At 39.8% G+C, this 119720-nt stretch overlaps 1 protein-coding gene across 1 annotated transcript; it reads right to left on the bottom strand.

Moving 5' to 3' along the window:
* Positions 1–29819: 29819 nt before the first annotated feature.
* Positions 29820–115184, bottom strand: LOC109029701 (uncharacterized). Its single transcript, XM_019040284.2, has 3 exons — positions 114135–115184; positions 66120–66200; positions 29820–32293 (listed from the first exon to the last, which is right to left on the bottom strand). The coding sequence occupies exons 2-3, from the start codon at positions 66195–66197 to the stop codon at positions 31163–31165; spliced, it is 1209 nt and encodes a 402-aa protein (XP_018895829.1). The 5' UTR covers positions 66198–66200; positions 114135–115184; the 3' UTR covers positions 29820–31162.
* Positions 115185–119720: the final 4536 nt, after the last annotated feature.

The following is a 119720-nucleotide window of genomic DNA, read 5'->3' on the forward strand; positions in this document are numbered from 1 at the left end:
AAAAAACACATTGGATCTAGAGTCCAGACTCTTAAAAACATCGACAAGAAAAAGTACTCTTGATTCAATCAGAATCAACTTAAATCAAGAACCAAGCCTCTTAATTTAAGCGGATTTCGTCTTGATTCAAGCAAAATTCCGATTAAATCAAGAGTATTTTTTCTTGTCAATGTTCTCAAGAGTCTGGACTCTAGATCCAACGAGTTTGTTTTTCCCCAGTGTGTATTCGCAGTATTATTCATACTTTTCTTCTGATGTGGGATTTTGTAGAAAAAGACATTTTTAAGTGAGAAAATGTACCAGCTTGTGACGTCATCAGGCGGCAATTCCCAATTAAACACATTTATTTCAGCAGATTGGGTCATTTAGTCATATCTTCTTCAGTCATAATTCATTTTACGAACCTAGTATATTTCCATGCTCAGTTCCCTCCGTACTCTCTTCTTTAACATGAACTTCACAAATATTCCAGAAACTTGCAAATTCCTAATTATTCATTCGATTATACATATAGTTTCACTGACTTCAAGACAAATAAGACTCACTTACACTGAAAAAAAATCTCGGTGTAATTCGTAAGAAAAGGTAAAATTACCAAGATTTCAGGGTTCTATTTGATCCCAGTTTTTTCTTGGTAAAATTACTGTTTATGGAATTTTTAATTTTACCGAGAAATCTCGGTAAAATTATTGAACTTTCTCGGTAATTTTACTGGACCTTGGTAAAAACGCCAATATTTTTTATCGACTGTGGTAGAATTACCAAGATAAAATGGCAAAGTTACCGGGAATTGATTACCAATAAAAGTGGTATTCTTACCTGAAAAAACAGTAAAAATACCGGTTTTTAGGTAAGCTTACCAGTCTGTCTTGATAAAATTACCAATAATTGGTAAAAAAAAGTGAGATGGTGAAGGTACCAACGGACCTTGGTAAAAACGCCGAGAATTTTTTTTCAGGGTATAATCCTAGTTTCGAATGTCTTTATGAACCTTTTTTTATTTTATTTTTTAACTTGTTTTTAAACCATACAAGTCTATACGAATTGGATCTCCCTACCAGTAGTACTAAAAACGGAGGTTTTCAGTTAGATCCCGGACGGTAACTCACAGTCATGACAACTTTCATAACAATCATGCTCAAAGCCCAATCGGTCAGTGCAGTTGTTAAAACTTATGCAAATTATACGGTTGGAAGCATTACGGTCGTAGCTTCAAAGTGGCGCACAGATGACTTCATGATACCTCCATTGCCCGGCCGCGAATTTAAAAAGATACTCCATCGTTGCCATATCTCATCGCGAAACGTGAAAATTCACCAGCGCCGAGGACGAATCCTCCCCGCGGACGGCGGCATGGCCGCGTTGTTTCCGGCGAACAATAGGTACGTGAAACTCGGAGAGGAGAGGAGATAAAATTAAAAGAAATATGCGAGCAGTAAAATACTCTTTGCTTAAAGGCTAGTCGCTTGTCGGGCGAGAAAGCTGTGAAATTAAGGGCAGGCCTTGCAGCATCGGCAGTGCTTAAATGCGTGGCTCAAACAAACAAATCAAGTTAGTATTTGTAATTAGCTCTGTGAAATGAGGCAGAGACCCGCAAAAGAGCCGAATCATCGCCAAGAACCTCCGCCAGCGTTGCCGTTTCGTCCGAAAAAAATGTCTCGAGCCTAGGTTGTACGGATGATTTTCAATCCATGTGTCAATGCAGATCATGCTTGGAATGTATCCATATTAAATACTCGCAAGATCCACCACAAGGTTATAAGGTCCATGGTTGACATGTATGGTAAGATATTCTTTTCAATATCCACTCGTGAAGAATGGAAGCAAATTTCGGAGGTGAGCGTCCGAAATTCCGAGGCCCTGTAACCCAGGGGTGACGGAGGATATGATTGATTGGTTTTCACGATTATTTACTGGAAAGCTTCGAGTCATGTCGCTTTCTCTTGAAATTTGACAACGCTGTCACGCAAGTTGCTTCTGCATTTAATTGCCCAGGATGTCTTCAAATGGTTGCACCCGAGCTGAACTTATCGCTCCGTCCGTCGAGTTGAGGTGGATCTGCACCAGTTATTAGGGAGAGATTTTTCCCTGCGTTGAACGCCAGGGGTGTGATGCGCTGGTCAACGACATCAGTTCCGCACAATCTGTGCTCGGTTTTACGAACAAATGAAAAGTAAATGGAATAAATTTAGTCCACATCTGTATCAAGTCAAATGGAGATGATGCATGTGTGAGGGATTTGCGATTTGACAATTGATTCTTAGGTAAAAGTTTGCGAGAAACACGATGGTGCCACTGGTTTTCTCTGAAATCAACTCCCAAGCTTAAAAAAAACTCACAAGTTGAGGCCAAAATGGAGGGGATATCCCACGCTATCCTGAGAGTCCAACTCTACATCAAAACAAACTCTCCATGCAAAGATAGGGAGCAAATACATTGACAGGGATGCCGTAATTTCAGTTTTAGAGTCCCGAATTTGCTCCCTATCTCTTGCATGGAGAGTTTGTCTTGATGTAGAGGTGGACTCTCAGGATAGTGGGATATCCCTCCATTTTGGCCTCAACTTGAGAGCTTTTTTTAAGCTTGGGAGTTGATTTCAGAGAAAACCAGTGGCACCATCGAGTTTCTCGCGAACTTTTACATAAGAATCAATTGTTAAATCGCAAATCCCTCACACATGCAACATCTCCATTCTCCATGCAAAGGTAGGGAGCAAACACGTTAGCAACACGGAAAATAGAGAGATAGGGTGTGGTAGTACCCTAATAAATTAGGTTACTATCCCAAGCGTTGCAGTGCCATCCCAACCAGAGTTGCGGTCTACAAACATTTACTTGGACGTGCCTTATCATCCAACAAATTGAGGATACTGCCACAACTTTGGGGGATAACCTCTAACACTTTTTTTTCCGTGGAGATTGCTGTGTTCTCAGTTTTGGAGTTTCTAAACAATGTGGCAGCCCGTTAATATATTCGGCCGTGTCATTTAAGATATTTGCTCCATATCTTTGCATGGAGGGTTTGACTTTATATAGATGTGGACTCTCAGGATAGTGAGAGGTATTTTCTCCATTACGGCCTTAAATTTGAGAACTTTTTTTGAGTTTTAGAGTTTGTTTCTAAGATACCAAAGGCACCACCGTGTTCCTCGCGAAATTTTACATCGATATCAGTGATTATAGTGCGAATTACTGACACATGCAAGAGCTCTATTAAGGAGATGAGCTTTCGAATCGGTTCGACCTGAAAAGTAGGAAAGCAACCTGAATGAAGGAATCAAAGGTTCCACCGGTGAACCGTAAGCTGCGAGCCTGTAAGAAGAAGAAAAAAAACCTGTAAAACAATAAATAAATAAAGCGGAGCGCCACAAGGCACGGCGGGCTGCGGCTGCCGGCGCGGCAAAGGGAAGGTGACGTGATAGAAATGGATGACGTGAAGCTAGTTACTGGGGTTTAAAGTGCGTCACAATTTGTATTCAAGTCTCAGAGTAAAACAATCGAGAATTATAAACGTCGGATGAGCTTCAACGCTTGATTCCCAATATCGGAGAAATTGAATTAGTCCTGATTCCGTCCTCTGCGCTCATCGCGGCTCTCTTCCTGCCTCGCTAGGTTAAAAGAACTTATGTCTCGTGCATTTCGCAATCGAGTTATGTCGTTTTTGATTGGCGGTAAGAACTTCGTATTGAAACTCTAAGTACTTACATTGATTTAATGTTGGCAAAAGCCCGCTCTATCAGCGGTCTATTACTCCGCCGACGACAGAGGGGACAACCACCCATGTTGCCATGAACCATTGAAAATAGGACAACTGCTCTGCCGTGTTAAGGAAAAGCATCGTATGGACCTTTTGGCGTTGACAAATTTCCTATGAAGAAACACGGTTTTCCTGGAAAAATTATGCATTTTTTACTTCCGATTTTTTCAGATGATTTTCTTCGCAATTTCACCTAAAGCTCCTGAAAATTGCAAAGAAAAATTTTCATTATTTTCTTAAAAAATATACATTTTATAGAGGGAAATTTGGCAACGCTCTAATGTTCATACGCCGTTTTTCCTTAGCACGGCAGTGTCATAGTCATTTATAATCAGAGACGCCAATAGATCTATCACACGGAAGAGATACAGCCATGTGAACAGATTCTTAACGGTAAAATGTCACGAATATCACGATAAAAAGTCCAAAATTCACTCCATATTTCGCGATTTGTGTAGTTTGAAACACGCTCAATCAAAATTTTTGTGTCTGAGGGCAGTTTTCACTCCACTGATTTGTGAACTGCCATGTTTTTAAGGATGAAAAATTGTCTATTCACATTAAAGGCAACATAATCATCACTCTAATATTGTTCTTTTATTTTTGAATTTTATGATTTTCTACATATATTTCATTTATTTTCACCACTGGCTTGTAAATTGCCGGCGATTGCCAATCAGGGCCAGATTTACTTACTTGCCGCCCATGGGCCGCCTGTATTTTGCCGCCCCCTTCTCATTCGTTTTGAAACATCAATAAAAAGGAACAGGGGAAGGGGTGCATAAGACCCGTTTACTCGTGTTGGACACATTTTTTGCGAAAGCCCTGTCAACACTTCTACCAAAAGTTCACGGGACTTTGCGCGAAAGTTAAGTTCCGTAAACCTATCTCTGCGTGGACAGGGTCTTCCATTTATAAGAAATAAAAGAAAACAAGCAGTGAACTCCAACACAATGTGTTGATAAGGCGCGTCATTAACTCGCACATATCAACCCCTTTAGTTTTCATTTACAGAGATTTCAAAAAAGGCAAGCAGCACAACAAGAGAATTCACGATCCAACACTGCAAGGTCAACGACGCACCTTGACGAGACCGTGTATTGTGAATCTAGAAAGCTATTCGAACAAATTTAAGTTTTTTGATCCGCCTCAAGCAAAATCTTATCAGATTCTTGAAGAAAAGTGCTACGGAAAAATTTAAGCGAAGAAAGGAAAAATTCTGTCGAATTCCTAGAAGATAAGTCGATTTAAAGGTATTTTGGGGCTAAAATACCCAAATCACCGGTATTATAAATCCCGTTATATTATTGAAAAGAAATTGACTCGATATAAATGCAATTGTATTAAATATGTCTTGATTTTGTTATTTTAAACGTCTTTTCATGCAAAGAAGCTCAACCATGTCCATGCTTTATTCATTCATGAATTGAAAGTAAGCAATCCACATATCCCGAAAATCTACCGATTTGCCGTGAAAAATTGCAGAAACTTGATATACCAGGTCGATGTACCCACTCTTTGAATTTACCAATCGATTTAGTGAGTGCACGTATGTGAAAGTCAAAATGCTATAGTCACTTTGGGTGCATTCATTTTTCATGAAACAATTGTAAGTAATTTCAATCCCGAAAAACCATACATTTTCCGTATAAAATCGAAAAAATCAAAATATGTCGACTCCCTGACGTGAAAATTAAATTCTACGTGTGAAAATACTTATGTATCGATATGCTGAACAGAATGCCCGCCTCTCCTCGTAATTTACAAACCGTTCCTATACTCATCTCAAAATTTGTCTCAGAGCTTTGTGTTATTATCAGCTTCCATTTAAACCCCGGTTTGATGGCCGAATCGGCTGCCCAAAAAGCAAGCCATTTTTGAAGGGCTCTATTAGAAATTCGTGATATTATCAGCTCTCAGGAAATCACCCCATGGGTAAAATTGCTGGTATAAATTTTCGAGAGCTTAAAATAATCGTATTCAAGAAACTAAGGCATTAAACTATGGAGTCAATTTCGTTTTAATAATATAACGGGATTTACTTGTCTTCAGGTCAAAACTCATACAAGGAAGCCCCTTGCAAGAGGCTAATTTTTTGTAATTTCACTCAATTTTTTCTCCTTTTTATAATTGAATTGCTTGTCACATTCTGAGGTCAATCATATTAAATTGTAATTTATACATTCCCCCCCCCCTTCATTTTATTTTTTGTTTGGAGAAGTTTTGTTGATTTCTTCGGATTTCGAATACTGTAACTTCTCTTCTATTTGGCCGATTTTTATGAATGAGACCTCTTTTAATTCGTGTTTTAACGGAGAGTAAGGAAAAAATTGCTAAAAACTCGCGAAACAATTTTTTTTGAAAATTGGACGAATCCTAGCGTGACGGTGAAATGGTTAATGAAGCGTAAGTAATTGGGCGAGGGGCTGAGGATCCCGGCCTAGCTTGGCGACCGTCATTAGCTATTGTTCGTCGAGACGCCGACGCAGTGATCAGGAGCGTGGGGAAGAGAGGGGTAAGTGGATTCCTGTATGAGCCACGTTTAGCTAATGGTCTAATGAGTCTCGAGGCTCATCACAGATTGCACTTACACAGATTGCACTGTATTTCTTAGTTTTAATAAGAAATTATCTCTTCTCTCTCTTCTCTATATTATACAGCTACAAGCAAAATCTTGGAAGCACTATTTCTGACGAACTGCCGGACCGATAAGGATGATCTTTACATGTATGTCATCTGTAGTAGATGTAGATGTGCAAAAAATTACGAAACCCCAAACTTTTAATGTTGTAGAGCTTTTAAAGCTCATGTCACTTAAGTCCAATGTTAATAGCGTGAGAGATATGTCGTTTCCGCTAGAAACGTCAAGGTGTGGGATTCTACCTGAGTGTCTCGAATAAACAATAAAACAATGGAAAAGCTCGTGAAGGGCTCCTTATTCGAAGAGTTGAGGAACGGTGCATCGCTCAGGGTTCAAGGTTCAAGGTCCAAGGTATAGGGTTTAACTCAATTGCTGGAACACTGGAATTACTCAAAAATTTTGAAATCGATGCAGCTCGAACAAAAAATGGTGTATTAAAATGGAAGGACATTTTTGCCTATACATATGCGTTTAGGGCCCGCGAAGCGGGTCTGAGGGCGCGAGGCGCCCTCTCGGGGGTTGGGCCGCGTAGCGGTCAGGGGGCAGGGCCCCCTAGTAAAATATAATTCTGTAAAATTAGTAAATAAATACCAAGACAATTATTCAGGATGTCAAAGACTGACTGAAAACTTTTTATTAACCTCATATGATAAAAATATTATTATCAGCTGACACTGACATTGTTGTCAGATGAACAGCACTATCAGAGCACGGGTACCAACTTTTGAAAAGTATAACCGAGGTTACAGATCTGTCAAAGCAACGTTTTGAACAAAACGGAGGAGTTAAATTCTCATTTCGAGAGTGCCGACCTGCTCAGCCATCCTCGAATCAATTCGCTTGATTCTGCTTATATATGCATATTTTAAATCAGCGCGTCGCATTCTTAGGCTTTTTTTGAAAAAACCAAGTAACGTAGACTCTTGGTATTCACTGCACATAAACTAATGAGCCCCAGAATGAGAAACAACTTTAAATCATAATTATTGATGGATAAATAAACTTTTTACACGCTTTGGAAAATCTCAGAAGTTCGCGGTAGTCACTTTTCGGTAAGGAACTAAGGGACTCGGTTATTGTATCGAGCAGGGTTCGAAACGATCGCAAAGGCGGTATACTACGTATACGCGCCAAAATTATGAAAGGTCAAACATAAATGTGGTTTAATAATCTTAACTTCCGCCGCCGCGCCACGCTGACCGCACTGTGTTTGGCGCAATGCGTGAAGTATTCATACAGTCTTGTAGGCGCTATGCGTTTCTCGTCGACCGCTGCTAACCGCAGTGACCGCAGTGACCGCACTGTGTTTGGCGCAATGCATGAAGTATTCATGCAGTTATGTAGGCTCTAATATGTGTTACATGCCGACCGCCGCCGCGCCGAGGGTTTCTCCTTTTCATCTCAAGTCCTTTGTCATCATTGCTCTCTGCGCCGCGCCGTTCCAAGCCAAATTGCGTGTTTGATTTCTCTCGTAACTCGACTAATTAAAGGTGCTGTCTCTCGTATAACCAAAAGACGACAAAATTAGAAATGATAATAATATCTATAAAAATATAAAAATATAATATATAAAAATATATCTCTATAAATATATAAAAATATAATATCTCAGGAAATGAGAGATTTTGTCGCCTTCCCTAGTTTGTATTTTTTTCTGAATCCGATTTTTTTTTAAATACCGACATTTAAAAAAAAAATTGTAAAATTTGCCGCCCCCTAAATTTGCCGCCATGGACCGCGGCCTATGTGGCCATCCCCTAAATCCGGCTCTGTTCAAATCAGTTCATCCATTATTTCGAATTGTATTTTATCTGCAAGTTTTTATGTTTCAGTCGCAATTCAACGTATGGGGTGCAAATATGCACCTCTACGATGGTTATAATCAACAAAAGTGGAGCCTGCTTGCAACCTGCGAAAACCAGTTGCTTTTCGACAACAATGCACGTCGTTTTTTACTCGATATCCGGCGAGCATTTTATTCCTTTCATACATACGGATTAGGTACACAGACGTCCCTACCTATAAGATCGTCGCCCTCCTGACATAAATGCGTATATACAGTTCGCTGTGAACCTTATCGTTCATATGACTCAATGCTTTCCCGAGTCCATCTCAAATTCAGTTACGCCCTTTTTTCAGCCAAACGATAAGTTGTGACCAACCGTTTACAACTTAAACGATTCGAGACCATGCGACACAGATACTTTTGCCTGAAAAATTAAAAACTCAAACACAGTTGTCAAGTATTGAAACTGTTTTTAAGCCGATAATTATAAAATGTCTATCTGAATACGCCGAATCGCAACCAGACTATTGAAAGTGTTGCAATTCTACCGTCCTAAAGAAAAACGCAGTATGAGCCTTCAGATGTTGCCAAATTTCCCTTGACAAATCACCAATATTTGAGAAAATTTGTAAATAAAATATCCATAACTTTCTTCAATAATATATATTTTCTGAGAGGAAGTTTGGCAACATTCGAACACTCATACTGCGTTTTTACTTCGCATGGTACTATTACAATGTAGAATGCATGGCTTACCAGGAAGAGGAGATGTAACATTATGAATAAACCGCGTAAGTTCCAATGCCCCGATGACTTGACTTGAAAATGTCACAAAAGTGCTGTGACACTTATCGATACATACGACCATAGACGCGATAGACTGAGTTTCCTCTTTTACGCCAAGAGCTATCAGTCAGCCCATCCATTGATTGTCGATGTCGAAGAAGATGCTCCATTAGACGGCTCCGATGTTCAACCAGTTATAGGGGATCATGAAATACATTGATATTTTGGCGTGGCTCGTTGGTTTTCGAGCCTGTTTTCAGTTTGATGCCAGTTGAATGTCTCGTGGCTGACATGCAGATTTACCCATCTTCACTGCTCTTACTCATTCTGATATATAGCCTTTTATGCATCATCAAGGATTCAGATACCACCAATCACCATCCTCTACTTTTTTTCAACCCAAAATTATGCATATGTCCATTACGTCCGCGTCCTGCTGAGCTTTTGCGATCAACTTTAGATAAACTTATTAATTGAACTATACATCTTGGTCGTAATTTTTTTTTAGAGCATGACGTTATCATCTATCTGAGAACTGTACAAAAGATTGCTGTCGGATCGCATAAAATCAACAGAAATTGTAAGAAGGTCGAAAATAATGTGTGCAGAAATTTCTATCGTATTCTTCTCATTTTCTTTCTGAATAAAAATTTGCTCGAATCAAGGAGAATCAATCATTGCGTGCATTATCCTTTAGTCGGAATAAATATTTGTTCTTCCATCTCAAAATATGCTACTAAAATATTTCAACGCAGGCACTAATGGCAATCGACATCAGAATTTTCGAAATTCACGGACCCTCTCCCCTTTTTGCCCCTGCCTATACCTCCCAGTGCCGGATTTTTTTCGTGGAGATTCCACGTCAACTTAGTGACCATAATGTATGTGAAAGAGAAGTCGTGCCCTTATTCAGAGAAAATGTCATCAGGAGAAGCATTACGCGATTTTGAGGTATCAGTTTCTACATTATTCCACCATTTAACCATTTTTCGGCACTGTGCCAACGGCGTGAAGTTATTCCATGGTACCGTGAATATGTTCTTTTTTGGTCAGACATTCACATCCCTTCTCAAAACGCGTCGTGGAATATCTTGAAAAATACCGGACGACATCTAGCGATATGTTCTCAATTTTCTCGGTTCATGTCTTTCCAAAGATAGCATTCGTTTTTCAAAAACTTTGAAAGCTTAAAATATTTCTTTATTCACACAGTTTTTCTCTTATTCTGACCAGTTTGCCCTCAATATTCTGAAAGGCAATCCGAGCAGCTTAGGAACATTATTAGTTGCCTTCAACAATTTTGTCGTGTTGTCGTGGGTTTTGGGGTATAAGGCCATGTTTGGTTGCATTAACACCTGGAGAGAGTTGTGCTATGCAGGTTGCATTTTAAACATGAAAAATAGTTTGAGAGTAGAAAAATATTAAAATAGTTCTCAAAGAAAGTGCATAAAATAGCAGAGAAAAAAAGATTGAAATAATTAAATGAAAAGCTGCACAAATACGAGGTTCCATCCTTTATTGAATGAGAGACAGAAGTGTTACGGTTTCATTGAAGAGCTCACTGAACGTCAAAATCAAGGATCGCTCCGACTTGGACAATTGCGCAGCGACGCGCAGCGGACATCTCGTCCGTAATTTAATAAAGATATAAAAGAAAAGGGGAAAAAAAAGAAAAGGGGAAAAAATAAATAAAGCGCTCGTTTCAGCTGATTCCTTTTTCGAATGACTGTATCTTAACTTGATCTGCTGCCAAAGGTAAAACGGTGTCTTGCCGCTTTGCCACGAGGCTCTCCGCATGATCGCGAAGAAGATGAAGAAAAAATGTCTCAAAACACGAAAGCATCAGGGACGGAAATGGCGACCACCGCAACGTAGGCATGGGCAGAGATAAATGAATGGTATTGTTTCCAGCGTAAGTTGTGGCTCAACTTTCTCACTCCCTCCGGCGGACTCAAATTCTCACGTCCCCCTCAAGGTGATTTAAGAGCAAATAAACGTTACAGTAGCAGTATGAATGTCCGTCATTTCTTTATGGCTGTGATTTTTTTGATACGCTCTTTTTCTACCTGCGCAAGATAAACTTACGGAGAAAAATAAAATTAGCTTTGCTCTACCGTACAACTTAATGGGCCTGTTGCAAACTTTTGCTATATCAAAACTAAGATTTGTTTCTTATAGATAATGCCTCAAAAATCACGATGAGCGCATTGGCAAAGTCTGAAATGCACTCATAACTTTACAATCTGCGTAAGAAGTTTGCGGTTTTTTGAGCTTCCCGCTTCAAAAACGATACTACGGCACAGGTGAACATTTTGTTAGAGGAGGCGTTCCATCGTCGGCAATATTCATCATGGCCGACGCCAATTCGCCAAAACACGTATGATGAGACGAGATAACACCTGAACAGCATTAGACCAGATAACAATCGGCGTGTTTACGTTCATATTTTCCTCGCCCGCCTTAATTGACCATGAACTCACCTCGAATTACGCGCGGAACTGCGGAAGCGTCGGCCATGATGAACATTGCCGACGATGGAACGACTCCTCTAACAAAATGTTCACCTGTGCCGTAGTATCGTTTTTGAAGCGGGAAGCTCAAGAAACCGCAAAAGTCTTACGCAGATTGTGAAGTTATGAGTGCATTTCAGACTTTGCCGATGCGCCCATCGTGATTTTTGAGGCATCATCTGTAGGAAACAACTCTTATATTTGCTCTAGCAAAAGTTTGCAACAGGCCCATTGCGCCGAGAACGTACTGAGGACAGTCGCTTCAAATGCGACAAATGCATCAAAAGGCGATCATAAAATTCTGAAAATCGAATTTTTAAGCCATCCTCCCCTGATAACGTGCCTGTAACGCAGGCCTGTACTTCCTTGAAAATTACGTAAAATAATCATTTTTTCAACCCTCCTTCCCTTAAATTAGCGTTTCGTAATGAGAAATTTCCACCGCTTTCATCTCATAATTTTAAAAAAAAATTGTTTCGCAAGAAATAATTTCATCGATCGATAGTAGATTTAACAGTGATTTTGTAATGAGAGATTAATGAGGAGTTATCTCCTTTAATAACTTGGAAAATGACTCGTTTTTTCAGCTACCAAGCGAAAATGCAGAAAAATGAAGCAATGCTATTGGTTGAAATGAGTAGCTGTAATAGATTAAGGGGAAAATGATGAACTAACTCCAGGGTCTCCAGGGTCCCTCGTGGATTGCTGTTAGTTTAGCACTTATCTCCTTTGTCCATTACAACTGCCGGATTCCATAGATAAGATCGCTCAATTTTCTCTTTGACTTTATCTATCGTTTTGTCTATCAAATTCAATAATCAGCCTGCTGATTAAAATAAATTGGCAACGATCACACAAGCAGCATGCCCGGCGGCAGTTAAATTACCGCTTGATTAAATTTTTATCCATGGATGCTAAGGAATCACGGTGCTCGTAAGTCGTAACACAATAGACTGATTTAGTGACTACGTCATTCGATATTATAATATCGAACTTCTGGTTCAACCAAAACGAACTAACATAACCTCATCTGCGAATTCCCCATGAGTTAACTGTGTCAATTTATCAAAATTCAGTCATTGACCGGTCCTAAATTATTTCCAGACTCATTAAACACGAGAACTTTTGATTGTAAGAAACACTTGGACGCATTTTACCACCATGGCGCAAAAGGCGCGAATCAGAAACAAAGTTGTCGGCCAGGTTGGCCTAGCGGTCAGCGCGTCTGACTCCAGACCAATAGGCCCCGGGTTCGAATCCCGGTGGTGCATGGCGACAAATTTTCAAGGAACTGACGAGATAGATCTATAGAAACAGATTCTACTCGGTCTTAAGGTGATTCGATGGACCCCACATTTTTTGTGGAAATTATGGCGTTCATCGAATCACCTTAATCCCTGAAAATCTAAAAGCCAGAGCATGGATGTGCCAAAATCCCCTGAGGTCTACTGACAATAAAAGATAATCTCTACGTTAAAAAAAAACTCTTGTCTATAGATGGCTGTAGATTCCTAAACTAGAAAAGCAGCCAAATAAACTGCAAAAATAAAAAAATTAAAGAAACAAGGTTGTTTGTTTATACATTTGAATCAAGGGTTCGATATCATATCGAATAACGTAGCCACTAACTCAGTCTATAGCTCCATCCATGGAGGGTATTCTTAAATAGAGCTGAAAAAATAGATATTTGAAGGAAGACAATGCGAGGAGAGGGCGACAAGCAGGGGCATGCGCATTGCGCAGACAGGGACAGAGGCGAGCTAGCGGATCCGGCTCATTGGCTTCTAAATCATCTCGCACAGATAATAAATTTAATTGTTGACCTTATCGGCCGAGTGAATATTTCAATAGTGGAGTTGTGAGACTTGTGGGAAGGAAATCGTGCTAGATTTGATTTGTCCGAGGGAAGAGTCCAAGAGGACGATAAATTCACGACGACTCCTCCGGATGCGCCGGACGCCGCCGCGGCGCGGCGCGGCGCGACGCGCCGGCGGAGGCTCTGATGGGCCTTTGCCGTATCACTATTTAATAGCAAACAAGTGTCAATAAGGCCCCTCTGCCTCTACCTGTTCCTCTGCCTCTGTCCAGCGGTGTCGCTTGTCCTCTGTCCGCTGTCCATCATCGGACCTGACGACATCGTAAGCGGTGAGGTCTCATACTACGCCGGACTTCTTTCCTCGATCCCGGTCCGGTGCTGAGTCCTCCTGGCTCCTGACTTGGCTTCTGGCCTCCGTTCCGTTGCCGTCAATCCACCCCAGGATTCGAGCATCATGCCAATAGCGCATGTCCAGCCGTCTCCGCTCGGCACCTACTGTCTTCGGCGCAGATGTCCGTTCCGACGGCCCTCTCCTCCCTGCTTTGGGGGCTCCCAACCGTTTGACTCTTTCTCCGTTCGAGGCTCGATGGAGGTTGATCTTAAAGACTCTTAGATTAAGAGTGGCGCGTTGATTTTACACGGAGAAAAAAACTTCGCGCGTGGGACCCGAAGTTTAGGTCTTATGGATCTCCGAAGTTTTCGGATTGGGCATCTGAACACTTAAGGTCCAGCTGCTGAGGTTTGGATCACACATCTGAAGTACTTCGATTTTCACATCCGAAAAACTTCGGTTCTCACATCTGAAGCACCTCAGATGTGAGAACTGAAGTTTCAGATGTGTGATCCGAACCTCGACAGCTAGACCTAAAGTGTGCAGATGCTCAATCCGAAAACTTCAGAGATCCATATGACCTAAACTTCGGATCCCACGCACGAGGTTTTTTTATCCGTGTAGAGAGGAAATCCTATGAGATTAGCGCACAGTTTTCCTGATACGGTTGCTTACACCCACAAACTAAGGAAAGCCGACATTTTGTGTCAAGGAGGGAATTGGAACACAAAGTAACCTTAACCATAGACGGATCCAGATACTTCAAACGGGGGGCGGAAGGGGGTCCCATACGAATTTTTTTAAATTTTCAAAAATTTCGAGCATAGAATGAGCAGTTTGCGTGTATTTCGTCACGAATAATTATCAAATTCTTTTTTCATCTGTGTTTTACTTTTTTCTTTTTTCCCTTGAAACGCTCTCAGGAGGCTGGGTCACACATAGCGGACAGGGGGCATAGCCCGCTCGTTACAAAATAAAATTAGCGTAGCAGTGCACCCCATGCTTACATGAATACTACACTAGAGGTTTGATGAGAAAATCACATATTCCTCATTGGCGGGTCGTTTACTCATTTAAGGATTACAGGAAGAGGACGTTGCCAAACGACACGACGTCACACCACGTCACCGTCACGCCGGCCACGCTGCGCTGCGTCGCACCCTTCAGCCAAAGGCGGAGAGGACAGGTATGGATAGGTGAAAATATCGAATGGGTGCCCGGTATTTTTCCCGAGGAGTTCAGGAGACTTGACGTTGATTAGTCGTCGCGCAGTAATGAGCGTGGCGTGGCCCGGTGTCGCGCGTCGCGACGTCGCGTCGCGGTGGTGGCGTCCCTGTCCCGGGCGTCCCGCATGTCGGCTCCGAGCGCGAGAAATCAGGATTACGAAATCTCCGCCCGATTATAATTTATGGATCGAGCTTCTTTTTTCGTGTCCACACCCGCTTAAGCCGTGCCACCTCACTGACGGAGACATCATTGCCACGTCTCGCCGCGGTTCCGCCGTCGCCTCTTCACAAGAAGAAACTTACGTTCATATTCTCAGTCGTTCCTTATGGAGTACCTTTATAGACAGAGTATGGCCATTTCTGTTCCGGTTTTTCATTGGTCGCGAGCGAATAGGCTGACACGATGCTCTTATTAGGGCCGTAAATAAACAAACAAGATGGCTGTTATTAGAGTGCTGTTATCAGCAAGCAAGATTGAGATTATGCACATCTTACATCCTCCTGTGATAAAGGTGAAAGGCGATTAAACAATGTTTTCGTGTTTTTTTCGTGTGTTATTCGTAGATATTTAAATTGTGTTTTAAATTGTTACTGCCGTATAATTGAAATTTTTGTCAAATTTAGCTTCTTATCGATGTTACGGTGAGTCGCCGTCTTGTTTGTTTATATACGGCCCTAAGAGCATCATGAAACCTAAAAACTCGTTGACCAATCAAAAAGCGGAACAGTTTTCCTGTAGTAAAAAGATACGAATGGCCATACTCTGTCTATAAAGGTACTCTAGTTCCTTAAACAGCTCCATCCCTTCGGAGAGCCAATTTGGTTTAAATTGTGATTGGAGATCTAAAATAGCACCGTAATAAGGAAAATTTGCGCGAACTTTAGGTAAAATTCAGCAGTATAACTTTGGAAATGGATTCTTGAAGGGATTACTTTGCCACTGCATGCAAGAGGTACAAAATATATGGAGCATCGTTCACTCCGTGACGTAGGTCGGTACAATATGGCGTCAATATTCTAGTTAATAATTCAAAATTGGAAGTATAATAGACGGACCATAACGTCCGTTTTTTGCTTAGATAAACTCAAAATATAATTTCAAATACTTCACTGAAAAAAATTATGGTAACATCTATTAGAAGTCTACTTGATTTTTTAAACAGTGATACTATTTAGTGGAAATTACCAGAATTATAGCAGAATTCACCAGAACTCGGGTGATAGTTACCATGGTATGGTAAATGCTACCCGAGAGTCTGGTGTTTATTACCATACTCGGTCCACTGTGTCTGAGTATGGTAAAATCAACAATATTTTTTTCAGTATGAATTACTTTTCAACGTTAAAACTAAAAAATTCGCAAAAATTTCCTTTCGTACTCGGTATTTTTTACAGTGGCAAACCATTGTAATATCTTTCAAAAATCTATTTCCAAGATTGTCGGCGATACAATAATTTGTGCTTTGAATATGTAAAAAGACATCTCGAAGAACTTTATCTGGTAAAAAAGTATCATCACAGACACATGAGACATGGCAACAACATTCCATCGGAGCTTTGACACCACCCATGCCTTTCTATCATTTACTTGCGGCAACCATCGTCTAGCGGGCAAGTCGATACGATCTGAAAATCTTATCCTAACTCGATCGAATCTGATTAGCGCTAAAATTCAGCATCGACATAATGGAGTTTCACGATTTTCACACTAAGCAGTTGTTGCGATCTATTTCTGATCCGGAAGTTGACGGTAAACGAATGTCATGCGGGTTGCGTCAATCACAATTCAACGCTCATGGGGAAAAATGAGGTCTCGTTGAGAACGTTCTCCGGATTTTTGCATTATGAATGTGGTGAGATACAGGGCAGTGTTATGAGATGGAGGAAAAGTTGGGCCCAAAGGTGAGGATTGTCATTTTTGGATTGTGTCGGTTGTGACATCGGAAAGTCGTGGTCGTCTTAGAAAATTTATATTAATGGGCCTGTTGCAAACTTTTGCTAGAGCAGAATGAAGAGTTGTTTCCTATAGATAATGCCTCAAAAATCACGATGAGCGCATCGGCAAAGTCTGAAATGCACTCATAAATTCACAATCTGCGTTAGAAATTTGCGTTATTTTGAGCTTCCCGCTTCAAAAACGATACTACTGCACAGGTGAACATTTTGTTAGAGGAGTCGCTCCATCGTCGGCAATATTCATCATGGCCGACGCTTGCGCAGTTCCTCGCGTAATTCGAGGAGAGTTCAAGCTCAATTAAGGCGGGCGAGGAAAATATGAACGTAAACACGCCGATTGTTAAATGGTTTAATCCTGTTCAGGTGTTATCTCGTCCCATCACACGTGTTTTGGCGGACTGGCGTCGGCCATGATGAGTATTGTCGCCAATGGAACGACTCCTCTAACAAAATGTTCACTGTACCGTAGTATCGTTTTCGAAGCGGGAAGCTCAAAAAACCGCAAAAATCTTACGCAGATTGTGAAGTTATGAGTGCATTTCAGACTTTGCCGATGCGCTCATCGTGATTTTTGAGGCATTATCTGCAGGAAACAACTCTTAGTTTTGCTCTAGCAAAAGTTTGCAACAGGCCCATTAAGTGATTAGATATGAACTCTTCGTGAATTCGTGGAAGAAGTAACCCGATTTGAATTTTGAATACCCACGTCCGTCGCCTTATGCTCGATGATTTACGGACGCTGGACCGGGCTTTAACATTTGCTTCCTCAGCTCACTGCAAAACAGCAATGGTGCGAACTGAAGTATACTTGTTCAGCGCTCAGCAGAATGTTTCCTTGTCGAAATTTTCTCGTATAATACGATGGACACATTTAAACTTTTCAAATTAAACTCATAAGTCAGAAAATGATTATTTTGGTCTACGTTAATTCACACTTCTCACTCACATTAAAACCGGAGCTTACAGACTCACGTGTGGTGTACGCGAGTAAGGAGAACTGAAGCGAGTGCCGTACACTTGGCGATGGAAACTCACCATTTTTCGCAAGGTTTTGTGCCTGAGAGGTAAGTATTTGAGTAAAAATCCATGCACTATTCATTTGTCTTACTTAAACGTTGATTTTAATGCCTAATTTAGCCTACATTGATTAGTGTTTTTTTCGTGAGCAAGAAGTTTGAATTTATTATTTATAATGTAGAAACCATACATCAATATGACCTTCGAGACATAATTTGAGAAACTTAAATATATTCTACGTGTTTTGCGGGAAAACAAATCACTCGGACGTTTCAGTTTTACTTTTTCTTGTTGTTAATTTAAGAGCAGGAAACGTAACCTTCAGGAGAGCCGCTAATGTAATGTAAAAAGAGGAAACTTTGAGTATATGATAAAACGTCGATCAGGCACAAATAATAAAGCGTTTGAAAGGTAACAAACAAATGGGGAATGTAAAAGTAATTGGTAAAGCATTAAATGGACAGTGTAATTATTCGCAAAAGGGCTAAAGAGGATTTCGTTGTAGGGTCAACTTACTTCTTTTTTTGAGACGGACCATTCACGTTTACTTTTCTATCCTCGCGTTGAAGTCTCCGAGGAAATCACTCCCCTGAGTAAATATTGAGGTATAGTTTATGAATAAATTTTGGAGGCTTTCGATGTATTCAACAATCTGCACGAGTTTATGAAAACAAGCACTGTTCTGCTTAATTTCTAACCCAGATGTGGTTGCGTTTAGCGACAAAATAGGAAGCAGACGGAACCAATTGGAGAGAAGGAATAGGTCCATCGATCAGTTTGGACAAAGTTGGAAAAGTGAGGGAAGGGCCCGAGGTGTTGCGGCTGCGGCAGCTCTGCTCCGTTGAGTCTTATTGTGAGTGACAGTTAGGTCGGACCTGAACTGGCGCGATGTCCATCACACGAGCACTTGGCGGAGCCTCGAGCACGACCCAACAGTGGTGACAGGGTTGGCAACAGCACATAAATAATCTCCCACCGCGCCAATCACCGAACGGGACCAGGCACCCTCGACTAAATTCGCATCCTCTCCGAGACAGGGTGACGTGCACTCATAGTCCAACTGGACGGAGCCTGAAGTGAAGGCTCCAGTTTTCCTCCTCTTTTTCAGCAACTTGAAGCCTTTCTAGCTCTTCGGCAAACGTCACACAAGGGATCGAGTCAATTGGAGAGCCCGAACAAAATTTGGAAACTTTAGAAGCTTTTAACTCCGTTTATTCATAACTTTGAGTTTCCAAAAGTGGTTTCATTGGTTTTTTCGTGAAATTTTCTCACAAGAAGCAACTCGTAAAATATAAACTTTGACAAAATAAACATCAGTATTTGCAGTTTTAGTCAAAATTTTCATGTCCGACCTCTCTGACGGACTCGATCGACTCTGCGTCAGCGCAATTCATCGAGGGTTGATCGTGCAAGTTCTCTATAGAAAATGGTAAGATACGCTGATTGATTGAAACTAAAAAATGATTCCCTTTATACTGACCTGAATTATAATACGGTCACTTAATGTAACTTGTGCCCAAAAAAATGATCATTTTTTATCGTTGTCCTAAGATTGGCTAACAAAAGTTGGTATGAAACAGGATCTCCTCCCCCCAATGGATCATGAAGAGGTCTGTTCAATTATGATCTACCACTAAAACAGTAATTGTACCTGTGAGTCCAGGCAGTGAAATTAATGATAAAAATTAGTAATTTCAACTGACGGAATAGGAATTCTTACATGCTCAAAAGTTATACCAAACAGTCGTACATAAAAAATGGTGTAAATAAAATTTACTGAACTTAAAATTGAAGACACATCCTTATTAAGTAAAGAAAAAATTAATGAACTCACAGATGATCCTCAGTATGATAACCTTAAGAATAAAGGAGGATAGACAGCTCAACCTAGTCCTCATTCCTATCAACATTCTAATTCATATAAAAAGTAGTAAAGGAAGAAGAAGCCAAAAACTTAAATTATTTATACGAGAAAAATCTGTATACGGAGCACCAATTATTTAGCGAATATGTAAATTACCAAATGCATTGTTATGAAGGAGATCGAAATAAATGCATGAATATGTGGCAATTAATCTAGAACAAGCCAAATTTCGGTCAAATGTATAGGCAATTAATCTAAAACAAGCCAAATTTTGGTCAAATGTAAAGGCATATCGCTTCATCCGAGGCTCCGCACCTAACAAAAGTGCAAAACGGAGAACGTACTCAAGGCTTATCAGCCAACAAGATTGAAAAAAAAAAATAACCGTCGAAATTTTGACCATTACTTTTGCCTTCACATTAATGTCTATGATCCAACCGCCGAAATATGCTTCACTGACCACATTCACCATCATTATTCTTTCGATGCAACCACATGGCAGCAGTGTTCTCTCGGGAGGATTTTGCAGGCACCATTATGAATATGCGTTGATCATTTATTGGCCCTCGGATTTCTCGAGTCGGGACGCGCTTGCAATGCAATTCCCTCTCCCCCTTGGATTTTGCATCTCTCGATCCCTGCTCGTCCGTCAATTTCTGTCCGACTGCCTATCCACGTCCCATTCTCACTCCTCGCCCATGACACAGCGCGGCTCTCCATTGTCATTACTCAAAGTCCACAATAGAGCATCGTCGAAGAAATGACCACTAAAAGCTGAGGCTTATCAATAAGACTCGCGATTGTCTTTGCGTCGCAACTCTGGTCATCGTCTCCAGTGGGAGGCTTGTTCCATTCAACGATTGTTTTATGAGACTGTGCTGCGTGATTACTCTTTCCCAGCTTTTCACAACTATCTATGAGTCGGGTCAAATACATGATACACACTGGAAAAAAAAACAAGAAGAAACATCCAACATGAATATGTTGGAAAAGCGTGCCGAAGAACTGAAATCTAGTGTGTGCACTATTTCCATTTCAACGAGATGTGTATAAATTAGTACTCTCTGCAAATTGGGGAGGAATTATTGATTTGATACCGTTGAATGTAAATACATTTTATTGAATAAAGAAAGTAACATAATTATATTGGATGAACAAAGAAAATAACATCATAAATCATTTAACTGAATTGGTTCATTCAGAATTTCAAATTAAAGTTTGGAAATTGTTCAGTTTGTTGCGTCATGTTGGAGATTGCTCAGTTTGCAGCAGCAGAGTATGGAGTTTACTCTGTTTAATGAGTCAAACTTTGTCTTTTCTCTTTTCTTCGATTGATTTGTATTAAAATGAGACTTTAAGGTATCTTTTCTGGAAATAAAAAAAAAAAAACGTGACACCAAAAAAAAAAAAAAAAAAAAAAAAATGCAACTTACACTCAGAGAATCAACAAGGGAACCTAACCTCCAAAACTCTGCCTTCCAATTGGTCGAATTGGAGATTGCTCACTTCGCTGCAGTTGTAACTATGGAGATGCAGCCAACTTGGGTTTAAGGTGTATCTACAGCTGCGTGAAGTAAGAAATTTCTCCGCGCAGGGGGCGCCACCGCTGTGTTTTAGAGTCCGTACAGCACCACGTGAGTCCTTGAGCTTTTATAAAAGTTGAAGGAATTTCTGTTTAAATCGAAGATAAATAAGTTCTAGCTATAACATTCTTCTTCCTATTGACCCTAAAAGCAACGTGAAAAGTCATTTCTGAAGCTCTGCAATTTGATCCCAGAAAAAAGTAGGGTTAAGCATGATGACCTTGATGCAACCAATCGCGCTTGATCGCTCTCAGCAGTTGGCAGATATCTCTCTCCCACCGTGAGCTGTCTCTCTCACACTCATTGGATTCCCATAAGGAAAACGGGGATCAAATTCCAGCCTTTATTGTGCAACTTTGAAAGCTCATCTTTGACTTTACACATTCTTCAGACATGCTGCTAGAACTTATTAGCTTCAGAATTTAGAGTCTTTCTCTTCATATTTAAATAATCGCTGATTTCGGAGTCAGATTTTAGCAGCGCGACGTGGTGGATTTTTTCAGAACTAACGCTGAAGATTAACCTTAACCGCTTTTGAAAAGACGTTGATTCGCTAAATAGTTATGGCGGCATTTAAACTTCTAATTTAAATCCTCCGAGCGTAGAAAAGCTTATTTGACGTACCTATGAAAGAAAATAATACGGTTTCCACGGGAAAATGTTCTCAAGGGTTTCCAGTAACAGGATAATTCGGTTTCTCGATGAATGACCTTCAGGGCTTGACACTATAAAGGTTCAAAAACGGAAGAACGGATCCGACGGAAAAAAAATTCGGACCGCCCCTTGAAAAGCATTGGTCGATCGGTGTGCTGTACTACAGTACATCCGAGTGATTTCAAAAAGCGAGCCCTATAGGCACGCTTAAAAAACACATTGGATCTAGAGTCCAGACTCTTGAAAACATTGACACGAAAAAATACTCTTGATTCAATCGGATTTTTGCTTGAATCAAAACAAAATATGCTTAAGCTAAGAGGCTTGATTCTTGATTTAGGCTAGATTCTGATTGAATCAAGAGTACTTTTTCTTGTCGATGTAATGAGCTTGTTCAGCAATTCGTAATTCTTGCATTTTTGGAAACTAGAGAGTGCACAGAGTTCACAGGAATTTTCCCCAATTTTTTTGAGCAATATTAACCCACGAAATACGAGTCCAAAAGTCCGTATTTTGGGCTCCCATTTAAACGCGCGCCGCTTGGCCCATCTCAAAATGGCGCCCATTTTCTCCGTCCGGCGGTGGCCACACTTTCGACCCGGCGTGCCGGCGAGGTACCTCTGCATGCCTCTGCCGTGTGTGGGTCGTATAAACAAACGAAGATTGATAACACAATTGATCCAAACAACTCGAAATCTCTTAATTTTAATTAATTTAAATCCATTTTCGACTTCAACCAAGCATTTGGCAATAATATTCATCGTATTTTACAACCAGGAGCCACGGCCTATCGGCTCATTTTAAGGTGCATTCTGAAAATCAGTCTTACAAGTCCAGTGTCAAACCCAGACTTTCTTCTTTTACTTTTTTTGACCATTCTCTTTTCATTTTCGCCTCAAATCAAATGTTTTGCAGTTTCTTTGTCTTAAGTATGTGGTCCTGAATTCATTCAAGAGTTAGAAGTTCACCATTTATTTAGTATTATAGCCTTTTAACCTCTCAGCTTTACCGATATGATCTCATGTAGTTCGAGGTTTCTTTGGCCCAAACCAAGTGATTACACATCTGATGTGTGTCTTATGGCTCTTCAAATTCGCAGTTTAGAACTAAATCAGAGACTACAGTTACTTAATCCAGTTCTGCTCTCTTGTTCAATGTTTGTCATAAGTGTTTGTTCGTGTCTGTTCTTTATAAGTGACAGCTGTAGTGCATATACACAGTTATGCTATCGGTACAGGTATTATTTCTTGTTTTCTACAGTCAGGACTTTCTCTTAAGCGCAATAATTTACCAAAGAAATTCACCTAGTTGCGTAAATAATTTGGTGTATAGATATTCTGTTAATGTCTCCTTGCGGTGATGCAAAGTTTCTAAGATCTGTCACAAGTGGATTTTGCATTTAGACAGTCACTCTTGTCTGATAAAATTACTGCTCTAGTAGCTTCAAATTTATACTTTGATCTCTGATTCATCACTAAATGACACTCATGCGGTGTCATTTATCTTTAATCAGTTCAAAGCTATTTCGACAATGAATCATCAAAGGTCCGATCGAAGAAGGAATTTTCTGGTGAGTGCTGCGGCTGAACCGACATCACAACTCAACTTTCAAAAGCATCAACTTATAAAAATTTATCAGGAAGTGGTAATGGTAAGTGGAAATCATGGTAGTGCTCGTTTGTTCCACAAGCAAATTGTGCGCTCAAAATTTCGAAATTTACTCACCTGCATGTATGTTTGAAGAGGAATACAACATGATATGTAGCAGGCTACACTTCATCCATGAATAATACATAAATTTGTCTTGAGAGCATTCTTGGGAAACTTCCACAATTTTTAGTTTTGTTCCTGAAAGAAAATTTTGAGATGACTCTGCTGGTATTCCCAGAGTCATTGCAGAAATTTTGTACTTCATAGGTATCATCAAATACTTAAGTATCAACAGATATTGTACAAGACAGAAAATTTATTTGAGGATTCCTGCTAGTATGTTGTGTTTCCTGCAGAAACAAGGCTCATCATATTTCATGGAATGAAGTAATCAAAAAGTACTTACTTACCTACAGCTCTGTTTCATGTCTTTCTAGAGTGAAGAAAATTTTTTTTTTTCTCTCTATTTAAGAATTCAGGGTGAATCAAACTTGTCCAACAAAAATTTTAATAAAATCCCTTTGTTCAAAAACACCTAAGAATCATTTCAAAGGTAAATTTGCCGACGATTCTTGTTAAAAGTCCGAAAGTCGGCTGGTTTACTGAATTTCTCAGGTAACGGATGGAAGGATTTTGAAAAGACATAGAATTACATCCTCCCATAAGAATAAGTCAGGAACATGGTTAAGGTTATCTGGGGATGACATTTGTAACATTTCGTTCCATGATTTTATAATCGAAGAGAAACAGAAAGTCTGAAACTTTGTAAATCTACGTAAGTGGTTTTCTAGTTAGGCTATGACATTGATATGCTCGTTTTGTTATCAATTAATCTCCACAAAGGTAAGCATACTTAAAAAAACTGTACCACAAGAGATGCGAATGTAACTTGTGATACCTAAGTGACTTTACAAATCTTACCTGTTAAACTACCAGCTGCCCGATTATTGAAACTATGTCAGCCCGACATGAAAAGACATAGCCCTATCAAATGCATGCAATATATTCGAATTTGATGTCTTGTCAGGTTGCTCTAAGCCTTCAATAATTGGCCTGCTGATTAGTTGCAAAATATTTCCACTTCCAGACGAATGATCATGTCTTGGTTGATGCTTTCGATAGTAGAGTTGTGATGTCGGTTCAGCCGCAGCACTCACCAGAAAATTCCTTCTTCGATCGGACCTTTGATGATTCATTGTCGAAATAGCTTTGAACTGATTAAAGATAAATGACACCGCATGAGTGTCATTTAGTGATGAATCAGAGATCAAAGTATAAATTTGAAGCTACTAGAGCAGTAATTTTATCAGACAAGAGTGACCGTCTAAATGCAAAATCCACTTGTGACAGATCTTAGAAACTTTGCATCACCGCAAGGAGACATTAACAGAATATCTATACACCAAATTATTTACGCAACTAGGTGAATTTCTTTGGTAAATTATTGCGCTTAAGAGAAAGTCCTGACTGTAGAAAACAAGAAATAATACCTGTACCGATAGCATAACTGTGTATATGCACTACAGCTGTCACTTATAAAGAACAGACACGAACAAACACTTATGACAAACATTGAACAAGAGAGCAGAACTGGATTAAGTAACTGTAGTCTCTGATTTAGTTCTAAACTGCGAATTTGAAGAGCCATAAGACACACATCAGATGTGTAATCACTTGGTTTGGGCCAAAGAAACCTCGAACTACATGAGATCATATCGGTAAAGCTGAGAGGTTAAAAGGCTATAATACTAAATAAATGGTGAACTTCTAACTCTTGAATGAATTCAGGACCACATACTTAAGACAAAGAAACTGCAAAACATTTGATTTGAGGCGAAAATGAAAAGAGAATGGTCAAAAAAAGTAAAAGAAGAAAGTCTGGGTTTTGACACTGGACTTGTAAGACTGATTTTCAGAATGCACCTTAAAATGAGCCGATAGGCCGTGGCTCCTGGTTGTAAAATACGATGAATATTATTGCCAAATGCTTGGTTGAAGTCGAAAATGGATTTAAATTAATTAAAATTAAGAGATTTCGAGTTGTTTGGATCAATTGTGTTATCAATCTTCGTTTGTTTATACGACCCACACACGGCAGAGGCATGCAGAGGTACCTCGCCGGCACGCCGGGTCGAAAGTGTGGCCACCGCCGGACGGAGAAAATGGGCGCCATTTTGAGATGGGCCAAGCGGCGCGCGTTTAAATGGGAGCCCAAAATACGGACTTTTGGACTCGTATTTCGTGGGTTAATATTGCTCAAAAAAATTGGGGAAAATTCCTGTGAACTCTGTGCACTCTCTAGTTTCCAAAAATGCAAGAATTACGAATTGCTGAACAAGCTCATTAAAAGTCTGGACTCTAGATCCAATGTGTTTTTTTTCCAGTGCACTGGAAAAGGAGTCGCTTGGATCTAGTGTCCAGATTCTTAATAACATGGTAAAAAGATTGCAATTATCGAGCTACAAACCAAAAAAACTAAACAAATTACATTATTTGTGATTATTTTGGCTTGTAGCTTGATTATTTCAATCTTTTTACCATGTTCTGTGAAAGCCAGCCAAATTGGCATTGAAATGTATACTCTTAATAACATTGACAAGAAAAAATACTCTTGATTTGATCTGATTTTTCCTTGAATCGAAGAGCCGAGCCTCTTGATTTAGGCGGATTTCTTTTTGATTTAAGCGAAAATTCCGATTGAATCGAGAGGTTTTTTTCTCGATAGTGTTTTTAAGAGTCTGCACTGTAGATTCAAGCAACTTTTTTTCCAGTGTAAAGTCGAAGGCTATCTTTCGAAGATTTAGCATTTTCAGCATTCCAACCATAATTATTTTTGTCGTATGGATACAGAATTGCGTATTTCTTGAGGGAAATATAACATACCTAACCAAGTGTTCTCTTTTTTTAACGTTGCAATTCAGATACTCGATGCACGCATATATTCATCGATGAGTCACGGAAAAAAAGCTAGGGGTTTGAGTCCCAATTTGGACATTTCCAATCAATTGCGGCACTATCCCAACTTGAATCGCGGGACTACCAAAAGTACTTAAAAATATCCATCTTATACAACAAATTGGGATAGTATCACAATTTTAGAGTATATAATAACTCACACACCTTTACTTATCGAGGTCAAAATTCCCTTGTTTCTAATACTGCATATTGTCTTACACTAAGACTCATAACATTATCATTATTTTATGGCCCAATAATTGCAATTGGACGTATTTCTGTCAAACGGAACTACATATATGTGCATTATGACGTGAGCCCTGTCATGCATATGTTCTCATGTGTCTCAGGGCTCATGCCTTAATTCACATAGTTCCGTTTGACAGAAATACGTCCAATTTGTTATCATTAAATCTTTCCGCACACCATTCATTAACATTTCGGTTTTTTTTCAATTATTCTTTTATTAGGATCCATGCCCGTGCAATAACCTCGGAAAACAATTGGACTGCATTTTGCAATTTGGAGCTATAAACTCTGGCTCATCTGAAAAAACACTCATGTGCATAGGGAAACTAATGGCAAATACGTTGTTTTTAAACCGGGCTAGAATTTATAGTTCCAAATTGCAAAATACAGTCCAATTATCCTTGTGATTAAAAGTTAAGCATAGATCCTCCGGAAATTATTATAGGATTTCTCAAGCTTATTAAGTATTATAACAAAAGCTCGATGAAGTAGCTCCATTTATTCGAAAATTGAACGAAAGAAGCTGGTGATCAGTGAGTATTTAAAGATACTCAAAGTGAGTATTTTATCATATCAGAGGAGGCCTCATAGTGTAGAGCAATGAAAAAGGAAAATTATTATCTCCTTTATTTGCAGAGAATGAATCGCAAGTGGGCTCACTGTTGAGGTCGAGGTGTCCATAACCACTATTGCTCGGCTACCATTTGACCTTCGATATGATTGTAAACAAGAAAAAACACGATCTCCTAGGAGTTGAAAATCCAATTTTCTGCGTGTTCTCGTAGACCGTGGAATTGAAGCAGATCACGAAAGGCCTCTACCAAGGCGCTGGATATCCTCCCTTCCAGTATTATCATTATTTAGGTCTTAATATAGCACAGTTGTTATTTGCCTCTGTCTTTCGCCTCACACTAAGCCAAGAGCTCTTGACTTGAGACCATGATTTCCTCAAAAGTCTTAAATTACATGTTTTAGACCATTTTGCATAACCCTGAGACTTGAAGTTCAGTCGTGATTTATTCTTAGTTATCATTATATGGACGTATTCCTGCCAAACGGAACTATGTGCATTATGACGTGAGCCCTGTTATGCATATATTCTTACGGGTCTCAGGGCTCATGTCTTAATGCACCTAGTTCTATTTGGCAGAAATACATCCATATTATATACAACTGAAGGAGGCTTTTCTTGACTGCTTGCGGCCCAATTCACAAGAGACGCTTCGTATCACTTTGTCATGGGTCTTTCAGACATCATTTCAACAACTGGATGCCTCTATGCCTTAATAATGGAATAGATGCATCTAGTTTTTAAGTGGCAAGCAAAAAACGTGATTTAATGCGTAAAAAACATCTGGAGAGTTCAGTCATTGTCAAAAAGGCTCTAACGCCAAAGCGCTATATAATATTCACTTACCATTGTTTTGATCCGATTTAAATTCCTCACATAGTTACCTCAAGTTTTTAGAATGAGGGGGTAAATATTTGTTTTTTTCAGGCCAAATATGCCTCTGTTTCTGAGACTGATTTTGCTCTAGTTAGCTTTCATTTAATATTTAATAACAATTTGATTTATTATCGTGCCAGAAGATCACAATAAAATAATATATAGAAAAAAAGAGAGAATGATCATGACATTGACGGTGATACTACTATTCGGCCACATGGACGCTCGTGTTGCCTACACTATGCGTTGAAGGCGAACTGACGTTGCGTTAGAGTCATCTCTTCCCGTCTGGGATTAAAGCTACTATTTGTGTGTATTCCACGCAACGTTTTATACATGTGGAATTTTTCATGACATTTCTGTTCAATTATTCTCTCTTCAAATACACTAATTTCTTAGGTTCATAGTTTTTTTAAGTTTGTTCCGCTCTAACTTTAGCTACGCATCAAACCATTTCCTCTGGTGTGGTCGTCTGCTAGCAAATATTCCGAGTAAGAGACATCATTGTGAAAACTCTGTAACTTTTTCATAAATAATCATACATCTTCGCCATATCATATACTGCCGTGCTAAGGAAGAACACCGTGTGAACATTCGAGAGTTGCCAAATTTCCTTCGATAAAACGTTCATTTTCGGAGAAAGTTATGAATATATTCGTAATTCCTGGAAATTTCAAGAACTTTAGGTAAAATTACGAACAAAATTGTCTAAAAGAATGGAAGACAAATATTAATAAGTTTAGCAGGAAATTCGTATCTTATCAAATAAAATTTGGCGACGCCTGAAGGTTCTTAACAAAGTTTTTCCTTAGCATGGCAGTATGGGTACGTGTCATCCTCCGGCAAGAGGGCCCTCTAGTTGGTTGACGAGGAAAAAAATTTTAGGAGCAGAGCAATTTTTGCGGAGTCAAATTGAAAAAGATTTTAACGGCAAATTGTTCAATGTTCCCCTGAATGGCCCAAGAAAATTTGAGCTTTAAGCTTCGTTCACGAATTTGCTTGTGTTTGTTTTTGGAACATTACATTGTCATCTCTGTTGTTAATAGCTAAAGAAGCGTGACCGACAATTTCGAAAGAATCGAGCCATCTAAATTGTCGACATACTTAGTTAGAGAACGGTATGTGTGTACGATGTGGATTAACATCAAAGGAGCCTTTTTAGTAGCACCGTGAGAAGAGGAGGGGACCTGAGTTTACTTAAAAACAAATGATATTGTTTTCCCAGTACTTTTCAGACTCTCTCCGTTATCTTCTAAAAATTGGTGGTATTAAAGGTGTCAAGTCAATCTGACGTAATTCAAAAGGGGGGTCAGAGATTGTCTTCAAAGTGCCTTACAAGGGGGTGGGGGGTCAAAAAGTCGATCATAATGCCTTACGTACTTGATGGGCCCTCAGCCAAGTACTTATGAACTTGAAGGGCCATGATACCGGGTATTTAAGTTATCCTGTAGGCAAACGAGCCGCCGCATGGTCTCCTGTGAGATCTCAAGTCGGTGAGAATATAGTAAAGTTCTTTAGCCCTTAACTACATATTGGACTTCGATTATTCCGACATTACTCTATCTGGGATAAACAATGAAAAAAAATCGAAATCAATCATTAATACAGTCTTTATTTCAATAACTCGTATGAAAAAATAACAAAAACTTTATTCGTGAGAATTTAAAAGATTTAAACCATTAATTTAAAATTTCTTTGGCTTAAAAATGTACACAATTGTTCTAAAAGGAAAAATAGCAAATTTCTACGCTTAAAACTCACACAAATATACAAATCTTAAATTTACATGTTTTGTAATTGACGCCGATTAATTTATTTTCTAGAAACAACAAACTTTTTTTCTTTCTTTTTTTAATTACCAACTTATGATATATCCTTTTGTATTTTAATTATAAAATTAAAAAGTTGAATCAAGTTAAGGAGCTCAATCAAATTGAAAAATCAAGAAGTTGAAAAAAGTCAACTACTCCTTTATTTAAGGTGGATTTCAATATGTCCTGCACCGGTTTCCCTTTTACATGAAAAGCTATGAATCCTATGACGTCATCAAAATTAGGATGAGCTTCGTAAATCCTTACACTGCTTGAGCAAACTTCATACAAGGAAAGTAAAAATAACTGTTCACCGATAAAAAAATTAGAACTTGAGCATAATTTTCAGAAAATATTGATGGGAAAGACTTGAAAGTTAAAGTAGGCGGAAAATCAACTGAACATTCCGTAAAATTTTTTAGAAATTTTAATTACATCTTTAATGAGAATCAACATCATTAATCTGATTTGGATATCAGTAGTTATAACTCTGACAAATATGTTGTTCTTTTATTCTAATGTTTTTAGCTTGTTGTATAAAAAGTTGTGTAACAAAGTTTGACAAATTAACAGAAATTATGTGCAAAAGAGAAAGATAATTACTTTCTGGAGATAGAGAACCAAAAAGATTCTCATCATGCTTTTCTCCGTCTCCAGGGAATAGGAAACATGACCATTTTTCAAAGAAGAGATTGAAAATCTTCCCTCTAAAATGAATTCACAACAGGAAATATGTTAAAATATTACATTTTTTGCCTGATTTTTTTGTTTAAAGTGAACGGAATGTAACAATTAAAGGTATGTTTACAAGACCCTAATCGTAAGAATTTTAGCATTTGGAACCAACAATTTAGCTAACAAACAAACATAAAAACAAATAAAATAGGAGTCTAAGGCCCTTCAAGTAAGGGATATTCTCTGTGATGTTTACTTACAAGCAGAGAACTGTTCAATCTGGCGCTGGACGCTCTGAGAAAGCCCCGACCGATGAAGAAAGAAACGTCTTATATTACCAAGTCTTGCTCTCTTAATCAGCTCAAGAAAAATTATCACAATTAAGTATCAAAAGATATTCCATGAGACCCAATCTGACTACCTGTTTTAAGGTCTCATGAAGTGTTTGATTAGTCTAGAGACGTGATTGGATTCGATATGGCGGTAGGTGCCTTATTAGTTAGATCTAGCGGAGATGGAACTGGTTTGATCACGTCCAAGGACTCGTCGTCGGATTCGTCTTTGACCGGGGACGCGGGTGAAGGAACAGTTTGGAGAGGTGAAGTCGTTGGGGATGATTTGACGGACAAATCTATGGGTCGCTCTTGCTCGACGGCAACCCCTCCAGGAGCAGGACTGCATAGAAGTAGGTCACCCCCGCTCCGAACGGACCAAGGAGCCGCATTTGATAGAGGATCTAAGTAAAGAAGGCTCCCTGCCGAGGTAGGCGTCAGGCCAGGCCGCGTGGCCGAGAAAGGCAGTAGAGGGTGGGGTCGATGGTGAGGTGAGATGTAAGGAATTAGGAAATGACTACTAATGGGTGAGCTGAAGGGTAAGCTTTTGGATCCACTCATGGCTAGAGGAGAACTAGAGCTTAAGGGCGGCATGGCCACCGAGAACTTCTTCTGGCTTAGGTAGTCTTTCTCGCTGAGGGGCGAGGGAGTGTGGTGGGAACGGAAGACGGAGGAAGCGCTGGCCGATCTAGATTCATCCTCGGTAACCGATGAACCCGTGGAATCGGAAGACTTTCGCCCGTCCTCTTCCTGTTTACTAGACTTCTTCCCCTTGATTTGGTTGTTGTTATTGCTATTGCTATTGCTATTGTTGTTATTGAGACTGGATTTGCTAAACGTGTTGTTATTGTTGTTGTTGATGCTACTACTGTTGTTATTGTTGTTGCTGGTGGTATCGAAGAACTGCGGCGTGTAGCCGTTGAGATTGGCTTGGACGTATTTGTCTGTTGTCAGGAAGTTGGCCGAGTGGAAGGGGTAGAGTGCGCTGTTGAGGCCGTTCTCGCCCAGGAGCCCGGCTCCGAGAGCTGCACCGCCGGCTGAGCCTTGCTCCTGCAGCAGACAGTGAATTTTGAACCAATTCGACCTACGACCGTACCTAGAACCACTCTTCGACATGCCAACTTGCAGACATTTCCGCAGCCGACACGCCTTGCACGACGTCCTGTTCTTTTTGTTGATGATGCATTCGCCGTTGTTCTTGCACTCTGAGATCGCATTTAGGTTGTTGTATGTACGCCCAAAGAACGACTGAAACAAACAAACGAAAATGTACGGTTAGTTACTCCATTTTTTCCCTTCTTTTTCTAAAAGAGTAGATGAACAAAAACAATTTTGCAGCCACATTCTAAAAAGGTGAAGAAGAAAATGTCTCAGAGCATGTTGTTGGACAGAGGAAGATAGAATCACCGATTAAGTGGAGGGAGGTTAGCTTCAGCTAATTTCAAGTCCTGTTCAGATAATCTTTCCCTAAGTTTAAATATTGTTATAAAATCACTGTACACAATTATTAAAACGTTTAAAAGAGTAAAAAAAAACATTTGGATATGAGATTTTTACAGAGAGTAAAAAATGCGCGGCATGCAAAATTGTTCTATGAAATCCTACATTATTCGTGTGGAACAAGAAACTTCTGTGAGTATTCATGAACTTGCATATTCAAAGGCAACTAAGAAAGGCCATAAAAAACGCCTTCAATCCACACACTAGGCCAAAATATACCGCCTTACACCGAATTTTGTTTAAGGAAAATTTGACTTTCTCGCGTTTTTCCAGAGTTTCATTAAAGGATGGAGAAAAATGGACAGACATTTTGCCTCACAGTATCGCTACACAGACTCATGCCACAGTGAGTAGTTCAGACGTAAAAAGTTTTTAAAGTACCTGCTGCTCGAAGAATATCTTGCTGTAAAGTAGGAAAGAGTGATTTCGAAACCGGAATTATAATCAGGATGAGGACATTAATTTTACAGGGTCAGCAAGTGAGGCATTCAGAGCAGTGATCATCTTGTAAGCGCAGCAATAAACAAAAGCGTGCGCTCTGTGTCAGCAAGATCATCCCGATGAATCAATGAATACTATAAACGGGTCATTGACTATCTTCATTTACTCCGATCGATAAAGTAAAAGAGTTCAAATAGGAATGGCGAAATGGCGAACACGGCACTAAACCAGCGATGGAGGTATCCACTCTCCGTCCTGAGTGACTTCGAAGCCGATTTTCTTAAAATGAATGCAAATTTGATTTAGCTCCACACACGATTCCTTAAAATAATTGAAAATGCACATTTATAAGGAGTATATTCTTATGTGATTGTCCGTATGTTAATACGATGCAGGTCGCTCGTCCGGTTGGACAGATAGAGGCCTGCTTTTAAGTGCTAATGCTTGTTGATATTGAGCCTCGGAACACTTATTTGTTGCAAAATAAAACCAGAAGGAAGAATTTATGGCACACTATCCGTAGGAGCGCATCTCCGTTTAATTTTCCAGATCAGAGTCGCCGATAAGAATACAATTTATCATAATTTACGTATTTAAGCATGTCTTTAAGACTAAGAGCTCCTCCTTGCACGGGGTTATAAATTATTTGGGAAAGAAGAGGAGAGCTCGACTGATTTATTTCGCTACTTTTAATACGAGTCTTGACCGGACTGTTGCATCTGCGAGACTCCGAGATGAAAGGCGGTGCAAGGAGGGGCGGACCGCGCTTTCGCGGTGCGTTCGCGTTGTCGAGTGAATTTCGCGAAAGTGTCTTAAAATTGGACGCTCCGTACAACAACCGTGTTAATGCACGCATTGCTCAACTTTATGCTTTCGAGCCGATTGCCGGCATCTCGCATATGAATCATAAAACTACCACCGTATCTCAATAATGTGTACGTTAATCGTTATGAAATCTGAAACAGTTACGAACGTGAGTTCTCGTCCGACATATGTCTGGTCTATAAGTGCCCTTAACGTGGTCTTGAAGACCCTCCCTGTTAACGCCCATCAAAAGACTCATATGGATTTATTTATGCTAAAAGGAACTATGTCGCACACACATTCTATGCACATAGTTCCTTTTAGCATAAGTACGTCCACATCAGCCTAGAAACGTTCAAGCTGAGGAAATATTACTCACTCGTTTAGTTTTTATCTGCTACGTTGGACTCCACTAAAGACAGTTACGCATCTTTGTTATTATTCCTTACTTTACTTACAATTTTATTCTACTTCTACATGTTACCGAAATGCACTTCAGTACATCCGTGTCAAGGAAGAACGCCGTATATGAGCATTTGAATGATGCCACATTACTTTTCAGAAAATATTTATTTTTGAAGAATGATATGAATATTTTTCCTTGAAATTTTTTTGTATTTCAGATAAAACTAGGAAAAAAAATTTCTGAAAAACAGGAACAGAAATTACCATGAACTAACCCGAATATTCGTGATTTGTCAAAGGTAATTTAACAACATCTAAAGGCTCATACGGCGTTTTCCGCAGAACGACAGAATGCCTTTCCTATAATATAGGTCTGCTAGCCGATATAATGCCTCCATTCAAAATATTAAGTCAAATAGCAGCTGGTAGCCTACCTTCGCAAACCGGCTGAAAGGGATTGTCAAAAATGCCTTCTATTTCAGAAACTGTGCTTGAATAAATGCAATCAAACGAACTTTCTCTGGCATCTCGCAGTGATTTTCTTTTTTCATTTCTATTCAGTTAGAGACCGGTCATAAATTACGTGACGCTGAGAATAGGAGCTTAGGACTCCAACCCTTCTCCTTGTAACGCACCCGTAACACACGTCTGCATCCCACTGAAAGAATTATGTACAGCTTTCACGAAGGAGAACTTGGCTTCTTTACCGCTGAATCGGAGACTTTAACGCGCGAGTAGAAAAGTTAGATAATACCAAACAAGTGATACTTCTATTTGAACTACGAATTAGGTGAACTTGCACAATGTACATCCACAAAATGAATGAGAATTCGTTCTTTTTTCCACTGACTCAGAGACTTTAACGCGTGGTAGAAAAGTTAGATGTGCCGCAACACGTGACGCGACTATGCTTCTTCCAAGTAGGTAAAATCGAATAACTTAGTCACTAAATCATTCTATTGTCAGGAAGGGTTTAATGAATGCTTGAAAGTAAAAATTTCCACCTGTCGCTAATAGGTTAAAGGAGGATCCTTCTTTGGCCGTATTGCAAAATTTCACGAAAAATACAATTTTGGAATTTCACGTGAAATATTTCATGAAATTTCTGAAAGATACTGAAAAATACCGGTTCCTTCTCATGTTCCGCACAATGTAAACATTGTGACTTTCTTCTATGATAGTGTTTGAGTGGGGATTGTATACTCTAGCCCCTAAAAAATATGAAATATTCCGCAGCCTCGTAAAATTTCATGGAATATTTCACTGAAATTTCAAATCTTTCAATTCTTTCTACGTTTCATGTCACCCTGCACTTCGGCTCTGGTACAGGGTCTCTAAAATACGCTGTCTTTGCATGGAACAAGTGGGCATTAGGATGGTCCGCGGCACGCGGTGCGCGAGCGGAGCGCGGTTCGGCGGTGGCATCGGAACGGGGATGGGGGGTGGGCGCGAAGGGGGAGGGGCCAGGGAGGGCCGGCGAGGGTGGGCGCGGGGGCGGGAGCGGCGGTGGGGTTACACTGACCGAGATGTTCTGGTTCTCACGATCCCCTGCCACTTTCCAATATCTGCACACACCTATGAGATGTTCGAGCCCGGCCTGGCAGCACACACACCTTGCTCCCCCGGCCTAGCCGGAGATGCAGTCTCGGCGTCTATCCAGTCGCCCGATCTCCGGCAGTACCGGCAGCACGTTTCGCGACCGCTAATTGGGATCAGCCGGCATCACTCCGTCACTCTCGTCCCCCCTCCTCCCACCATTTTCTCCTCTTTTCGCTGGTTTTCCCCGTCCCGGTCGGCTCCACTGACGCGACGCTTATCATTAATGCTTTTCATTAATCATTCCGCGCGGCTATTAATCATTATCATTTTTCACAGTCGGTTAAGTCAATTTCCGCGACCTGCGCGCTCTTTCTGTTTGAGTTTCATCAAGATTCCGCCGGCTTGTACGACACGCGTGTCGCCTTTAAACGCTCCGCGCCGTTTCTTCATGTCGCTCGCCCCCTATCCTCGCCCCCCGCCCATTGTTTTGCCATTTGCCTTCATTTACCCTTCGCTCGCCGATTACCCCACTTTCCTCGCTCCTCCTTCTCCTGTCGGCATTCTTCTCGCCCCGTCCCGTCGGGGCCGTCACCGACGCGGCGCACCAGAAGCATCACGTCACGTCACATCACCTTATCGCGGATTTCACCCGTTCTAGAATGATTGAAGGGGTCCTATTCAGCAGTAGAAAACCATGCACGGCATTTCGATCGGAGGCCGAATTTTGTTGGTCCTTTCACCGTGCTTCAAAACACACTCGACTGCACGCAAGTCCGGCCTAGCGCTTTTGATTGGCCGGTGGTGCGGTTTGGACTCCATGTGAAAGAGCCGACAATATTCATTTCCCTCCAATGCTTGCGCCTAACATTATGATGCAAGGATTTATTTTCTCATATCCATTTTTGTCCAAAAATTATCCGTTGCCCCGATATTTGCATCTGAAAAGCGACTGCCGATTTTTCATGGACAAAAAATACATTGTAAGTACCGCAGGGACTAGATTTGACGTCCTTTATTAATATTTAGGGATGGATACCGTGACGGTCTCTCTGTTGGTTTGATATCGACAATCTTGTTGTCTTAAGGTTCTGACTATCCTTAGGCAGATCCAAGGAAGGAGACGTAAGGGATGTAGCCCCCCCCCCCCCCCAAGAAAAAAGATGAAGAAAAAGGAAAGATAAGGAATGAAGGAAAGGAGATGAAGGATGCTTATACTTGGTGAATATTCATGACGAAATTGCCTCAAACTGCATGTAAGATGCCTTAAAACAATCGTCTGAGAAAGGTCTCTGGGGAAGCCCCCTGGACCCTCTCCGCCCCTCTCCCCACCTGTTTGAAGTGTCTGGACCCGCCTATGCGATCAGTGCTCTCTCATTTCCCGGAACTAGTTACAAATTTCGGAACTTTTGAGATTTTCCTGAGCTTTTCCGGGAACTTTTGAAATTCCTGAAATGTTCCGGATTTTTTGCATTTTCCGGAACTTTCTGGGAACTTTTGAAAAAATCCAAAAAGAATCCCGGAACTTCTGACGGTCACGGAGTAGGAGAAATTGGGGATAAAAGTTCCGAATCTCGGAATTTTGATGGACAGAGAATGAGAGCACTATATGCGATCATCCTGACAACACTGCCACGCCCCAAAGTTCTAGTCTCCCCTTAACACTTGATCAAATGAGCTTATCACCTCCGGATCGTATTAACTTGTCTCCATTTTGTGGTTCTCAGAGCCGCACCGTGCGGGGTCCGGCTTGCGGCTCCGATTATCAACTCATCTGAATCGATAGATCGTAGCACATGGTGATCGATTTGTTGTGAATGGGTTCATTCTGCGTGTCTCGTGCCCATGCGCCGTGTTCCGTCAGCCACCTGCGGACGCCGCGCCGCGGACGCTCTAACAATCGTCGCCTAGTTTCTTCTTCCCTCCGGGGCTCCTCTAATGACTCTTTCTTCGCTCTGTCCACCATTGAGTTATGACTAGCTTGGTCCGTTCTCACGCTTTTGATCAAATTCAGTGCCGTTCCAGTCCCGTCCTTGCTCGTTCGTAAGGGCGTATCTCAATTTCACGTAAGCCCTGTTCCCCGTTTGACCCAATGCTTTACGGGGCTCAAATGGAAATCCAGATATGCCTTTACGTCAGAGAAGGGACGATCGCTTGTGCGGCTTATCTTTCGGGCCACAATAGAATCTCTTATGAATCCAAACGAGGGTCCAACGCAAAAGCGGATCCAGCAATTTGGCAACACCGGGTTTCCTCCATTTAAACCTATCTTAAGTAATCGATTCTTGTGGGAGGGCCTGGCCCCTCCACGAATCGATACATTTCTATAGGTTTAAATGGAGGAAACCCGGTGTTGCCAAATTGCTGGATCCGCCAATGGTCCAACCTCCAACGCAAAGGCCAACTTGAGTTTTCAAGTCCGCCGATTTTGGCTTTAGTGCCCACGACCTTTTTAACAGCCCTACTCGAACAATTATCACGATTACCAAGATAATTATCGAAGTCGATAGACTAAGCGGTAGACGGAGAAGACAAAGGGAAAAAGGAACGTGCTTATTGGTTGAAACGGGTGGTTTTTATGTATTGCCTACTTCAACTTCATCTGAAAACTTTCATTTGACTCGACTTCAACAAGTAGTCCAAACTAGACTGAGAATTGGTCACACAAATTTTTCCCATAGCTATTTGATGACCCAATCAAACCGCCCTGCTTGTACTTCTTGCCCAAATTCCCCCTTAACAGTAGATCACGTTCTTATAAGTTGCTCACTTTATGAAGAAATCCGAAAACGTTTTTTTCCCTGCCCCTTACCCTCTCTTAAAAATTTACTTCTGAATACTCATCCTGTAAAATTTTTTGAATTTATACGCTCCATCAAACTCAAAATTTAACCTTTCCCCTCAACCCTTTTGTATTTTTACTGATGTAACCTTGATTTCCATGTAAACACACAGAGGTGTAAATGGCCTTAGATGCTAAAGCACCGCTTTAAAATGAACTTATCTTACTACAACTACTTTCTTTCTTTCTTTCTTTCTTTCTTTCTTTCTTTTCCATGTAAATTTATTACGGTGTAAATAGCCTTAGATGCTAAAGCACCGCTTTAAAATAACATTATATTACTAATACTACTTTCTTTCTTTGAGACTGACCCATCACGTTTACTTTTCTATCCTTGCGTTAAAGTCTCCGGGAACATCATTCCTCTGAGTAAATACCGAGGTAGCTTATGGGTAAACTTTGGATAAAAACAAACTTATCTTACTACTACTACTTCCTTCCTTCCTCCCTGCCCCTCTACCACCTTTTTTACGGGCGACCGGGGGGGGGGGGTACTCCTTAGATCCACCCATGATTTTTGCTCTCACAAGACAAGGAAAAAGGAACAGATGATGACAAAGACGGCCGATTTCGTGTACAGATATTTCATTATTATTACGAAGGAGGTTGTGATTTGGCGACTCCGCGAGAACGATGGGAATAATATTTTGCCTGGAAAGGAGCTTGGGTGCGGGTGCGGGTGGATTCGCAGAAAATGGGAAATTGCCTCGGTAGACAACCTCTTCTCTGCCGCACCTCGCGATCTCGTCACGAATCTTGAGATCATGATTAAAACGCCACTTATCCTTTTATCAGCTGTAACCGCTTCATCGCCTCCACTTCCATGAGATTTCGCTGTACTTTACTTATTTCGACGTTGCCGCGTGATATCACGACAAACATCATAAGGCTCATTTTCGATGTATCACATAAAGTGACTTAATTTTATAGTGAGCCCCCCAAACGCCTTTCTAATATTGAGGATGAAACATCAAAAATTTTACGTGCAAAAACATAACAGACATTTCGTGTCAATACGGGAAGTTGCACTGGAAAAAAACACACACACATCGGATCAAGAGTCCAGACTCTTGAAAACATTGACAAGAAAAAATACTCTTGATTCAATCAGATTTAAGCGTAAATCAAAAGAAAATCCGCTCAAATTAAGAGGCTAGGTTCTTGACTTAAGGAAAAATCCGATTGAATCAAGATTATTTTTTCTTGTCGATGTTTATAAGAGTCTGGACTCTAGATCCAATGTGGTTTTTTTTTTTTTTTTTTTTTTTTTTTTTTTTTTTTTTTCCGAGTGTGGATACAAAGTAACTCAAATGTGCAGCTTACATTTTTTTCTTTGGGTTACACTGACCAAATTTTAGGTTTGAAAATTTGCAACCTTGTTAAAAATCAAGCTCAGGTCGTCAGTATGTACCTGAATTGCATGGACGATAATCCAGTGCCCTAGCCACTGACAAGTCGCGACCTCTGAGTAACATCGAGAGAAACAAAAGTACATTAGTTACGGATATTTTGAGCTAGTTGGTCGAAACTTTAAAGACCCTTTTTTAAACAATCGAATGAAGATTGGAAATTCAAAACCTGGTTAGCGCCATCAGTAGTTGCCGAGATTGTGGGAATGTTTCTCTAATTTAACGGGATTCCATCAGCATGAAAAATAAAACCATGATTGTTATAAGAAAAATAACTACATAAAGAAAAAATGTCTTAATGAACGCTCCGCGAATCGACGCGATTCAGGTTATTTTCAATTCATGAATTGTCACCATGATTTAGCAAAATAAATTAAAAAAATAAAAAAATTTCCGATAGGGAAAGTGAGCATGAGCATATCTATGATGGACGTCCTAATATTTCTAAATATTTCCAGAGACTCTTGTTCTCTTAAATCATTACAAATCTTTTTGAACAAAATCTGGCAACCCTGATGCACCTATGCGGAGAAGCGCAGTATCTGCATTTTAGAATCAGAGAATTAAATGTGACCACGAACTCATATGCGAATCTTTCAGATAAGATCACCTAGATTTGCAAGTTTTACATATCTCCGAGAAATTTTCACGAGGAAACTTCAGCACATATACTTTTTTGCAAGAAGAGTCGCTTACCAGGCCCTCGCCAATTGCACAATTTACAAAACCACACTGTTAGATATCTGGAAGTAAAATGCGGATTTACATAGTCATTGAAAAGTGCGACTGTAGTGCTAATATCCACAACGGTGCGGTTCAGGGCGGTGTGGTATTCCACACCGAAGTAGCTTTTACCTATAATTGATTTCGCTCCTACCCTTCTAGGACTGTTTAAACTGCAGGTTCACATTTTAATAGTTTTCTTGCTGTGTATACAAAGAACTACGACACCTGAAAATATAACAAATGAATCTCCAAACTGAACTTGTCACTGCAATCCCTAAAAAATTGCGTGAATGGTCTAAAAGCCTGCTATTGATTTATTTAAAATTTTAAAAATTCAACAAATAAATCCGCAACTACGTATTTTTGCGCGAGCCTTCCTATCATACTTTACTTTTTGAATGGAGGATTATATACTAAACGGCAATGCTTAAAAATTGCCATGATTTTTCTTCTCTATGTGAAGAAAATTCTACAAAAACCATTCTCCTTTAAATAAATAAAATAGGAGGGAAGATTTTCAAGCACCACAAACGAGATACGTGGTTGCAGCCTTACAACATCAAACTGTTATATGTATTTCAGCAAACCTTACGTTGATTCTGCTTTATGTAAAACATACTTTGACACAAAATTCTACAGTGGCTGGTGTAATTTCGCCCTGCTTAAAATCGCCCGTTACATCTGTTCGGCTGGTTTTGCATCATACAAACATACATCATTTAAAATGTAAGAAATAAGTAAATAAAAAGGGTCAGTTTTATGTGACAGGAGCGCGTATGAAATTTGATTTCGTTTAATTGGACGGAAATTTGATGAGGTTGAAAAGAGGAGGAGACCACGTTTTTATTACACCAGGAAGAAGAACTGCTGGACTTGCTCGGGAGGAGGAGCAGAAAGTCATGTGTGAATTAAGGACTGGGACACCTAAGAAAAGACACAGAACACACATTGCTGATAAAAGCGATTCATGCTCTGACCATAAAATGAAGTGGAAGATGAAACTTCATAAATTGTGCAAGTAATTAGATGGAGAGGGGGTGAAGCGGGAGTGAAGTGAAGAGGAGAAGATGGCAAGATGATAAATAAATGAGGTTCATTACGGAGTATGTGGGGCAGAGTATGAGCCATCAAGGTCTGTACTGCCGTCCTAAGGAAGAACGCCGTATGAGCCTTCAGGTGTTGCCAAATTTCCTTTGATGAAACGCGAATTTCCTGGTAAACTTATAAATATTTCCCTCTCAATTTTTCAGATAATTTTGTTCGCAATTTCCCCTAAAGATTCTGAAAATTTAAAGGGAAAATATTCATAACGTTCCTCGAAAATAAACATTTTATCGAAGGAAATTTGGCAACTCTCGAATGATCATACGGCGGTCTTCCTTAGCACGGCAGTGTATGAGTCAAGGCTCATCCTCACCGTTGCCAAACCCCGTTTTGAAACCAAAATTTCGGCTCGAATCCTGGAAAGGTCGGCATTATATTCTAATACTTTGGAAACCGTGCTGAGGGCCTCGAGTGCACTTGTGTACCACAGCTTCTCTTCCAGGCGCGCATTTGAACATCCCAGTTGCCAAGAACGAGTGTAAAAATGTCCTGTGTTTTTCATTAGAAGGATGATACTGGGCTCGTTGCTTTTTATTTTTTGTAAGAACAGAACGGGAAGGAACCTGGGTCAAGATATAGTGAGTGTTTGTTTGATAAATGAGTTCTCGCCCATGGCGCGGAGAATAAATACCGTAAATCAAGCCCTTTGATTCTAAATACACCAGTAGGGTGCTCGCTCAAAAGAGGTTACTATAATATCTTCAAAAACAATAATATATTTCAGACGCGTTGTCTTTTTTTTTGTTTTTTTGCAACGGAGAAGAACTCAAACATCTCAAAACGACCTTGAAACATTCAGAGAGATGAATTATGGTGACAATGGGGATCATTTAAATTTCTTAATTTTTTATCTTAGAACCAAAAATGAAAAACCTTTGCTTATTGTATTTAAAAGATGCTTTCCAGAACTAAGAAAGCCCAGTGTTTTAATAAAAAGGTGTAGTAATTAAAAAAATTCTTAAATCTTACTTAATAACGGGTTTCTTGGAGATTGTAATTAAACGTTACCAAAACAAACGTGTGTTTCGGTGCACCGCTTACGAAACAATCCACGGATCGCCAGAGACTTCAACGCACGGTGAAGAAAGTTAAAGTGACACATGTAGCTGTACAAGTGCACATAAAAATGAGGAGATTGTTTTTGAGTATAAAACATTTCACAGGACAAGGGAATGTTCTAACATTGGCAAAACTGCGGAGGAGCTAAGAGTATCGACTCCCACGATGCAATGCGGCCGAGCGGTTTTTTTTCTTTTCTTTTTCAAATTCTAATCATAGATTCAATGGTTCTGCTTAATGACGTTCAGTTTGGATGTTTTAATTTTACATTTACTACACTGTTTTTATACTGCGTTTTTCCTTAGCACAGCAGTTTAGCCATAGAGCTCGTTTCTGTGAAGGAGTCAGAAACAGACGTATTTATGTTAAAAGGTTGCTCGCCAACCCTGTTCAAATAGTCCATTTTAGCATAAGAAGCAATTCCCAATTGCAAAATGTGGTTCAAACTGAGGAGAAATTGTTTCCGCCCCTTCGCAGCCGCGCTCCATCCTCGGTTTAGCTTTCACGGGTCTTGAATACATTTTGTGGCCACTTTCGCAAAGGCAGCTCTCAAAGCCGGGAGTATATGGGAGGCTTGGCTCGAGTCTCCGCAGCGTGCCGCCTTTTTCTCACCCCGAATTCAGTGGCGTGGCGTGAACTGCGATATATCGATTGCTATGCCATTTAAACCTATGGAAAAGGATCGATAAACAGGGTGTTCGCAGCGAACACCTTAATAATCGATTCTTTACCATAGGTTTAAATGATATTACAATCGATGCCACGCCACTGCCCGAATTCCCGACCGCGTGCTGACCCGCAACCGCGACCTTAAGTCCCATCAACCTATCAACTCATCATCTTCTACATCTAATGGCCGGCCTCTAATCGCGCGATAAACCGGAAAGTCCTACAGTAATCTAGAGCGGACTCCCGAGTGCACCTTGGAAATCGTCCCTCCCTCGACGTAAAGGCGTATCTCGATTTCCGGGTGGGCCATGTTCCCCATGTGACTCTATAGATCTCGGGGCTCACGTAAAAATTGGGATGGGTTCTTACGTTTGAGGAGCGACGAAATGAGCCCCCTTCGCCCCCGCGTCCGTTTCGTACGTCCGTCCGGTCGATCCGCCGACGTTTTCCATTGGTTGAGCATATTTGACTGGATACGCAAACGAGCCGCATAACAGCGAAGCTTGGTGATTGGATGACTCGGCGCTGCCAAACCTACCGTAACGCAATGATATTGTTTTTGCAGATGGTATTCGATACATCAAACGGTAAGATTGTATCGATATCGATGGTTCAAAACATAAACATAGCCTCAAAAGTAAATTCAGAAATCTGAGGGATCGGTCTTTTGCAACAGATTTTTTATTCTTTTGAATACCAAATGCCAATGCAAAGTGAAATTGTCAGGAAATTTCTCATTTCAGCTTTTGCAACTTAAATCCTTACAGTTTGGTTTGAGTTATGTTCTATTGTTTTGAACCAAACGATACATCGAATCGTTACCGAATACGGTCTATAGATGGGATTTGATACATCAAACATGCGCTCTATCGAAATCGTATCGATATCGATTGGCCAGACATAGCCTCAAAGTTCATGGAGTGATTCATAGTAACGGATTTTTATAATTAATGATTGGTTCTTATGAATACTCCATTGCAATAAAATGTGAACTTGTTAGGAATTTCCTATCAATTTTGTTCAATCAACATAAGAGTTTTTTTTCTCATAAATATGGGTCTGAAAGTTAAAATTCACGAGACCACCACTGTCACCCAAAGTTTTAATAATGACAGTTTTTTCCAGATTCTAGAGATAAAGATAAACCCTCATGCAAATGTGTAGCCATTAGTAATTTTTAGTGATGAATTACGATTTCCATAAAAATTAAAGTAAAATTTCCCTTAAAATCGAAGAAAATGGATACTTTTCCATGAGGGTTGCTGTGACTTCTCGAGATTTGACTTCAAAATAGTTTCATATACGTATAGGACAAAAAAGTTTTTTTTTTTCTCTTTGGAATTGTCCCTGAAATTCTACTCGTTGAACCCAAGGCACCTTGTATAATAATTTATGCCCAAACGTCAAGTTTTTTCGTCCACTACCATGAAACCGTCCTCTGTTTAGCGGTAAAATACAATTTTTGAACTTTTTACGGCCCAGAAACGCGTTTTTCGCTAAAATTTACTTCAAAAGCTCCTATTTTCAAAGCAATTCCTTAATCCTGCAACAGCCCTATTAAAGCTGGATGAGCCTTAAACGTGGAAGCCTAAATCCTAGGCAGACAATTGACATACTTGCGCTGAAATTAATTGACTTTGTATCCTGGTCGCAATAAACTGTCCAGCTTTTGTTTCAGTCTCGCCGAGGTGGCTCACAATGCGAGAACCTGCCGTGAACGCGGTATACAAAACTGCAGTTAAGGAGCCTGCCCCGTCTCACAAAAGCGGTTTCGAGTCTAAAATGTAAATCACTGATAATTGTTATACTATTTTCAAAACTGTTGCAAAGAATGTGCAATTAAAGGTGCATAGACAAAGCGAGGTATTCCAGATTTTAGTGCCCTTTAATACGCCATTCATGAGCCCGCGCTTTGGAGTTACCGCCGCAGCGCCACGTTCCGCGCGGCCGTTTCTGTTTTCACCGAGAGCTTTTTAGCGCGAAAAAAAGCATCCACGTCTCATAATCGGTGCCTCGTTCCTGGATTTAAAACGTTGACTGTTAATTTAATTATAGAGGCGGGGAGATAATAATTAATTAGTTGGTCTTTTCCGACGTTTGTCCATAGGGAAACCCAGCGCTGCCGCTCCTACCGAGACTGCTCTTCGACGGATGAAGCAGATCATTTTGATGCATGTCAAGTTTCATCAATAATGCTAGGCAAGAAAGCGAGTATATTCTGAGAAATTTAGACGGTGAAACTATCAAACCACGTATCTCGTTGCCGGTGTTTACACGGAGAAAAAAAACTTCGTACGTGGGACCCGAAGATTAGGTCATACGGATCTCTGAAGTTTTCGGATTGAGCATCTGAACACTTAAAGGATAGCTGTCGAGGTTTGGTTCAGACATCTGAAACTTCATTTCTTATATCTGAAGTGCTTGAGATGTGAGAACCGAAGTTTTTCGGATGTGAAAACCGAAGTACTTCAGATGTGAGAGCTGAAGTTTCAGATGTGTGATCCAAACCTCAGCAGCTGGACCTAAAGTGTTCCGATGCTCAATCCGAAAACTTCAGAGATTCGTATGACCTAAACTTCGGGTCCCACGCACGAAGTTTTTTTCTCCGTGTAAAAATCGCCACTCCCATTTTATTTTTTTTTTTTGAAGAAGAACAAATCAATTTTATTCCCTAAAGTTTTTACAGAGCCTCCTTCAGACAGGGAAGAAAATGCAAGATATTGTCAAAGAATTTAAATTGAAAAATATTCCGTTTAAAAAATAAAGTATGATACGAAGTCTGCAAAGTCGCAAACTGAGATACCTAGTCAGGTAGTTTCACCGCCGATGTGTATTCAACGAACAATATTTTTTAACCTGAATATCAAATGAAGAGTAACATTTTTTAACACATCTACTAAACGCTGTTCCCTAAAAAAATTTCATTATTTTTATTTTCGGTATTTAACTATTAAAAGAGACAATTATTGTCCAGGGCTTTTGGCTTTCCGGAAAAATTCAATTTTCAAATGTTTTTCATTTTATGGCAGCAACTTTTGATCCGAGAAGTATGATACTGTTTAGGGCAAACGTCTGTTTAAGTCGAGCAACGAAAGCAAGGCCAGATAATTCATTAAAACCCAGCATGCGCTAATCTTTTTTATAATAATTATTAATTCACAACTTGGGTCTCTCAAATATCTTATATGGTGCTATGTGTGGCAGGTAGAATTCTAATGGATCACATAGCAACTTAAACGCGGCGGAGATGGCAACTTACAGCGCACACTCCTCGAGGCTTTTTTCCAGTTTAGTGCACAATAGTACAATGTATTGACGTAATTATACCTGCTTCCATTTCGAGGTAATTATAGTGCTACGTTACGCTCTCCGCTTTTAAAGATCACTATGTATATTTTCCATCGATTCTCAAGAAGCTTTTGAGAGCAATGCGTATTTTCAGACTTTTTCATACCAATGGTTTTTGATTTCTTTCAATTTCAGTCATGAGAAAATTGTTTCTGGTCAACTCTCTTTTTTTTGTAAGTACTGGAAAAAACCGATTGGATCTACAGTCCACAGACTCTTGAAAACAATAACAAGAAAAAATACTCTTGATTCAATCGGATTTTTGCTTAAATCAAGAACCCAGCCTCTTAAATTAAGCGGATTTCCTTTTGATTCAAGTAAAAATCCGATTGAATCAAGAGTATTTTTTCTTGTCATTGTTTTCAAGAGTCTGGACTCTAGATCCAAGCGGTTTTTTTTTCCAGTGAGGGAGAAGGATGGTTGAACAGCAGTTTTACACGGTACGATACTACAGAGAGAACATAGGTAAAAAAAAAAAAAAAAAAAAAAAAAAAAAAAAAAAAAAAAACCATCAATTTAGGTATGAACGGGCTCTCCTTTTCAAACCACATATTTTGCAACGCTAACATGAGTAGTATGACAAGACGAGTCCTGGAAATATTTTATTTAAGTGTAGAAATCACTGTTTTATCTGATGGTCAGAGTTTGATGTAAGTTTTAAGAGAAGAAAATATTTTTTTATCTAAGGCTTGAAACTTTTCATTCCTGTTCTTAATTATTCGCACATCCTAGAGTGAGGTGTGGTTTTCAAGTGACTTTACGCTCCCATTTAGTGGGGCATTTAATAGGGGCTTACCTTCCATTTGGTTTAACGTAACTCCCATTTGGACTTATTTAAATCAAAAGGAGCTATAGCCACTCTGATATGAGCCTTGATATTCATAAAAATACATGCATGACAGGGCCCATATCACAATGGATAGAGTTCCTTAAAATTTAAATACGTCTTTTTCACATATGTTGGAGAGTTTCTGAGCATCACAAAAATAGTTGCAACACACATAAGCCAGTGGTTGTTGCTCGATGATAGATTTACAATTTGAAGTACCCTATTTTAAGTGACCAAAATATCAAAGCAGTGATCTGAAATGTCCATAATAGCGGCATATTGACAAGCTCGATATCGGTTGAAGTGTTATGCTGATATTGTACAGGAAATTGATGACTCTCGATGTCGTATGATGGTGGACCGGATTCAAATTGGGGATCATTCCGAAACCGGTTGCCGCGAGAAACGAGAACGATCTACCATTTCTTTTTTCGAAGCCGGGCTATCGGAGCTTTTACTCCATAAATTCACAATCGCGATACAAAATATTATGATTTATTTATTCGGAATGTGGAGACGGAGAGACTTTACCGCGCTGTGCAAATGTCGCAGCGAAACTGTCTCTTTAAGGTTGGCAATATCATTTTATTGACGAACTTTCGAACGAGGCAAATGACTCCTTTAAAAGGTAGCCTCAACGGCGACCAAGCACAATCTAAAAGTCACTTAAGTTCAATGAAATCCTCTATGTACGTTTGCGGTTTTGCTCATCAAAGGACGCGTCTCTTGTCACATTCCTGACATTCAAAGAGATCGAAGAGAGAAGCCGAGGGGAGAAAAGGAAACGTAACAAACCGCGAGGAAGAGACCGAGGATCATCAAATTATGCACGATTATGATAATAAAAATTTAGTAAACAAAAATCTTAATTATGTCGATTGCCGGCATTAGCATAAAAATCGATTCCAGGACATGTTCGAGACCCGGGCGGATAATCTTATTAGTACAATTCAAAAGTCACTAGGTTAAATAGGATAAAATAATCATAAAAAATACGAGTTATGAGGAACGAAAACAAAGATGGCGCGGCCGAGGTAGAATGAAAAAAAAATTGACAATATGAATAAATAAGTGCAGGAGAAATTGTAGATGCCAAGAAAGCGGTAGGGGGGAAGGGGGGGGGGGTAGGAAGACGAGGCTTCGATGATACAGTACCGGAGTTGAGTTTACGGTAGGGGGCAGAGAGAAATTATGCTGGAGGTGAGGTGGAAAAAGTTTGAATGAGAGAGATGATTTATTCCAATACGGAGATGATAAGGTCAAGAATCCCGCTGAGAGAAGGAGCGAGAAAGGGAGCAGTGGTAAGCTCTCCCAAATGATTCTGAAAATCCTTAAAGTGCGAATGAACGTCGGATGGATTATAAACCGTAAATCGCATCGATATTGAGCCATATTTTATAATCTGCCCTCTCCTTTGACACACATTCGCCTTTATTGAAATCAACAGGTTACCGACCGACGAAACATGAAGCTCCGGCCCCAGCCGCCGCCACCGCATACTATACTTCGTGGCCTAGTCTCCCATGATAAGGAAAAACGACGTATGAACCTTCCAGCGTTGCCAAATTTCCTTTCATGATGTATGAATTCCTTGATAAGCTTATGAATTTCTTCCCTCCAGTTTTATAGTAAATTTTGTTCGCAATTTCACCTACATTTCCTGAAAATTTCAAGGAAAAATATCAATAACACTTCTCAAAAATAAACATTTACTGGAGGAAATTTGGCAACGCTCGAATGTACATACGGTTTTTTTCCTAAGCACGGCAGTAGTAGCAACCTGCTTAAGTAGAGGAGGAGTGGGAGAGGTGGGGCGGGGGAGTATTTTTATCGTCTACCCAATAATGTCAACTAAAAATCTTAGTCGTGTCAACGAGATCCTTACTCTGTCCACCCAAGTTTTTGTCCGTTTTCCGTAACCGTATTTTTATGTATCGCCGCTGACTCAGATGTCCCCGGTTTTCTCCCGGCACTTGTTCCCTGGCCTGTCGTGCACCTGTCAGAAATTAAGCTCCGATCTTTCAATGCTGATTGGAATTAATCCGATTTCATTTACGGCCGCTATGGCTATCGCGCATCATGACACACTTACAAAAAGCTCTGAATTTATAAGGCCAGTGGTGTCTCTTTGTGCGCGTCCTTTCATTCAAACAGAGTCCCAGTAGAGCTTAACATTTTTCCCTGTCCACTCTTGCGACCATTTTCACTTCTTGTGAATGTGTTTCATCATTTTTTTAAAAGAAAATGGCGGATGCACATTTTGCCTTTAAATTAAGTATTTTTGCGCGAGGCGCATTGAAAAAATAATCGTGACGCAGCAGCGCCAAATGGTGAAAAACGGTTGGACTTTTAAAACCTTTCGCATCCCTGCCTCTGCTGCACTGTAAGAATGGCGTGCAGGATTTTTTCCAACGGTCGAACCATCGTGATCTGCGGGTGAACGGTGAATACTGTAAAATATGATGCACTCGGTAGCAAGCGCAGTATAGGCAATTTGCACATCAGAGCGTCTGTGTAATGATGCAGCAGTTGAAGTATTCTGGGATGTTGAAGGCGCTCCTGGATACTGCCTGCGGTAATAAATTTGAATTCGCGATGACCGCATTTCTGAATAGTGTCAACATTCGGCGCCGGGCCTGATCTTAAAAGAGCTTGGATTGTTTGGCATAGAGCTTTGTTTTCATCGTTGGGCATCGATTGATGAACATTTAATAATAAAGCACATATCGTATGCTGAAAACCGCAAATGCTTTAATTCTGCAGGTAATTTGTACATTACTGCAATAATACACTGATTGTACATGCAATTTTTTTCTTTCTTTCCTTTTCTTTTTTTGAGGTTACTCCAACTAAGTTGTGTAGTAGTGCGTATAGAGAAAATTTGTGTTTTACCTACAGGTGAAAACGTACACCGTAGTAGTTTGTAAACGTTTGTTGTTGGGCCTTGGATAGGTTTAAAGGTTACTTTCATCAGCTTATATGTTGAAAACAAAAGAAATGAGGGGGAAGACAAATGAACAGGTAGGAAAATAGATATGTTAATTACTGAGAGGTAAAAAATAAAAAAGTGTTGAAGTTGCGCTTAGAATTAGAACGTCTTTTGGCGATGGTGCAAGAATTTTTAATTAATTGATACCTATTAGATTCAGTCATTTTGCGGAAGCTTCCTGCTACTCTGAATAATCGATGACGACTTGAGATGCGACGAGCTATGACTCACTTTTTAAGATAGCGGGTCAGACAGCAAGGATGAAGAATGATGAGATGCAGTTGTAGTGGGAAAGAAAAGGATGTTGCGCTCAAAAGACGATTCCCATTCTACTCAAGATTGATCTTAAAATCACGCGCAGTCATGAGATCTTAATGATTTCGTCATATTTGATGTCACTCAAAACGAGCACACATGGGTTATAATGTCGTCTGAGTGTTATCATGGCGGCTTGCCAATCTTGAACGATGAACACAATGCGGCTTGCGTTGAGTAACAGAACAGTTGTTAAATTGAGTATGACTCTATGAGATCCGGGCTATCCAGGTACATAGCCCTGTACACTTTAAATAATTCATCGAACTACTCAACTTTAATTCAACCAACCGAAATCTTTGTTAACCGAACTGAAAATTGTCGGTCAATATGCAGCATGTCCTACGTAGACCAAATAAGTACCTCAATTTGTACTACTAAAGTTCGATCCTGTAGACTACAGCGGTTGGTTCGCTCCAGCGAAAAACCAAAATTTCTAAAGAAAACATGATGGCAATGCTGTCAGATTTGGATTATTTCTCTAAATAGGACCTACAACTCAATGCTTTTATGAAAACAGTCCTTTTGACGTTCATCGCAATTAACTCGATCGATTTCCAATCACAAACTCTTTGTTCACATGGCGTGAAAAGAGCAATTAAACGTTTAATCTTTTTGGAGAACACTGAGTCCTAAAATTGTGATAAACGAGCAAACCCAATACTCCCACCACATGGAATTGGATCATTAAATGTGAACTAATTGGTTACTGTCTCTGTTTAACCATTTCAATTGATTTAATGAGCCCGATTACATCTGCTTCACGCAGATGGCAATAAAGAAAGACGAAAGAAGAAAGAAGAAACCAGAACTTTAAAGAACTTTGAAGAAGAAAATTCTAGAGTGAAAACACCATTTCCAATCCTAGAGAGTTTCATGTGATGTATAGTTCTTGGCTTTAGAAATAGTAATCTTAAAAGCTGCGTCTGAAAGATTAATTTGCACTACTAAAATGACAATTCGCAAATACGCAAATCGCACGACGGTCTTATCAGAAATATAGTTCTCCCCCCAAGATCTCGAAAAATTAATTCAGTGAAAAATAGGTATTGAGCAGCTTAAAATCGGACATATTCTTGCAAGGAAGATCTATAAGTATAGGATTTGCGAGCAACATAGTTCCTCTCAGCATGAGTACGTCTAATTTACCTGCTTTATAAGTTTTATCTTCAATTAAGTACAGAATTTTTCCCCCATCTGTTTTGGATTGTAAACGCGTTTCTCTGAACACATGACAACCGCGCCGCGGTGCGTGGAATAAAATCGATTTCTTTCCCGAGCAAAAGAGGCGGTCGATCGCGCCATAATAACGACCACACATGGCGCCCAAATGAGGTTTCGGACCTACGATTCGTTGCTTAATCGGAATTCCTTTTTTTTTTTATTGGGCCGAATGAATACATTTTCACAAGAGATTGGCGTGGAAAGGGGGCACGGCCACGCGTGCAGGAAACTCGTTTCCTGAACGGCGGAAAATTCATCATTTGATCAACAAGATTTTGCGACAAGGAAGTACTAGTTCTGACTCATGCTGGAAACAATATATGTGCGCCTCATTAGTTTCAGTATGCAGATATGGATTCCTATGAACGACAAACGCGGATATTTTGAAACTTCTAAAACAAGGAACAAGTTTCACAACTTCCATCATTCATACAATCATCCGACGAATACGCGATAATTAAAAGCCTTCAGCGGCTACTTTGAAAAAGAAAAAAAAGAAGGGGGGGAAAAAACAAGTTTGTAACAATTCGAGGTGCCAGGCGGAGCCGGGAGGGTTCCAGTATCGATATACATAATAATCGCAAATGGTCAAACACATGTCAAACCCCGGGTGAACTGACGAAAAACAAGTTGCACAGGGAGAGAACAGCGTCGCAGCACGATCCGCCATAACGCAGAATAGAAGAGCGTCTTCTAAATGAATATAAACATTATCAACAAGGCAACCCGCTGCGCAGAAACACTTAAACAGTTGGGTCCCTCAACTATGACTCTCGGAAGAGTTCGATATGGCGAGCACAGCGCATTGAGAACGACATTACCAACATTTCATGTGCAAATTGCGGCATGGGTAAATGTTCAAAGATCCGTGTTAAAGCCGCTTTATTTTTATTTAGCCTCAGTCTTTGGTCACGGCCCCTCGGGGCATATCGAACGAATCCAATCTAGCTATGATAGTTTCCGAGAGCCTTTTCGTTCCATTGCGAGCCTCCGCTCCCAACTTGATGATCATTAAAAGTCAGTTAACCATTTTACTTTTTGTTCGTGTAGTTAGACTCCTTTGGCTTTGCCAGAGATTACACACACAAAAAGTCCAAAACTCATATCGGAATTCAATATTCAGTTAGTTTTCAGGCTGTCTGCAAAATTTTCTTTAAAAGTTAGGGAGGGGGAGGTTCACATAATTTAAAAATAGGGGAGAGGTATTCCAGAGGTGCCTCACAAGGAGGGAGGGGGTCAAAGGGTTGGCTTAAATGTCTCAAGTAATACTTGAGACTTGAGCTCTAAACCCCTTGTTGTATGCCAAAAAGTTCAATGGTCTGAACTGGGTATATTTCAGAGACTTTAACGCAAGGGTAAGAATGTTAACCAAATTCAAGAGATGCCAAAAGTCATTGCATTATTAGTAAAACCCATTAAGTGGCTGCATTGAGTTGTTGTTTGCGCTCCATATCAATCATGTCTGTCTTATAAGGGGCGTTCATAAGATACGTAATGTTCTTGAGGAGGAGTACTTTGTGTTATGGGTGCGTTATACAGGGGGAGGAAATGCGTAAGACCGCGTCACACTATGAGTGCATGGCGTTGCTTCGTCGAAGATCAGCACTACCATGCTAAAAAGAATGTTAGAAGTTGCCAAATTTCCCCCACTAAAACATGTATTTTTAAGGAAAATTATCATTATTTTTTACTTATATTTTTAGAAACTTCTGATCGAATTGCGAACAAAATTCTCCAAAAAATTGGAGGAAAAATATTCAAGAGTTCTCCTAAAAATTCGAATTTTATGGTGGGAAATTTAGACCATTTTTTAGACCATTTAGACCAATTTTTTGCTCATACAGCATTATTTCTCTTTAGCAAGGCAGAAAACAAGGTGGCAATTTTTCATCCAAAATTCGTCACAAAACATATTGTGAAGGAGTGCAGTCAAAGCGAGCGTCACATAATAGAAATTTTCCCAGGAATGAATTACGGGTGCGTCTCGCACGGAAAAATCCGATTTGCAACGTTACGTAATTCACAAAAAAAAAAAATTCCGGCCGTAGAAGCCACACTTACGGGCTATATAGACATACCGTCCGCGTTCCGGGTTCAGAGGCCGAAAGTTCCGGGCGTAGCACCCGGAGCAATCGAAGCTACGGATCCAGCACCAGAACTTTCGGCCTCTGAGCCCGGAACGGACGGTAAGTCTATGAAGCCCGTAATTTTTTTCCAGTGTATGAGCAGGCCCGTCACGTATCTCTTAAGGCAAAAGACCGAATAGAAGTCAAATCTCAATCGGTCCATTGTTGAGGCCTCTGTGAGCGATGAGCTTAGACCTGGCATCGTGCTCGTGTGTTGGATAACAATTATAATCGTGCACAATTTGCGGGTGCTTCAGAAAACTCATTGAGCTAGCCCACTGGACATGGAGCGAGCAGTCAAGCACTCATTCTGCCATGCTAAGGAAAAACGCCGTATGAACATTCGAGAGTTGCCAAATTTCCCCCGATAAAACATGTATTTTTAACAAAATTTATACATTTTTCTCCATGAAATTTTCAGATATTTTCGATTAAATTGCGTACAAAATTGTCTGAAATTTTTGGGAAATAATGTTCGCAATTTTCCCAGTAAATTTGGTTTTTATCAAAGGAAACTTGGCAACGTCTGAAGGCTCATACGGCGTTTTTCCTTAGCATGGCAGCATTGGAGCGAGGAGCGAGCGTGCGCGGGAACGCGGGAGGATGACACGGATGGACGAGCGGAGGGCCAGGCGTTTGGGCGCCGGAAATGACGTCATACTCCTTATATTCACAAGCGGAAGCCGAAGCCAGTCAACCGAAATGGATCCAAGTTCTGCCCCAATTACTCGTAAACAATTCAATTGTTCTTCAGCCGCCCTCCCCGCCCGCCCGATCAAGGGCCCTTATGCAATCTCCTTACCGGAGTGATACGTATTTGAATGCACTTGAAATTATTTGCCAACCTATGTTTCGTTATTTCGCTCGTTTCATGCTACCGCGGCGCTGTTGCCACGTTCTGTGCACACCGGAAAAAAGTGATGCTGATTTAACATTCTGGATGTAGAAAAGTGTATGGGAACTTACAAACCGCTGAATTGACCGACACAGCAGCTTTATTGCACAGAGGTGCATAAATGCTTGGCTTAATGAAAGCCCCTGTAAAGTGCACCTCCCGGGAGAAAAGGGAGGGGCAAATTCACCACTCGCTCCGTGGGCCCCTCTCAATAAAATTTTAAATTTTAGCCTCTCTTGAACGCAATTTGAGGTGTTTTTGGGACGCATTGTGTAGGAAAAAACAGGGTCTACCCCCTGCAGAATGAGTTATACGCTCGTGAAAAACAAGGGGAAAAATTATAGTCAAAAGATCCAAAAAAAATTTGATAAGGGGGAGGCAATAACGTTTGTGGTGTGGGCCCTCTAGGAGCGCACACTGGAAAAAAAAACACATTGGATCTAGAGTCCAGACTCTTGAAAACATCGAAAAGAAATACTCTTGATTCATTCGGATTTTTGCTTGAATCAAAATGAAATCCGCTTAAATTAAGAGGCTTGGTTCTTGATTTAAGCTAGATTCTGATTGAATCAAGAGTACTTTTTCTTGTCGATGTTATTAAGAGTCTGGACTCTAGATCCAATGTGTTTTTTTTCCAGTGCACTAAGTACGACTTTACAGTAAACTTAGCCTTGGTATTCATTGCTTTGTTGAAAAGCAACTTGGATCACTCTTCTAAATTGGCAAAGATCAAAATATCAATATACTCTCTCAAGAATGACATGGCTCAGAGTAACTCACACCTTAGTGCGAAGTGAGCTAATGTACGAAACTCCATGGTAGTAAAAAAGCTATCTAATACATAATTTTTTTAAAAAATCCACAGCTCTATTCGCGGAAATTCGCATACCCCTACATACAAATCCGTATATACACATGTTCTGGAAATCCACGTACTCCACGGAAATATCCGCCGGGTCCAAATTTCCGTGCTTCTCACGGTCAACGACCGGATCATTTTTACAGCAGGGCGGTGTTACTTATTTTTAAGAGCATGTGAAACGCACAACTTGGTTTGTAGGGTGGATTTCATTTTACTCGCGCCGTATTCTATTTTTTTGCCAAGATGTCCCGAGCGCAGAGACACGCTCAAGTGTCTCCTCAAACATACCCACCGCTGCGAAGGAAAAAGAGGCGAAGTGAAGGAGGACTCCGCGGGGGAGGGGTGGGGGCAATGAGCACATCATCATTAAGATAGATAATCCATTGCATTATTCCGCGAGTGGTGATATAGCCCGGTGGAGTACTATTTCAAGAGCGCCTGCAAGGGCGCCATGACGAGAAATCCAATAAGCACAACACTCATATTCATGAGCCGGGGCCCCCGGATCCCACAGGGCCCGCGCTCGTAAAAACACGCATGTTTGTGCTCCGTCCTCGCAAGCGCACATTTTTAAACTGAAGTTGTTTTCGTTGACCTGGGCACGCTAGAAAACAAACTGTCCCTGATTAGAGATTCCAATGTGGGATACGCGACCCAAGAGCAGTAACTGACTCGGTTCGGTGGTGTCTTGCAGGCAGGAAAATTAAGCGGTACTGTGCACCGCACCATGCCGCGTCGCGTTGAGGTCGAGGATGTCGCCATGTCACCCCACGCGCCCTGCCGGACCACGCCACCGAGATATTTACAAGTGCTAAATGTTAATATAAGGAGCAGGCAGTTGAGAGCATTTATATTAAATCCTATTTATTATCGTGACTATAAAACAAAGCCAGGTTCCTCCGAACCCTATACTACCGTCCCAGGGAAGAACACCGTATGCGCCCTCAGACGTTGTCATATTTCCTTTGATATAAAACGAATTTACAAGGAAAATTGAGAATATTTTCTTTCAAATTTTTCAGATAATTTCGTTCGCAATTCGATCTAAAATATCTGAAAATTTCAAGGGGAAATAAGCATGATTTTCCTCAAAAATATATGTTTTATCCGGGTAAATTTGGCAACTCTCGAATGTTCATACGGCGTTTTTCCTGGGCAAGACAGTATAGGCGACCCTTCTCGATGAGCAACCGTGTGAGCTGGCTCTCTTGGGTCAGGCGATAGACATTAACAGCGGAATTAAATACTCAGTGGGGGTATGTAATTTAAACAAATAGTTGCAAGCCTGTAACAAGTGAATTACCTCTCTTTCCTTTTCTTCATGCGATGACTTCCAGACTTCTGAAATTCTAGCGCCCTTCCTCCCTCGGCCTTTTCTTTTTTTACTATTATTTATGGAAGGAGTTCCGAGCCGTGGAAAATGACCGCTTTGACCGATCCTAAAACGTAATTTAATTGTAAGATGACAGATATTTATTTGCCTCCGAAAACGTTTTTATGGCTCTTTTTTGATGGCTCACTTACATTATAACACCTGCCTTTCATTGGATTCTTATGGCTGTTCACCTTTTATTGTACAGTTAGCTTCCTCGTGTTGAGTTCAGACATGCCATCATTGTTTCCGTGCTTTCTAGATTTAAGAGAGGTAATATCAACAGGATTTGTCGCAGTTAGCTGAGCAATAAAATCTAATAAAACAAGAAGTTTAATATCTGAAACGTCTACAGTTAACCGTGTTATTCAACGCCCTTTTTTATGCATCATAGTCTCACACGAGGTCCTGAAGATTTATTTGACCAAACTTGTATAGGGGAGATGTAAAGCATGCAGACCTTTCGACACTTCTCCCTCGCTTGGAAAAAAGTGTCGAAAAAATCAATAGCATCTTTGTTAAATCTATGATCATTGATTCCCATCTAGTAATTATTAATTGCTCTCGATATCATGCTAATCACATGCGATGTCAAAATGTGCCTTGTAGATATCTTTGAGGCATAAACAAAGAATCGAAAGCTCTCTGGTATTTTGTGTCATCCGCTGCGAGAACGCGCCGCGGGCGAAAGTGTCAGCGCTTGGACAGTCAAAACGCCTTCAATTCCGTGCGTATGCAACACGGGCATCCATAGAGCTCGAATAGTTGCATCCAGGAGTTAAAATAAAATTCGTGCAGTGTTTGTCGCATTTGCCACTTACTTCTAAGGGAGCTTTGCTTGTTTCTTTACACCGTAACTTATTTTAAGCATTGCGTAGTGCGCAAATGAAGTAAACTCCCTAGTAGCACAACACGTTTCACTAATATTTTAGAAACATCTCATAGGTGTCTAACTTGAGTCATCTCACTGAAACGTTTCAGAAATATTTTTGAAATATATAATTGACACGAAGCTTTGCAGAGGTTTCATTGATACAAATTTGAATCGTTTTAAAAACGTTTTTTTTTTTAAATTAAAACAATTAAAATCAAAATATATTAGAAAGAAATTTGAAATAAATTGCGGCTGTAAAAAATGAAACAAAATAGAAATGTCTCAGAACTATCTTGGAAACATTATTCCGAAACCTACGTCCAAATTTTGTACCTAAAAAATATATTGGAAATAAATTTGAAATGTTTTATTTTCAGTTTTTTGATGCGTGATTACCAAAATTTTGAATTGTTTTGAAAACAAATTTAAAAAAATTTACGCGATTTTTCAGAAATATTTCTAAAACATATCAGAAATATTTCGTATGAATTTAGAAAAATACTATTTCATCTGAAACATTTTTGAAACAAATTTAAAACATTTTGACCTAGTTTGATCTTTGTTACGTTGAACTGAGTCAAAATTATTTTCCAAAAATTTCTTCTTCATCTCATTAATCTTTGTTAAAACGTTTCCAAAACAAATTATAAATGTCATCTGAAATGGGTGGTTTTACTTGAAATATTTGGAACACATTTTGAAAATGTTTCAACACATCCTTTTCAGAACATTTTCAAAATGTCTCTAAAACCTTTTTGAATATTTTGTTTGAATTTATACGTCACTTAAAAATGTTTTTGACACGTTTTAGAAATGTTTCATTGATTAACATAGAAACATTTCTAGGACCTTTCTAAAACTTTTCCTGGTTCAAACTGAATCCACCAGAGGGCGTTAACGTTTAATTTCTCAATTTTACCAAATTTCAGCTTAATTTTTCGTCTCAAGCTATACTTTTTGGACATTTAATTATGTGGAGGTTATACACACGTTTAATTCCTTGTATGAATCGAGTTCATCTCCATAAAAGCTCATAAGTTATGAATTATCTAGAATATTGAAACCGTACATCGTGCTTTACGTATACTTTTCTAAAGTGAAGGTGTTCTAATCCCTCTGATAGGTTGGTAATGATGAAGTGTAACGATTCAGCCTTCAGGCATGGTTGGTATCAAGGGATTCCTGTTGTGATGGTTCTAATTCCACAGTGACATTAGTTATTAAAACAAATGTCTGAAAATTTTTGATACTTAGCCTCTAGTTAACCCCCGAAGAAACACATTTCTGAAACATGCAAACATTTCTAAAACATTTCATAGTGAACAGTCAGAACCTAATTTTCTCAAACGCATGTTACAGAAATGTTGCTGAAACGATTCAGTGAAACTTTGAAACATCCTCAATAGGTTTCAGAAACATCTTCCCACGGTGTAGGCGACACAAGAATTTGGGGTGACATAGAGAAGTGTCTGAAACGTGTTAAAAACTGAATGAACACATTCTGAACGTGTTTAATATGTTTCGATGAAACGTAAGAAATATTTTGAAAACCATCGAAATGCTTTGGAAACGTTTCTGAAACAATTTTGTGAGAGCATCAATCACCTTTCCTTTCAAAAATATGTTTCAGAAATGTTCCTGAAACGTATCAGTGAGACTTTGCTACATCCTCAATAGGTATCAGAAACATCTGCATAGGGTGTCAGTTTGACAAAAATTTGGGGTGACATAGAGAAGTGTCTGAAACGTGTTCAAAACTGAATGAAAACATTTTGAACGTGTTTAAAATGTTTCGATGAAATGTGTTGACAATGTTTTTTGATTTCAGTGACACATTTTTGAAACATTTTAAACACTAATTGTGCTACTAGGGCTATTCCTGATTTTTTTCGCGACGTTGTAAATTATCCGAATTATGCTTCGATTGTTTTTTAATCGATAGATGACTGTAAACTGGCATTGAGTGGATATTTTTTGCGAACTTTGTATTGTAATGACCTGAATCAATGTAGACTTAATTAGTCATTAAAAACGAACCTGTGTGTCTAGCAAGTGTCGAGAATTTAATTAGTTCGAATATAGTTAAATAATTTTCTTCCTTTTTTGATGCCGATGAATTTTTAAAACTAACACTTGTCAAACTGAATTTTATTTACTAAGAACATTATTTCACCGCAAAGCATAAACAAGAAGTAATTATACGACCGCTTTGACTAAAACGGACCTTAGGTTTTGAGATTCGGAACGTTGGAGTACAAAACATGGAAAATTTGAAGCACGCGCGAAACACACTTTCGCTGAACATTTTGCGGACTGCTATTGCCAATACACCAAAGGAACCTTTGTAACGTATGTATTTTATGAATGACAGCTTTCACACTGCTGGCGAGGCGTGAATAATTGTCTATTGTTGCATTCCCATTTAACGCTATTGTAAAGAATCGATCCTTAAAATATCCATTGCAAGCACCCTTTATAATCGAACTTTTCCCATAGGTTAAAAGGAAGATCAATCGATACATCGCAAAGCACGACACGGCTCTGCCGACGCGACGATCGATCAAAACGTAAAGAGGTGGGAGGGTTCCGCTTCAGTGTGCAGGTATATAGGGCCACCTAGGAGAGCTGAGAAATGATAAAAAATTTATAGCACGAAGCGTCCCATAAAAAAATGCGTAATTTGCTTTAAAAGTCATCATAAATTCTACGCCTTGCTTTGGGTAAACAAAAAAATTAAGCTCATTATGTCTGCATAACCTTGCGCCTTTTAAGCACTTAAAGTGACGGTCCCTTTTGAAACGCACGGCACGCATAATTCAAGTAATAGTTAAAGTAAAATACGCTCGGTTGATGCCGCGTTCCTCGCGACTTGTGGTGACTGTTTGCATTTACTGCAGCGAATAAATTTTACAGTTAAATAGGTGAATCCTCCGCGCTTTTGAGAACGTTTTGATATTCGATCGATCAATCGATAATTCCTAAGTTTTAACATTTTTTCAACAACCCCGCCTGTCACATCATGCTGATGGTCCTGCGAATAATTCTTCATTTTCTGACGAAGAAACGTAACTCAATTCGAGGGTTGCATAATTGACTCAAACAATTTCATTTTTACAAAAATGTATACGTGCAATTTTCGTTCAAAATTTTTCTATGAATTGCATGAGAGTAGTGGAAAAATCGGTGAAATTTTCAGTTAGAGGTGCCCAAGAGTCTCTTGGTAAAAATGCAGTTGGCTATTAAAAAATGAACGAAAGTGAAAATGATTTTACGAGTGGAGAGAAGAATATTCATTTTTAGGAATGTGCAACATCATGAAATATTTGACGAATTAGAGGAAATAATGAATGGAGGAATGAATGAATGAATGAATGAATAACTGAACCAGTTAATGAATAAATGGAATTATGAATGGCAAACGTGAAACCACATGCCCGAGTAGATTGAATGACCAGTGCAATGAGAAGATGGATGGGTGGATGAGTTTATTTTAATTTAATAAACGCGATTCTTTGATGGAAAGAAAAGACTGCTTCACGCAAAATGTACGAAAATTATGCGGCGACCTGTTTAGCACTTGGTCAAGTGGATGAGCTGCCAAGTTGAAATATCGTCTTCCAATGACGTAAAAATGTCAAAGTTCACGGGTTAACGCGCGGGAGAACTGAGTGACCGGACGATAAACTAATGGGGGTCACAGCGACATATGCATATAATCTCTAATATTTCGTCTTTTCTCAGACAAAAGAACGTAAGTCCTCTCTCTATCAGGGTTGCTAAATTGTTACTCAGAAAATTTTACCTAGAAAACTGTTATGCTGATTTTACTGAAAATTTCACATTTTTTTTTTTAATACACGCGATCATCGGTAAAATTTTTGACGGAATGCGTAAAGGCATATACTTGAATAAAAAATGGATTGTTGAGTCAATTTTGCTGCCCTCGGATGGAGTTAAGTTCTTCAGTGTGGAGAACGTCGTTTTGGCGCGCCAAAGAATTTAAATACGAACATCCATGATTTTTCTTCCTTACTTTCTGGCTCGATTTAATATACGTGCGCGGAATTTACATGACAAATACTTGTTTCCATACCACACATACGAGGAGATTCAGAGTTGAGTCCATCGGGCGGATGGATGTGCCCTCGGTGCTGCGCTCCCGCACAAATCTTGAAATCAATCCCGGGCCGGTGCCTCATTAGCTGCCAAGTGTGACATAAAAATCAAATGAATTATGCTCCGCTTGAATGGCGAAGGCGAACTTGAAATAACGAACACATTTCGCTATCCGAGCATTAATTTTATGCACTAGTCTTTTAGTTTAACACATCATTTTATGTGCACTGCCCTGGTGGCCGCCCCGTGTCCTGGTCGCCCCAACTATTTCAATTCCGACTCTTATTTCTAGAGCAGTCCCACTTGTGACGCGCATTGCACACTTTACTCCCTTCGGGGTTGCCGTTGTGCAATCGACCACATTCCGCAAGGAGCTTAGCGTCTTACTCTACGTCATTCTTAACGCAGATCCCTTTCTTAGGTAGAGTACCTACCTTTATAGACAGAGTATGGTCATTCGTATCTTTTTACTACAGGAACACTGTGCCGCTTTTTGATTGGTCAACGAGTTTTTAGGCTCCATGACACTTTAACGCAGCCGTAAATAAACAAACAAGATAACGACTCACCGTAACATTGATAAGAAGCTAAAATTTGACACAAATTTAAATTATACGGCGGTATCAATTGAAACTTGCATATCGACGGTGAAACTACCAAACCACGTATCTCGATTTGCGACGTCGCAAACTTCCTGTCATACTTTATTTTTTAAATGAAAAACTACTTAACATCCAGTCTTGAAAATTTCTGTGATTTTTCCTCTTTGTGCGGAAAAAATTCCGTGAAAATTTCAAGGAATGATATTGATTTGTTCTACTTCAAAAAAATAAAATGTGAGCGTAGATTTTTAAACACCGCAAACGAGATACGTGGTTTGGTAGTTTCACCGTCGATATCTACGAATAACACATGAAAACACTGTTAAATCGCCATTCGCCTTTTTCACAGGATGATGTAAGATGTGCATAACCTCAAACTTGCTTGCTGATAACAGTCATCTTGCTTGTTTATTTACGGCTGTAAGAACATCGTGTCCGTCAATTTTCTCGCGACCACTGAAAAACCGGCAGAGAAATGGCCATACTCTGTCTATATACTTTGTCCAAATCTTGCGATTTTTTTGGTTCTCAATTTCTCAAAATTATTCGCTGGTGCGATCGTCTTTTTTTGTTTAAAAAGTCAAAATCTGGTGTGATTTTTTACTTGATCAATGCTACGCCAGTTTGACCATGCCAAGAACCTAGGACAAATCGCCTTAAGGTGCCTTTCGGAGGCAAAGTGGCAGCGGCGAGGTTTATTGCGATATCCCGCACCCAGTTTAAGAGGAGGCTAATTGTGGCCAGGTGATGCGCGCGGCTTATTGCACTGCTGCGGCTGCGGCACTGGACCAAACCTCCGCGTCGCATGCATATAACCCCGACCTTTTACGCATTAGTAATGCATTCATCTGCAAACATGGCATATCTGAGTCTCATGGGGTCTACCCTTCACGTCTCACCTGTATTTACTAATAGTCTCTCTTGAAGCTTCCTCCGACTTAGTCTCCAAGCAATACGTCATCCTTTTGACGTAAGAACGTAAATGCATTTCGCGATGAGCCCTGTTAATCATAAATTTCAATACTTTCCCGGGCTCATCTCAAAAAGTAGTTACGCTCTATTATATCAGCCGAGCAACGAATAGATTCACCGCTGTATCGAGGAAAAATCACAGGTAATCTCGAGCGCGAAAATGTACTGTGGGGACATTTTACCGATTTCAAGAAAACTTTACGTTTCAATCCCTTAAACGCATCTCACCACAAGAATTTTGATCATGAGAAGAATAGAAATTTAATGTCATTAAGAGGAACCCACACGAAATGAATCCATTCGGTGGATTTTGTATTCGAACCATGGTTCCAACAGAAAAAAAAACGCCTTCAGTTACTCAGGTATGCTAAACGCTCGACAGGGAAACACGAATAGTCGTATTATCCTTTTAGTAATTAATACATCGCTTGACTCTCTTCTCAAAAGTATCACTATTCTCGCTTATTGACCTAACCTAACGGAAAATTGGCTTTTCTCTGAGACATCCGAACACCTTTACCGAATAATCTCCAATTTAGATTAGAAAAGTCTGACGAAACAGATTATTTTTTTTTAAAAAAAATGATTTTATTGCACCGAAGATGATGACGAGACTTATTCAGATGGACCATTGACTTCACATCTAAAAAAATCGCGCAGGTGCCTTCCTGCTAAATGCAATCATAATAACGACGGTATGACCTCAAATAATTTGAATATTCACCAAATTCCAAAATACAAGAGGATGCCACATTTTTAATTACTTTCTCTTTATATAACTTGCATTGGAATTTCCTCCTTCCACCTCTAATCCAGAAATTTATACTTTTTAAAATCACTACCTCTGCCGATCTCTGTATCATCTAGTGTGAGCGAATACGTAGCATCAACCATAAACCACTTTTCAAGGTATTTTGACGTTCCTGACCGCAGCCGGTGCTGGCGCGACCTCCTGAGTCAGAGGTCGGAGACTGGAAAGAGGCTCCTTTCGAAAGATGTAACTTGGATTTCTAGATACGATGGAATCTCGAACTTACGTGAGTTCCGAGAATTTCTTCGAAATCGTATGTGCCTGTTAATTACTTCAATACACGCGCAAAATTTAATCTGAAGTATTTTAGTCTTCGTTCCACGACGCGAGAGACGGTATTTTCCTGGATATTCCAAAAACCCTCGGAGGAACAGAGCCTGCTTTTTTTACCAGTGTGATTAGCTATGTGCTTTATGAAAAGTTTAACCTTCACAAGATACACGCAAATATCCAAATTTTGGCAATTCCAGTTGCGCCTACATTTTAGGAAATGGGGCTTCTAATGATGAAGGGAACCTTTAGCCGACTTATAACCTTATGCTTGATTACAATTTCACGAAGTATGTCTGTACCTCTAATTTAGCACAAAAAATAATGTATTCGTGAGCCCAAGGATTAATGTAAGTTACGTTGTTAACGTCGCATCGAGTGAATAGGAGAGGTCGGACAAAATTTGGAAGCTTAAACGCTTATAACTCCATTATTATTCATAATCCATTTATCTATTCATAAAACTTCGAGGTACGAAAAAGGGTTTCATTAGTTTCCTCGTAAAATTTTCTTTTGAAAGCACCCCTTGAAATTTAAAATATGACGAAATAAACATGAAAATTTGCAATTTTAGTAAAAAAAATTGCAAGTTCGACCTCTCCGATTGACTCGATCCACTATGCATCATGGGATATTTCAAAGGCAAAAGTGCTTCAAGGGTCATTTCGATGATGAAACTACCAGACTACGTATCTCGTTTGCAATTTTTAAAAATCTCCGCTCCCATTTTATTTTTTTGAAGGAAAACAAATCAATATTATTTCTTGGAATTTTCACAGAGTTTTCTTCCCGTAGAGAGAATGAAACACGGAGGTTCTCAAGAATTGAAGTCGAGTGGTTTTCCATCTGAAAAATAAAGAATGACAGGAAGTCTACAACGTCGCAAACCGAGATACGTGGTCATGTAGTTTCACCGTCGATTTCCATCAATAATTCTTGATTTTCGTGGAATCAAAGGTCATGACTTTTCTTACCTTGCATCCTTCGCACGTGAAGGCTCCGAAGTGAAATCCAGCGGCCGGCTCGCCACACACTTTGCACTGCTGGTTCATAACCTGCAACACAGTTCAAATTCTCATTAACAGTTAATTACTTATTATATGTTTTGACTACAACTTGCAAGAAAGAAGTCACATTTCAGGCTCACCTCAAAAACTACAAATATGCTCTTGTTTATATGGAGGCATATGATTCCTCTTCTTTTTTCTTACTTTAATGTTTCCCATGCAGAAAAAGTACTTTTATGAAAGAGTCAGAAATAGAGTTCCTTATTGCAAATGGTATTCAATTTCTATCCAACAGAAAATTAGAAGAGTCTTAATTTTTAAATGGTATTAGTACAATTCACTTTGCTTCTGTATCATCTTACATACAATCCGTGTATTCACAGAAATCCAATAAAAACGCCAAAATGAGCACATGCAGACTAAAATAATGAATTAAGTTTTGCAAGACCTTTAAGGGGATTCTCTGTAGAGTCATCATTGGATCATTCGCAGATCATTTGCCGATACACTAACGGTTAAACAAGATGCGCATATGCAAAAAAGGAGCTTAATTTCGGCCTCAAGGGTTGACAAGTAATAAATAGTGACAGGGGCTGATGTTTCCCGGCGCTTTTGTTCACATGACGCAAGTAGCGGACAATTGGTCACAGTCTTGATGAGCGTTGAGTCTCTCATTGACGAACATCCTTTTGGTAAAGGTCACGCTTTTGAAAGAGTGCGTTCGTTAAGAATGGGTGGCGTCCAGGCCTCTTCAAAAATCTTGCATCTCTTCAATCCTCCTTTGAAAAATGTTTCTTTTTAAGTGCACTCTCTTTATGGAGTACTGCGCCCTTTCTAGCGGTTTTGCCTCGATCTGCACCATTCATACATGCATGCTCGCAATGCCTCATAGGATCCTTTTAATTATTTAAAACGTCGCAAGCCCCACAAGCTTGGAATTCAGAGGTTCTCAAAATTCTCTTTTGTTTAAATTAAATGTCTCTCTGCGCTCTACGGACGCAATCAGGGGCTCCTAGGACTTCGACCGGGTGTTGCTGTCCGCAATTTCAAGTTAAAATAAAAAGACAATTTAATCTTTTTCTCCTCAATGCCCAGCGGCAGTATCTTATCAACTAAAATGTAAATATTATTCATTAAAAGTCATCTCATAAGTTAAAATTAATCTTTCCAAAGATGTAATGGTTATCTAAAAGTATCTGTTGTCAGGGCCGGATTTACTTACTTGCCGCACATGGGCCGCCTGTATTTTGCCGCCCCCTTCTCATTCGTTTTGAAACATCAATAAAAACGATCAAGTGAACGTGCCGGAGGGAAAGAGGCGTATAAGACGCGTTTACTCGTGTTGGTCACATTTTTTGCAAAAGCCCTGTCAACTCTACTAGCAAAAGTTCACGGTACTTGGCGCGAAATTTAAGTTCCGTAAACCTATCTTTCTATGGCCAAGGCCCTCCATTTATAAGAGATGAACCAAAAAATTATGAAAGAACAAACATAAATGTTGTTTAATAATATAAACTTCCGCCGCCTCGCCGCAATGACCGCACTGTGTTCGACGCAATGCGTGAGGTATTCCTACAGTCTTACATGCGCTATGCTTTTCGGGCCGACCGCTGCTGCACGCATAGTGTTTGACGCAATTCGGTCTGTATTCATGCAGTCTTGTAGGCGCTATGCGTTTCACGCTGCCTGCTGCTGACCGCAGCGACCGCACTATCTTTGGCGCAATGCGTGAAGTATTCATGCAGTCTTGTAGGCGCTAATATATGTTACATGCCGACCGCCGCGCCGAGGGTTTCTCCTTTTTATCTTACGTTCTCGTCATCATTGCTCTCTGCGCCGCGCCGTTCCAGGCCAAATTCCGTGTTCGGTTTCTCTCTTAGTCTTAACTCGACTAATTAAAGGTGCTGTCTATTGTATCACAGACGGACGACAAAATTAGAGATATACTCTCAGGAAATGAGAGATTTTGTCACCTTTTCTCGTTCGTAATTTTTTTTCTGAATCCGATTTTTCTTTATAGCTACATTTAAAAAAAATTGCAAAATTTGCCGCCCCCTAAATTTGCCGCCATGGGCCGCGATCCATGTGGCCACCCCCCTTAATTCGGCCCTGTCTGTTGTACAAATTGACGTATCTATGTCAAACGGAACTATGGACGAGTGGAAAAGATGAGGTGTGCTCTAGAAAACTGTATAAGAAATAATGCTGAAAGCCCTCGTCCCACGATCAAATGAACTCATCAAATACAAGATGGCGGGTTCATCAAAATTTGACGGCCCGCTAACATTTGATAGCGGACTTGGACGAAAACGAGTCGCCATCTTGCGTTTGATGACTATTTGATAAGTTCATTTGATCGTGGCACAAGGGCTAAGTGAGCATGATTCCCTACGGAGAAATGGAAAAAAAGGCTTTTTCAGTCTCCCAAACGAAGCTACACTAGAAAAAAAAACACAAAAGATCTAGAGTCCAGACACTTAAAAACATCGACAAGAAAATGCACCCTTGATTCAATCGGAATTTAGCTTAAATCAAGAACAAAGTCTCTTAATTTAAGCGGATTTCGTTTTGATTCAAGCAAAAATCCGATTGAAACAAGAGTATTTTTTCTTGTCAATGTTTTCAAGAGTCTGGACTCTAGATCCAATGTGTGATGTTTTTTTCCAGTATATGAGTAACTGAATGCGGCACTCATGAAAAGAGCGTTGTGGACAGGGCTCATGAGTTATTGCCGACCATGAGCGACAAAGGAGACGGCTTCGTTACCGCTGACGTCACTGGTGCTTCATAGTTCCCACTCATTTTTACGGCCCCCGACTACCGAGCACACCCCTTCTCGCCCATCTGTCCTTGGTCCCGTTTGGCAGAAATACGTCAAAATGGTAATTTATGTACAAATTAAAAAAAAATTCAATATTTCCCTGGGGTCCAAAAAATCATAACATGCGAAAGGCGGAAGAAAGTGGCGAAAAAGAACGTGTCAGGAGTGTTCAGGGCGGAGCCGAACATGCTGGAGAGGACGGGCGACCGAAACGGCGGGCCGCGGCGGCATTGTCCGAAGTCGGGTTGTGCGGTGAATCGGGAACGCTAGGGACAATATTTGTACGGGCAACAATGCGCGAGGATCACCTCCTTTGAGTCGGATTCGTCCGTCTTTAATCGACGATGCTCGCAGAAAACATCCTTTGTTGGGCTCGTCCAAGCGTGAAACGTGTTATTATGACACGCATTGTGCAAACTAGATTCAAGTGTCCCCCGGGAGTCATGTGGCCGCGGCTTGTAGCGACTCCTGACTTTTTTGCTCCTCCAGGGACTACTACCCCCGCCCCCTTCCCGCTTTCCGCACCCTTTTGTTTTCGTCTTCATTCTTCGTCACCTGATACACATTTTTTTGCCGGCTCAAAAGTCGCCAGTTGAAGATCTTTTCACCAGCACTGTCCTGGAGCTTCAAATAGCGCTCCTTTGGCATAAGGGCGTACCTCAATACTGTCGTGCTAAGGAAAAACACCGTATGAACCTTCAGGCGATGCCAAATTTCCTTTGATAGAACGCAAATTTCCTGGTAAACTTATGAATATTTTCCCTCCACTTTTTCATATAATTTTGTTCGCAGTTTTACCTGTAGTTCCTGAAAATTTCAAAGGAAAATATTCGTAACTATCCTAGAAAATAAACATTTTTATCGAAGGAATTTTGGCGACTATCGAATGTTCGCACAGCGTTTTTCCTTAGCACGGCGGATTGAGCCTGCTGCTAACTTCAGTAAGAGCGGAAAGAAGAATTGTACCTCAAAGGAAATGGCTTAAAAATCACGAAGAGCGCGAAGTCTGAGATACACTCCTGACCTCACTATCTCCGCAAGAAATATGCGTTTTTTCAGCTTCTCGCTTCAAAAAGCATGGTCCTCGTCAAAGCAAGGAAAATGTCAGTATGAGCACGCTGGTTCATAAACTCCCGTCTCGTCACATGTGTTTTGGCAGGTTGGCGTCGGCCATGTTGGATATTGCGTAGCATTCAAGTGCGCAAGGGTTTGATGAAACGACTCCTCTTGAGAAATGTTCACCTGTGTCGCAGTATCGTTTTTGAGGCGGGAAGCTTAAAAAATGATACACAGATTGTGAAATAAGGAATGTATTTCAGACTATCCCAATTCGCTCATCGTGGTTTATGATCCATTTAATATAAGAAACAACTTTTATTTTTGCTCCAGCTGAAGTTTTGCTTCAGGCCCAATTTTACTTGAGCTTTATTATTTTCTTTTTTTTCATTGCGTCTATACATAATATTTGTGCGACAAGAGTAAAGAATGTGACACTAATGTTGTTTGACTATCTTTAAGATTACATTGGGAGTCTAACTCAATTATAGATGTTGATACACCAGAACTGCCCCCAAACATTACGTCGGTGTCCTTGATTTAGTTCCCACGAAAAATAGTGTCAACCAGCTTCAAGACGATCTACCAAGATCAATTAGAGTATGATCGAAAAATAAGGAGGAGGTCCAGAAGAGAAATGTCAGAGTCGGAGCGGACTGAGGAAACGGACTATGAATTACTGCCGGAGACAAAACAAGACAGTACAAGACACACTATATCCCAGGTGAAGCCGAGTCCATCTGGGCTATGCGCGAGCGCGGCCCGGCCAGAGGTTTGAAAGATGCGATGGATTATAATCGTGATTAATGATCGGATCTTAGCGGATCCCTATTATTAACTCGCGATAATAGTGTGGTCCCGAGTGCCCAAGTATACCTGATCCCAGCATACGTGCGTATTGAAACACCCACAAAGGAAGCGGGTACTCGCTAACGCGAAATCACCACCGGGGAACCCGAGATGGAAATTGAATCAAGGAAGAAAACTATTTTCCGTCATACATGGGCGGAACTAGGGGGTCGGGGAGGCCTGCCCCTCTTGGCCCTTCCCTGGAAATATGATGGATTTTGTTAAATAAGTCCGTGGCATATTTCTCATCTTTGAAATTGTAATTCGCTCAATTTTTCGGTACGAACATCTCTACATCGCTCCTGAGACGACTTAATTATTTAAAAAAAATTGTACCCTCCTACCCCTTTTGAACACTATCTAGCTCTAAAGGTTTAGACATAAATCTAACCCTCCATTGGAGCGGACGGAGTCCCACAGATCTCTCGGCGGGACATCTTCTGTGATCTCAGGTCTCTGGCACAAGATGCCCTTAGAGCCTCCCACTTTATCACCTCTCCTTCGGTTTTTCAGATCAAGTCTTCCTGTTGCATTTTATTCTAAGCAAGTCAACGTGATAATACTGCCTCGAAAAATGCAGTGGGCACGTCGAGGATTTTTATGTGTGATATGTTTAATTTTCCCGGCCTCGGTGCTTCTGTTCTGTGCCATGGAAATGCATAAAACGGTTCATCTTATTCGTGGTCTTCCTCTGCTTTTGGCACTGGAACTGTACTTTTTAGTTATCTCTTCAGCGTTTTGCTATCGGTTGACCAACCACATGACCGAACCATTGGATTCTTATGGAGAGTACCTACATGGGTGAACAGCTGAACACAGACATGCCGAAATACGGTGCTCTTAAAAAATGAAACTGCCAATCTTCATATTCCAATATCAAACCAAGATGGCCAAGAGTGTTCATGAACTAGCGTCCTTCCGCAAAAATGTGTAAATTTATTCAAAAACTAAGTCAAATACGTGCTTTACAAACGGGTCATAACAATAGCAATAAAAAATTACTCCAGATTATTTGAATTCATTAGAGTTTGCTGCCCTTTTGGGCCCTAAAAGTTCCATGACCTTAGTCTCAAAATTATTGCCGAGTCCGTATTCTCTCTAAATAGGTTCTCTTGGAAACCACACCAGAGGAAACAATTTTATGATACGCTTAATTGAGCTATTGAGAGTATTTTAGAGTGTTGGTTACATCGCTATAAGAAATTCCATAGTTGGATGTATTCATGCCGAAAGGAACTAGAGACAGTTAGAAAAGGTGGGGTGTGCTCGTAAATGGAAAAGTGGGAATTAACATTTAATCAAATTGAACTAAGCACCGAAAATATGCTGTGAGCCTTGAGCACTGAGCCTTGAGCCTTCAGCACGTGATAAGAGCGTTGTAGACAGGGCTCTAGAGTTAAAGACGGACAACCTCGTCATCATCGCTGACGTCACTGGTGCTTTGTAATTTCCATTCATTCTTACGGCCGTTAACTAACGAGCACACCTCTTCTTTCCCACCCGGCTGTAGTTCCTTAAAACATAAATTCGTCCAGTTTAAAATTACGACGCTGATTTGACTCAACCGAAACACGAAGTCAGCCACCCACGACCCAAGGCGTGTGCCATCACGGGACCATCAAATTATTCGGGTTTGAGGATGTGAGGTAAGGAAAGACGGGTAGAGGGAGGGAAAAGCTCAAGCTTCAAAAAGGGACTCCCACTATTCCAAAACCTACGACCCCGTATTGACAAATCACTCGAAAATGATCACTGGTGATCATTCATTCAACAATGAGCGACGAGTGATCATCAATCATCATCACGAGGCGCAAGCGCATATGTTCGACAAGGCGGCTCCGGTTCTCGCTCTCATGATCTCGCTTTGATCCCGATCATGTTCTGGGGCACAAAATTGAATCGCCGCGCCATTGACGAGACTGAAATAGATGACACAGACCGATGACTCGAATCCAGGGAGTTTCCGATCCAACTTTCTGTAACTTATCCGATCTATCGTATTGTGCCAGAGATTCAGCGCCGTATTCTTAGCTGTTCCGTAAACAGCGCCTTACCTTAGAAAGTCCCAGACGATTTACCAGGTGATTGAGGGGGATTTAAGGAGATACTTATCATATAGCGGCATTAAAAGGATGATGAAGAATTTGCAGGTATCTGAATAATTGGACCGCGTTTAGCAGAAAGGAACCAAGCCACATCAGCTATCAACTGTTATCAGCTGTTAATAATTTAACTGGACAATTTACTCTCTTGCAAGAGTACGTTTGAGCAGATTCCTTCGAAAATTTAAAGGAATTTCCTTCGCACCAGACAGAAAATTGACTTAAATTCGCACAAAAGTCCACACAAACGTTTTCATGTAAAAGATGAAATTGCCCAATTACATTTGGGCATGGTTAATGTGGCAAAGGCAGTGGCTTGGTTCCTTTCTGCTTAACGCGGTCCAGTTTTGGTGTGTTTCATGTTTAAGATGGAACTACTAAGAAAATTGAGCACGAGAATACCTTAGGTCTCTAAATTGAGCAAATTATTAGAGGAAATATGACATAATAAACGAATCAGCTAAAGTGCATCTGTTTGAAGGAGAAATGCGACACATTTTCTGACTTTGAAATGTAATTTTCTTCAATTTTCTATAACAGAGAAAATAATTATGAAAAATACTGCGAACTCAGCTCATTAAACACTGTCAAATGGAAGCAATAAACATGTTTCGTGCAAATTCACCATTTCAACGGATCTCAAGTTAAATTTATCAAGAATAATTCGAAAATGAACACTTGCATGAGATGAGAATGATTTACCACGCCAAAAAATGAATAATATACCTACGGAAGAAAAAATCCTATGATTTTGACAAACATGAAAGTAAGTACAAACCTACTTTGACCATAACCAGAAAAAAATTGTATTTTGTATTTTTAATTTTTCATAAAGTTCGATCATTCTAACCACTCGCCAGGGTCTATTACCGAAGTCCATCTGTCGAGTTTACTTAAAATTCATTGAAATGGTCCTTTTCATGATGCAAGGTTGAGGATCTCCTTAAAACTCTCTTCATCACAATTTAAAACTCATTGGGCCCCACTCGTGTTGGTCTGCCCTCCCCCGTCCCAATCAAAAAATCTCACCTCCAAAAAAAGACTAAAGGTTTTTTAAAAGCTCTCCTCTTCCAATTTTGCGCTGAAACATATAAAAGTTATCTCACAAATCTTCAATTTTCTAATTTTGATTTTTCTCAACGTTGCTTCCGCTCAGAATAAGGTATGGATCTATACACCTTTTTTACAGCCGCCTTCAAACGGCAAACGGTCCATGGTTTTGAATTACATCGAGCATTGTCAAGAAGATTTTAGGTGTAATCTAATTGGTTAGAGATTGACAATATACAGGGCATCCGCATTCGTTCAAACCCATTTAAGTTCCATCAATCCATTCAAAGATACCTTCCATCCAAAACTGAGCCACCCAAGGAAATTCTGTTCCGCAGACTATCAATAATTGATAAAATCCATTACTTAAAATAGATCTATACCAAATTTTGATTTTCAGTGAATGGAAAGATAATGTTGATCTTTATAAATGATCTCGAAACCAGGTGATGTGTTCGAACCGCACTGCGCAATCGGGTCAAGTCCGATATTAATGATTATAGTCGTGCTAAAATTAATGAACACAGTGCCAAAACAGGAGTAAGCTTTTGTTATACCTTTTATTTACCTCCTATTCGTATACGATTGCACGAAAAAAACCATAGCGCACTAACGCAGAGTAAGTGAGAGAGCGCAGCTGAGAGCAAAGGAGAAAACCGTACCCCAAGAAGCAGCCCGGCGGTTTCTGCATGCATCTTGAATGGGATACAAATGTAATGAAGTGGAAATTGTAGTTTAACTGACACCAGAGGCCCTCCTCTCCCTCTATAAAAGAGTTTATAAAACTGACTCTGTTAATACGTCTGGTAATGTTTCCTTTCGCGAGGTACCTACGTCAGACTAGCTTCTACACATAACAACAAAAGGAGCCTTGATTAATGATTCCAAAAGTACACTTTGCCAGGTACCCCCCTCCCTCTAACAGGGTCAGATCTGCCGATGACACTCACTATCATTTATTAGATTTAATAATTTGATAGCATCCTTTCATACCGCTTAAATGAAAGGATAGCAAGGACAGCAAAAAAATGAATCGTTTAAGTAAATATACATAGTCCTTATTTGCTTTGCTTTGGGTGCTTGTGATCTCTTGAACCATTTTTTCCTCATCATTTGACAAGCCGCCTTGGACTCATCAACTTTTTTAGCGAAGACTTTTTAAAATGTCACGAGTTTCGAACGAAACACATCATGCATGCAAAATTTTATATAATCGGGACGCATAATATTTACACGGTCGCGGCTTTCATTCACTGTCCTACGAACCCTTTCATACTCCTCGATCAGAGGCTGTATCTTGCACCTTGTCCTTGAGTTATTTAGCCCAGCACAGCGGCGTAACGGTGTTCCAGTGCCCCTCCCCCCTGGAAAAATTTGCCAACCCCCCCCCCCCCACCTACATTCTGAATAAATTCTAGACCGACCCCCTTAACAATCGCTTAGATTTTTCAGGATAAAATGAACTATCCAAGGCCTCTGAGATCCAAGACCAGAAAACCGAAGTAAAACAAAAAAGAAGAACATGCTTAATTTAACTGAAGTAGAAGACAAATAGTCTTTCAGCAAACGATGCGTTAGAACAATATTTGAAAAATAAATACAAATTTAAAAAAATCAGCAAAAGTTCTTCGGTCAAAAAGACTGAAAGTTTGAAGCCAAACCGCACTATCAAATTATAGAAAAAAAATTTCCAGAGCGGAGGCGGGCCCCGGGGCTCTCCCGGGCTTCCAGACTATCTGCTCAGCAGAGTATGTGGAGGGTGCCTGTCTCGCCACTGAATGACACAAACTTTTTTATTTTTTATATTTAAAAGGAAACTCTTTTATTGAACTGTATGTGACTATATTTCAATTTTGCCAAATTTCCTCTCGCAAATTACATCGTTACCATGAGAATTCTGGTTGCTCCTAAGTAAAAATTTCACCGATTTTTCTACTGGTCTCACGCATAAATCACACAAATTTTTAACACAAATTCTTTAGGTACATTCTAGTAAAAAATTAAATTTTTTGAGTCAATTTTGTATCTTTGGAATGCAATTACGTCTCTTCATCCGAGAATGACAAAACCAGGAAGAAAACTTGGAAAAATTCGTACAAATTTCAGAGTAAAAATACGATTTGGCTCTGACCATCTCCGTAATCAGCCCTCAGAGATTTTCGATGCGCTGTGTTATATCTGACACCAGTGGGTTAATAGGTCTGCTTTGAGATCCGCGAGGGCTTTTAGAATGAGCTGCTGAGGGTAGACCCTCCAAAATTATCTGGGTAAATTTTGCAACTTTGGAATGCACTCACGTTCCTTCGTCCGGGAAACGACAAAATCAGGAAGAAAGCTTAGAAAAATCCGCACAAATTTCAGAGTAAAAATAGGTACGCTGTGGTTCTGATCATCATAGTAGTCACAGCCCTAGGAGATTTTTCGATGCGCTGTGCTCCAACTGACAGCAGTGGGTTAATAGGTCTGCTTTGGGATCCGCGAGGGCCCTTAGAACGAGCTGCTGAGGGTAGACCTCCACCGCGACGAGGCACCTCTCCTCACCACTGGACTCAATGAATGCGACACATCATTAAACACCTCCCGGTTGCGAAAGGACCCGAGGAAAAAATTACTCCCAGGGAATAGAAACACTTATAAATAACAATGACCCAAAATAAAAGGGATGAACGAAAGCACTTGAAAAACACGAGACTAATCCATGCATAGCCCCTCTCCTCTTGGTCTTATCGTTTAACTCGCATACTTTTTTTCCAATGGGCACATCGCGAAACGTTTTTTGACAATAATATCATCCTCGTAATTTCACATTAGTATTTTGCTACGTGCTTCATCATTTTGAATAGGTGTTTGACTAACTTCCTCGTTCAGTTGTCGCACCCTCTCTGGGAGTTTTGTTGATTTTTTTTGGAAGCATGTTTATCTTCCTGCGATTTTAAGTTACAGTTTTGTGCTGCTCGTGTTCTTCTTTTAATGACGAGATACTTCAAGCATGATTTTATGTAAACTCTGAAAATTTATGTATTTCAACTTTTAAATGCTAATAATCTTTAAAATCTTTAAATATATTAATGAATTTTGAGAATTTCACTTATTTCATTTTTAATTAAGCCTAATACAATCGGTAAAATATTAAAATTTTTACTTATATAGTTAATTTATAATTTTACGTATGTAAGTATATCATTGGCCAAAGTGCAAAGTCATGTATCTCCGTTTTCACTATTAAAGGTTTCGTGTCATACTTTATTTATTTACATTTCAAGTTATTTTGTCTTCTGTTTCTCCTCAAAAACATATGATACTATTGTCAATTTTGACACAATGCAATGGTTATAAGCAATACCTTGATTCAATATTGTAATCTTTCAGTGCAGTATTAGATGCATCGACTTATCTGAATGATGAAAGCGAATACTGCATTTTTAGGTTGATCTTCAACACTTTGGAGAAAAACTCGAAAGTCAATCGATCAATTGATAATTTATGGATTTTAGGGTATTTACTTACAGAATTTCTGAACTTCATGTCAAGCTGTAGAACGTTAAAGATTTGCACACAAAATTTGAAACATTTTAAAATAGCCTTAGAATACGTTAGGAGTGAATATCGCAAATTAAAAGGCATACTTTGAATGATTTAGATTCATTACCTCTTTCTCTATTACCTACTCGCACTTAACGGAAATTAGTAGAGTAAATTAAAAGTTAAAAGTAGATTCACACTTACTTTTAATTATGACACAAGGATGAAAAGGGTGGAAACAAAAAGGACTCGCTTCATTCAGAAAGTCATAAAAACATATTCTTTATTAGTCCATTATGCTGGGAGGCAACATGACGGAACCAGGAATTGATTCGTCCCTCGCCCTCCTCAGAGCAGTTTAAACGCATACACCACAGAGAAAGATGGGGGAAAGACACGGACCACGTATTTCAGCGTTTCCTATCCTCAGATTAAATGAGGGAGAGAGAGAAATGATCAAGTTCTTGGTTATGTTAATGGCGCATAGCCGGATCAAATACGGAATGGAACAATCAGAAATGATTGGTGATCCGGGTGCGTATGAGCTCCTATTTATCGGGCAAAATCGATGGAGAAGTGAGATTTAATCGGGTTCTTCTGTCCAAAACGCCATCTACCGGGCACAGTAAACATACATAAAATGTGGGATCAAGGAAGCCCGACCCGACTTATTTGGTTTTGAGAATTAGCATAGAAATCTAATAAAAACATTAGAAGGCACGGAAGGAAGGAGAGGTGATAAAGGAACAAATAAAATAGATGTACCTATTCGAAGATGCTTGTGAATAAGCCTTGTGCCACGTTCGGGTGAGGTTTTTCACTATTTCTAGTGCAAGTATCGCCATCCTTACTCCATATCGATGGCGAAACTGCTAGAATTCGTATCTCGGAAACACGATTTTTCAAGAGAGCAAGAACACTGTCTAAAATCCTTCTTTTTGGAAGTAGAGGCAAATAATAGAGTAATCGCCTGGACTTCTTTGAGAAATATGAATACGTCGCAATAATCTAGCTTCGTACCTTGCAAGGATATTACGTATATGTAATGAGGAAATCCCCTTTTAACATGAGAGTAGTAAGTCAACAGCAGGGTGGCATGAAATCTTGTTATGATCTCGTACAAAAACAATCGATATTGAATTTGATGAATATTCACGATGAAACTACCAAACCACGTATCTCGGTTTGCAACGTCGCAGACTTATTGTGACCATATTTTTAAACGGAAACTATTCACCGGTAGTTTTTGAGAACTTCCGTGATTTTTCTTCTCCATGCGAGTAAAATTCTGAGAAAACTAGAGGGAATGCCGTTTTGTTCTCCTTCAAAAAATAAAATGGGAGCGGAGATTTTTAAACACCGCAAACGAGATACTTAAAAGTTTCACCGTCGATATGCCACAAAGCAGTCTGCCACACAACACTGAACAAGAACCACGCATCTTCGCAGGATTTACAATGTGGTTGCGTTCTTCTTCCTGAGCAGGGGAGAAATTGAGACGAAAGTCAATAAAATGAGGATCCGATGATTTGAGAGAGCCACAGGTTGACATGCTATTTGCATAACATCGCCTGGGTCAGCGCTCATTGTGAGTCCAGCTAAGAGAATTTTGCGTTGATGTAACTCAAGTATCGAGTAAATCCATCGAATTAGTATACCAGCAGCGCGGCAACAAATTTTAACTTCGTAAGAGCGGTAGGATTTATTTCTGAACTTTACTCGGTCAGACGTTACGTTAACGCTTACATCTCATTCACCGGACGCGTTTCAAATATGTCATCTCAACGACACGCCGTGTAAGAATGTTTTGGTTTTTTACTTTTTTCCTCGGTTCTACCTTCCAGTGGCGGGGCTTGCTTTGATGCGATAAATCGATTGATTTGCCGCTCAAACCTATGGAAAAGGATCGATAAACAGGGTGCTCGCAACGAACATCTTAATTCTCGATTCTTTACTGTAGCTTCTAATGGGAAAATATCGATGATAAATTGAAAAAGTGACATTTACGGTGATACCACTATTCGACCACATGGGAGCCCATGTTGCCTACACTGAGAGTTGAAGGCGAACTGACGAGGCGTTAAAGTTACCTATTCTCGTCCGGTAAAAAACTTTTGTTAGTATTATAATAATATCACATTCGACCTCGTAGGAGCCCGTGTTGCCAAACATTGTAGGCAAACTGCTGACTCATAAGAATCACTTCTCCACATTATTAGGTGAAAAGTATATTTTTTATGTGCTTCTCATGTTTTCATATTCAGCGTTTGAACAGGGCATATGACACCTAGCATCATGAGAACGAAGAACATTCCAAATCATTCAGATCATTGAAACAAATATACAAAGCTAGAGGCAAAGCTATAGACACAGCTATAGACAAAGGAAGCAAAAGGGGAAATGGAGCGATCACATTATTTGCTAAAACGGGTGATTCTCGTAGAATTAGCAGAAACAAGATACACTAAAAATAGGGTCTCGACCTATAGGTTGTCGTTAATTAGTCTATTTCTTACTTTCAAAGTTAATAGGATCGCTAAATTTTTCCTTTATCTTCTTCGTCTAATGTAAATAATCAGCCTGCAGGTAACTGGTCGCGCCACCTAACCATTAACTGTATAAACCGCGGATCTGTGTGAAGATACCATCGGACTAAGGTTGTTCTCGGTCAACAGCGCAGACAGTGGCCAAAGTTTTGACTCATGAGCCATGTATCGCGTGAAGAATAGAGCTAAGAACTGGGAGTCGATTGATGGCAGTAAGCCCCCTCCCCTCCGCCAGGCCCCGGGCGGGTATTATTATTAGTGTCTGACTGTCCGTCGCCCCCCCCCCTTCTCGCCTATACTCCACACCGTCACGCAATGCTCTGTTAAGCCGCTCAATTTGAGACTGATGTAATGTCATCTAATTCCCAGGAAGGAACTTTGCATTATAATCGACATCATCGACGGATCCAGATCTCTCAAACGGGAGGGGTGAAACGGGGTCCAGAGAGCTTCCCCTGGTAATTTTTTTTTTTAAATTTTAAAGCTTCTAACAGGCAGTTTGAGCCAATTTCGTAATTATTAATTACCCAATCTGAGCGTCCTTTCTTCTCCTTTTCTTCGTTCCCTCCTCTTTTCTTCCTTCCCTTCTCTTCCTCCTTTTTTTCGGGCGAACGGAGAAGAAACGCACGCTTTCTACGCCTCCCCCATGGATCTGCCTATGCAAGACATGAGTGCCGCAAAAAATAAGTTACACTGAAAAAAAACTCCGGCCGTAGAGGCTGTATTTACGGGCTATATAGACATGCCGTCCGCGTTCCGGGCTCCAGAGACCAAAAGTTCCGGGTGTAGCATCCAGAGCAATCAAAACTGCAGCTCCAGCACCCGGAAGTTTCGGCCTCTGAGCCTGGAATGGACGGTATGTCTATATAACCCATATTTTTTTTTTTTTTTTTTTTCAGTGTACCAGCTAATGGATGTTTCTCAGATTCGTTTCCGGATTTTTGACAGTATTTAGTTAGCTCAATAAATGTGCTATAGGAGATGGCTCTTATCTGCCATCAGTGTATTTTACTATTAAAATTTTAATAAAAAAAAAAAAAAAAAAAAAAAAAAAAAAAAAAAATTACCGCGTTTCCAAGTGCTGACTCGCTAGACATATCTCGTGCTGGTTTCTCTGACTTTATAAACAGCATAGAAAACCAGTGTTCATAGAGTATGATCAAACACAGTGTCGAGTAATCATTGGCTACTTTTACCGCCGCGTGCGCCATTCGAATGCTCCTAGAGCAATTCCCCGGAATTAGAGCCCAGCATCGCAATAGGGATTTTTAGGATTAACAGAGGATTTTCCACTAGGTAGAAACGACTTAACAGAGAGACCGTTGACGCACGGTCCAGTATGACGCTATATGAAGCTACAATTCAACAAGAAGCGAGCGACGCGACGTGAAGTCAGCGGCGCGCGACCGGGTGCCGACTCTTCACCTTCCCGTGCCACCGATGAGGCGATTCGCGTCGCCGACGTCAGGCGTCGCAGCAGGTCCAACTTTGCGTAGCGCACTTCTTGTGGAAGCGTGGCTCGAGGCTGGCTCCATGGCGCTAGACTCGCTGCCGGGTGCCATCTGCGACGCGACGACGCACAGTGGATCGCGTCAATGAGAGAGGCCGGCCAAAATTTGGAAACTTTAAAAGCTCATAACTCCGTTTATACAAGACTTTGAGGTCTTAAAAGTGGTTCCATTGGTTATCTTGTGAAATTGTCTTTCAGAAACACATCTAAAAATTTAAAATGTGGCGAATTAAACATCGAAATTTTCAGTTTTAGTTAAACATATCTTGTCCGACCTCTCTGATTGACTCGATCCACTGTGCGACGCGAAGATGCGACGCAGCGTTGGCACGGGCGCGCGCGCGCCAACCGTTATGTGCCGCAATAATGTGTTGTTATGTTTAGTATGCTAGTCACTTGGCTAGATTCTCGTCAAGGTCTTCTTTTGTAGATTGTGGGGCTAAGTGTTGATTCAATATTTGTAAATTTGTCTTATAGGCTCCGAAACTCTTCTCTAATGGATTTCACTAACAGCTTTTACGTCTATAGTACCCTCTACCGCTCCCATTCCTCTGTATCTGGCACAACATCCAATCCCCCGCCTTTTTCAGAACGCGGCAATAGTTCTCCTTGTCTTCGCTTTATTCTCCCTCTAATTCTGATTGTTTAACACCTCTGGTGGTACCTTTTCTTGCCTCAAATGGTGTAAAGACAGTGACACTGGGGGAACGCGTATCTCAGTTAACGGCGTTGCAGACTTCTTGGCTTACTTTTCTTCTCTTAATGGAAAAATACTCCACGTTATGACGTTACTTCTCGAATACCTTCCGTATACATTATTCTCTCTCTGTGACAGAATATGCAAAAATTTGAAACAATAGCGTTGCTTAGTTTTCCTTTGGTAAGTTTAAATTAAACGAGAGATTTTGAAACACCACAAATATATCAAAGTTTTTGTTTCATTCAGTTTCAACGTGAATTTTTAAAGCGTCTCGGAAAGCGTCTGCTCCTTGAAATCTTCGATAACCCACATAAAAATGTAGTTGCATTCATATTACAAATTTCCCACCCGATTTTGAAAGATGACGGAGACAGTAAACCGTATCCTCGCGAATTACGTATCCGGCAAAAGATGCAATAAACGGTTTATAGGATGCACCCTGCTAACGAATACCATTACGAGGTTTTTTATTCTCCAGCGAATGGACAAGATCTCAAGGATCGATTGGGAGTCGAGGATTGTAAGTCGGAGGTTCAGTACTTCCGCAAGTCATAGGCTAAGAGAATATAAAATTGTAAGGAGATCACTTAGTTTGCTTAACGCAGGACTGGAACTTGTTCGGAGGGGGGAAGTGTCCTGGTATTTATTATGGTTCTAATAAAAGAGGATTCATCAAAATAAGGATCGTTCGTCGTTGGTCGTCGGCCGTTCGTCTACTGAGTTATTACCCGCTTGTGGTGAAGATGGCTCTTGCGGTGCGGCGAGGCTCGGGCGGCGGTGATGTGACCCGCGATTGACAAACCGAACGATCTTGCATAGATCAATTTCAGCTATCATCGTATTCGTACTTTTTGGCACGCAACCAAGGATAATCAATGAAAGCGACATACAGCTCACTATTCTACCTTCCCCGCGGTGCCGATCAGTGCGAGAAACTCGGCGAGCCGAATCTTGACAACTTGTTACCGATTTTTCACCACGATGCGAATGGTCACCAGTTTGAATGTCTGTGTCCCTGATAGCACATCAAAAGCACTCGTATGTTAAAAACTTGTTGTTTTGATCTTAAATAGACAATTTCTTAAGACAAAATATAGAAAATGTTTGAAACACTTGGAAAAAATAACTTAAGAATTTTCAGTTCTGGAAACCGTTTCTTGAACGTTAAAAAAATAATTTTCGAATTTAATTTTAAAAGTAAAACATAAATATATTCAAGGGTTATTTTTTTTAAAAAAAAATCCGCTCATAACATCCATATTGAAATGTAAAAAAAAATTTAATAATTATTTCTGACACATTTAAGAAATGTTATTGGAGAGATTAAAAAATATCTAAAAATATTTCAAAGAAAAACGCCCTCACGTGTGGGGGGGGGGGGGGCTAAATTCAATTGAAGCATCTATGTTTTTGCTACACACTGAAGATAAAAGCGAACCCTTCTGAATAATGAGCTTGTATAAATGGGTAACCGAAAACATCATTTTAGAGAATCTATTAGATCTATTTTGATAGAGGGTTTTTTTTCTTCGATCGGGAACTCCTCGCCGTGGTATACGAGTTAGGGACGGTTAGATTAGATTATAGATTAGGTTAGGTTAAATTAGGTTACGTTAGGTTAAGTTAATTTAAGTTAGGCTAATTTAGGTTAGGTTAGACTAGGTTAGGTTTGTCTCCAAGAGCAACAATACGGATTTGATTACCATTCCAGGTAAGTATATAAGTAAAGAATCCGAGAAGTAACTTGCTTTGTAGCAGTCTTAGGGGTTTTTCAGAGTATTTTTCGGCGAGTAATAAGCGGCAACATGGGAGCGAGGCACGCGGTGATGATCGGGGAGCGTGCCACAAGCACAAGCCTTTTTCATGGCTGGCTCATTTGCACTCGGTGCCATGCATAAGCGTTTAGCGGTTGGGGAAAATAAAAAGAGCAAAACGAAAAGGACGAAACAGAAATAAAACTGCGGAAATCTGAATTAGTTTACGGTGGAGTAAGAGTCATTGGCATCTTTAAGCCGATCAGTGGCTCCTCGCCGATGTGGATGTCGATGTCGAAGACTGAGACGCTGACGGTGACGACGCTCACGGTGATGAGGATCTCCAATAAACGATGTCATACGCATTCGTCCCCTCCCCGACCCGCCTCGCCTTGGCTCCGCATCCATGCAGCTTATATATGCTTCATGCCTGTGTGAGTATGCAACAACAAAGTAAATCAAACTCGTCAAGATTTACGCCCGGCTCAACCTGCCACGAGTTGAGTGACATTCAGCGTCTACCCCCACCGTTGCCGTCGCCTCCTAGCAAACAAGAGAAATCAGTCTTTCCCTCCCACCGAAAAAACATCACTAAAAATTCTCTAAAGGTTGATCTTCGGCTTTTCTGTTTGTTTTAAGACTTAGAACACTGGAAAAGAAAACACATTAGATCGAGAGTCCAGATTCTTGGAAACATGGACAAGAAAAAATACTCTTGATTCAATCAGAATCTAGCTTAAATCAAGAACCAAGCCTCTTCATTTAAGCGGATTTCTTTTCGATTCAAGCAAAAATCCGATTGAATCAAGAGTATCTTTTCTTGTCACAGTTTTCAAGAGTCTGGACGCTAGATCCAAGCGACTTTTTTTCCAGTGTAGGAAGATGATTTTCAGCACGAGCATTCCTTAACAATTTATTTGCATACATAAGGCTGGAATTCAGACATGGGTAAACAAGGCTAACGCATTAAAAACACTAAAAGGCAGGACGTTCCGAGCTGTTACCAGCTGATTTCAGCTTCAAAAAACACGAAAATTTTTTAAAAAAAATAAGTAGCGACCTGACCCCAGCCGTTATCCAGTGTATGCCAGTGAATCATCCAGCGGTATTACAGTGGTTACTTGATAGCTGGGGTCAGGTTACTACACAATTTTTTATCAATTTGTGTGTGTTTTTTGCAGCTGAAAATGAACTGATAACAGCTCGGAACGTCCTGCCTTTTAGTGATTTTAATTTTTTAGCCTTGTTTACCCATGCTTTATTTTTTTTCTCGTGTATTTGTATATTCTGGCAATTTTTTTGTGCTTAATTTTTATCTACATTTACTGAAATTTCAATTTTTTCCTGATGCCGAGTTTCACAAAAGTCTATACAACAGGGGCTGAGAGATAGCATTTTACGTAACCTTTTCCATCTTGGATCTTGAAATTTTGCAAATCTGACCAAAAATTCGAGCTTCCCGTCCAAATTAACTCTGGGACTTCAAAAGTAACGCAAATGGATCGAACGGGAACCGAGAACACTATCCTCAAATCGTCGGAGACTTCAACGCAGGGTAAAGAAAGTCGGAGTGACGCATACCGTTCAGTGGCGTGGCGTGCTTGGCAATAAATCGATCGATCTGTCATTTAAACAAATGGAAAAGTATCAATAAACATTGTAACCTGAATGAACGCCTTAATAATCGATTCTCCACCACAGCTTCAGATGGAGAAATATTGAAAATCGATCATTCAATCCTCTCCGCTGAATACCGTCGTAAATGCAGATCTAAATACCTATGCTGTTTTTAAGCGCTGATTTTATTGTGAGAGCTTTTTGATTTCGATGCTCTTCTGGTGCACTGCAATATCAGTGTGGTATAGAGGCAAAATAGCTCATGAAACAGTTCAACAATATATGCAGAAAAAACGTTTCGGTCACTTCAACGACAAAGGTAGACTCTCTGAATCCGTGCGTAAAACTCCCAAAAGTATACTCTACTTATGGAATGAAATAAGTCAACAAACAGTCTTAGCTTGTTCAATCTATCTGACTTTATTCTCTCTACCTCCTACTCTTAGTAAAAAAAAAAAAATACTCTATTGCATTTTCATTTTATCGAAGCATGCATGTATGCAATTAAAAATGCGCCGCTTTGAAGCGTAAGTCCTTAACATTAGACGAGAATAAAGAACAAAAACCCAAGACCTGTGAACCGAAAGAATTCAATCTTCTGCGCAAGATTGTGCGGAGATCGAATCTCGGTCGGTCGTTGCAATTACCAAAATTTATTCGTTCCTCCTATAACTAAGTGACGCGAGGCCTCCAAGGTTGTCAAACGGAACATTTAAGTTATTTTTCCTCACAAAACCATTTAGTGGATTTGCATGGAAAGAAAAGAAAAGGGGGTAAAATAAATATCCGAGGAGTGCATTTTTCTTGCGAAGTTCAAAGGATTATAAGGGCAAACAGAGCTATAATACTACCTTCATGTTCTAGAATACATGATTAAAACCACCTTGCGTAACTGATTCAGCGATCTTATCTCCGATTTCAGTTGAAGATTGATGGTTTGATTTACTGTAATGGCTCATCCTGTTGGAATCGCTTCATAATTAATAAACAGTCTAATCAAATACACAAAATAACAATTTTGTCGAAATTTTCAGAATTATGATTATTTCATAAAAAAAAATATGCATCAAAAACAAGCTCCGACGATTTTAAATCCGGAATATTGAAAAAATGTAAGAGATTCTTGAGCTGCTGTATAAGGTTTTTCATAGATGTAAAAACAACGTAGCTTTTTTTTGTGTAATCAATTGTTTTTCGTTAATTTCACAAACATTCTTCACAAATTTCACGAAACCGTTTAATTCCATATTTCATGCTTATTTAATATTTTATAATCCTTCATCCCTATTGATTTGTTTATATTTTTTAACAGAACCTCTGTTATACCGTCATCATAAATAGAAACTTGAAAATAATCACAGTTTAGATATTTACAAGATTTTTCATATGAAAACTCTTTTTTACTGCGCGCAAGCTGGCAATAACATGAACGATGTAATAAGCGACCCAAACCAGACGTGTAAATTTAATTTGCCCGAATCTGATGAAGAATATGCTTATGCTTCTTTTACCTGTGTCTAACCTGCTCATCAATTAAGAGCTCCTCTTCTCGAAGTAATGAAGAGGTAGCTTGAAATCTTCAGTGAAAATTTACGGCATCAACTTACAGCACGATCAATTTGCTTACGGAGGTACTTGAATCGACGGTCCTACGTCATAAGGTTCCGCAACGAAAAATTTAATAATATATACACATTAAAGCCTCCTGTTGGGCTCTGAACTTGCAATAAAAGTGGCAATTGAGTAAGTGAGTTCCACAAGAAGTTTCGCAAAATTAGGAATGTCCTCCGGATTTTTGAATCAACTCCGTAAAATGACAGCAGAATCACTCATATCGGCAGGCATGTATTTTCTTAAAATGGACCACCAGCACGTCAGATATTAGGCATTTGTGCACCAACATTGACCTAGAAATATCTAGATGGCTGTAAAAGTACGTTGGTTCTTTTGCATTTTCCGAAAATTTTGAAACTAAAAGGAATCCCGAAACTTTTGACGGTCATGGAGCGACAGATATTGCAACAAAAAAGTTCCGAATCCCGGACCTTTTGACGAACACAGAATGGGAGTACTGGTCGTAAGTAAAGTCGTTTTTAAGAGGTTTCAGTTCCTTCCCCGTTTTGCAGAAACGTCTCTGAACCTGTTTAGTGCTTTCAGCGATATTTCGAGAACAGCCTTGAAACGTCTGCTAGAGCAAACGTTCACAAAGTACCAATTCTCAGAGCCAGGGAGGCGGAAGAAACAAGATGAGCTATCAGAATAAATTGCAAGGGCAGCGTCGTATCGAGCACTGACGGGGCAGGAGCGCAGTGCATTATGAACTCAATTGTGCATCGATGCCTTTCAACAATGTATTAATCGATTTTAATTACCGTTGTTTAGGGGCAGGGTCCAACGTGTGGGGTCGCGGGGTGGGAAGGGATGTGGAGGACGGGGGGGAGGGGGATGGGAACTTGATTAGTAAACTAATAATCCTCACAGACTAACGGCGCGAGTAGTGGAGTGCCCAACCGCAACTCAGCAGCCTGATGCGGCTCCCGATATCAGCCTATCTCGGTCGTGTACAAACGGAACTATGTGCATTATGACGTGAGCCCCGTTATGCATGTATTCTTATGGGTCTCAGGGCTCATGTCTAAATGCACATAGTTCCGTTTGATAGAAATACGTCCATATATCATCTCCCCTATCGATAGGTCCGTAAGCTTTATTATTGGCCTCGGTATCCACCAACCCTAAAACTGAAATGTGTACACCTTAAAAAAAATGGGATGAAACGGCAGTGATATGAGTGTGGTGATCACCAAAGGACTGTACGGTACACTGAAAAAAAAAGTAGCTTGGATCAAGCATGATGATTCTTGAATTTGCCGTCAAGAATTATTTTTATCTTGCTTTAAGCTGACTTTTTCTTAATACAAGACTAACATTGCTTGGGTTAAGCAAAAAAGTAGCGTACATTAACCAGAAAAATTCTTGATTTAAGAAGAAATACTTCTTGGCGGCAAAGTTAAGATTCTTTTTTTTCAGTGTAAAGATCGTAAGTCTAACTGTATTCACCTAAATTATGGTAAATTCTGCCAAATGTTTGGTTATTATTACCCTAAATTGAATTACCGGAAAATTTATGTATATTTCCCTCCAGATTTTTAAGAGAATTTCGTCGGTAATTTGATCTAAAATATCTAAAAATTTCAAGTAGAAATACGCATGACTTTCACCAAAAATGAATCTTCTCTGAGAGGAAATTTGGCAACCTTCGAACGCTCGTGCAGCGTTTTTCCTTAGCACGGACTGCAGATGGGACAATTTGCGAACCGTCGGAGACTTCAACGCAAGGTGAAGAAAGTAAACGTCACTAACGTAAATCGTTTACTTTCTTCACCTTGCGTTGAAGTCTCCGACGGTTCGAAAACTGCGCCATGTGCAGTCCGTGCTAAGGAAGAACGCTGCACGAGCGTTCGAAGGTTGCCAAATTTCCTCTCAGAGAAGACTAGCACCACTGTAAATACACACAAAAATATGGAGATAGCTTTTTAAGCGTTTAACCGATTGCGAGGGTTTTTTTTATTTTATTTTCGCATTACGCTTTTTGTCGCACCAAAGACTTGAAATTGAAATTGATCTTGCACGTTTAATGGAGAAGACTTCCACGCGGCGCGGAGCTAAAGGATGCAACCTCTGCAGACGGAAAAGAATAACGCGTGTTGCCTGGGTTCTTCACTGATTTTTTTCGCTGTTAACTTAATTAAAATCTATTAATTGAGCGGCTGTTGGACGGCGGAGCGCGGCGCGGGAAAAGAGTGGGACGTACCCCGTTCTGGGTCCTGGGTTATTATTGAAAAAAGAAACGCAGCGAAACCCCTAATAGCTGGTGCGCCTGCGCACGAGTCGGGCATCGATTTCACACGCAGGCGGAAAAGATCGAGCCGATCTGATTGAGCCGACTATCGGATTATCGGCCGTCCTCCTTACAGGGTTGACAAATTGGACGTATTCCTACCAAACGGAACTATATGCATTATGACGTGAGCCCTGTTATGCTCATATTCTTATGGGTCTCAGGGCTCATGTCTTAATGCACATAGTTCCGTTTGATAGAGACACGTCCAATTGTTATTGACGAAAACTAGTTACTTCATAGGGCTTTGACTCGAACTAAAACTCTCATTACAATAGATCGTATTCGATACATCAAATGGGTAAGATTGTATCGATATCGATTGGCTCAAACATATAAACATAGCTTCAAAAGTCAATTGAGTAATCAGACGGAACGGGTTTTTGTGATAGATTTTTGATTCGTACACTGGAAAAAAATCACATTAGATCTGGAGTCCAGACTCTTGAAAACATTGACAAGAAAAAGGACTCTTAATTGATTCAATCAGATTTAAGCTTAAATCAAAAGGAAATCCGCTCAAATTAAGAGGCTTGGTTCTTGATTTAAGCTTAAATCTGATTCAATTTTGATTTAAGATTAGATCTGATTGAATCTTGATTTAAGCTTAAATCTGATCGAATCAAGAGTATTTTTTCTTGTCGATGTTTTTAAGAGTCTGGACTCTAGATCCAATGTGTTTTTTTCCCAAAGCGTGTGAGCACTAATTCACCAGAAGTAGTGAAATTGCTACGAAATTTCTGATTTTCAGATTTTCTGACAAATATCTTAAACTTGTGATTTGCGGTAATGTTCTATTGTTTTGAGCCAGACGATACGTCGAGGCACTGTCGAATACGATCAATAATAATGGAGAGGTACAAGGTATAAAAAAATTCACTTTACTTTAAGAAACTTTCAAAACGATTTGCTTTCCCTGATGACTGCCAAAATGAGCTGTGATCATCTTCTTAATCACCTCAAATTCGGGTAGCCCACAGGCACCGGCCCGAGTTTAAAGCTTCTCTTAAACTCACATAATTTACACCTCTTAGGTATTTTATTTTCACGTAATTGCTTCAGTTTAACCTTTCATCTCATTCATGTCCTTTTTTTTACACGCCGTGCTGTCAAGCATTTAAGTTTGCATGTAATGATTAAGTCTGCGGATTTAATCTCAAAAGAGCAATAAATTAAGCCCTTATCGTTTGACGTATCACACCTTGACGTTTGACCCGATATTGCATTTTTAAAAAGAAAGGAAGAAATAGAGGTAAACAATAAAAGGAAGAAAGCTGTTTCGTTTAAAACATCTTTGTCCGTATCGAATAGATAAAATTTTTATTAGAAATCGAGCATTATGCCAAATTCAAATTATCGAATATATTTTTACATCACGTATTGAGGAGAATCAATAGAATGTGGAAATCCGTTCACGAAAGCGGCAAAATCAGGAGCCTGGCAAACGCTTTAGGATGAAAACTAATCTCCCATTAATATTACAAGTCTACAATGTACTCTATAGGGATATATACGCATTATGCATCAAACCATAGTGGTGAGGCTTGAATAATCGATTATCAATATCACTCCATTTCAAGCTTGGTAAAGAATCGATTATAAAGGTGTCCGTTAATCGATCTATTTCCATAAGTTCAAATTGTAGATCAGTATTTTCAGAGTTATGATCCGCTAATGTGTGTTTTTTTTTTTTTTTTTTAAATGCATGATTCGTGAATGGTGATCTAATCTTCTTTTGTTTTACGACATCTCGCAGGAATACTAAAGTAAGATTGTGAACTCAACCAATACTTTTTAATAGCTCTATGACTCGGTGCATAAAAACTGCATTAGGTAGCCTACTCGGAAATTAACACCTACTTGTCAACAGAGGACCTTTTACCATCAGCTCTCGACGCCTTCTTTCGAGAAAAGATGGACTAATCTTGTGTCGGCTCTCCTCAGAGATTATTTCATTAGAGCTTTTTCGAATCTTCTAACCAATCTACTCAAGTACTTGTAGGAGTGTAATTTTTTTTTTTTTTTTTTTTTTTTTTTTTTTTTTTTTTTTTTTTTACCACGATTTTGCTGTACGACGCAAATCTGATAATTAGTAAAAAAAACTTTCATTTTTCCTACCTTAAATAATCGATTAAATTTTTAATGTAAATTTTCCCCCTTTTAGTCAGTTACCAAAATGAATAATTATGAAAGGACGTGCATGCTCCAGGCCTGATGCTCTTAACTGATTGGAAGTTCTCAGTACTCTGTTAGACTGCTTACCTAGGAAATGCTGCTAATTTTTTTAATCAGACGCAGTACAAAAAATATTATGCAAACTATCAAACAGAGGCGATTTTGCAAGTTGGCAACATTGTTTTCCCTCCATTTAAATCCATTAAAATATCGCTCACAGGTGAGGCAAGCTACCTCGACAAGAATCGATTGTTTTACATACATTTAAATGGAGGAAGAACAATGTTGCCAACTTTCCAGAATCACCACTGCCATCAATTCGTTTCCGAAAGTGCTGAAGAACCACCCTAATGAACTAAAATGAACCGCTACGGACTAAATTGAAAATCAATCGTTTTAAGAGTTTTTAGGGAATTTCAAGTTTAATTTCATCTTTCCTATCTTCTTCTACGAAAAGATATTGAATGAGTCTAGTTGCTAGCTTCACCCACAGTAATTGAAAGCTACTTATCATTTCAGGGAGTCCTGCTGCTTAGACTGAGAATGAGAAGATGGTGCTGCAAAACGGTGAACAGAACCTGTCAATCGACAATGCTTTGACACCTAGAACAATGCTATTGTAATGGTAAATCGGACCCTATTTACACGCCAACGTTGTGTTCTAGTTTTCTCTAGTCAACTCCCTCGTTTTGCTCCTGAGGCTGCACTGATGCGCACACTACAGCCTTACTGATAAGTCAAGCTGCAGTGGTATTTGCAGTGCAGTACTACTCTTTGCAGTGGCATAGTATTGTAACGTCTGCAAAGATCCGTTTGTAAAAATATATTACTTATATTTTACTCGAGGTATGATGAATTGACCCTTTTTTACACTACGGCAAAGGCTGCCTAAATCCTTCCTCAATCATGACATGAACAGTATGCGGTCTTCCTATGATGCCGTGCAAAGGAAAATTGCCGTTTGACCATTCAAGTGTTGCCAAATTCCCTCCAATAAAATGTTCTGAAGAAATCAACGAAAAATATACACATATTTACCTGAAAATTCTTATTTTATTGAAGGAATTTGGCCATGTCTGAAGGCTCGTACGGCGTTCTTCCTAAGCACGGCAGTATGGAAAGGAGCGTTTAAGGAGCGACTATGAATACCGTCCTAAACACAAGATGCACCGTGAGTGCAAGACCGCCTTGAGATCTCCACTCAGTGAAATACCCGGTATTTTGTAATGGACAATCCACGAGGAACTTATTACCATTTCCAGAGTCATGAAAGAGTAAAATCGCACTGACTGGCCCACCCGAGATGCGTAATCCAGGTTGGTCGATGGATAGTAAACGGGAACAAAAATACGGCGGGGAAGGGGAGAGGTACCAACCAGCGAGACGGTGAGATACAGAAACGGTGAGGATAGAGCTCAACGGCTTAATTGTACAATGAGGGACCTCACGCATTCCGAGGCCTTTCCGTGTTACGCGCCGCGCTGAATAGCTCCTGTTCGGAATATTTACATACAAACTCGACCGTTTACTTGCCTCAAAGTTGGAAAAAAGTTATGAGCCATAATTTTGCAGATTCTGTAGAACGCTTATGGAAGTCGCTCGGATCCTTCTTTCCACATCTGGGTAATGCGTCTAGAACTGATATGATTCCGATTGGAACTGATTTCTGATTTCATAGTGTTGGATAAGTGGGTTACGAAGAAATCTGTAATAATGAGCGACAACTCTTTTTATCAAGCAGCAATGAGACCCTGCATTCGGTTCGAAAATTACGACCTGTGTGGAGAACCTCAATTGGCCACTAGCAAGGTAAGCTAAAGCACAACGCTACGAGTTTCCTCTTCAAAATTCTATTACAGGAAAAACGAATCACACGACAGGAAATCGAAAAATCAACCCCTCGAGTTAATGAGTCAAATGATGTCATTTGTACAATGGAACTTCCAATTGATCTGTGTTTAAAAGACTTCTTAATATCTTGTTAAAGAGTTGATTTCAAAAGTTCCCGCTGTGTGCATTTTTTTCAGTGTAAGATTTTGAATAGAAAACATTCTTTTACTTCGGACCTTGTCTAGAAGCGCAATGGAGATGTAAGTTTTTAAACGACAAGACTGTTCTATTATACGTCCATTATTTTAAGAGTTTGAAAATTCGACTTTTTCAGAGGTTAACCACCGCGCAGTGGACGCGGGCACTGACATCTTCAATTTTCCCCGATCAACTCCTAAATCAGATCGCCTTTTCTCAACCTGCTCCAATGGCGATGGTCAGGGTATTCAATCTCTTATGGATTAATTTGAGTGCTAATACCTTTGTGTTGTCAGAGCACTTGTCTTTTTTTCACGAGGCCCTCGTCTAAACCATTGATAGGCTTAATCTCAACTGATGATTTGACACTTACTTAACTTCGCCTTACTTAAATATAAGGATGATTGTAACTTGCTTCTTTACCTGCAACAAAATAGAAGAAAAAGTAATTAGGAGTGTTAATTTATTACTTCACATTATACTTTCATAATTTCAGCCTTTCCAACTTAAATTCTTAATTTCTTGTTTGAGGTCATGTTCTATTATTGTGGACCAAACAATACATAGAGCCACTATCGACTACGATCCGTCACAAGATGGTTCAGTAACTTCTGACTTCAACTCCTTAGTTTTCATGTAGGTTGTTGAACGGCATTTGCACATTATGAACCTTCGGAATGTGTAAGTATTAAGAACAAATTACGTCAGAGTTCCCTTTTTATCTTAATCTCGATCCAAGCCATTATTTCTTCCGAGCGAATGTCTACCAATAATGAGCCATCAACGCTTTCGGGTGTAGGCAGGTAGTGTGGACGCGGCCCTAAGCGCGCATAAACTATAGACACCAAGTTAAATCTTGAGGAGGAGTGCCTACAATGTGTACCACAAAATTGGCAGAAAGCGAGAGACTGTGGGAAACTGGTTCGTTGTCCTGGAGAAGATTTACTCAATCTATCTTTCTTTGCTCCTCTTCTTTCTTATTTTCTTTTCACTTAAGAGCTTGAAACAGTTTGGCGCATGAGAAAGAGAAGTGCCCCCTTAATCGCATTCACGGCGAGAAAAACTGCGGTAAAATGACTGCGTCATTTGGCAGTCTGATTGAACGCTTATAGTAATCGAAGAGGATATACGAAGTTGGCTCAGTTTATTAGATTAGGGAAGCAGTATCTTTCCTTTTTCAAAGAAATGGGGATAAAGAGGGGGGAACAATCTTATGAACATTGTTTTATACTGAATAGATTATGAAAAACAGTGTGTTTCCTTCGGGAAATCCTTTCAAAAGTAGAGCACAGCTCATAAACAATAGGGGAGCTCTATGCTTTCCTTGAGCGTGCATGCGAGTCGTGCGTGCTGCATCACTCATTATTTCAGGAAAATATTGGACATGCGGACCGATTCGATATTTTATTTTTTTTGACGAGGCGCTACAGTCTTCGTAATACTAATAAGTCAAATAACGATTTTGTCTTAAAAACTTTTTATTTTCATCTTTATCTCTTATCTCTACAATCAAACTCGTGGTCTCATGGTGTCATTCAAACTTTCTTCACCGTGCGTTGAAGTCTCTGACGATCCGTGAATGCAGTTATGAACTGCGCACCAAGAAACAAGTTTGTTTTAGCGACATTTTATTTTGGTCTTTAAGAAACTTATTTTTATGAATCATTGAAAATGTCAAAGTCTAGGCTTTCTCAATTCTAAAAAAACCTCTTTCAAATATTAAAAAGTAATTATTTTTTTTTAAAATTTTTGTTTAAAGAAAAAAAAACATATATAAAGATGACAATGACTTAAAAACCTGAAAAAAACTCGTATTTGTCACCGGCGCTTATCTTCTCGAAAATTTCAAAATCTTATTTGAAATATTTCAGCATTTCTCCGCTTTAAAGAAACGTTTTATTACTTTCATAGCTATCCTGAAAGCATCTTTCAGGCGTTTTATGCTATCAGGGAGTGTCCAGTAATGAGGAATTATTCGGAGAGACCGCTCTCCTTCTGAGAAAAGCCGTTCATGTTATGTGGGTGAGAAGTTCGAGGCGGGATAGATGAGGACTCGGTGCGAGATTCGAGTTTAGATCGGTAAGAAAACCAACGCAGTGCCGCATGCCGGTGCGGTACGATTCGATGAGATGCCGCACAGTAGGACAAATGCTTTGGAGAGGTCGAATATGAAATTTTGAACAAAAATATTGTATTTTGGTGTTTATTTCATCACATTTTGAATTTAAAAAATACGTATCTTTCAGAGAATTTTATGAAAAACCCAAATGAAACCGGTTTTGAACTTGTCCGAATTGTTTTGATGAAGATATACATTTTTAAAGTTTCTCCATCTTGTCCAACTTCCCCGATTAACTCATTCTACTGTGCGGCAGCGACAGTGCGGTGGCAGCAGCGGCTCATGCTTGCTTATACGCCCACGCTGCTCAAGTTCTCTGGACCGCCTGCCAGCTCTCAGACACATATACGTCTCTCGACACCCTTGCGAACTCGATCCAAAGGCAAGCTCACAAATCTGAGGCAGATTCCCCCGTGATGCCATGTTGGCCATTTTTATTGAATTAGTTATACAGGGTGATCCAAAAGGCCTGGTGTGCCTATATACGGAGAGTACGGACAGGTCGGTAATTTTAAGTTTAGGTCGAGGCTTGAGTTTAGGGTATTGCTGCCAGGGAAACACGTCGTATGAGACATCAGGCATTACCGAATTTCCTTCGAAAAATCACAAATTTGCAGGAAAATTATAAAAATTTATCCTCAGATTTTTCAGGTTTTGTCTGATGATACCAAGGAAAGATATTCATAACTTTAATGAATAATAAATCTTTTCTGAGAGGAAATTTGGCTCGAGGAATGCTTGCACGGTGTTTCTACTTAGCACGACGGTGTGTACGCAAGAGATACAGCCAGATGGGCAGACTTTCTTCAGGTATAATCATCCGGAAATCATGATAAAAGCATTTAGGAAGTTAAAAATTCACTATTTAGCGAGCAATTTGCGTAGTTTGTAACACGATTTTTCAAATTTCCCACATGCGTAGGCGGTTTTTCTTGGTCGCCGGCGACCAGGGTGCCCAGATAAAGTTGTGAGAAAACCTAACCTGAATGAACGAACAATCTCGCAAACTTTCTTTCACACATGATTTAAAATATTTTTCAATTCTTTGCTTTCTCCTTATTTCTTTCTTTTACCAGAAAAGAAAATCCTTATATGAATTTCAATTCTACCCGCGGAAAGTTTGTATCAGCCCGCGAGATTGATTTTATATATTTGGGTCAGGTTTTTTTGAGCCTCTCCTGGGGCAAACCTGATTACTGGCACCTAAGAAGAGGTGTCTGTGGACGTGTGGGATAATTAAAATATCTTGCTAAAAATGCAGATTGCGCGGTGCGGAATAGTTTTCACAATTTTTCGGTGCACTCATCGTGATTTTTAAGTAATTTTGCCTCTTGGTGGCTCTATTTACTTGGCTATTCTACAATTGATCTGAGATCTCCCTAATCTGAACAAATTTGATCGAAAATAAACGGCCATTCGAGTTTTAAGATACGGATCTGACTATTTCTGGTTCGTCTGCTGGTCGCGCAAAAAGCAATCAAGAAAGAGGAAGACGACCTACTCACCTGCCGTCACCGCTTCGCAGCGCCCCCCCCCCCCCCTCTTCACCATCCCACCTGTGATCATTTACATTCTAAGTGTGCTAGATTTTTTGAGATCTTCAACGCGTCTAGAATCGGCCGGACTCGGATTTACGACGTTCCAGAATGAGTCATAGCTCCGATGGCACCCCGGGTAATTGCGGGGGAGGAGAGCGGTTAGGTCACGACGGCAGTCATCAAAATGTCCGGAAATTGCGAAAAGGTAGTTGCGATAGCAGTAGAATCGTGTTTTGATGGTTCAAGCGTTAATATTAACAAATATTATTAAGATCTGGCCAAAAGTCGAATTCTTCCGCTCAACACCGATGGGGATACCGCTCATCCAAAAACACGACATTTGACGTCAGCCACCGTGGTAGTATATACCATGTTTTCTGTTACCGTGCACTGGAAAAAAAAACACATTGGATCTAGAGCCCAGACTCTTGAAAACATTGACAAGAAAAAATACTCTTGATTCAATCAGATTTTTCCTTGAATCAAAAGAAATCCGCTCAAATTAAGAGGCTTGGTTCTTGATTTAAGCAAAAATCCGATTGAATCAAGAGTATTTTTTCTTGTCGATGTTTTTAAGAGTCTGGACTGGAGATCCAATGTGTTTTTTTTCCCAGTGTGGTGTTGCGTCGAGCAATCAGTGCAATGTGCGTATCGCTGATTGATGAAATAGATCACATTTTGCAATATTTAAGAACTACAATTTCTGGCTCATCCATAAAAACACTTAAAAGCGCGGGCAACTAATGGTGCAAACGTTGTTTCTTAACTGAGCCAGAAATTTTGGTTCCGAATTGAATTGAAGTCTAAATGAAAGTGAAAGAAACCATGATATATGAACTGCCGCGGTAGATGACGTCATGCAATGTGGTCGTCGATGAGCTTCAATATATTCGTCAATACTGGACATGGAAACTTGCAGCATATTCGAAGATATGTTCTTGGTTTTTGTTAATTCGTTGACTGAAATCATCAGAACCCGATTCTGTGACTAAAGCAACTGACTCGCACTCCTTAGTAAGAAGGGAAAACTTGATAAAAAAAAAACTATTTGAGGATGTAGCTGAGCATGAAAAAAGTTGTATGTGACATGAATTGGGCACTATTCCTACATATGCGGTTGACATTACGGCACGACTGATAGTGCTTCGCGTGCTCATCATAGATTTCAACAAATCTCCTTTAAATTCGACGTAATGCAGCTGAGATGATCGAATAAGTAACCTGTAAACCGAGAACCCTGTATCTCACCCTGTAGGTTCTGCAACAAATGTAAATTTCATAAGGCACAATCAAATAATTGCGATGAAATTTCACTGGAAACTTGTTTGACCAGTAGCGAGTGCAATTTTATTCGGTAGATTTTGACCCAAACGCCCCTCCGTCTCGCATCGTGAGGATGAACAACAAATGAGTGCTACTGTGACCCGTGACCCTCCCGCTACTTCGCGAATGCTCAACCACAAAAAGCTGCAAGTAGCGAATAGAAGCTGCGGGTAGAAGCTTCATTCGGACGAAAATAGTAATACGCCGCGATAAACGACCAGATTCGAGGATCTAAAGCCACGGTTGACAACGGTGATAAGTTCCATATTTATACTTCCATGCAGGACCCTAATCTAGGAGAGTTAGCGCTTACTCGTCGCGTTGATGTAATAATAATTAGTTATTGCCGGGCCGGGTCTCGATCAGGCGTTAATTGCGCAATTTGTATGAAATTTGTCTGAGAAAAGGCCCTCATAAAACGGAATGACAGAGCCATTACGATTACATTTTTCGCCATTACGGCAAGCGCAAGAATCAGAAGCTGGATATTATTCACCGGGAGGAACATATGAAAGAGCTGCATTACTGCCGTTGCCGTCGTCTTACTGGCAGCTTTTATGCTTTGATCTTTTTCCAGCCGGAATCTTTTTCGAGCCGGGGAACTCAACCTGTTTAATGTTGTGACTCCGTCTAATGTGATACCTGTAATGCATGTGTCTCGTTCTAATAACCCACCGATGAATTTCACCCGCAATGCGAGGAGGAGTTAACACTTCGCCTCCGTTGCTGATTCAGTCGGTCTGCTCTTTTCGTTCGGAATATAATAACCGGTCCGATGCGAGTGTTACCGAGTCACAATGCTTCGATGGATTACCAAAATCATTTTACCGCATCATTTAACACGTACCAAATCATTTTAATGTATACCACATTCGAAAATTAAGTATTTCTCTCGATTGTCAATAGAGTTAATTCTGATTCGTATATAAATGAAGATTAACAGATTTATGTTGTCGTTTTGTATGTACCTCACGCAATGCTGATTAAAAAACGATAAATTATAAAAATAAATAATAAAAACTACAAATTTTGTTTGTGATGAATTTAAACGTTTGCTTCAATATTATTTCGTGATAGAATAACAGCAAAAAGTCGGGGAAAATTTTTAGGGATTAAAAGATTCCATTAAAACATAAAATATTTTCAGCGGGTCGCAGTAGATGGTAATCAATTTTAAGTATAATATTTTCACGAAAATTAAGATGGCTATGGTAAAGTCTGAAAACACCTATCTGCATTGATTTCAGCATTTGACGACTCCGGTTCATAATTCATTTCAAGTAAAACTTACACCTTTAAATGCTTGAAGTTTTTTGAAGAATGGAAGTGAATGGAAGAATGGAAATTACTGAGGTTTTGAGGAGACGACATGAATTACTTTTCCGCTTTCAATGTAGGCACTTATAGTTTTATGCACAGAAAATGAGAGGAGCGAGAGAGAGACGCCAAAAATTAAGGTGGTTTTTCAGGGTTTAAATACCGATTTGACTTTTATGGGCAGTATAACATTAAATTTTGTTCAGTTTTTCGACATTACGCGGAACAAAATATGGAAAAACACCGATAGTGGATAGCAGAGTAATTCAGCTCGTGAAGGAGCAAGAGAAGGAAATCTCTTGCGAGACTAGTCTTGAAACAAAAATTGTTATTTCTAGCTTTGAAAACTTAGAAGGATTTTACACGCAACAGCGTTGAGGAATCTATAGAGAACTGGGCAACCCACGGAGGGTCGTAATCGCAGTATTGTGAAATAATAGCGCAAAAACGAAGTAGCAAGTACAATGATAATAAAGAGAGAAAAAAAATAAAAAATGACCACAATAATAATAAACATCCCATAATGCCTCGCCGTGCAGAAAGAGGAAGTCCATGTCCCCGCTTCACCACAGTAAATTTCGCTCCACCCTAAGTGGATGCAACACTTAAACCACTTCATTCAGATAATCACTGAACCAAATCTAATTATGATTATTGCTGTTAAAAACTCAGAGAGTTGTCCTGCAGGTACCCCGCATTTTGCTTCCATGCACTCTTTGCTTCCCGTATTTTGTGCTTTCTTCGCCCGTCGGAACTACTGCTACATTATTCCGATCATTTTCACGTTACCTCCATTATGGATTCACTCCACCGTAAGTACGGAGATGCGCTGGCACCGTGTGATGGTTCTAGGTAACATTTCTTAGCAGGGTTCTAACTGGTCGCTAAGTGATTTCCATTTACGATAGAGATTCGCTAATATCGTTAAATAGGAGGACTCAGGAGTCAATCTTGAAATCTTGGCTATTGAAAACGAGAACACCTGATATCAAATACACTGCTGCAGACCCTACTGGCGCTACGCTGGCTTGGTATGGAAAAACGCCGTAGAAACATTTGAAGGTTGCCAGATTTCGTTTGACAAGCTTATTTTTGATACAGTTAAAAATTTCTGGCTTTACTCAAGGCACATGTGTTTCGGCAGATTGGTGTCGGTCATGTTGAATATTTTGTAGTACCCTAGTGCACAGGGATTGAATGGAACTACTACTCTTACGAAATGTTCACCTGTGCCGTGGTATCGTTTTTGAAGCAGGAAGCTCAAAAAAACGCAAATTTCTTGCGCAGATTGTGAACTTAGGGGTGCATTTTAAAATTGGCCGATGTGTTCATTGTGATTTTTGAGACATTTACTAATATTAGTAACACTAACAACTCTTGTTTTTGCTCTAGCAAAAGTTTGCAACAGGCCCATTTAAGGGAGAAAAAGAGAAAACCGGAGGTGAAGTCCAAACTTGTTTAAAACCCATCAGAAGTGGCGATGTAAAGGTACCCACCAACTCCAGCTCGACCTAGCAGGGGACGTACAGTGAGGAAAATCCGCACTGTGCGCTTTTTGTGCCTCATGGTCAGCATTGTGCGCTTTTTGTGCCTCATGGTCAGCATAGTGTGCTTTTCGTGCCTCGTAAGTGAATATAATAAGCACTGAACCGCGTTGTGTACTTTTAGTGCCTCATAAGTGAATACGATAGGCTGGGCCGAGCCGCTAGGCAAAATGGGGAGCTGCGACACCAAGCTCAACAACTGGACGGGCGGGCAGCCGAAGCTGCCGGGAGGTTTACAGCCAGAGTTGAGGGGTCACAGAAAACTCGAACCTAGGAGTTATAAATTATTTTTCAAAACCTGCTTACCTACCAGTGACCGCTCGGCCAACTTTCTATAGACGATCCGTAGCTGCCACCAACCTCCTCAATCCCCAATTTGTATTGATTAACGCTAAAGAGACATACGTGCTCAGCAATTGATACATTTCAGCCGCGAAGCCGCACTAACTGCGGCGATTTATTTATTTAATATTTTACGATCAAGAGTGGAGCTCTATTTGGAAGCCCTCTCCCCCCCCCCCACCGACCTTTGGCATACAATTTTTTATGTGTAAACTCTTCAAAATTCAGAAATCCGAATTTACTTCAAATGGACTGTGCCTTCTTCCCTAAAATTGACTGCAACATTGAACAAAGTTAAAATTCTGTGAGAATAACACTTTTCTGGTTGCAGCTGCAGAGCTTCATCTCGGCCGGAAATACTGAAAAGGCAATCCGTGGAGCAGGACGGTATAAAACGGAAGAAAGAAATGGAAGATATTGGAAATTTCAGTGAAAAATTTCATGAGATTTTACGAGACTGTAAAATCTTTCATATTTTTCAGGGGCAAGAGTATGCAACCCGCACTCAAACACACAATAATAGAAGAAAGTCACAATTTTTACATGTAAAGGAACTGGTATTTTTCAAAATCTTTCATAAATTTCTGAAATTTCATGAAATATTTCACGTGAAATTCCAAGATTTTATTTTTCATTAAATTTTGCCACCCTGCCGTGGAGCGTATTAAGAGACTTTGTTTTCTACGATAAGACATGGAGTGCAAGCATGGCTTCGACTTCGATTTGATTTTTCCAATTGCAAATCATGATTGACGAATTACGAATGGATTTCGCTCCGGCCGACAGATTTACTAGCAGATCGACCTTCAAGGTTATGACAATCGGGATGACCAGCATTAGAGCTGGAGCGGCCCCGGTCCGAGGTGGAATCGAAATTCGCCACGAGCAGTCAATTGGATGGATTAAAAAGCAATAACTCTATCTGTGAGCGAAACCTAATGGCAAACATGCAGTCGGAAAACAATAGTTAATTAGTTTCTCGGGGGGAAGGGGCGCGGGAGGGAGATACATTGTCACAGCGGCCGCTCGCATCGGTGCGAGATGAGATGTTCTGTGCTCATTTATGGATTCCAGTGATTTATGTCAGAGTCGGAATCAAGGACCTTGGCCACACATGATTATGCGTCAACTTATGACAGGTGATCTACGAATAGAATTAACGACATATTCCGAGTGTACGCGTTCTGTTTTTACTGTCTGTCTTTCCACTGGCAAATCATAAACGCTCTGTCGCACACACTTTGTTCAAGATCATGGGTGGTGGGTTGCATCTTTAAAAGGCGCCTAAGAGATTGGTAGTAATTGTGAAATACACTGAAAAAAAAGTAGCTTGGATCAAGCATGATAATTCTTGAATTTGCCGCCAGGAATTTTTTTTATCTTGCTTTAAGCTGACTTTTTCTTGATTCAAGAAAAGTAATGCTTGAGTTAAGCTAAAAAGTAGCATATATTAACCAGAAAAATTATTGATTTATGAAAAAGTATCTCTTGGCGGCAAATTTAAGATTCTTTAAGATATCATCAATCATTGAACATTATTTTTTGGGACTATATCGATAGACTCTGGTTTATAATACTGCAGCATGCTGAAATTTAAACGTCTCATTGTCTCTCAGGCGAGCAATGCAACTCGGCAATTTTTTCCCTGAGATACCTACATTTCTTAAACCCAATTATTTTGAACATTGGGAAATGCCTGATCTCAGAAATCTATTTATATTCGGAATCAGCAACACTCATGCAATATTTTAGGACATGAAAGGTAGATTATTCCGTGTGTGACGATGCATTCATTTATTATTAACAGTGAATCCGTAGGAATACAAAAATGGCATTAGCAATTATCGAGAGACTTAAACGAATGGTTAGAAAAGCTAACTAAAGATCAGAAACTCGGTAGCATGAACCGAAGATACGTATCTTACAATCGAGAGAGCAGTTTCATGAACCGAACAGTACGGTCGATACTGAACACCGTATACTTACGGTTACTGCGGCCGAATATTTCTATCTCAGTGAGGAAGTTAGAGAGCTTACGTTGCTGATTTGTCGCGTCGCATACCTTTAAATCTGAATGAGCACGTAAAATAACAAGGAGTCAAATTTTTGCAAAATTAAGTCAGGTTGGGTCTGAATGCTTGTCAGGGTGTAGCAGAGATGTGTATACATCTTTTAATAGAATATGATTGTTAGATCAAGTACTTGTTCTCCGTAGTAATGGTTATTTGAAGGTGGAATATACCTATCCCTTCACTCTGATACATACGTGTAACATACATTACATATACATACATTCGGTGATATAACCGGTACAAAAATACGTTCGATATATCACATCATCTCATTATAATAGGCTGAGGTCGTGTGGCTGATATTCGCGTGCCGAATATTTCCGCTACCCGCGCGGGCAGTTCAGTAGCGGCCTCTCTCCCCACTCAAGCCGCCAAACGCTTCTCTCACCCTCAAGGCATCGCTCGCAAGTCGCGTTGTCGCGCCGGCTAGCTGCGGCTGTCGTGTTGTTATCAAAGAAGTACAAAAAGGAAGTTTTGAGAAAATGTTGCGCATGAGCGGAATTTTGGCTCTTTCAAAAATCGGATTTTCCGAGATACGTGGTTTGGTAGCTTCACCATCGATATGAGCCACTCCCTCTTCGTTCAGAATTAAAAGTAACATACGTTTTGCTGCCGCAAAAGAATTTATCGGTTAACTTAAGAAATCAGTAAGTATTTATGGATGCTTGATGACAATGTGTATTCAATACTCACCACTGGTGTGCATGTTGTCTTTCCTATGGAATACAGTGTACGAATATTAGGTTCTCATTACGGTTAAGTTGGTTTTAGTCAACAGGACATTGAAATGAATCGCAATGAATTTTATTAATCAACCATGACCCTACATCGTGAGTGAAGACTGAGGGCCTCACTACTGCCGTGCTAAGGAAAAACACCGTGTTTGCAGTTGAATGCTGCCAAATTGCCTTTCAGATAATATTTATTTTTGAAGATCATCATGAATATCTTTCCTTGAATTTTTCAGACACTTTGGAGCAAATTATGAACAAAAGTCTCTGAAAATCGGAGGGAAAATATTCACGAGTTTTCCGGAAAATTCGTGATTTGTCGAAAAAGATTTTGCAATGTCTGAAGGCTCTTACGGCATTTTTCCTTAAAACGGCAGCTCGGATGAACATACCACACTTACCACACTTAATTTCAGAAAGGGAAGGGAAGGGGAGGAGAGCAAGAAAAGGTTGGCGGTAAGGCAAAACGTCATTTACAAAACAGACATGAAAACGGTCATGCAGATTGAGCGAAAAGTTTTAGTTTAACCGAAAGAACCGTAAAATAGGCTGATTCTACGGCACAATCTGACAACAACTCTCACAATGCGACGCATGTGCATCAAGCGGAGAGCGTGCCCGGACCAGGGTTCATGAATTATTAGCGATCATTTAGATACTATAACAAATTATATCCTGCCCGAGGTTTTTTTTTTTCCAGCAGCAAAAAGGAGGGAAAATCAGTGTAAAATAGGGAACAACTTACTTAGCGCGTAATGCACTGTCCAATTGTCCGTGGGATAATACCTCCTACCTGCGTGATTCGCCCCACGCGTGTTTGACAGATTGTAAAAAAATAAGAGCCTATGCCTTGCATCGAGAATGAAAATTAGGCTTAGGAGAAGGCAATCTTGCTTCAATCTCACTGCAAATGTGAAGACTCGCCTTGCCCTCGCCGAAGTTGGCTCTCGAATTAAGGTTATGCGGGCGACTGATGCTCTGATCAAATCATAGTGCACGCTATATAGTTCCACGATTTCCAGATGGGTTAAAAAAAATTGAAGAAACGTTTCTGAGCGTAAGAAAATGAGACCAGCGCTTCTTCTAATTCAAAGCATGCACGTCACGGAAAAATGAGTGCTTGGCTCAGGCAAGATAAGTCATGGATTTTCCTCCGAGAGTTTTTGTTTTTTTTTTTTTTTTTCTTTCATTTAAGCTGAACTTTTCTAGGAACAAGATAAAAATTATTGCGTCAAGTCAAAAAGTACCTTAAATTAGTCAACATAATCCCAAAGTCAAAAACAAATTTTTATCGACAGAAAATTCATGACTTTTTTTCAGTATAGCACTATGCCGCTTAAAAGATGTTCTTAAAATATTTCTGAAAACCATAAAATGTTTTAAAATTGTGTTCAGAACTAGGAGTAACTGAAGTATTTAAAAGCGCAACATTGCAACGTTTAGGAGATTAATAACGGTGAAATATTGCTATAGTAGCCTAGCTTAACCTTAAAATTGACATTTTAACCAATTTTTACTCAACACTTGCTCCTGTACGTACACATGCCTATAGTTTATTGATCCCATTTCTTGATCTTATATTACTGTCGTTAAATTTTATCAACAATCCAATCAACTGTGTCAATTTCATATGTGCAGCATTAATATGTGGGAAGTTCCATGTCCCGATGTACCACGTAGAATGGTTTTTCAAAGACGGTCAACGAACATGTTGAAGATTGAGTTCATCGATGTGATGTTGATGTCTCTTGCAATCAAATTCAATTCTTTATGATCTCCTAGCGGAAATGAGTGTGCGATAAAAACTTCCAGTAAAAAACGATAAATTCTTTCTACTAGCTTTTCAACGATTCGCTGTAAAAAGCGCGACAAACTGCTTGTGTTTATCATTATTTATGATGGTTATATAATTTTTCCCACCTGAGTCGTCCTCTTTAATCCTCCGAAGCATGTATCCTCAAAAATTTCGTTTTTGAAACGAAAGAACGTAACTGCATGTTTAAATATTACAAAATTTCCACCCTAACATTCAATTTTTAATGAGAGACTGTCGGGCGTAACTTGCTTAAAGGACCACTTTTAACGCACCCATAACACAGGTCTGTGCCCACCTAAAAATAATTACGAAACGCCTAGTTCAATACCCCTCCCAAACTAGCGTTTTGTGCCTGATGAATTTCAGATGACAAATTGCCTCCTCTCTTGACTGAAGATTTTCAAACAACATGCGCTTTGTGCCCAGTTTGGCGTTACGTAACGTTTCCCTGAACTCTATCCCTGCCCTTGTTACATACCCGTGACGCAGGCTCAAACCGTCCTCCCCCTAGAACGTCACGTATTTTGTAATCGGTCCCTTACTGTAAGCTCGATGCGAATTGCGCATCTCCAAGTTTATAAACACATATAGAAAAGAATGCTTAGTTTTTACTTCCTTTTTATTCTTTTCCTTCTTTCCTTCTTTCCTTCTTTGCTTGCTTGCTTCCTTCCTGCCTTCCCTCCTTCCTTCCTACCTTCCTTCCCCTTTTCTCATCTTTCCTTTTCTTTTGAGCTGGTTTGAGTGTCCTATTGCACCGACTAGAACCCAACAAACAAAACTGACGAGAGAAGAAGAGGAAGGATAGATGGAGAGAGATAGAAAGCAAGCGTCCATGCCAGCCACAGTGACAAGATCTGGGACCATCAAATTTTGTCAGCCCTTCCGGAATGCAAAGCGGTGACCTCCAGATCAGTACAGCCGTGCTAAGTAAAAAGGCCGTAGGAACATTCGAATGTCACCAAACTTCCTCTCAGAAAATATTTAGTTTTGAGGAAACTAATGAATATTTTTACTTGAAATTGTTAGACCTTTTAGATCAAATTAAGAACAAAATCCTCTGAAAAAACGGAAGTGAAATATTCAAAGATTTTTCTGAAAATTCGTGATTTGTCGAGGGGAATTTGGCAACGCCTGATGGCTCATACGGTGTTCTTCCTTTGGACGACAGAGTAGTCATTATCGTTAATCACTGAGGCCAGCTAATTTCTAGGAAGTTAGGCTTTGAAAAAGAGAAACCTTCCAAAATTTTTTTTTTTTTTTTTTTTTTTTTTTTTTCAGTGCGATTTTTGAACCTAAAACCTAATTGAAACTAGAGTGCAGGAGCTGAAAAGACTCATCTGTGCACCATTTTCCTCCTACACCCCGCGCTTAAAACCTAAGTCGCTTATGTTGGAAGTGACCGTTCGGCTTATTGGCGGTCTCTCTCAGATCGAGTGAGACGGAGCGAGGAGGATACAAACAAACAATCATGGAAAGGGATACAAATCGAAAAAATGACCTTTGATGTGCGGAATAATTCAGGGGATTAAACGTAATTACTTTGACGCCGCGGTGGACATTTTGAGAACAGAGATCCGATTGCTTGTTGAAAAATACCATTTTCGAAGGAACAGCGCGAAGGATCAGCCGTCGGAAATGATAATTCATGCAAATGAATTCTGATGAAATGAAATCACAAATTAAATTTCCGTGCTGGGTTGCCGCTCTCACTCGGGACATATCATTTTTTTCCCCGGCCGAACTATTCCATTTTGTTCCCGGGATTTGTCGTGGAGGAGTATTCTTATTTTTACTATAGTGGGAGTGGGAATGTAATATAGTTTCAGAGTAGTGGTGGTAGGCAGAAATTACTTTAGGGGCAAATGCTGAATCAGGAGCTGATGATGGTAGCAATAAATTTTGACGCAGACATGGAACCATATCTTATTATTTTAATCTTATTATTTTATTTTTATAATATTATATGTAAGAAAATTGAACACGGAAAAATTTAGATAATTAAAATCGTGACTGAGTTTTAACAATTTATTTGATTTTACTCTCCTTAGCAAAGCAATCGCAAACATAACATTTAAATATGCCCAAAAAAAATTTTACGTTTTGTGAAATGCTTCATTTTGTGTACTTCCGCGATTTTAAGTTTTCCATTGTGCTTTTGTCTGTGCTTATATGCTCGAATCAATAAACCCCAATGATGTTTCTTTTCGTTTTAATTTAGGATTTTAAGATTTTAAGGAAAATGAAATTTACTCGAAGATACTCTCAAGCAGTTTTTCTAATTGAGAAATTCAGGTCACGATTCGAAAAAAAGCTTCAAACTTTTCCTGTTTTTATTGAAAAGTGTCATTCAGAGAAATTTTAAAATTTTCTAAAATATGGTAAAATATCTCATGACTTACTTAGATGGTTTTATCAGATGGCTCTTGAAAAACATGGGTGATGGGTTGAATGCTGCTAGGAAAAACGCTCTCAAACCTTCGTACAATTTCAGGTCTATCTGCATTTACACCTCTTACGAATCACAATTTTCCCAATTTATCTCTTAATTCTTTTATAGTTGAAATTTTTGGTCAAGAGAACCCCCCTCCTCTCCATCAGAGAATGAAAACTTGATGCACGTCAGGTTTTCATCATGAATGCACACAGTCTGTATTGTCTATTTGAATAACCATTTTATCAGTATAGTCATCCTCCGTCGTCCTAACAAAATTAATTTACATCAGATGAGGTGTTGCCATGAACGGTTTTGGTTTTGTATTGGTATACGTTCATTCAAACGGGAAAAAATCGCCGTCCGTTTAACGGTCCATTTTTCCAGGTTATTTGACATCAATGTCCCAGGGCACTAGCCCGGTCCCCATAAGAAGCTTGGGTATTTGTTATTAATTTTATCTTATCTCTGCTAGAAAATTTGAGCGCGTTTCACGAGGAAGGATATTTTAAAACAGCGAAGAGCGGCGTATGAAAGTTATGAGCCGACTCAAATCTTCTGACTGGACGTGAAGCCAGGCTCCTCGCTCTGGGGGACACGGGGACAGCGGGACAGCATCGGGTTTAGGCGTGCGCTTAGGTTGTCATATTTAAAAAAATATGCGGATTTTCAAAATTATATCGGGTCTCATCCCACTCAATATTCTTCTTCGACTACGATGAATCCGGAAAATACGCTGCAAATCGGATTTTTTGACATCCCCCGCTCTACCCCGCAGATCTATACCCTTCTCCTGAAAATACGTAACGCTCTTTTTGAGCCCCCCTCCCTCCCCCTTCCCTCTCCTCTAAAGATAGAAAACACACTAGTGAATATCGGTTTTTCTCTTACCTATCGATTGTTGGGGGGAAAAAAAAAATAATAATTTAGGCAGGAATGGAGGGAGAAGGGTAAGCCGAGGAAATGGTCCGAACGTGTTTAATGATAAAATTCATATAAAAAGGATAAATATTTTTTTTCTTTTCTTTTTTTGTAACTTCAGAAGAGGGAGCACTTCCGGTATGTAGTGTGTATTAGTATTATTATTCGTTTATTTTGAAGCAGTACCTTAGCGGTACAGCCAGAATATGCAAATTAAATCAATAGAAAAGTATAGGGGGAAAAAAATACAGCGTCGAGCTATACGTGACACAACTCCAGACCCCCTTGTTTTCCCTCCAAAGCATTAGGTTTATTTTTTTCTTTTTTTTAACGGCTTCTTTGGTACAGATGAAAGCAAAAAAAAATTTCGGGAAAGCGAGATCGTACTATTACATGCACCCATTCACGAGGTCATCATCATCGAATACCGTGAGTCCATTAACTGTCATACAGTTTTCATCAAGCTTTTCAGTTTGCGGAGTTTTTATATACTTTGTACCAAGCAAATATTTATTGGAACAAATAACAATTTACCGACCATGTTGTCATTAAAAATGTTCGAACGGATGAGATTCTATGAAGAATAACTAGTTTTTCACCATGCATTTAAATTCCTAGTCAAACTTAAATTAAATTCTTTCTTTCACCGTGTTTATCAAGCAGATATTTCATCAATTTCATAATATTCACCAATGTCATTTTTATTTGAAACTCCCAATCATGTCTTTTCAATAATAATACGCCGTATGAATGAACATTAAATAATAAATGCAATGAAACAGACGCAAGAAGTAGCACGACCAGGAAGTTTCCAAAAGGAATAGAGGACATTTTTTTCAACTGGAATATCAATTTTTTTTCTATGTCCAATGACAGTAATTTCATACGGATTATCATTGTTCTCTAGAGTCAATGGAAATTAGGAGATTTCAATGCATTCTGACAACAAAGCTAAAAGCGTTTCTCTCTCCAACTCATCATTATGATTAGCATACTCAAAACGTATCAACATCTCGCCTCAAATATGAGAGCTCCAATACTAGAACATTCATCTGCCCTCATCTTTATTTGATTTCGTTTTAAAAATCATATTTTTTCCGTTCTTCACTTTTGCCAATTGGCTGGCGACGCACGCTGAGTATACTTCCAGAATGTGTCATATCTAGACTTATGTTCGTGGCTGTCTTTATATACATAGGTTATAAATATATATACTACGTATATACATATATCATCTATTAGAAGAGCTGCTGGACTACTTTTGTTATTGCAACAGAGGACCTCTGCACAGGTTACAAAAGATTTTGTTGTGGTAACAAAACTTTAGCAGTGACAGAATATCTTGTTAACACAATAAGATCTTTTGTAGCGTTAGCAATATTCTTTTGTGTCGGTGACGAATGCAGTTTAGCGGCTCTACTAACAGATCTTTTTTTTACGTGCAATGTATGATGCAAAAGTACCACATAGCCCTGAATTTTGTGTTCCTTGAGCTATTGAGTTGAGCTTGTTGGTTTTTTGAGAGTACCTAGGTCAAAACGGCCGAATAAGTATCTCGGTAGCCTAAAAACATATAGCTTCAAACTTGGAATTAGGGATTTTTTTGGAACAGCGAACATGAATGCGATGCTACGTTTCAAAATATCTCCTATTCTTCAAGATAGCGGAATATAAATGGCGGATTGCCGGTATTTCTCCCGCCCGGCCTCCATTATATTGATGAGACACTTGCAATCCGAGGTTTTTTGGAGCCCTGAGCACAAATTCGATGCTAACTTTTCAAACTACTCAATTTTTATTATGATGCGAGAATAGTGTTTTGCAGAAAAATATCGGTTTCGCGATCCTAAGGCTGCTATGTTGAAAACAGCTTCCGAATTTTGAAGGAAAAAAAACGGATTCATAATTTGACACTCTAGTAGAATCCCAAATTCCAAGTTTGAAGTGAATCCGTTCATATTAGATGCCGAGATGCTTTTTTTCAGCCGCTTCGAGTTTGAATCGGTCGCCATTTTGAAACGGTGATAAGTACAGACTGAAATTTGCGTCTTTTTTTTTCAAATTCAAAAGGTAACGGCAGTCTATAATTAAAGAAAGCGCTTCGTAAATCAGAGAAAACCTTCTTACATAGCTGTGAGGCACAGTTTGTAGTATATAAAGATTATCCTACATCGTTTTCGGCCGATTTGAGGGTTAGTTTCAGTCGGGAGGTATTTTTGCAATTGTTCCGTCTTTTTTTAAGCTAAAACTCCATTAACATCTTAACCCTCATTGAGTAAAACCAAAATAACAGTGTATATACTGATTGTGAATAATATAAGATTGAATTACTATGTTGACTAGAATTAGAAGATAATTATATTAAAAAAAATCGATCAATGTCAAGTTTGGTAAATTTTCATGAGGTTATTGCTTTTAATGGCAGACTTTTGCTATGCACGTTTCAAATTATTCTTGGGAAGCCAGAAGAAAGTTGCAAGATAAAGAGGAACCAAAGTATGGGCATACTGCTTTGAGGTAAGCTTAAATCACTTAAAATGTAGCCTAATCTTTCATAGAACATGTGGGTTTGATTGCCTCCACTCGTCTTCATGCAAATATAGTCTGCTTACGAAAGGAGTTTCAAAAAGGATCATGCGGTTCATTGAGTGCTAATTTTCTGCAGAGATTAGTTAGCCTTGAGAACCTTTAGTGCCAGAAAATCGACTTAAATATCACTATGCATTTATTATAGATATATCTGTGCCGCTACATTGCACAGCTTACATTTTTTAGGTGATTAATTTCGACTTAACATGAGATTTTAGCGATGCAAAAGGAATAATGAACCTCTAGATACATTGTAACCCCTTCAAGCTCGAAAAACAAAGCCTAACGAATAGGTCAATGTCCTAAAAACAAACCGGTAGACTTAATTCTGTCAAAATTTAGACAAATAAAATTGATATCATACGATATCTGACTAATGCTAAGTCTAGAGGGTGATATAATTGGCAATAAGACCAAAAAATCTTCGTAGAGCACAAAATTATAGATATATTTAAAAAGTGGAAACTATAACTTATACTATTTCCCTAAGCTTGTTAAAAAACCAAAGTCGAATCACAACTCATTTAAGAATTTAGAAATGTTTAAATCATCGGCGCGTGCGCTGTCTTTTTATGCCGGTTGATTTTAAGTTAACGAAGCACTGGAGCCTTGCCTCATATTTTGACCTTACGACTTGCTGCATTCCATTTTCATCCTGTCCAAACTTTCTGTTTGATCGAGGTGAAATGACTCACCAAAAGATTTGTGAAATATGTTTGATAATACGAAAATAAACCGGTGTCCTAGCGACTAGATTTAGGAGTTCCGTTTTTTCTATCCATGCGTTCAAGTCACTCGGAAAATTTTTACGTTTAAGTTGCGTTTTCGTCTTTCTATTCTATTCAGCTCTCTCTTTTTCACTCTGTTACTCAGTATGTTTCTCCTGTCATTTTTCCTGCATTTGACTTTAAGTATGATCTAACTCTCCTCCTTATTTTAACTTTCTTTTCTACCCCAGTGTCAGACTGCGTCCTCCCTCATGTTTTGGTCCCTTAATTAGCGTTCCCGCGTTCTCCAATGCACAGCTCATTCTCTTTGTATTCATTACAACCATTTGTGTATTTACGTTTGTTAATTTGGCATTCAAGAGAAAATCAATTATGCAAACCGTCATTCTCTAGAACTTTTACTCATTCATTGCATGAGCAAAATATACATCATACGTCATTTTAAAAATTGACATTATTCTGATATATTTTCTTTTATTGAATATCTTCATACATACTATGAGTCACTGCCATAGCGCTCTCTGGCGCTCTGCGACGCCTAATCGCCACAAAACTCGCTCCTCCCACAATCCGCCAATTGAATATCTATCTCTAATTATTATGAACAAGTTTTGAGGAGATAATTTTTCCCGGTGTAATCATTTATCTTGATTTATTCCTAGCTGAGCTAAACGAGCGCTGCTCTGTTAGCCTGGATAAATGAAGTTTGTTTTTTTACGCCTACTTTCATTCAATAAATGTACAGCTCCTACGAGGAGCACATACACAATATTTCCATTAATATAATAACCTGATTCCTGAAAACAACCAAAGGATCCCATGCGCATTGATAATAGATGAAATAAAATTAATTATCAAACATTAAAATTCGATATCTTACCTCTTTGGAGAGTTTCCTGTGGCTGTGTAAGATTTAACAACTTATACTGACAGTCTTTTCGGGATCCAGCACACCTCAAAATTCATTTTTTTCCCACAAGAATATCAGCGAAAATTTCCGCACAAAAAAGAAATCCGATTGAATCAGCATTGTAACTTGAATAATTGAAGGTCGCGCACCCCGCACTTCAGCTACCGTCAGAAGATTCTTCTTCCAATAGTCATTCTTCTGCAAAGACACCAAATACGAAAATCGAGAGCACACGTTGCAAAATCCTTTGATTGAAGCACTATGAGTACCTTTAGGTTCGCAAAAGTCTCACTTTTCAAAGAATCAGACCGAATGGAAGAACGACATGCGACAATGCAAACGTCCGAAGAACCTTCGTAGAATACTCCATTTTGAGTTGACGGAGTCACTCACGTTATCACTAGCGGCACCACGTGGTCCGACACTGGGCACACCGAAAAATTGATAAAATCAAGGGCGGCTAAATATGGTCGCGGAAGTCGACGAAACGAGGAACACTGCTTCCGGTTCGGTGATCCAGATCCGTTTCCGTTTGGTGCGGCGACTGGGTCCGGGCCGGTGGAGATTGGATCGGATCGGCACAGGCCACGCCCCTCGGTGAACGGTGGGCCGAAGCGCCGAAATTCGAGGAGAGCCCGGCTGCGGAGGAGGAGGTGCGACAGCGGCGGAGGTCGCGATCAGCGGAGCGGAGCAGACGAGCGAGGTAGCGCTGATGAGGAGAGCTACGCGACTAGAGAAGAGCGCGGAAGAAGCTGCGGACCGGCGCTCGAATTCGTATAATGCGTGCAGCGCGGCGCAGGTGAGGCGCGGCCCCGGTAGAAGGGCCCCGGTTACCAATAGTCGCTGCGCGCCGATCATGGGCGGTCCTTGGTCGCTCCACTAGTGCTCACCTATCGAGGTCAGATTTTAGCGCCGGCCAATCCCGGGCCCCGGCCGCGCTTCGCCGCCGCGCCGCTTTCCCGCTTTTTTTTCTGTCACACCTTCGACGTGAATTTGATACACCTGAATTATGCATAGTTTCTGATACGCCACCGTAGCGCTCCGTCATCCGCCGGGCCCCGCTTTCATGTACCCGCTTTTCTCGCCGTCGAGTCGTTGCTCCGCCGCCGCTTCCCGCCTCGCCGCCCTGCGCCCTATCCGCTTCACTTTTTCCCGTCGATAATTGTCACTGCGTCCTTACAACCGTCCATTATGCTGATTGCACGGTGCAGTGGCGAAATTATCGCTCCCTTCTCTTGGCTATCATCACCCGTCATCCTCGCCGAGTGACGCCACTCCGCACTCTCGGTGCTAACCAGATCTGGACCCCCGTAACGGTTTCATGGTCGCTTGTTAGATTTCCCCGCGATTCCTGTGGGATTTTGACCTGAAAATGTACTGTTTCCCCCTTCAATCTCGATAAAATATTATGCCCTCCACTAAAAAAAAGTCTCTTTGATCTAGCGTCTAGACTCCTGAAAACTTTGACAAGAAAAAATACTAACCAGATCTGGACCCTCCTAATGGTTTCATGGTCGCTTATTAGATTTCCCAGCGATTCCTCTGGGAGTTTGACCTGAAAAATTGACTGTTCTCCGCCAATCCCAATGAAATGTTTTACCCTCCACTGGAAAAAAGTCTCTGGATCCAGGGCCCAGACTTTTGGAAACTTTGACACTATTGATTCGATGGGAGTTTTGCTTGAGGCATAATTAACACGTCTCAAATGGGAGCCGAGAGGAAGGTTACGTGGTCGTTGCTCAACAGTCATTCAGCTTTCAGAATTTCGACTTTTTTTTATTTTGCGCTTAAATCATTGGAAATTCGTAGCTGTTGAGTCCCGACTCATCAGCGGCTGCTGAAAATTGCGCGGACCGTGCAAATTTTGCAAATTCTCGCTGCAACATTCATCGATGCGATAATAACCTCCATTCTGAGCTCCTAATCTCGGCGTATGAAGTACGCTTATAAAACCCTACTCATGGACCCTTCTAACGGTTTCATGGTCGCTTATAAGATTTCCCCGTGATTCCTCCGGGATTTTGACCTGAAAAATGGACTATTTCCCGCCAATCGCAATAAAATATTAGGCCTTGTCTCCACGAGACGTTTCACGAGATTTTTCCTAAGTTCGAGGTGCATAGGAATGAAACTTCTGGGTTTTTCCCAATTAAACAACACGACAAAATTTCTTCTTCTTTTTAAGTCGTTCCTGGAACTTTACAAGGACTCTCATAGTTGGTACTGTGAATATTATTGACGGACTCAATACTTTTCCCAACTTCGCAAGGTGAGAATTTTCCCTGGGACAAATTCCACTGGAATTCGAAACAACGAACTAAAATATTATTTGAAAAAAGTGCAATTTAGGAAAGAAGATGCACATCTTATTGCAATTTTGATAGTTTAAGCAACGAGAGATTAAGGTTATAACAGAACTTCGAGAAAGACACGTGATGCAGGAGAAAAGCTTCGTAAGACGAATTAAAGCACCCACTTAAATTATTTGTATATTTAAGTATACTGTTCAGCCGGCTGACAAATATATCTGCAAAATCAATTATATATCATTAACAATTACTAATTAAGAACACAGCTTGTTGTAAAACGTATGGTTCAAACAAAAATAAATCAGGAAGAAAAAAAAACGGAAACGAATTTGCTTACATTTGCCAAGAACAGTGCGAATGATATGCACGATATGTAGTTTAATCGTTGTAAATATAATCCCTAAATTTATTGAGAAATTATCGAACTACAATTTCCTAACAAGTTGCTCAGGGAATGAAAATCTCACAGAACTTCTGTTCGATCAATCCAAATTTTATAGAGCGAGATGAATGTGTAATTTTCGATTAGGTAACTATTCGCGCTCCGCGGTACGATTGTTGCCTACACGGTGGAATTGAAGGCATATCTCAAGGTTGACGTGACGACGTCTCCCAATTACGCATTCTTCATTGGTTGGATCAAAGTTTATGCGCGTTTATGTATATTTTTCAAATAGATAACTATTCGCGCTCCGCGATTGCCTATACGGCGGAATAGGCCTGTTGCAAACTTCAACTGGAGGAACAAAAAGATTTACCTCTTTTAGAAAGTGGCTTAAAATCACGATGAGCGCATCGGGAATTCCCGAAATACACTCCTAACTTGACAATCTACGTAGGAAATATACGTTTTTGAAAGCTTTCCGCTTCCAAAACTTTAATGAGACACAAGTGAATATTTTGGAAGAGAGGTCGATCCATCCAACCCTTGTGCACTAGGGTGCCATACGTAAAATTCAACATGGCCTACACCAACCCGCCAAAATATACGTGACGAGATGGGATTTTATCGACCAACGTATTTCCTCGTGTTGATAAGGACCATGGTGCTTCCTCCTTCCTCACGATTTGTGTGCGGAAGCGTCAGCCATACTGAATATTGTGTAACATCCTAAGGTACGGAGGTTGAATGGAGTGACTCCTCTTTCAAAATGTTCACGTGTGCCACAATATCGTTTTTAAAGCGGGGAAACTTTAAAAAAACGTATATTTTTAAGCAGATTATGAAGCTATTTTTATATGTATCACGATAGTGTCTAAAAAATATCGATCAAAAAGCGAGCAGCAAAGGCTGTTAATGAAATGATCCAAAAACAAGTTTAAAACTTTTTTAAAGTGATCATTGAAAAAATCCATCGACACCTTTAGAGTATATAGAGACGTAAAAAAGTGACTTTTAAAGTGTCATGTAGATATTTTCAAGACTTACTAGAGAGATTGAATTGATTATCCCGAAAACCTATCAGAAATACTACAATTTTTCAACATCTATAAAATGTAGTAAGTACACTACCAAAATTATCATGGATATCACTGTTTTACAGTTTAAGTTTCAAAATATACTCATCTGTTCTAAAGAAAAACTTTTATATTATAAAACTGCTTATAGTATTATTATCCATAGCAAGTTAATCTTTGACAAAATCCGATCCTCTTGCCCAGTTTCAATTTTACCCTGTTCCTGTTACCTGTTCTCTTATGTCACGACCTTACAATTGGAGGCATTTAAGGAAATCACTAATGTCGTCACTCACAGAAAAATACCACAAATATTACATCCATTAAAGGAATTAATGAAATAATTTGCAACGTTTTCCTTCAGTAGAGTTGCAAGTTGCAACCGTGCGATCATCATACTAATAGGCTTTCATTTCTTGATCGATTGCGTTTATCGCAAATGTGCATGCGCTAATCGGTGCAGATTTGCGAGGGATTCCAGTGCGCATATTGCCATACCGAATAAAAAAAGTTCGAATTTATCCTTTACCAGTGGACAATACAAATGGTCACTGTGCAATGTGACATCATAAATTCAGATGTCTCGTCCGATCAAGTAGCATGACAATAGCTCTCTTTCAGGGTTGGGCTGCAATTTTTACAATTTCTGTAAGTGTCCGCCTCGAATACGCGCGGCATTGAATCCGACGATTATAGTGCAATTTGCTGCGAATGTAGGGAAACGCATTTAAGCATGTTTCACACCTAAAGTGTTTGACTGTATGTACTAAGTCGATTGAAGGTTGTTGGAGCAACATCATTAGACATCTTTCCATTTCCATTCCACTCATTCAGTCTAAAATGTGACACACGTATAACACAAATGTGCTACACGTTCTTAAATGTGCCTTGGGTATTTTTTAAAATTAAACATAAAGCTTACTCTTTGCGACCATATTTTATTCGCATATAACGCATTTTTGATAAACCATGTTTTGCTCCTATTTGCACCGAAGTGATTTCCACGGACGACAAAAAAAATGGATTCAGCAAATAGTCCACAATTTTTTTTCTTCCCTAAACCATACTGGAACCTAATTCTAGTCAATTTTTATGGGCCTATTTATGAAGCACAGCATTGCAGCTGCCGAGGTCGAAAAATGGCAAACATATTTATGAGTCGCCCGGCCTGTTTGGCCCGGTTGGTGAGTCTAGTGTTTCATGATGATTAATGACCAAAGATCGACGATTTGGGCAATTGGTTCGACAATCCTATTCGAATTTGCAAAAAATTTCCTCAAACGAAACGTTTGCCTTAGCATTCATCAGTCCGTCATCATATTGGCACAAAGCAGGGACGTCTTCTTGCGAAGATCCATAAGTAGCATTGACCTTCGAATTGAATTTTTCCCTCGTCCAATTACGTTACTCAGATTGTTTATGTGGGGTCTCTAAGATATATTATCTCTGGAATGAAGTGAGACAAGTGAGAGTAATGTTGCCGTACTGAGGAAGACTGCTGTGTGAAAATTCGAGAGTTGCCACATTTTTCTCGGACAAAATGCTTATTTTTGAGGAGATATATGAAAATTTTGTCATGAAATTTTCAAGAAATTTAGATCCGACGGTGAATAAAAATCTAGAAAAAATATCCACAAATTTCCTCGAAAATTCATTTTTTTTCGAAGGAATTTAGCAACGTCTGAGGGCTATTAGGTCGTTTTTCCTTATAGTACGTCAGAATGGTCACAGCAGTGGTCACAGCAAGTCAAGCATGATTTAAAAGCATGTTCCCGGCGCATGTTCTCCA

The sequence above is a fragment of the Bemisia tabaci genome, chromosome 2, assembly GCF_918797505.1.
Source record: "Bemisia tabaci chromosome 2, PGI_BMITA_v3".
NCBI lineage: Eukaryota > Metazoa > Arthropoda > Insecta > Hemiptera > Aleyrodidae > Bemisia > Bemisia tabaci.

Coding starts and splice junctions, on each gene's coding strand:
- LOC109029701 (XM_019040284.2), bottom strand. CDS start 66,197: ATGAACCAGCAGTGCAAAGTGTGTGGCGAGCCGGCCGCTGGATTTCAC. Junction 32,294..66,119: donor TCACGTGCGAAGGATGCAAG/GTAAGAAAAGTC, acceptor TGTTTGTTTCAG/TCGTTCTTTGGGCGTACATA.